This window comes from Mustela putorius, unplaced genomic scaffold, assembly GCF_011764305.1.
Source record: "Mustela putorius furo isolate JIRA1106 unplaced genomic scaffold, ASM1176430v1.1 tig00000450_pilon_pilon_pilon, whole genome shotgun sequence".
Classification (NCBI taxonomy): domain Eukaryota; kingdom Metazoa; phylum Chordata; class Mammalia; order Carnivora; family Mustelidae; genus Mustela; species Mustela putorius.
The window spans coordinates 20,672,784-20,816,962 of record NW_025421385.1 but is presented as its reverse complement, the minus strand read 5'-3'; the positions used below and the strand labels follow the sequence as shown (position 1 = coordinate 20,816,962).

The 144,179-nt window shown below is 43.2% G+C and overlaps 2 protein-coding genes, 2 long non-coding RNA genes and 1 pseudogene across 17 annotated transcripts in view; 2 read left to right on the top strand and 3 right to left on the bottom strand.

The window, feature by feature from the left end:
- The window catches only part of REV3L (REV3 like, DNA directed polymerase zeta catalytic subunit), a 216,175-nt gene extending 198,404 nt beyond the window's left edge, over positions 1–17,771 (bottom strand). For 2 of the 6 annotated variants that reach the window (XM_045080200.1, XM_045080201.1), the window contains exon 1: positions 16,825–17,767. In XM_045080200.1, the coding sequence (XP_044936135.1) occupies positions 16,825–16,963 (139 nt within the window). In that variant the 5' untranslated portion in view covers positions 16,964–17,767. Of the gene's footprint in view, positions 1–7,489; positions 7,618–16,824 lie in introns of those variants that run through there. The other 4 variants (XM_004753515.3, XM_004753516.3, XR_006606812.1 and 1 more) reach the window with 3 other exon arrangements.
- Positions 17,772–28,151: 10,380 nt separating this feature from the next.
- Positions 28,152–28,869, bottom strand: LOC123392132 (annotated as a pseudogene).
- A 30,813-nt stretch (positions 28,870–59,682) lies between these two features.
- LOC106005890 lies at positions 59,683–105,615 on the top strand. Of its 2 annotated transcripts, XR_001179597.2 has the most exons (5): positions 59,683–59,972; positions 63,049–63,132; positions 89,102–89,160; positions 103,059–103,237; positions 104,158–105,615. It is a non-coding gene; the product is annotated as an uncharacterized LOC106005890 (long non-coding RNA). The 2 variants fall into 2 exon arrangements; XR_001179598.2 differs by lacking the exon at positions 63,049–63,132 and having other exon boundaries at positions 59,690–59,972.
- TRAF3IP2 (TRAF3 interacting protein 2) lies at positions 90,160–138,084 on the bottom strand. Of its 8 annotated transcripts, none has more exons than XM_004753520.3 (10): positions 137,663–138,084; positions 136,942–137,069; positions 116,913–117,749; positions 106,669–106,837; positions 103,451–103,629; positions 101,121–101,209; positions 97,925–97,993; positions 96,692–96,808; positions 93,189–93,263; positions 90,160–90,734 (listed from the first exon to the last, which is right to left on the bottom strand). In XM_004753520.3, the coding sequence occupies exons 3-10, from the start codon at positions 117,739–117,741 to the stop codon at positions 90,588–90,590; spliced, it is 1,674 nt and encodes a 557-aa protein (XP_004753577.1). In that variant the 5' UTR covers positions 117,742–117,749; positions 136,942–137,069; positions 137,663–138,084; the 3' UTR covers positions 90,160–90,587. The 8 variants fall into 8 exon arrangements, with proteins under 8 accessions (XP_004753577.1, XP_012912164.1, XP_004753576.1 ...); XM_013056710.2 differs by lacking the exons at positions 136,942–137,069; positions 137,663–138,084 and adding exons at positions 125,903–125,972; positions 131,040–131,136; XM_004753519.3 differs by lacking the exons at positions 136,942–137,069; positions 137,663–138,084 and adding an exon at positions 131,040–131,172.
- LOC106005889 lies at positions 131,016–134,532 on the top strand. Its single transcript, XR_001179596.2, has 3 exons — positions 131,016–131,143; positions 132,760–132,935; positions 133,351–134,532. It is a non-coding gene; the product is annotated as an uncharacterized LOC106005889 (long non-coding RNA).
- Positions 138,085–144,179: the final 6,095 nt, after the last annotated feature.

Sequence of the window (144,179 nt, the reverse complement as noted above, 5' to 3'; positions counted from 1 at the left end):
TAAAATTTTAAATGCTTATAAAGAACAAGCAATAAATACAGATTCACTCAGCAAATATTAAAAACCAAAATAAAAAAATAATGAAATACAAATACATTAGGTCCAACTGGACATTGAGACTCACATGACTCAAAAAGATCACTTGGTTATACTTAATAAAATATAAAATATGAAACAACATTGGAGGAAGGCAATGTGAACTAGTTTCTCTTCATCAGGAGTCCTCACAGCAATTCAAGGAATATTCTTTGGTTCTCCCCATGTAGCAATAAAGCACCAGGGATGAAATCATGGGGATTGGTGCCATAACTACCCTAACTTAGGAATACCAAATAGCAACCACTATCTCCAGTCCCATAGACTAGCTTCAAAACAGACTTGCTCAAGAATTATCATATCCAGGGAATGAATGTTTCACACCTAAAAACATTAACTGATGGAGCACACCTCTCTCCATTTCTGGATGTTACATTAGCTTCCATCCCTGCTGAAATCACCAAAAGTCCTAAGGGCCTTTATAACTTGCAGAATTTCAAGTAATTAATGCTCTGGTTAAAAAAAAAAAAAGCGGGGGAGGAATATGTGGTTGGCTCAGTCAGTTAAATGTCTGACTCTTGATTTCAGCTCAGGTCACGATCTCAGGCTCATGAGATAGTCAGCCTGCTTAAGATTCTCTCTCTCCCTCTGCCCCTCCCCCTTGCCTGCATATGTACTTTCTAAAAACAAAAAACAACAAACAAAAATAAATGAAAAAAAAAAAAACACCTATTTCATGTTATCTAGGAGTAAATTCTCTTCCACATAACAGAGAGGATGTGCAGTGAGATGTGCAGGGAAAAACGAAACCTCAACCCAGTAGAGGCACATGGGATGAATGCTTTAATCTCAGTGGGTTGTGCACAATTATTAATTCTATGTATCTGGAAGAGCAATTGTATCAGTTAGAAGAAAACAAAGACAACTAAGTGGACTTTCCATACTCTGCCTCCTGGCAAACACCAGGAATGGATAAATAGCCTCTTGTTCATTTGATGGATAGCATGGGACCTATACAAATATTCAGCAGCATGGATAAAACATCCTTAAATTGTCAATGAAAAGAATCTGTAATAATTTATATTAGGAAACAGAAGAAATAAAGAAAGTATCTGCTGTGTGTCTCAGTAAAAGACAAGAAAATGAAGTTCTTGTAAAACATATTTTATAAGGAAAGATGATCAATTAAAAAGACCAGGAAGGACTAAAGACACAAGAGACATATGCAGAGTAAGATATAAACCTATGGAACTCTAACCAATAAGAAAAAAGAAAGGAATAAACAACAAAATTAAACTCCACACTGGAGATGAGAAATAATCAATATTGCAAAAAAACCTATCAGTAAAGTAGATGATGAAAATAAAAATGTTCACCAAGAATGTAAAAAAAACAAAGTTAAAAATAAGGAAAAAGACCAGTATAAAAAAGAAATATGAACCAGTCCACCAATAAGTTATTTAATTAAAAAAAACTTAAAAATGGAATGTAAGCAATATTCAAAGGTATAAAAGAAGAATTATTCCCAAAATGAAAAGCACCAGCACTTCTACATCAAAAGGTCTTTCTTGTCCCAGTCAAAAGTAAAAGAGACCAGAATAATGGCTAGAGAATTATAAAGGAAAAGTCTGGGACACATGAATACCACATTGAGTCGTGCTGTCATTAACACATTCATGCAACAAGAGCCATTTTCAGATATTCAAGGGTTCAGAAAAAGTAATCCACATGAATATCTCCTGAAAAATATTCCTAAAAACATATTTGTGGCAACCAAAAGAGGGAAATTAAAATTGGAACTCAAGCATGGGTATAAAAGGTATGGTGTAAACAGATTAGTGGTGGTACTCTATACCAAATTAGTATGTAGAGTCCAAATTATTCCGTTGAAATTTAATACAGAAGCTTAAAAGTTTTTGAAAGAGGAGATACACAGTTTATGCAACATTTATAGGTTAGTTTTAAAGATTAACTTGAGAAGCTGAGAGCGTAAAACAATAAAATAAGCTAAATTCCTTTTATTACATTAAAGAAAATATTTTTGAATTGTTCTTAAATTTTGTAATTACAACTACATTTCTATATATAAGCTTCTAAAATGATTTCTACACCTATTTTAAAAACACACAAAACAGTCTAATATTGCAAAGAGCAAAGGAAAGAACAAAATTATTAAAATATAAAATTACAGAAGAAAAAATCAATTATAACAAATTTTTATTGTTTAGAAGCCGATCAGAAAGATCCTCAGATGGGATTGAAAAAATGAAATGACATAAAAAAGATTAAAAATAATGACAGGCAATGACAGTATCATGGAAATAGGAGTAACAATTTTGATATGGGTCAAGAAATAGGATTCAAGAAGAAAGGAATTAAAGGGTCTCTTTAAATCGAAAAAAGGATGTTTACAGAACTACTCAAACATGGTCCATTAACTAGCTGTTATAGGTCTGGAACAAGACAAGTATAAAACTTGAAAGCAAGCATTTAGAAACTGTTACAGCAATCTGACAGCGGAACTGTATACCTGTTTAATATAAGAATAAAAAAAAGGGGGTGCCTGGGTGGCTCAGTGGGTTAAAGCCTCTGCCTTCGGCTCTGGTCATGATCCCAGGGTTCTGGGATCAGAGCTGGAGTTGGGTTCTCTGCTCAGCAGGGAGCCTGCTTCCCTTCCTCTCTCTCTGCCTGCTTCTCTGCCTACTTGTGATCTCTGTCTGTCAAATAAATAAATAAAAATCTTAAAAAAAAAAAAAAAGGAAGCTTGTTTTTGCTTCTTGGTTTTTCACTCTTTTTAATTTTTCTAACTCATTTTCAATGTATTTTAACGAAGTATCAGGAAAAAACTGCTTCTTTACTACAAGTATTCTGAAAAGCACTGCCACAAAAGATCTATTAGTTATGAAGTTTTAAGTGCCAAATAACAACATCAAAATATACAAAGTTAAAACCATTAAAGATGCAAGGCAAAAATGAAGAACAAAATGAAGTAGGAAGCAATTTCAATTCCATGACATATTACATAAAGAAATACATGTACAGAGGATGAAAACAAATTATGAAATGCTATTTTTTTTTTTTTAGGAACTCTTATCTAGAAGATATCCCATCAGTTTAATATCAACTTCTCAAAAGGGAAAACTAATATATTAAATGCACATATTGTAAGATGTATTACAACCTCAGAAATGTTAACATTTCTTTCAGTCAAGGAAATAGTATGTCCACACAATTTTGTATCAAATAAATGGAAAGCATTAATTAAAGTATAGCTGACATACGGTATTATACTAGTTTCAGGTATACAACAGTGATTGGACAATTATAAACATTATGAAATGCTCACTATAACTGAATTATAGTTACCACCCGGAAAACTTGTTAATTGTCAATGAAACATTTATAAAGATAACAATGATGTAACAGATCCTAAGGAACATTTCAACAACTCTGAAAAATTAAAATTTAAAGCATGGCAAAAACTGGTTTTCTACCATTGCCCACCATTGTCCACTATAAATCATGAAAGGATTCTTTTTTGTTTTTGAATGCTTCTGGGTAAAATTATTTGTGAAGGGTTTGCCAACTTTAAAAACTTTTGAAAACTACCTTAAATGACTCAAAACACACTCATCTCCAAAGCCTCATGATTTTCTAATCCCCTTTAATACAGAAGTCAAGGGTGAAAACTTTTAGTATTTCACAATGTCAGATGCTACAGATGAGGTCACAAATGCCTCTGCTACCCTCTTCTAGCTCCTTACTTATTAAAATGTAGGATATTGTTTGGATTGTGGGCAGGTTTACTGTCTTCTCAAAAAAGACCGGAGTCCATTGTCTTTCCTCTATTTGGCCCACTGGGTAAAGGCTAGTCTAATCTAGCCACCCTAATACAGCTATCTGACTGATTAGGTAAAGGCTGGCTGAATAGGTTATGAGTTAGAGCCCAGCTTGAACCACTACTACTATATATGTATGTGTTGTACACATTACAAGTGCACACGCATGTACACACATGGACAAGCTGAACAAGACTCAAAGCAACATTATTAACAAGTTATTCTAAGTAACACAGAATTTTTTCCACCTATACTACACAGTCTAATCATCTAAAAATAGCCCCAAAGCGGGTGGTCTCAGGATAGAACTAAACTGAGGGGAAAAAAGTGAATAAAAAACAGGATCCTTCTGAAACTGTTCATTTTAAGTTACGGCATTTTAAAGGTAAGTTCTCTAAATAAGAAGTGATAAAGTCAGGATCTTTTTCTTCTACTCCTGTGACTAATATTTAAAGGTAACTTCAACTAAATGTGATCTAAAGCCTCATTTAAGATATAAAAGTTCTTTATAAAATGAAAAAATTAAAATGTATTTACCCATGAATAAACAAACTGGGAAAAATACTTGAAAGTCAATTCAGAGACCAATTTTCCTATTATATGAAGAGCTCTTTGGAACCAATAAACAAAAGACCAAGACCCAAAAAAGAAAAGTGGACAGAAGATAAACATGTAGTACATTGAAAAGGAAATACAAATGGCTCTCAAGCATATGGAAAGATACTCAGTCTCACTTGTAATAAAAGAACTGCAAATTAAAACCACTGAGATCCATGTTTTTATCTATTAGATTCACAAAGATCAAAACACTTGAGAACATAAACTTGGTGAAGAGATGGAAAAAGTCTCATATTGCTGGTGGGAGTACAGATCAAAACAAAACAACCTCTGTGTTACACTTTTTCTTCTATTGAAGATATTCTTGTAAGGCATTTAAAAAATAGAGTATACAAGATATATTCTGTCTTGTGTGGGCTGTTGGTCATTTTCAGAAAACTTGAAATTGCCTGCTTTTATAGAATTCTGTTCATATAATAGAGCAGATAGGTAGGGAAGTTTAAGAAACTTGGATGATGAACACAGTGATCTTACTCCAGTGATCTTCTGCTCACCTAATACCTTACTGTGCACTTAGTGGGGGCTCAGTAGATATTTGTTGATTAAATGGGACCAGGAATGATGCTGAGCAATGATGAGAATGAAATATAACAAGAATGAGGAATTTATCTGAATTGCTGAATACATTTTTAAACACTATACTTTTTTAAGAGTAGACCACTGACACACTGACAAATGTTTCCTGAAAAATGAGTCAGACAGCAATAGTGGTATAGATTATTGCAATAATGGTCCCCTAATGAGTCACACACTCTTAGGAAACCCTTTTCACACTGCTCTGAGATTGACCATGTTTTGCTTTGGCCCATGGAACAAGATAAAATATATGGGGCTTGCCTTCACTTGCTGCTTCAGTAGAAGGTAGGTCTACTGGAGACCCTAGCTCCAGAAGGCTAAGACCCTAGCCATCAGTTCACACCAATATCCAGACATATGAAGGAAGCAATCCCAGACCAACCACCTTCTAGCTGACCTCTTAGCTGACTACGCCCCATAAGCAGCCCAGCCACTAGCAGGGGCAAAACTCCTTAACTGAGCCTATCCCAGAATCATGTTAACAAATAGCTTATTTTACACTACTATGTTTTGGGGAGGTTATGTAAAAACCAATACAAGTGGATAGGGAAATAGAATTGGTGGTGATTAAGGAAAATTTATGTTTCACTTGTTTGTTAAATTTCACAATGAGAATATATTCATACACTACTTGTTTAATCAAACTAAACTTATAAAGAAAGATATTTTGTATCAAACTGATATTAGAGTCAAGTCCCATTATCACCTTATAAGCACATATACATAAAACAAAACAATCTAGTCCAAATGGGAACATGAATTTGAGAGGACACTTAATATTGCTCAGGAAAAAAAAGGCTCAGTACAGAGTAGCAGGGTATATTATCATACACACAAAAAAAGTTAATAAGAATATATTCATGGTCACAGTCACGTCCCAATAATGATTATCAAATTCCAAAATCTCAGATTTTGCTTCTCTGCTTCTTTGGTTTAGGCTAATACACATTCCCTCATTTTAATCCTCACATGCTAAGAGGTAAATATATGCCGAATAATTTTAGGCAAAAGTAAATTAACCTCTCCAAGCCTCATTTCCTCAACTGTAAAATGGGGACAATACTACCCATTTTATAGAGTTGTTATAAAGATTAAAACACTCACTCTAGAAGTGGACACATAAGTACAGGGTCAATAAATGGCCTAAAATCTCTGTTAGTAAAATGACTCAAAAGTAATGTCTTGACTAACCTGGCTTCTATTTTAAAATCATTAAGCATCATCAACCAGTGATTTATCAAAATTAATTTGAAAATCTAATGACTTCATGAAAAAATTTAAAAAAACAATGTTATTAAAAAAAAAAAAAAGACCCCAAACCAAACCTGGGAAAACACATGATAGGGAAAATATGGTGAAGAAATCAAAACTCCAGGCAATAATGAATTCACTTGGTCCACATTCCACAATCCTAAATAGGTTTAAAAACCAAAGGCTTCGGTTTTTGTGTTTTGTGAATTCACAAATGGCAAAAACAAGGGAGCAATAAATCCAATTATCGAATTTGTGATCTGTGGCACACATACTTTCAATACTTTCTACAACATCTTTAATAAAAAAGACACTACTGAAGGCTTTGGAAAATAAGGCTCTTTCAGAAGAAATAAACTTAACCTAATCTGCAGCATTGGAAAATTATAGTTACTCCTTGAATCGATGGCTTAACATTGGCCTTTTTCAAGGCAAGATCAGGCCTGGACACTTTTCTTTCTCTAAATACATCAATAGTTAAAAAAGAAAAATCAGGCCTAATGGGTATTTATTAAAAAGTCAATTCTTTAAAAAGTATTTTAAAAGGTAATTACCTAGCCTGAAGACATAAGAGGTAGTGACCAACTACAAAAAGCTTTACACCACAATGTGCAGGTAATTTTAGTTTGCCCTAAATTAATAAATGCTACAAGAATTCCATTTTTCATTTCAATTCAAGAGTGCTTAGTATACATGAAATAATGTGGCAGATTCTGGGTTAGAAGAGTAAAGAAAGTAACACTTATATTGATATCATGCCACACATTTGCTTATTACTGTTTAATCACAATAATTCAACGAGGTGAAAATTATTAGAACTCATTTTACAGAGGAGGAAATTAGCTTGACCAAGGTCCCTCAACAGAAGCAGAAGGGCTGGGGGGGGGGTGTGGGCAGGGAGGCACACAAGGGTGCCATGTCACTATCCCTACAAACATATATAACACTACCTGTGTTAAGTCCTTTATCAGCAATGCAAAAGGGGGCTAAGACTATGGGAATCCAAAGAGATAACCTTTTGGGAATGGGCAAAGGAGTCACAAAAGGCTTTAAAGAGGTTAATATCTGAGTTGTTACTTTAAGGATGAGTAGGATTTTTCAACTTCAATGCCAAGGCTTACCCCCAACCCCCCTCATCCCCAATATATTAACCAAAATAAATTACTTACTTGAAATTGAGAAAAACAATTTTGAGAGAAATCTTCCTCAGATATATTATTCCATAGTTTTAAAACAAATAATATGATGACAGTTTAATTTTTAGGTTGCTTTTATGTGGCTTGTCTTGGTTTTTATTCTGAAATGAAATTTAGATTAGTCATTTTCTTGTTCTGAGAAACTAGGAGTATGCCAACATGTTTTAACTTCACATTTTTTCACATATCAACATGTATTCTTACTTACAAAACCTTTCATTTCACCATCTCAAACAAAAACTAATTTAATATATAAATTACTTTGAAGTGTAAATATATACGCAAAATAAGATATTTTTAAAATTATGGTTATACTTCCTTGGCAATTGTAATAAATGGAAGAAAAATAGAAAATTCTTGTTATATTGTTATTTATTACACAAGCACTTTTGAGGTAACACGCTTTCTTGTATTATTTGAATCGTTTATATAGTAAATGCTCTCTCAGCCCAAAGAAAATTAAATAACTCTCCAAGGAAATTGGCCTCAAATTCTTAGTTTTTCCCACAACAATTGTCTAAAAAGAAAAGAGAATTGGACCAAAAAAAAAAAAAAAAAAAACCCTAACATTTACAATGACAATTACTACCCTTTTTTCTCAGAATTTACTTTGCTAGGCATACATTCAATTTCTGCTGCAGAAAACAGTCCAGTTTGCCAATACTAATTAAGCAACAAAATATTTTTCACTGAAAAAAAAAAAAGAAATATTTAAAAAGCTAAAGAACTGGAAGAAACACAGAAGGTCATCTGAAAAACTTAAATGACAAAAAGAACAAGAACAAAAAACAACAAAAAAACCCACCAACACACCAAAAGGTTAACTAGACCGTTATTAAGAAGATTTTATTTTTACTTATAATTTTAGTCTCAAAAATGTATATACTTTATGTTTAAACAGTGGAATTGTTTTAATTGCCTAAAACACCTACTCCTGCCCTATCTATATCTTACCTGGAAACTGTAAGTTATACACATTTTACCCAAAGTTCACTGTACCTTAACTCCCACTCCTTCCTCTCTTATTTAGTATCACTGCGGTATTAAAATGGCAGCCAGGTGCCAAAGTAACATACAACATACCATATCCCATATCTCAGTAAGTTGCTGAGTATTTCTTTGAAATGTCTAGGGCTACTGATAACATCCTTTGAAATCTGTTTAACCCCGACCTCCTTAAACCTCATCATAAAACAAATCCCACTACAACCTATTCTACAGGAAGATTCTAAGCACTATTACACACAGTAGGCCCTTAAGGATTTCTAAACTGTGTACATGCAGGTCTTCTAACAATTCTTCCAAGGGTCAGTATATTCACCTTTCTATTACCAATGCCTTCTTCTAATTTTCCCTCATGTCTGGGGGGACAGTGTGAAGTAGTGAGAGTTAAGAGTCAAGATCATTAGTTTTCACCCCTACCCCACATAGTCAACTTATAGGACAATGGACCAATCCCTGAGCTCACCTATCTAGATTTCAGTTCTCTTTATATAAAATGAAAATGATTTGACCAGAATAGTGTTTCCCAACCTTTTTCACATTGTAAATAGTATTTGTTCAGCACAAGAAGGTCATTTGGAAGCATCAACATGGTGCTTGGTGAAAAGAATTCATCATATGTTCTTTATATAATTATAGAAGAAAATTAAAATTTAAATGAGGTTTGTAATAATATGAATGGATTTCAAAATCAACCTTTTTCACATCAGGAATAATATTTTTAAATAACAGTGATGTTTATTTTTGCAGGACATACATGCACTATTAGGTAGCCACCTTGCAGGAAGCTAAATAACACATCAGATGCATGTGACTAGGAGATCCAATACAGTAAATACAGAAATTCAGGCCTAGAGCTGGGCTCCCCAGGGCAACCAACATCCCTGCTACCCTGTGCTTTCATTGTCATTGGGCTACACCTTGCGCTGTGTAACATGCTCCTCAGGCACCCAGAATATAAATTCCAACGGTAGCTCCATGATCCCTTCTCCACAAGAGGTAGCTGCATACTCTGTGGCCAGCTGAAGTAGATTCCAAGTAATAAAGCACCTCCTTTAATGCACTAAAAATATCCAAAGCAGTAACTTCAGGTTACTGCTCATGACATTACTTGCTTAAAGGAACCCCACAGCCTTCCTTTAGACCCCACTCTGCGAGAGCCTCCCTCCAGTGAACCATGTATCACTACGAAACTCTGAATTAGAAGACCTCTAGCAAAATCTAAAATTAAACAGTATTGCAGTAATCATTTGATAACTGCTCACAACTATTACAGCCTTTGGTTTTTGCTCCTCTTTACCAATTCCTTCAAACACAACTTAAAAAACAAACACACACCACTAACTCTGAATAGGTATCACATGTACATGGTAAAAAAAAAAAAAAATCCAAAATAACAAAACATTATACTAAAAAAAAAAAAAAAAAAAAATTCAGTCTCTCACCTTTGTCCTCTAGGCCACCAGTTCCCTTCAATGGAGGCAACCACTGTTACCAAACTCTCACATATCCTTTGATATTTACATACATACACACATACATGTACATATATATTTTATATATATAACTTTTTAAACCACACAAATGGCAGCATACCATACATGGAGTCTTACATGTTGCTTTTTTTTCTCTTAATATATCTTAGGGCACCACTGTAGTACACATGTGTTGCTTCTTTACTTTAAGGGTTGCCTAGTATTCTATTGAATAGATATACCATTATCTACTTAACCACTTCCCTAACTGATTTATGTTTAGGTTGTTTCCAATTTTTTGCAATGACAAACAATGCTGCCACAAATATTCTTACATGTTCATTTAACACATATATAAAATATTTGAGGACAAAATCCTTGAATGAAATTGCTAGATCAAAATATATGTATATCTTTAATTTTGAAAATGATTTCCAAATTGCTTTCCATAGAAAATGGAACATTTTATATTCCCACCAGCAATATGAGAATGCCCATTTCCCCTTCCTCTCATTCTCTCCATTATACTATGTAATCAATTGTTCCTAATTTGATAGATGATAAACAGTATGTTGTAGCTTTAATTTACATGTCCTTTATAAATAAAATTACACACCTTTTCATATGAATTCTCTTCACTCATTTTGTCTACTAGATCATTTTCTAGGAGCTCTTTGTATATTAAGAGGACATTAGCCTTTGTGAAGAGTGTACAAGTAAGTTTTACTAGTCTGTTTCTTTTAACTTCGATTTTTTTCTCCATACAGAATTTATTTTTTATGTTGTAAAGATAACCAACCAGGTTCCAGTTCTGTTTTATACTTTGAAAAGTCTTTCCCATTCCTAGATTATATTAAAAATAATTATCTTATGTTGTTTTGTTTATACATTTAAATCTTCTGATTCAACTGGAAGTCAACTTTTATTTTCCAGTATTAAATAATTTTTTCCATACTAATAGGTAAGGGTAGCATCCATTTTCACAAAGTAAATTTTATTTATATTTAAGTTAATTTCTGGCCTCCACTCTGTTTCATTCTTGCTATATGCCAAAACGGAACTACTTTTCAAAACATTTTAAAATTAAAATCTGCTACATATGAATGGGTATAATAGTAATTTTTTAAAATGCCAGAAATGACTGGCTTGCTTTAATGTAAGAATCATTCTGCAGTTACTAAATTGAATTTACCTAATCAAGTTCAATGCTATCATCACCTAATCATGCATTTGGGCAGATACTTATTTTGGAGCCCAGTATGAACTTCAAGTCTCTTTTGTTGTATTTCTGAAATATACCTAGAAAGCCAGCTTTTCATTAATTTTGTACACAGTTTTCTCTCAAATTACCAAATCAATATATTCTCTCTGTAAGAAAATCTAAAAAATTAAAAACACACCTCTCAGAGATAACCAACCTTTACATATTTATGTACTTTTTCTGTATTTTAATAAATGACTATTGTGCAAACTCATTTTTTCACACAACATACTTAGCAGTCCTATATTATTTATTCTTCTAAAATGTTAATGACATAAATTCTACCACATGAATATGTCCAGTTTATGTAACCATTTCCCAACTGTTGAATATCTGAGGTTGTGCCCTGTTGATGACTATCATCTACTGATTAATTCTTGCAAAAATGCTTGATTTTCAAGCACTGTGGTTAAGTACTGACTGTATAATGGTGAGCAAAAATGAACACATTACCAGCATTTATGGAGGTTATTGGGAAAAACAGACATTAATCTCCAACATATATAAAATTACAATTACAGCAAGTGTTATGAAGGAGAGCTTATGGAGTTTTGAGAGTCTATGATAGGGAAGGCTTCCCTGAGGAAAGATAAATCAGAGTTTAGGTGAAGGAAAAAGAAAAACATTCTAGGCAGAGGGAACAGCAGGTATAAAGGCCTTATTGTGGAAGGGAGCATGGCAAGAACAGGGACTGAAATAAGGCCAATATGGCTGGAACACAAAGAGCAAGGCAAGAAGAACATGGCTCAAGCCATGACTAGATAGAAAGGTAGGGGCCAGACTATATGAAAGACCTTGTAAGACATGTAGACGCCACCACATAAGACATGTAGCTTTGTCCTTATCTAAATGCAATGGAAAGCTACTGAAGCATATCAAGTAGTAGGGTGATATAATCAGGTTTGCGTTTTGAAAAGATCCCTCTGATTACAGTGTAGAAAACAGATTAGAAGGGAATAGAGTGGATTGGGGTAGGCCAAGATTAGGAGGCTACTGTAAATGCATCCAAAAATGCTAGTAGTTTAGACTAGGGTGGTGATGGATAATGAAAAGAAGTAGATGGATTCAAAAGATAATCAGATTTGCCAAAAGATTTACACTCATAGATTAAAATCCCTAAAACTAGAATTATTGGGTCAAAAAACATTTCAAGGATTATGATATGTATTGCCAAGCTGCCCTGCCAAGAGCAGTTTTCTCTTTGTGAATTACCTTGTATCTGTTCCTCTATCAGAATTTTCAAATTCCTTAAAAATGACTTAATCCATACTTCCTTCATGAAGCCTTCCCTGACTCCCCTTTTTGCCTGCTAGTTGGTCACTGACATGTCCTCCTTGGAGTCCTTGCTTTTCTTACACACATTTCTGTCATACTCCAATCAAACTATGACTTACATTTTAGATGTCATCTCTCCTATATTGTGAGAGTCTAGAGAGTAAAAGTTGTTCATAACGACACCAAAAATAGTTCAATATACATAGTAGGTTCTCATTAAGTGTTCACTGAATGAACCCAATCACTATTACCAGATTCTACTGCGTCTAGATTTAAGAGGGTCCTGCGCTTCATCCTCTGATCCACTAATTGTGATTTTAAATCAAATATAATACAGAAAGCTAACAAAATATGCCACTCGGGGCTACAAATGCTTACTAAAAAAGTCATTAATTTTGTTTGTAGTAAATCACTAAATCTCAGTAGTGCTCCTGAAAAACCTTTCTAGTAATTACATAAATAAATATTATGTGATCCTAAAATATTTTAAATGACTTAACAAAAAAAAGACTATAAACAAATAAGACTTTTATTAGAGAAATCAGTTGAAATTAGATATAATTTGAATTGTTCGTAAATGCTATGGTTTTCAAAACTGTATTAGTCTCAAACTTAGTTAAAAATCCAATTTACCAAAAAGGTGATGTTATTAAGCAACTACATAAATTTATATAGCATTTCAAAATGATCAATTTCTCGTGTTGAAAAACTTGATTTCATGTTTAACTGTTAGCATCTAGAACAATCTACTAAAATTTTTACTACCTGAGGGAAGACTAGAGGGGGGAGTGGCAGAGTTCCTTACAGTAATCTTAAAGACAAGCAGCTCCCTCTATAGTCTGTTTGGCCTACTTTGTTTAATTACTTGCTGTGTGAACACTCTCACTCTTCTTCTATTTACTCCTACTCTGCATCTCAGCAGGAAAGCTTTTTGAAAGAATGATTGTTTAACCCGGTGCTGAGAAAACCGAGCGCTTTCTAAACTCAACATGAAGTGAGTTACATCAAGCAACTAAGCAAAAGTTGGGATGTGGAAACCTGACAGCCTCCCAGACCCACTGGAGTCAGGTCTTCACGAGGAAGCCTTAGGATTTTATTTGAAGTAAATTCCCAGAGCAGTCACACCTGTATTCAAATCTAAGTGAAAAACACGGCTTGCTTTAGTTATTTATAGCCTTGCTTCTTTCCATTAAAACAAGTTATGGAAACGTTGTTACATTGCTAATACATTGTTATATCAAAATAATGTTCAAGACATTTTTAAATGCCTGTAGAAAAGCAGAAGAGGTTTTTCTGTTTTTTGTTTTTTTTAATAATTCCATCACTCACATGAAGAAAATTTAAGTGATTCTCTCAGGAATCAATATCCTCAGTCAACAACAGATTAAATCAGTCAGGATTTACCATTCAAATTTGAATATGTCACTTTCTTAAAACCTTTTCAAATTTCACCAACTCAAGATATAAGAGCTTTTAAACCTAAGACAATTTACTTCTTAAATTATTCAGCATATGCCCTCAAAACACAGGACAATCAGAAGTCAACCGGACTGTTTTCTAAAGCAGAAAAATACTTTTTATGAATAGAAAAACTGAACTAGTAAAAACATAAGAAACCAATCAGTTCAGAATTTATAATACAAATATGAAATGCCCTCTTTATTTGGGAGATAGTTTTTTCTGCTATTTTTCAGGACTCAATAATTTTTTCTGCTATTTTTCAGGACTCATTTACAAAACAAACTCAGTTTAAAAACAGCTTTTCTCCAAATCAAGAATTGAGGACTTCTAAAATCAACTTATAATATGAAAGGCTTACATTTATGGTACTTTATGTAACATAGTTTTATCATGTTATTATTTTTCATTAATTTGCTTTACTAATTAGTAAATATATAAACATAGTTTGTACTTCCAAACAATAGAACTGTCTTCATTAAAAATTCTATCATTCAGATTTTTACCAAGTCAGATTGACCTTTTAATTATTTTCAAGTTTTATTTTAATGGGTGAAGTGGACTTGTCTTTGGGGAGAGAATCCAGGAGCAAATAATTGTACAGTTTTTGTTTACATTTAATTAATACTAAATTTACTGGGAGTTTCTAACACATTAAAAATGCTGGCTTGACTGCTGAATGCTCTAAGCTCTAAATGTATGCCAGTGACTTTAAATTTTTTCACATGAAGAAACAGGAAATTTTTATGTGTGACACTGAGAACTATACTTACAGTAAACTCAATCTGATACTTAACAATCTTAAGTTTCAGTTTCTTTGTATCAAGCTTCGATCCTTCAATGTATGTACAAAAAAAGTCATCCATATTCATTTACATTCTACATTTCAAAATATACTTTTTGAAGTTTTTTTTAAAGGAGGGGGCTTGTAATCTAATGTAAGAGAAGGGAAAAAATGAATATTTATCAGAGAGTCCGTGTCTGTTTTTTTTATATTGAAAAACACAAAAGTCCCTCATCATCTTTATCATTTAAAAAATATTTTCTCACTTTATAGAATTACTGCTAGTTCACAGTGAAATTCACCTATTCCACAAACAAAACTTTTCTATAACACAGCCTGAAAATCATCCAGGGACACAAACTCAGTGACTTGGCGGGGGAGGGGGTACTATGTGTTAGAGAAGTAATCCAAACCATGCAAACTTTAATACCTAGAAATGCCACAGAATATCCTATTAGCATGTCCCTTTAGAATTCGGAAATCTGTCTCAACAGAGCTATATCAACGTCACTCTTATTCTTCCTCTGTACTTAAAGTGAGAACAAACTGTATATTACACTGAAATTCCAATTAGAAACAAAAGACAGCACCAATATATTTAAAAGGGCAGAAAATCTATCCTTCAGAACTTTATTGCCTCTATTTTCCAGCCTCTAAAGTTTCAGGTGTTATACTTTCATAAAATTAACAGCACTCAAATTTCCCATTTCACCAGGTCCCTGCCATCAAAACCGTTCTCATTATTTTAAAAAGGAATACTGTATCAAATCTCACTAACAACACAGAAATTTTTAACAAAGGGAATTTACATTAAAAAGATAACTGCCTGAAAATGAGTGCTTGTGTCTGAAAAGGGGTTATTATCTTGGTAGTGCACAGAAACAGTAGTCCTAAGATGAATAGTGATTAGGGCAAGGAGCATCAAGTGGGAAATGGCTATCTAAAATCCCATAGGGCAACACACAACTAGAGGTAAGAGCATCCCCTTCTACGAGGCAGCTCCATAATTTCACGTAGGCAGTTCAAGACATGTAGAAAACCACAATTCAAAACCTTGTAAATTTGGCCACTGCCTATTCATATAATCACAAATCCCCAGGAACTTTTGAGAAGGTAGCTTCTGTCACTGCTGTCTCCCCACCCCACTCGTTCATCAATAACAGTTTTTATTTTAAAGATACGTGAGTGTAAAATGCAGTACCACAACTCAGCATAGGGGCATTTCTAAATGTTTGCGTTGCTGAGTTTAGCCGCGCCTCTTAAGAAATTCACGCTATTGAGTGAGAGGTTTTACGTGGGCAACAAACGCACATTTCCTACTTCCATGGATCCACGTTCTCCTCACAGCCAGTGCACCGGAGGATGCTGCCCCGTGCCCCGACACTGAGGCTCAGACTCCAAGGAGTCACGACCTGCACTCACAGCGGAACCACATGGTCACTTCAATGAGAAAGCTTATTTGGCCCTAAGGCGCCACTCTTCAGCCCCGCGGCATCTCCGGAAGGGGCAGAGGAGAGCGCTGGCGCGAGGAGGAGAGACTGAACACAGAGAGCTGACACTTACTCCTTCCTCTTAAAGCCATTTCCAGAAAGGACATTTGGGAGACGCGGAGGGGGTGGGGGTAGGGGGGTGGAGAGGGGGGTGTCCGCAGTCCCACCAGCGACAGAGCTCAGAGCGGGGCTCTGTGAACCGGTGCACGGAGGACATGGCGCGCGGCCACCTGGCCCATCGTCCTGGGTCAGAGCGCGGTTCGCGGGCGCTCGCTTCCCCCCCGGCCCGAGACGGGGAGTCCCGACCCGGCTCCCGACCGCCGCACGCGCTGTAAACACTCGGCGCCCGCCGCCTCCCTGTCCGGGGAGGAGGGGGCGCAACGCTCGCGCGGACCCACATTTTTGCGCCTCTTGTCACGCACCCGGGAAAAGGCGACGAGGGCGGAGGGGAGGAAAGAGGCGGCAGCGATACACCGAAGGCCGGCGGCGTGCGCGCGTGTGCGCGGCCGGGAGGGCAGCCCGGGCGCCCCGCCGGCTCCCGCCCGCGCCCCGCGCCCGCTTACCTGCCGGGGTCGCTCCGAAGACTCGCACCACGGGCACCTTCTTGACAGGGGCCTGGGTGAGGGGGGATTGGCAGATATCCAGCCCCTGCAGCGGGCTGGCCATGTAGTAGTCGGCAGTCACTATCCTCACTGAAAACATGTTCGCCGCCGCCGCCACCGCCTCCTCTTCACGAGCGATCTGGCAGCAGCAGCAGCAGCAGCGGCGGCGGCGGCGGCTTCTTCCGCAGCGACGGCCCCACAGCAGCGGCGGCGGCGGCGCCCCCTCCCTGCTTCGGCTCGGCCCCCTCCCCTCGCACACACGGAAACCGTGAGCGGCGGCGGCGGGCGGGGCGGCGTGGGCACTGCTGCCGCCGCCTCCTCAGGAGCACCCGGCGAGGGGCAACAGGAGAGAAGCCCTGGCGCTTTCGTCGGTGCTGGTGCTGCCGCCACTGCCGCCGCCGCCGGGAATCACACGGGCTCCTCCGTCCCAGGCTGCAGCTCTTGTTGCCATGATGATGATGTCACGGACGCAACCACTGGGGGAGGGGAGAAGGGGGTTGTGTGTGTGGCGGAGGGCGGCGAGTAGTTGGGGGAGGGGACGCGGCGGGAAAGGGAGGGAGCGGGGCGGGCACCCGAGCGGGACACCCGGGTGGGGGCCGAGAAGGTGTTTTCTCCCCCTCCCCCAGGCTCGCAGCGAGGGAGGAGGCTGGTGGAAAGCGGGGTCCGCGCCTGGCGCGGAGAATCGATGACTCGGCCGGTGGGCACGGCCACCTGGGTGGGGGCAGTGGGGCGAGGGGGGGGCGGCGGAGCGCCGATGTCATGGATGGGCTCCCAGCGGCTTGGGGGAGTGGGGCCGCCAGTGTTCGGGGCCGTTTTGGCGGCTAGGCCGGATTGGCCGGAGCTGCGGTGCTCGCGCTCGCCTAGCCGACCGCCATTTCACATCGTGCGGAGGAGGCGGGGGCAGTCGCGGAGACGGCTTTTTACAAGGTAAGAAAACCCGCCCGCGGGGGGAGGGAGGCGAGGCGCAGATCTCGTGCCGCCGCGGCCTCGCGGGAGGGCGGGCGGGCGGCGGAACGGGCGGGGCGGGGCGCGGACGCTGCCGGCCCTTCTCAGGTATCGCCGCGGCTCCGCGCGTGGCCCGGGGGCGGTGCGAGGGGCGGGGGCGCGCGAGCGCGGGCTCCGGCCTATAAAAGGGCGGCCCGGGCGCTCCCTCCCGTTCGTGAGGCTCGAGCCGCCGAGCCCCTCCCACTACGCGGTGCTGCAGTGTCTGCGCTTGGCCACCAAAAGGGATTTATTCGCGCTGGGCTCTGCTTAGCGTTGCTAGGGCTTGGCGGATCCGTGCTCAGGGATTTCCCAGCACGATGTTTTTCTCCCGCCCTAAGAGATCCTTCCTTGGTTTCCTCTTTGGCTCTGCAGGCTGCGTCCCGAGCGCGCGCGTGTACATGTTAGGACTTGTCCGCCCTGGGTGACCTCCCTCCCCTTCTCCCTCCCCCGGCAGAATCCGGGATTAAGAGCCTTTCAGAGAAATGTTCCGCCAAAAAAAAAAAAAAAAAAAAAAGAGGTCCGTGAAAGTCACCGCGTTAGATGTGGATACCAGTGTTATTCATTAACTGTTTTTTGAGGTTTAACCCAAAGGCATAAAAGCAAAAGGAGGGGGGGAAAGACTGTTAAAAAAAAAACTTTATCCAAAAAGTGGGGAGGGTAGATAGGAGTGCAGTTGTGAAATGGGGGGGGGGGGCTGGTATTAACAGAGCCCCTGGCTTGGCCATCGTATTGGAACCAAGGCGGTTTTTTGTCTGACTTGGGTCACTAATATAGGGTGTGACCTTGGCCAAATAATTTGGTTTCTTCGGACCTCTGTTTCCTCCTCGTGGAACGAGAGTTTCACTTAACAAAACCAGGGTTTCTTCCCAACAAAAAGATTTTAAGCAGTAGGAAGCAGAAACCATGGTTTCCAGTTCGAAATATGACACTGAATAAAGAACTTTTGACGGTAATTTCCAACCTACCCTAATAGAGATCATTCACACTTATTTATGATACAGGTGTATTTTAATGTTTGGTAGGTTGCCATGTATTTTAAGTGGTGTGAGAGATCGTCATTTGGAACCATTGTGGTTCTTCAAATAGGAAAATCAAAAGGCTCAAAGGGACAGATCGCTGGTAAGAAGCTGTCTATAAATTCCATAACATATAATGCTAATAAGAATTTATGCTCCAAGGGATTTGAGGCTGATTACCACAGTAAATTAGCCTGCAGTTTTCAACCTCAGAGCGTGCTTCTAATAAACATAGGTAGCGAGATTTGTAATACACAGGAAATTACATAATATTTTTAAGAGGCGAATCTTTTAAATTGATTTACGTTTTAGAGGGCTATGGAAGTGATTTTAAAATAGCATTACTGTGCTAAAGTGCATTTTCTCGTAAAATTTTTTGTACACGCTGAATATCAGATGCATGACACCAGTGATTCTTATAATATTGTATGGCACTGGAGTTTTGAATTTTAATATTTTGGCTCTTAGTCACATTTTTAGGGATGAGGCCTGGAAATCTGTATTAGCAACCTCATCCACCGTTCATGACTCTAAAGTAATATAAAATTGAGTGTCCCTGTACTATATTATAATCCAAATACATCCATAATATTTAAATTACACTATTCCTAACTAGAAAAAGATAAAACCATCAAATTTCACGGATTAGCTATTTCTAGAACAGGGTTTCCTTCCCCCTACCTCTTGAATCAACATCATTGACAAAGAAAAGACAATTGCAACCACAATTCAAATCTTTCCAAAACGCCAAGGAAAGAATGTTCACTCTTGAAGAAAAACATTTGCAGCATAAAATTAGGATATTTTGTCCACTGCATGTAATTGAGTTTAAGCTGATGCTCGAATTGGAAATCTGACAATACTTCCCTAATTAATCACTATCAAATGTATAAGTAAGAAAGAGTTCTGTAATTTTGAGTCAGGAAATGAAGATTTTAAACCATCATTTACTAGCTAAATGAATTTGGAAAGATCACTTTACTTTTTGGAGTTTGTTTCCTCATCTATGAAATGGATAGTAATTTCTGTTTTAACTTCTCAGAATGGTACAGGATCAAATGAGATAACATATGTAAATGTATCATCATAAACTGTTGACATCCAAAGGTTTAGCCCCTCTAAAAGGAGTCAATAAAATCATTTGCGGATTTCTTATCTACACAGAATAATAGAAATGCCAAAATTGAACTCTCTATATCCTTAGGTGTTTGTTGTTGTTACCATTGAATGGCTTCTTTTTCCTGGTTGATTTGAGATATAGTGAGACAAAACAGACGTGGTCCCTACTCTTACAGAGTATATAGTCTAGCATCATAAAAATGTATTTTAGTTATCTCAATTGACATTTTATCTCTTTAAGTCTAGTGACCTATACTCATCATGTCATGGTTTTAGTAAAAACCTCTCCAAACTTCTGTACTACTGTACTACTGTTGAATGTCTATTAGTATTTGCCAATTAGCAATTTAAAATTTATAAATGTTTATATATAAACTTATATATATAGCTATATATAAATTTTATATATATAAATTGCCTATAGCAATTTATAATCTAGAACAGAAGGCAATAGCTGCCATAATCAAGTTATAGGATGGCTTACCCAAAACTCATCCAGTCCCCTTCTAGCTTGCTTTCCTGCACTTTAGAAGCTAGAAAATTAAAACTACAATTTCTAGACTCCCTTGCAGCTGGAGTGCTGCTTGCAGCTCAATGACGGTGTGCTGGTCAATGTTTACTAATGGCTGGGGGAGGGAAAAACTGATTCATAGCATTGGCCAATCTTCATGGCACGACTACTCCCAAGCTACCAAAATGACTTCACCGAATGTGGAATTAGTTGGAAAAGATGCTAACAATCAACAGCCGGCTTCAGCATATCAGTACCTTTGACCTAATTTCCAATATCAGATGCACCCATTCAAGTCTTAGGTGAAGGTGAGCAACGTGATGCCTCAACTACACTCAGGGAGGTGGGATTTTCTGACTAACACCATGGTGGCCATATTTGGTTCTTCTGAGTAGCTGGGGGAAGAGTTCTCACATCCATTTTTAGACTGATAGGTGCTGACTGGCTGGCGGTGTTGGGATGAGTTTCCGTAGAATAACCCTGTGTTATGGGATGAGTGTTCTTCCTGGTTTGGTTTGGTTTTTCCTGGATGTTGTTTCTAGCTAAGTATTATCCAAGCCTGCTTCTGTCAAGAGAACTGTAAGCTAAACACTGTCCTTTAATCCGTTTCTGCTTAAACTAGCTCAGTCACGGCCAGGTACGTAATTTGCTCAGCCCAGAGTAAAAGGAAAAATGTAGAGTCCCTTGTTCAAAAAGCAAGAAAAAAGTGCCATTGTACTTACTAAGATATAAAGCTTTTTCTTTCTTCTGTCATCTCTCCCTTGACTTGTAATGATTTTTTTATTTGCTTTTTAATGTCATTCTAAGTAAAGAAAAATTAGAATTTTAAATTATTAGAATGAATTTTACCATTCATCTTTATTTTGTGTAATGCCATTTATAAATGAAAATATAAAAGCATTTAACTCATACATAGAATCACCAAAATTACACAATTCATATTTCCTAGTTTATACATGCTTATTGCATTCTGTACTTATCAGAACAGTGTAAATGCTGCACAGAACCAACTCAACTGTTTTTATTTCCCTTCTTGATATGCACACATTCTACCTACCAATTTGAGTATGGAAGGGCCAAAAGGAAAGAGGACCATGGATTACCTTACCTTCCTCCTTCCTTCTCTGTCATCATTTTCAGTATAAATGGTAATATGGGTAAGTAACACACACTAGTAAGAAAGGTATGATGGGGTTCTTCTGTCAGTTGTATTTTTTAGGATGCCATTGCCTTCTTTTCACATCTGAAGCAAGCTCTGGTTCGAATGGAGAGCCTAACATTTAGGAACTGTCCACTAATTCAGCCATAGATGTAATATCCTTGCCTTGTCATCATTGTGACTCCCTGAGTTCCTATACCTCATAGGTCCATCAAATCCTGTGTTTATGACACACCATGAAGACTATAGGCAAACAGGGGCCAAGAAAGAATGTATGATCTGCTTGAATGTGTGATCCACTGTACCCTGGACTTCATTTATAAAACAGATGTTCAGACATAAATGTATGAAGATTTTCAAAATGGTGACTGCAGAACTCTAAACCAAGCGCTGTACCCTGTAGAACTGCACAGTTTGCATGCCCCTGGTGTTGACCTTGAGCTCAGTGTTTCTCAAGGGGCTTCTCCTGATATGTTAGATGAAACAATTCTACATTGTACTGCATATTTAACATCCCTGGCCCCTGGGCACTCCATGCTAGTCTTGACAAAAATGCCCCCCAAGAGGAGTTACTACTCTCCTGAATTCCTGGAGTGCACTCCACTGTCTGCGGCTGGGAACCGTGGTCATTACAGATCCAAGAAAGGTCATGTGCAGTTTTTGCTAGTGATTCTCAAGCAGGGAAAAAATACAGAATTGAGTTTAAAAGATTTCAGAAGTCTCATACCTGAGACAACAGAATTACAGTGACCTTTTCCCCCTTGTCAGGAAAATAATACTATCTGCACTGGTGATGAAACAAATATTTGGGATGAAAGTTTAAAAGTGATCAGTGGGTTTTATGTGTCACATGGATATAAATAGCAGCTGACTCCAGATAGATGGCAATTTCTGGTAGTTAAGAGAAAGAGGAGAGAACTACAGAAAAGTAAAGAGAACTGTCCCACTGTCATTATCTTCATCAATTGGCTGAAGGGAGAAAAATTTAAAAAGCTCTCAAGAAAAATTAAGGAAGTTGCCATAAAAAGCTGTGGTACTCGAATAGATTTTGAAGACAAACCATAAGAGACTCTTAATATCACAAATAAACTGAGGATTGCCAGGGGGAGGGGAGTAAGGAGAGGGTGGTGGGGTTATGGACATTGGGGAAGGTATGTGCTATGAGGTGGTAAACCTGGCAATTCACAGACCTGTACCCCTGGGGCTAATAATTATATGTTAATAATATATGTTAATAATAGATTTTGAACTTAGTTTCATTGTGTCTCTAATTTTTTTTTTTTTTAAGTTTTGGTTCTTGATTTAAGTATATTAACATCATAACAAATTAGAGCTGAAACAAGATATTCTAAATCATTTGTTTTCTTTATCCCTATACTATTATTAGCTGTGTACAGAAGAAAAGCTCTGGCTCTATAGACCTGGCCTTGCCTTTGCTAATGCTGAACCTGTTTTCTCCACAACAAAATGAGGACAGTTGTGCATTACCTTAGGCTGTAAGTCATTTTTCCAAAGCCAATTCACTAAAGAAGTAATTTTACCAAAGAATGTGTTTGTTAAATAAAATTAAAGTGGATTTTCTGTAAAACAAGTATTTGGTAAATTTAACTGCCTGATTCTTTGGCAAATTAATTTTTAGCATATTGTACTGTTTTCCGTCACTATTAGGCTTATTATAGGGATCAAATGAACTATTGCACATACAAAAAGTGCTCTGTCTTATTCTAGAATCCCTCCAACATTCTGACTTCAAGACTTGGGAAGTCTTGAATATTCAGTATTCTCTGAATATTCCCCACTCCTGCGCACATAATTGACCTTCTGTAGGCTTTCACTACCTATAGGTGGACTATAGCAGTAGTCACTTGATTGGCTCAAAAGTAGTCACTCTTGGCTCATTCCCCTCTAAACGTACTACACTAAAGCAAGGGTGGCCTATCACATATTTTAAATTTTAAATTGTCAGCTACATTATAAGAGTCATTTCACCTTTTTCGTATATCCTTTAGCACCACTGGAGTACTTATAGTTCCTTAAATATACATTTTTTAAAGCATCATATTTCTCTGCTTTTGCCTTTCTAACTGGAATATCTTCCCTCTTCTTGTCTCGTACCAAAATTTTTATTCATCTTCCAAGTTTTAGTAAGGTCTCCCTGATTTCCCCAAACAAATTTAGGTGTTCTTTCTAGGCTTCCACTTTTTTTGGTTCATGCTTCTGTTAGATTATTGTACTTGTTTATTAGTCTGCCATTATACTGGAATATAATCTCCTTGAAAGAAAGGACCCCGTCTTTCTATACTAGCCCCATGTATAGTGGCTAGACTAGATCTTTAGCATATATTGAATTTAAAAATTAGATCTATTTACAACTCTCTCTACTGCTTTCCTGCTACACTTCCATTTTATAGATCAGGAAACCGAGGCCCAAAGAAATGAAGATATTTAGCGAGAACCCAAGCCTTCTAACTCCAGATCTATTACTTTTACTCCTTTACTGTTGAGAATCTTCTGAGTAGGGTCATATGCTAGTCATTTCTGTTGTTGGAAATGGACTGTCTAGTCAGTGTCTTTCCATTCATTACTAATCTAGAGAATATCCCATGAGTCAGGAGGGCATAGTGATCTGGTATAATTTGTATTTTCTTATTCAATCATTTGTTTGTTTTTGTTTGTTTTCTATTAAGTTCAGTGAAAGTCAAGGTAAATTATTTGTTCCTTCCACCCCCCGGGGGACATTTGGTAAAATGTCTGAGACATTTTTGGTTATCACATTTGAAGGACCGCTACCTGTATCAAGTAGGTAAGAGACCAAGGATGCGGCTACATATCTTACAATGCATAGGACAGCCCCATAATGGAGAGAATTATCTGACCCAAAATGTCAATAGTGCCAAGCTGAAAAGCCCTGATCTAGTCCAAAGGAAATTTTTACTCAGCCCTTTATGTACTGCATTGCCTCTGTGAAACCATGATGGAAAAGAAACTCAACCCCCCCACCACCAACAACCACCACCCCAAGGGATTTGGAAGCCCTGAATGGCAAACTCTGGAGGCAATTGCTATCAACTACAGACTCTCCAAAGGCTTCATGCAGGTTTCCCCCAATGGATTCATAGCGCCTGCCTGGGTGTAAGATAAACACACAAATGTGTGTTGCCTAAATGGTTAATAAAGTATATTTTAACCAAAATAGTGGGGCTTTACATAACTGACTCTTAATCTCACAAAAAAAAAAACTGAGGGTTGCTGAGGGGCGGGGGGTTGAGAGAAGGGGGGTGGGGTTATGGACATTGGGGAGGGTATGTGCTTTGGTGAGTGCTGTGAAGTGTGTAAACCTGACGATTCACAGACCTGTACCCCTGGGGATAAAAATATATGTTTATAAAAAATAAAAATTAAAAAAAAATAGTGGGGTTTTATTTCTTTTTTAAAAACTAAAGGGAAGTCAAATTAATCATTGTGGGGAGAATTTCTGTTCTTATCTTCTTATTGCAGTTACAGGAAGAAGCAAAACTTTTTAAAAAACTCTCAATTCACCCACTTCCATAAATTAGCAGTAATAGTTTTAAGAGAGAGACCAATAGACCTATAAATTAAAGATGATGTTTGAGGAACAAAAAATAAAAGCAGCTTTCAAAATAGAGTAATATTAGAGCTCATGCATGAGGTCTCCAAGACCCTCATTTAAATGACATTCCCAGAATTGAAACCAGAGCATTTCTGATGGATTATGGCTAGCCAGGAAGAGACCAGATGCACGTGGAGTAAGGTTAGATTAAGTTCTCTATTTAAATAAGGTACAGAGTCCCGGAAGCAAGATGTCTGTATAGAGCAGCATATCAGGTAGTTTTCTGTGGCTCCAATGTCCCCACTGCCCTTTTATAACTACAGGTTAAATCACATTCTAGGAAAACTTCCACTGATAATCTTTGTTATCGAGAGTGAACTCTCCTGGGTTTTGATCCTCATTTTATATCCTCATTCCAGAGTTGAGGAAAGACTACCCTCAAAGGTTGTAGATAGAGAACTTACATTTATTTCCTCAATAAAATGTATTTTTCCAACCTTAAAGGTTTTAAATGCAAAGCATAGGAAATACAGAAAACCATAAAGAAAATATAGGATACTCAATCCCACCCAGAGGCAGTTATAATTAACATTTTAGTCCATTTTTCTTCTAGAACATTTTTCTGTGAATATATTTCTTAGTGGAAACAATGTCCGACTTTTTTTACTTTACATTATAGGGAAGCATTTTCCATACAAATTAAAATTCTTCATATCCATTAATTTAATGGATGCAGAATATACTGTGCTATGGGCATAACGACAGTTTACCACTTTCCCACAGTAGGCCAACAACAGAGTGTTTCAAATTTTACAGTATTATAAGTATCCCACTGAGCATTTGCTCCATTTTGGATCCTACCCTTAACTTTTCAAGGAACTTACTTTATACTTTATTATTGGACAAGAACATCAATTCCTGTGACATGTCATGTTCCTTATCTCCACCTCTTTTTACCCAGTTAGTTCGCTCTAGATTTCAGGTCTAAAGTCACTTCCTCCAGGAAGTCTTCCCAAACTTTATATGTGGTTATGGTTTTCCGTTATATATTCTAATTGCACAGTGTTCCTTTTCTCCATATCACTTAACTCTGGTTGTAATAATCTATTCATTTGTTAATTATTTGGTTAATTTCTGTTTCCCCCCCTTGGACTAGAACAGTACAATCATTGTCTGGATAAGCAGTGATTATAATGTTATCAACACAGGCCAATTAATGTGATCTCTTTTGTATCCCTCACAAGATAGGTTAAAGCTCGAGACTGAAATACAGTTAGTCCAGAAATACTTATGTGTCTGGCATTACTCTAGGTGCTGGGAATATAGAAATGAGAACAACAGGCATGATTTCAGTTTTCATTGTGCTTATAGTCTAATGCAGCATTTGGCAAACTATGGGGAAGATGATAAATATTTGCGGTTTTCACACTATATGGCCTCTCACAACTACTCAACTTTGCCATTGAAATGCGAAAGCAGTCATCAATAATCATAAATAAGAGAGTGTGTTTAGATTCCGATAGGAGATGCAGCGGGGCTAGGTTTGACCCATGGGCTATTGTTTACCCCTGGTCTGTTGGACAAGACAGCTGCTGAACAGATCATGAGATGATGACTACTTTTCTTTTTCAAAAGAAAGGACAGGGTGCAATGAAGTCACGTGGCAGAGCTGTCTAACCTAGTTTAGGGAAAAGAACAAAAACTTCTTAAGGAATAGAACTTTAAGGAAGAAGAGGAGTTATCTAAAGTTAGAGTGACAGACTCCATGAACACCTAAAGTATAGAAGGAGCAAGAATAGAAAGAAATTCAACTTAAGCTTGAGACTGATAGAGGGAGCTGAAATTTTAAGAATATAGAGTAAAAAGACAAATTCAGGAAAGACAAATTTTCAAAACCTAATACTCCCTAGAGGAAGAGGTGCCAGCAGGAAAGAGTGAGAAGGGATGATCAATGAGGCATAGCAGTGACAGAAGTTTAAGACCTTACAGACCCTCTAACCCCCTCTTCCATCTCTATGTGTAGGATATACTGGTTGGGAGATATTAGCCTAAAGGCTACATGAACCTTGTAAACTGATACACTTTTTTGAAGAATAAGATTTTATATATATATATATATATATATATATATATATATATATATATATATATCCTGTGTGTATGTGTGTGTGTGTGTGTGTGTGTGTGTGTGTCTATAGAGAGAGAGAGAAGAGTAGTGCTGGGTCTGAGTAAGGGTGCCTGGGAGTGATAGGGCAGAGAATGAAGAGTAGTAAAGAAATAAGAAGTAAAAGAGAGAGGAACAGATTGTTGGTATCTAGTAGATGCCCAGTAATTTTTTGATAAATGAATGAAAGGATAATAATATAAGATCAAATAATCCAAGAGGGAAAGTGTTTCAATAACAGGTTAGTTGCATACTTAAAAGAACTATTGCTCAAGGCTAGTTACCTTGGCCATCTGGGAAAAGATACAGGTAAGGGGTTGGCCACTCCTGATGCCCCAGCGCAGGATAAGCCTGTCCTTCCAGTCTTTACCTGTAGGAAAGGCTGACCTGGTTTTTTTTTTTTTTTTGCTTCCTAAAGATTTCAATATGTAGGAATAGGGACCTTCCTGTGTCAGTACCTGCTCAAAACAGAATAGGAACAAGATTTTTTTCATTGATTACAATGACAGTAGCTCAACTGTTATCTCTTCTCTCAGTCACCTATGTTAAATGTGTGTTTTATTACTTTAACATTTTGTATTGTTTTAATTTGTTATTAACTTCTCATTGATATCTATAAAGTCCTATGTTAGATGCTGTGAGTTATTTTTTTTTAAGTGTAAGACATGGCTCTGGGGTGAAGTATTATGTAATTGACCAATAAATTGTAAGCTTCTTGACATTAGGAATCAGATTTGACATTTCCTTTTCTTCCTTGCACAGTATCAGACATATGGTTGGTACTGTAGAATTAATTTTCCCTTGCCCTCTATGTTGCACCATTTGGTGACCAAATGGTGTCTATCTAGCTACTTCTGTATGACTTGTACAAAACATGCTGCTTTCCGTGGCAATGATATTCTGAAGGCATCAGTAACAGTAATTTCAGCTTGTTGAAGGTGGAGGTTCTTTGTGTAAAGGTCAGCCTGTCAGTAAATAGCATGCCACCCTGTACTTTCAAGATTATAAGAAACCTTTGTATGTGTATTTTTTTACACTTAAAAAAAAAAAAGTAGTGGGAAGCTGTACCCAGGGTCTCACCAGATGCTTTCATATCAGAACTGGGGCAACTGAGTTGTAATTTATTTTTTAAACATTTATTTTTACTAACTTATGAGAGTGGGAAGCTGAGATTTTTCTTGTCTGAATTAGCAATAATTTCATTCTCTATTCAACTTCAGGAAAATACTAACCTAGCCCTAAGTTGAAAAGGTGACACACAGATTCTTACCAAGTCAAAAAAGTGGAAAAGAAAATTAGTCGTAAGAATGAAGGGAAAAGTTACTCATTTTTCTTAAGCTGCTGCTTGCTTCTGCCTTAGTATGAACTATTTTAGACTGAAAACTCATAGATAATGGTGGGTAGCATCTTTCTAGAATACCCAGTCCCCTATACTAAGCATATCCAAAGTCTTTTAAGACTTAAATTATTAAAGACTGACATGTGGCTTACAGTCTTCCTGTGTTCCTTAACTGAGTGAATCCATCACCAAAGTAGACAGAATACCATCCTCAAAGTTCATTGACATCTCATCTCCAGTTATCTTCAGGGGATCAGTTCTGTTGCCGCACACTGGATCTTGTCATAGACCTGATCTGTTTCACCTCTAACTGCAGACTTCACAGTCTCTGGCCATGACGTGCATCACAGCTCTGTCCCTCACTTCCTCCCAGTACATCGTTCTCAGGTCCCTGATGTCTCCAGGGCTCTTCTCTCTCCACGTCAGTCTGTCGTCCACGTGGGACCTCCAATCCAGACTTCTCTTTTTTCTCCCTCTCAACCTTCTTCTGCCTTCATTTCCTCTCTGATCTTTTGCTGCATTCTATTTTAAATTACTTTACCACTCAACTTTGCCCTGCTTGCCCTGCTGTCACTAACCTAGCAAAACACTAGCTCCAGCTGGGTGCCTGCACCCAGATTGCTGAGTGCACCCAGTTAGAAAAAAAATAGCACTCCTGTGTAGGTTGGCATTTCACATTGTACATTCAGAACCACAGAGCAGTAAGGTCACTCTGTCTGTGCTGTTGAGAAGGGAAGGTTATCCTTATAATGCACTAGACTCTACTCCATATGCCAAGGTAACTTGTTATAAATTCTCCTTTGTATATGCCAAATTAGTAATAGACTGAATTATTTCAAATGTCGTTACCCTCTCTCTGAGTCTCAAACATAGCTTTTGTGCTTATTTCCTGTTATAACTTTATAGTTTGGGGGCTAGTTCACCCAATAAGGTAAATTTCTAATTTTTAAAAAATTAATATTTGACCAGTCAAAAAAAACCTGTCTCAAACATTATGGAATGAAGTGAGAACTGAAAGCAAATTACTCATAGGGATGATTATCTTTTCAGCAAGGCTTTTGTGAGTCTAAGTAGTCTCTAGTTGTTGCAACTCAGGGTCTGGGGACTTGGGCTTAGCTCCCTTGAGTCATTTCATTCTTGCTTTTCCCAGATTCCCCCTTCCATCATTTCAGATTCCACTATTTTTTCTAAAAACAAACCCTTCTGGGGTACCTGGGTGGCTCAGTGGTTAAGCCTCTGCCTTCGGCTCAGGTCAAGATCTCAGGGTCCTGGGATGGAGTCCCGCACTGGGCTTTCTGCTCAGTGGGGAGCCTGCTTTCCCCTCTCTCTCTGCCTGCCTCTCTGCCTACTTGTGATCTCTCTCTCTCTCTGTCAAATAAATAAATAAAATCTTTAAAAAAATAAAAAATAAATAAAAACAGACCCTTCTTTTTTCCTAAGTAACAGAGAAAGCAGTGCTACTGGGGAGGGGAGCACTGCGGGTGCTGTTGGTAGGTGTAGTTCCCCTATGGTGGATGGCAGTAGCATACTGGTGAAGAGTCGAGGCTCTACGCCCAGTTTCCCTACTTATCTGCTCTGTAGCTTAGGGAAAGTTACTCGCTATGCCTCTGTTTCCCCGCTCTGTGTTATATAGATGACAATATTAGTATCTACCTCACTATTGTTGTGAAGATGGAACTTCATATATTAAATGAGTTAATACCTTGGAACTGGTGAGCACTCAGTAACTGTAAGCTATTATTCATAATTTAGAGGCAGCTTCCCTATTTCCTAAAACACATTTATTCATTAGAAGAGACTTTTCATCATTACAATGATGAAAGCTAGGAGCTGTTAAAATTCCATTGATTGGGTATAAAAATTAGACTTTTAGAATTGCAAAAGGCTCAAGAAATGATTTAGGCCATTGGTTTTTAACCAGAACTATGCATCAGAATCACTTACGAAGTGTTGTAAAGCTGCAGTTACCCAGGCCTCCCTTCTCACATCTACCAAGTCAAAATGAAATGTCCACAGGCAATCCCGATGCAGTCTTCCTTACAAGAACCACTGAAATAATTCAAGTCTTCATATTTGATGATAAGGATAGTAAAACTTAGAAAGAATGAATGACTTGAGTAAGACCCCATAGAATAGGTAGGATCAACGTCACCTAGCTCCTTGATAAGTGATCTTCCTATTCTGTGTTGCTGCCAAGTATATTAAGTTTCCAAGGAACTAATATGGGAATTCATCCTCCTTTCAGTAACATCAGCAAGAATAACATAGGCCTAAAAAGTGTACTTTATTCATCACATAATTCAAAATAGCAAAATTTATTGTACAATTCATGCAAAGGACTACTGCACATTTACAATAGGATTTAAAGTGAATTTTGCTGTGCTTTTCATGTGGACATTAGTCTTTGCCACAATGCTGCTAATTAATACAAGAAAACACTGTGTGTGGCAGAGAGCTGCTCAACCCAACCTCACAGACGGAAAGCAAACAAATGCTTTATAAGGAAGAGTAGCTGTAGGAATTAAGCTTTGTAGAGCTCTCAATAATAAAATATGCATTTCATATAAATAGGATTTTTTTTGTTTTACATCTTAAGTTTTTTACTTTTTAAAAAGATTTTATTTATTCATTTGAGAAGAATGAGTGGGTGAGCATGCGTATAATGCGCACATATGCAAGCGAGGGGAGGAGCAGAGGAAGAGGTACAAGCAGACTGTGCACTCTCGAGTGGGAAGCCCATAGTGGGATCTGACATGGGTCAATCTCACGAGCCTGAGATCATGATCTGAGTTGAAATCAAGAGTTGGATGCTTAACCACCTAAGCCACCCAGGTGCCCTGTTTTAAGTTAAAAAAAAAAAAAAAAAAGCAAATAAACAAACAAAACCTTTGTAAAATATTCTTAGAATTTTCCAGTCTATAAATGGTTAATGTAGGAAAAAAAATCAGTGGTTATTAGGTACAGTTTTCTTATTGTAGCTTTGTTGATTGGTAGTTTGAAAGTCTAAAAAATAGAGAAAAATCAAATTCTGAGTTTTTGTGTTTGGGGTTGAATGCTATGATATTATCTCTCTTAAAATATATTTTTCTTTATCCATAATATGGAGGAATCAAAAAAATGCATTAAAACCTGGATGTGAACTTCTGCAAACGTGTGAAACAAATTAAGATGGCAGAGCAGGGGCACCTGGGTGGCTCAGTGGGTTAAGGCCTCTGCTTTCGGCTCAGGTCATGATCTCAGGGTCCTGGGATCGAGCCCCACATGGGGCTCTCTGCTCAGCAGGGAGCCTGCTTCCCCCTCTCTCTCTGCCTACTTGTGATCTCTCTCTGTCAAAAAAAAAGAAATAAAAATCTTAAAAAAAAGATGGCAGAGCAGAAGAAAATGGAGCTGAAATGAAATCTACCTCTCAAAGCAATCCTGTTTATATTTCACTGTATTTGCTATTATAAATTTATTTCCATCTATTTCTTTGCTAGAAATGATAAATGGCTGTCCACCAACTTCTGACTCTTAGGCAACTCTGTTTTACTAATAAACTGTTTGTTTTGATCCTGTAAATGCTATGCACAAGCCCCTAAAACAAGTGAACCATTCCAGATCCCCATCAACCTATTATTAAGCTACTGTTTCTTCTACTGTGTCTTCGCCTGATTCCAAACCCTTTCTTCTACACTTTATCTCAGGTTTGGCCTTTGGATCTTTTTATTTGATGCTTATTTTTGGCCTCCTGGCACTGGCCTCTGTGCTCAATCTGATCATCTTTGGTTTAAACTCACCTTGTACTTCCAAGCTACCAAGATTTATACCCTTTGATTCTAGCAGTTGGAATTCCTAGCACACCCACTGGCTGCTGCCTCAAGGAGACCAGTCCCAAATACTAGCCTCATATTATAAGCATCCATTTATTCATCTGTTTAACAGATTTCATTCATCAGTACTATGTGTAAGCCACCAGAGTAGTTTCTGGAGGAATACAGAAGATTACTAAGTGATAGAAGGCTCTTAAAATCTGTTAGGACAAATAAACAAGTATATAGTGATAATTTAAGATAGTATGTGTTCAACTTTTACTAAGTATTATTAAATTCAAGACATCAATTAGCAAAAACTTCAAATAGATTTCTTTTCTTCTTTCAGTAGTCTTCGTGCCCAGCATGGAACCCAATGAAGGCTTGAACTCACAACCCTGAGCTCAAGACTGAGCTGAGATCAAGAGTCAGACCCTTAACTGACTGAGCGAATCCGACACTCAAAAGCTTCAAATAGATTTCTAACCAGGGAGTTAGGGATATAGGGTTCAAGGGAACATTACAAAAAGAACTTGAGGTGGTGGGTCATGGACTTAAAAAGACTGAGAATACTGGCAGGTTAAGTTAACAGACTTGAAGGTAGAGTAGGATAAACACCATGGGAGAAAGGCATTCCAAAAAGTAGAACCAAAGCAATAGGAACAGAAAAGGTAAGTTATGTTTTAAAAAGTCTTATCTAGATTGGTTGACGGTATAAGTAGAAATGGAAGAAAGCCTAAAGAACCTGGTTGGAACCAGAGTATGGAAGGCTTTGAGTATGGAGAATTTAGAATTGGCAAACATATACTGAGGAGTCAGAAGGTTTTTAGCAGGAAATGATAACTAGCTTGATTTAACAGTGGTATGTGGGAAGTGGTTGGTAGTGAAGTTTTTTTTTTGTTTTGCATCGAGTTTTTTTTGTTTTGTTTTGTTTTGTTTTTTAAAGGCAGGCAAAGACTGCAGACCAGGAAATCAATTAGGAGACTATAACAGTAATCTAAAGTAGGGAGGGCCTAGAGATGAAGAGTTTATTAATTTCATTAAGCTCCTTCAGCACCCGGGTGGCTCAGTGGGTTAAGCCTCCACCTTCGGCTCAGGTCAAGATCTCAGGATCCTGGGATTGAGCCCTGCATCAGGCTATCCGCTCAGCGGGGAGTCTGCTCCCCGCCCTCCCCCCACCACTGCTCTGCCTACTTGTGATCTATGTCAAATAAATAAATAAAATCTAAAAAAAAAAAAAAATTCATTAAGTTCCTGCTATGACGGAGCTGCTGGTGATGCAGTGAGGGCTAGGTCCTTGTCAGGTGGGGCTTTTCAATCTAGTGAGACATTGATCTCTTAAAGGCTCCTAGAGGGGTCTCTATTTTGCAACCACTTCGGACCTTTGCCTGGTTACTAAGCAATAGGTTCTCATTTAGCAATGAGATGTATTTCCTACCTTCTAAAACTACTTTACATTTTATGAGTCTGTTAAGGAAAAAGTATCCCATCCACTTGCACGTGAAGAAAAGCAATTTATTACTTAAAACAAGATAAGACAGGAACACTACCAGACAATGCAAAGAAGAAAATGACATGTGTTTTAAAGAGATAACTGAAGACGATGTGGAGAATGAATTGGAGGTTAGATTAGGGGCAAGAAAACCCAAGAGGTTGTTGTAGTAATCCACCCACTTGATTGTGAGGGCCTAAACAAAGACAGAATGAAAGAAGAGCAATTAGTGGTGGTTACTTCCACCATAATCCTTTCCATCCCTGCCCTGGTTCAACTAAAGGATGGGTAGGGGACTCTCATTTGCAATTAATTTTTTTTTTTTTTTTTTTTTTTTTGGTTGGGGAGAGAGAGGGGAGGGACAGAAGGAGAAGGCAAGAGAGTCCTCAAGCAGACTCCTTGCTGAGTGTGGAGCTAGATACCCGGCTTTATGCCAGGACCACGAAATCGTGACCCCAGCCAAAATCAAGAGTGGGACGTTCAACCGACAGAGCCACCCAGATGTCCTTGGAATTGAATCTTGAACAGAGGGACTCAAGAACACAAGAAACACTGTTTACTTTTTCAGATATAGAGGTAATGCTCCTATTGTCAAGTAGTCTGTTTTCTGGTTTCCTTATTTGGAGCATGGATCACACCAGTCTTCACACTGAATCTGTGAGCCCCCTAATAAATTCTTTATTTTGCTTTAGCTAGCCCAAATTGGTTCCTAAGGGCTTACAGTTAAAAACAAAATAAACAAACAAACAACAACAACAAAACCCACCCTAACTGATACTATGCAATGTTTGAATCACATGTACAATGTTTGATAACCAGTGGAGACCATTAGGTAGTAGGAAATATGAAACTACAATAGTGGTTCTCAAAGTTACACATCAGCATCACCTGAGAACTTGTTAATAATGTAAATTCTCTGGCTTCACTCCAGACTTACTGAATCTGAAACTCAAACAGTGGGACCCTAACAATCTGAACATTCGTATGCCCTCTGGGTGATTCTAATGCACAGGGTAGTTTGAGAACCAACTCAACTAGAGCTCAGAAGGGAGATTTGGGGTGGAGATAAAGATGTGTGAATCAAATATATGATAATTGCTATTGGGGGAATGAATAAACTCCCAAGAGTGGAAGAGAGAAGATGAGCGCCTGAAATAGATGAAACAATCAAATAAATTGAGACCAGTGCAGTATAATCGGGGAGGGGGAAATTTAACAGCTATTAGGTGATCTATAGAATCAAGTGCTATGCAGAGGCCAGGGTTGGTAAGGACAGAGTTACAGCTGTAGGAGTGCCCATTAGGGCCCATTTTTGGCATCAGTTAAGAGAAGTGATACAGATAACAAGAACAAGTAAGAGAACACAGGCAAAAAATAAAGGATATTTTTCACAGCAGTTCGGGGGTACAAGAAAGTAAGGATAATAAAGTCGAAAGTTTTTTCAAGGTAGGTATTTCAGTTAGCTGTTGCTGCATAACAAACATTTGAAAACTCAGTGGCTCAAGACTGCAGTAATTGTCGAGGCGCCTGGGTGGCTCAGTTGGTTAAACATCTGCCTGGGGCTCAGGTCACTATCCTGGGCTCCTGAGATCAAGCCCCACATCGGGCTCCCTGCTCAGCTGGGAGTCTGCTTCTCCCTCTCCCTCTGCTGCTCCCCCCGCTTGTGCTCTCTCTCTTTCTCTCAAATAAAATGTCTAAAAAAAAAAAAAAAAGACTGCACTTATTATTTCAGTTCATGCCTGAGGGTTGGCTGATGTCAGTGGAGACTGCTTGTGCATCTCCAAGCCTACCGGGGAGCTTCACTCCATGCTGGACTCTACTCCACATGTCATCTTCCTCCTGTCTGGCTTACCTCGGCACACCCTTCTCATGGAGATGGGAGAATTTTAAGAGAACAGGCAGAAACATACAAGGCCCCATGCATCCTTGACTCCAAACTGACACACTGACATTCTGCTTCATTGGGGTGACCAGATCAAGTTATGTGGCTAAGTTCAGAAACAAGGGGTGGGGAAATAGAATTTACCTTTGTAGAGAAATCACACAGTGACATGGCAAAGGGCATGGGTGGGCTCATGGAGGGGTATAGAACTGGGATCATTCATACTGTAGGAGGGATAACCTGAGCATGCTTGAAAGTAGAGAGGAAGGAATATATAGAATGAAGAAGAAAGTGAACCAAGGAGAAAGGCCAGTACCATAGCTCAGAGAGTTAACCTTTGAAAAAAGGAAGGATGCTTCTGGCAATGGAAAGTAAGGGAATTTGATTGGATTAGATTTAGCAAATTCAAATGCAAGATGCCCAGTAAAATTTGAACTTCAGGTAAACAATGAATACATTTTTAGTATTAAGTATGGTCTAAACAATATTTGTTAGGATCTCAGTACATAGTTTGCTGGGGTTTTTTATTATTTTAAATGGCATTTAGATATTTCTTTAATGCAGTATTTGGGACATACTTTTTTGGGAGGGACGTACTTATACTAAAATATGATCCTTTGTTTATTTGAAATTCAAATTTAACCAGGTACCCTGTATTTTGTCTGGCAGCCCTACTTTGGATGAATTTCAAGTAAATCCATAATAAAATAATCTACAGAGGGATAGGTGGGTAAGCTTGGGGATTTAATCCTGGAAGAAGTTGGAAACTGCTGCTATGGATGCTTCGAAGTGTCAAAGAAAGGATTACTGTGCAGCAGTGAAGGCCACTTAGCAACAGGAAACTTGACTTTTTCTTGGATTAAATCAGCTGTGAGTTTCCCTGCCCGGAAGCAATAACAGAGATTGCTGGTGCAGGGGACCACCTCTTCAAGAGGAGAGGTCAGGGCAGGAGTCTGGGGTCTAATTGAAATCCCTGGGGGTCCAAGTTGTATAGGGAGGCAGGTGAATCCAGAAGGTGAATTGGGAGGCAGAAGGTAAACAGTGCGTCAGAGTGCTGTGAAGAGGTAGAAGTTCACAACGAAATGGAATCTGCAATCTCAGAAGAGTTGTGTGTGACGATGGGGTTTACAATCCAATTTCACATTACAACTCTGGAGCTAAATTAAAAGCAAGAGCTCTGCACACTAGGTGCCTGGTTCTGTGTGCTATTTGTGTGACCTTTAACCTCCCTATGCCTCAGCTCTTTGTTAAGTAGGAATAATAATAGTTCTTACCTGATAGGACTATTGGCGGGATTAGGTGAAAGAAACAACATGATGTACTTAGAACAGTATGTCTGATACACAGTAAACCCTCAAATTTTAGCTCTGTTTTATTATTTTAAATGCCACTTACATGCATCTCTAATCAATAAATGGGATTGCTCTGGAGAGCACTATCTTAAAGACAAATGACAAGCACACATACGTGTTTTCCATCGCAGCCAACAAATGCTATGTTTGGTAAATACATGTACGATCAGCTACCTGTTGAAGTTCAAGCCCACAAAACCTTTACCATGTGAGGTTGTTTTCTTTATTATTACTACCAGAAAATAATTACCATGCTCAAGTCGTATCTGTCTCCTCATTTCCCCATAGGTGACCATGCTTTGGGATTTTCATAGTTTGAGTTAATTCCTCTGGGCTCCGCCACCCAACGAGTTAAACAGGACAAGATTCCTCCCAGAGGATTGTGGTTCTGGGAATGTGAGCAGCTTGTTTTCAGGAGATCTGCACCCTGACCTGGCCTACTGTTAGGAGCTGTCGTGTTGTTCTTAGTTGTTTGTTTTTTTTTTTTTTTTGCCTTACATAGTTATTTGTATATAAACATTTTTGCAAAGTAAATGTTTTACGGGGATGTTTTGCTTATACAAAGAAAAATTAAAACTATCTTGAAGCAATTACATGTGTCCTATTTTTCTCTTTGAAAATAAATGAAAGTATTAATTCATAGTTTCTGGAAAGAAAACAAAAGCCCAGGAAATGGCCATGCTCTTAATGTTTGAAAATAAGGTAATATTATTCTGTGTTCAAATGGAGCCTTCTAAGGAATTACTAGAGTCTCATACACAATCGACTTAAATGCATTCTTTATCTTTAAAAGGAAGCAGAATAGAATCATTGAGTAAGTCACATGTGTTCACGGCCTTGTCTGGTGTAATCATATCCTACACAAACACATTATTCTCTAGTCAGAAGGGTAAGGGGACATTTGAAACACGACCTGCCCTTGCAGAGACCTTTTTTTGTTTAAAGAATAGTGCAGTGAGAGACCACACAGTAGAAGATAACAGAAAATATCTTCCGTGCCTTCCTCAACCTGTCTCCTCTCTCATTCTCTTTTGTTCTCTAAGGACATCTGTTGTAATGATTATTCTGTAAAACTCACAGGTATATAGCAGAAGGCATATCATATTTCATTTATTATTTTGTCTACTATAATTATTGCTCTTTTATACCACACCATTGTAGGTCTTTAAAATATTTTGTTTATAAAAGATATGTAAGGATATTAACAGAAAATTTATTAGTTGACTATGGATATCTAAAGAGTGAATGTTTTAACTCTGAATTTAATACAATTATATCTTAGGAAGTCTAATAGATTTGTATTAAGCTACATTTTCAAGAGAAGTGTGGTTTTAAAAGATGCTGAAGATCTTTTTTATATTAATCTCAATGGATTTTTAAAAATACCCTATGTAAGCATTTAAAAGATATTCCTAATTTTTAAACAACAGTGATGTGAAAATTTGGAGGCTATAAAATAGGTCCATTATTTGAAATGTTTCCAACATTTTGATAGCTGGTTTGCTGTCTATATAATGGTTGCAATTATAAATTGAACTCTTTTAAAAAAATAAAAAAATTTTTTTAAATTCAAGTTTTCACTTCTTATTAGGGATTTTTATATTGCTTCCCAGTTTTCCCATAGGTTAATCCTTTGGGAATTTTGGAAATTTACATCTGAAGGGGTTTTTTAAAAAATCTTTCTTATTATAAAAAATTTTGAACATATGCAAAAATAGAACAAATAGTATGATGAGCCCCCAAGTTATGTTTGAGCTTTAAGTGATATATTAGTATAGGTGCTGCACTTATTAATACAACAGATGTTCAGGAACTCCGGGAATGGTTGTGGCTTAATGCACACTTGGAAGAATTTGTATAAATCAAATTTTTTAAAATATCCAACCATTTCCCAACCTATGACAGATTGTATTTCAAATGTTTGTTGATGGTTAGCCAATTTGTGGACCTACAAATATGATTCTCATAGAAATAATCTTAAAATGGCTATTTGCTTTTTAGGCCAAATCTCAGAAATTTATCTAATTCACATTAAGGGAAACCCGTGCATCTCTTTTAACATCATTTCAATGAGGAAATGCTTCCTTTGCAATTGGAATACTCTGGAACTGCCACCCATCTTGCCTTCCACTAAGTATGGAGGGTAGGAAAATGGGGAGTCAAGCTCCTGTGATCAAGATTTATTTCCATGATGGGTTTTTGATTGTCTCAACAAAACCAGTGGGAACTCTGAGAAGAGAGTAGGAGGGTGTGGGGAGGGGCATGCACACTGTACACACCATTCTGAAACTATTTACCTTTTCTTTGGCTAGTGGAGTTTGTTTTTGTAGGTTTTTTTTTAAGGCCTATTTAAAAAAAAAAAAAAAGAAAAAAGAGGTGTGCCTGGGTGGGTGGCTGAGTTGGTTAATGTCCAACTCTTGATTTTAGCTTGGGTCATGATCTCAGGGTTGTGAAGACCAAGCCCCGTATTAGGCTCTGCCCTCAGTGGGGAGTTTGCCTGGGATTCTCTCTCTCCCTCTGCCTTTCCCCCACCACCCCAGCATATATGCTCTAAAAAATACATAAATAAATAATCTTGCTTAAAAAAAAAGAAAAAGAAACTTCCTTTATAACAAATACTCTGTGTCATGTCTAACGCTTACATTTTACAGACTTTTAAAAGTAGGCTTCTGCCTCTGCCTTCGGCTCAGGTCATGACCCCAGGGTCCTCAGATTGAGCCCCGCATAGGGCTCTCTGCTCAGCAGGGAGCCTGCTTCCTCCCCACCCCCCTCTGCTCTGCCTACTTGTGATCTGTCTGTCAAATAAATAAATAAATAAATAAAGTAGGCTTCTGGCTTGCTTCTTTAAGTTTCTGACATAGGGGGAAATGATTTTCACTGCTGAGATATGCCTGAGACAACAAGAAAACATTCCTGACTACTAAAACAGAAAATTAGAATATAAACATAAGTATTAAGTGGCCAATAAGCTAAAATTAGACATTGCAGTAATGTTTATAGTGAGCCTATAAGTAGTATTAAGCTCTAAGAGTATCTGGGAATGTCAAAGCAGAAAGATGGGTTCTGATAACCTATACTCACACTGTTCCAAATTGACCTTAAATTCTTATTCTCCTAAAACCCTTCTCTAACGAAGAATTAGAGCCACAGAACTGTGCTCATCAACTTCTCCTTTTCATCTTGTATGCAATCTGAAATAAAAAGGAAACTAGGGCAAGTGCTTTATGGGTAGAGCAACAGGGTCAAGGTCCAGAAAGCATGAAATAGCTGATAACAAGGCCAGCTCAGACTTAGGAACTCCAAACAATTATAATGCTCTTTGAGCCTGAGGTAGTCACTTAACCTCCCAAGGTAGTAAAATGAATGATTGAAATGAATCAGTCCTATTTCTTCTAGGTCTAAAAGTCCCATCTGTTAATAGTCACCCTAGATCCTAGGAAGTCTTTCAATGCTAGTGCGGCATGATGGTTACCCTGTCAGCTAAGTTAGTTCCGTGGGTATGCTCGCGAATGCTTAACGGCAGGTCCCCAAAGCGAGCTAACCTCATTTTCCAGAGGGAGTCATGCCAAGACTCCAAAGTACAAAAAGAACTGGGCATGCTTTGTGATGAGTCCACCAAAGGTCCCCCGGTGGCATATACCATAGTTTCACTCCTGACCCCTGCTCCCGTCAGGTAAAGAGGGGCCGCCCGTGTGTTAAGTACTGTAGTAATGAGGTGCTTTACATGTTACTGTATTAATCCCCACAGTAACCCCAAGAATGGGGTTATTGTCCTCATTTTACAGATGAGGAAATTTCCTAAGAACCTTACTGATGGAGCTAGTGAACGGTGAAACCACCTTCAACCCTGCTAGGAGGAGAATGAACTGCAGATTCCTTATTTAAACCTGCCCACTAAACTAGCTAAGGAGAGAAAACCAAGAAGACTTCTCTGCACTTAGCCTTACACTCACCAGGACCTCTAAGAACTCTGGCTCCTCTGCCTATGGGACCTGGACCCTTGCAACTCTCAGAGTTAGAGTTAGTGCATTTTCCCTAGATCCACTACCTGTGCCCCCCCCACCCCCATATACACATACAAGTCCAGAGTAAGCCTGTCCCCTCCCCGCCCTTCGGAAGTCTCAGGAGAAAGGCCTGCAGCTTTCCCAAGGCTCCTGCAGTTAGAAACCCAGTCCTCTCTAACACAGATGAGGAAATTCTGGGCTTGATATTAAGACACTGTTCCAGAAGAACTCTTCAAGTGTGAAGCCCCTCCCTGTCTACCGGTGGTGCAGGGTGCCAGAGGCCAAATTCCCATGTACACAAGTGCAACTCAGGGAAGAGCCTGCATGAAGGTAGTAGCTCAAGAGGACTGGAAATAAACCGCAAGGAATAGGAGTTGTCTGGCGATCCCACCATGCAGCCTCGAGGCGCAAGGAAGTAGAGGCGCAAGGAAGTTTCTTCAGCTTAAATAACTTCTCCAGTAACTTCGAGGATGGCTACTTCTAGAGCCCTGAGTTCCTAACTGCTGATGAAGGAAAGTCCAAATTTAAGATATCAGAGTCAGAAACTCCCCAAAAATAACAGACGGCTGTTCTCAAGGTATGTTCCGCTGGCCAGCAGGGTTAGCCTCACCTGGGAACTTGTTAAAGATGCAAATCATTGAGCCGCATCCCAGACTTACTGAATCAGAAGTGGGATCCAGGACTCTGTTTTCACAAACTGTCTATGTGATCCTGATGTACACCAGAGTTTGAAAACCACTGGCCTAGGAAAATGAAGGGTAACCCCAGGTGCTCTACATTAACCTGCAACACCCGCCTGGGGCTAGAGGCTCCCCTCCCCTCCCCCACGCCCACTTTAACCAGTGCTAGAGTTAGGTGACTCTCCTGACCAAGACTACTGCCTAGTTGCTCATTATTTTCCTTGAAAGCGCCTAGGAAAATTTTGGGCAAATAGCAGATGATCTATAATGACTGAACTGAAATTTTAAAACATATTGTTTATGATAGGAAGGTCGGAAATAACTTCAATGTCTATTAGTAGGGATTAGAATAAAAAAAAAGTCTATGAAGATTGGGTCCAACTACTACCTTCACTGATTCTTATTGCCTAATACAATATAAATATTTAATATTTGTCAATTGAGTGAATACATACCTCTTCATATATATTCAAGTCCTGAATACAAGGCAGCATTTAAAAAAAAAAAAAAAAAGATGTTTTCTAATAGCATTCCCACTCCTGTGTGCTTACCCAAAAACCTGGAAGTCAATGTTTAGAGCAACTCTATTCATAATTGCCTAAAGTTGGAAATAACCCAAATGTTCTTCACCTGATGAGTGGATCAGGCAGGAACTGCATTTCCATTATTTTATATGTTACTGTATGATTTTTAAAAAGAATTTATTTATGTATTATGTTTATGTTATTAAAAAATAGGCAACATTTTAGATGCTGGAAAGCTGAACACCCAAAAGTTAATAGTAGTTATCTCCAATTGATGGGATGATGAGTATTTTCTGTTTTCTTTGTTCTTATTTCTAGCTTCTAATTTTTCAGTATAAACAAGTTGTGCTTTTACACCTAGAAAAAAATAACTAACTTTTTTAAAATGGGGAGACCTGAAAGCATATAGACATTTAGACTTATAAAAAAAATGTACACAAAGTAGAAATGTGTTAAGCTGTAAGAATATTCAAAACTAGGTTTCACTGAAGAGAAGAATTTGGATACACCCTCCAGAATAGTCCTTCTTAAAGTCCATACAAATCCTCTGCCGTGCTCGTTGAGATGCAGATTCTCATTCCAAGAATCTGTATTTCTAACAAGCTCCCACATGATCCCAGAGCTCCTGGTCCACAGAGGACTTTGAGTATCAGGGCTCTAAAACTACTCGATGTCAAGAAAGCATCCACTAATTAGCCACATGCAGCCCTTAAGTATTTGAAATGTGGCCAGTCAGAATTGAGATGTACCAATGTAAAGTACCCACTGGTTTTGAAGACTTAACACACACACACACGAAGAATGTAAAACATCTTAACAATTATTTTGTATTAAGTATATGTTGAAATTATTTTTTGGGCATATGGTGTTAAATAAACTATATCATTAAAATCAATTTCATGTGTTTCTTTTTACCATCTTAATGTGGCTACTAGAATATTTTATATCACATTTATGGTTTGCATTTTTGGCTTGTATTATATTTTTATTGGATAGCACTGATCTAGAAAAATCTATTAATAGGATTTTTCTTCACACTAGGTCTTAAATCACCAACGTAATGTAGGGAAAGGATTAACACCCCATTAATGACCAAACTGGCAACTTTTGTATATTCACATAAACATTCATAGGAGTTCCGAAAATCTATAGGTAAAGGTTGAGACAAATAAAAATCACAAAATTTTAGACCAGGTAGGAAACTTTGAGGCCATCAAGTGGAAACCCCTTGTCTTACGGAATTATTTATCAATCTGACAAAGATGGATTCGATACTTCGTATTTATAAATGCTGAATAGGTACTTACACGATAGGTTAGTGACTGCCATGGAGAGCATCCCCTGAAGAAGCTAAGAATGATAGCCATGGTCTCTCAGGGGACCCCAGGAGAAGTTGGCAGAGGCCAACACAGACTCCATCTTCCTGAGGAAGAATCAGATGAGCTCCACACTTGAGGGCTTATTAGGCCGGCTTTCTGTTTCCCCAGGTTTTATAGCTTGCATTTGGTATTAATGGCGCACATAAGGCTTTAGGGTTAGCTGTCACTTAAATAATCAATGCAAGGCATGCTGTCCCTTCTCCTCTTTCACACAAAGACACTATTATCAGAAACCCAAGACGTTCAGTGCTCGCTTCGGCAACGCACGTACTAAAATTGGACAGAAAGCCAAGACGTTTGGGCCTGAGAAACTCTTGAAACTTAGAACATGGTAGGTAGCAGCAGAATGAAATTTGGAGTGTGGCAGCACCACCATCAATTACGTGTGCAAATGAGGGGCAAGAAGTGCTGAGGCGATTCAAAGCGATGAATAAAACAAAAAGCTCATGTTAGTGGTTATTTTTTAAACTTATTTATCAATCATATCTTACACCAGAGACATTGTGACTGGAATTTGTTCTTATTGGAGTTACATTTCCTTTCTGTGAGGGAATGAAAAGACAAATTTAGGATAAATAATATAGTTTTGCAGTGAATTGTGAAAATTCTTGTTACTTCCAGAGGAAGTAACGGCTGAAAATATAAATAACCCTTTACAGTTTTTTTTCTTAGTTAAAATCTGGGCCTCCCTCCTGCCCTCCTGCCATAATGTTTCAACCATGTATAATATAGTATTAAAAGAATCCAGGTTGCTTTGGTATGCATTCTTAACCTGTGCCTCGTTACATGCAGAGGCCAGTGGCCCATGTGATCACCGGTTGGATCTAATCTGAACATTTGTATTATTCATTTTCAACCAGTATTTTTTAAATTGCCCATCTGGAAAAAGTCAAACCTACCTGAGAATGGCCGGACAGGCCTTGCCCAAGAGTGAAAAACTGCCTAAAGCCATTCAAAACTAAAACTTGAGCTAAGCAGAATAAATAGTTCTGCGTAAGAATTATAACTGCTTTCCTCTGTCTTTAAGAGTAATTGGAGCAGCAGTTCTAGGACCTTAAGTGTTTGCTAGCAAGCAGTGAGTTTGTTTCATTGATTTTGCTTCATCCATACCAAAAAGTAAAGTATATTGACTCTTCAGTTGGCTTTGAATATTCTTAATGATTTTTCTAAAAGATTTATTTATTTACTTAAGGGGGGTGTGTGGGGAGGGGCGGAGGGAGAGCAACTCAAACAGACTCCCTGCTGAGCATGGGGCTCATTGTGGGCCCCACACAGACTCACCATGGGGCAGAACTGGGGACTCAGTCTTATGATCCTGAGATCCTGACCTGCGCTGAAACCAGGAGTCAGGGACTTAACTGACTGAACCACCCAGGTGCCCCTATTCCCAGTGATTATTTAAACATTTCATTCCCCAACATGAGCAGTACTTATTTATAGGAAGTGGCCTAATTTTTTAAAATAATAACCTGCCATCCCGTCCACACACAAAAGGAAAACTCATTATTTCGCTGTTAAAAATATGTCTGTTATAAAGATACGTGTCCTTTGGGTCCCCATGTTGTGGTAAACTTCCAAGATCTGTCTTGGAAGATCCCCTAATGGAGGGATTGGGGTGAGGAGACAGTTACAAAAGGTTTAGATTCTGGAAAAATATGTGCATGTTAGTGTCATCCAATAATGTAATTTAAGTAGGATTTCCCCCCCTTCAAATGCAGAGTTTTAGGAAAATAAGATGTTTTAGGAGAATCAACACACTGCTCATGTCTCATAAAACACCAAGATTGCTTTTCTCTTTCCCTGAGTTGCATCGATAGAAAAAATGCAAAATGATAATTAGTCTTCTTGTCACTTCATCCTAGGTTTTCTAGATTTATAATTTTGATGTTTAGCATATTTATGATACAACTTACACCCTTATTTATTTGAGATGAATTATTAGATGCTATTTGCAGGCTGTGAAAAAATGGCCACTCATTTCTTTCTAAGCTTTCGACATCCAAGCCCAATATCGTAATTAGAGAGTTTCATGGCCTTTTCATGAAAAAATTTCTAATCATCCAACCCTTTAAACAAGCCTTTCCCCCTCTATGACATTAATTTCTCCTTAAAGGGTTTACTTCAGTTGCAATTTTAGGGGAAATGGGAAAGATAATGATCAGTGCATTTACGTTCATAATGTGCTGATTCTTTTTTGAAAGGAGTCTTGTAATAAGGAATTCAAACAAACACAATCTAGTTTCTGCAGAAGTACAAGAAGGCTACAAATCAGCCAGCATTCCGATCACACTGAGCTCTGCATTTCTGCGGCACATCCCCTCTGACTAGAGGGCAGAACTTTCCCTCTCTCTCCAGAGAGCAGGCATAATAAAGATGGATAGCCATTGATAATTACTTGGCTTCAAAATGATGCTTTCTTCATGTCCATAGAGTTAGGAGCAAGATGTTTAGAGAACTGTTTCAAATGTCTGTTGGGTTGAAAAGAGCAACAACGGCAAGTCTTAAACTTCATGTTCTTTCCTCTCCTAATCCACTGTTTTATACCTTTTCCTTATCAAGCCACCGATACCTCCTGCCCCACCATCCTGATCAGCCCTTGCTTCCTCCTTCCCTGCGAAATAGGAGTAACCGGAAAAGAACTTCCATGGACCCCACAGTCGCCTCCCGGCATCCGAGGCCATATTACCACCTGCCTTCCATCCTCCCCACCCCCCACCCCCAACGCCCGCCAGTGACAGTGAATCAACCACTGTCTCCTCTCCCCCTTGTCATCATTCCCACCCTCTCTACTAGATCATTCCCTTTTGTCTAAACCACTACCACCTTGGCGGAAACAGTCATCCGCTCTCCTGGATTCCTGTCGGAGCCTCCTAACTGGCCACCTTCTTTCAGCCTCTGCTCCGGTTCCGACTGTACTCATTTCAACAGCCAGCATGCTTCTGCGGAAATCCAAGGAGATCGTGTCACTCCCTTGCTCCAAACCCTCCCTCCGGAGGCATCACATCTCATTGAGCTGGAGTCCCTGCAAAGGTGTGTAAGGCCCATTTTGGTCCTCCCCGCCCTCCTCCTCCCTTTGTCAGTTGCACTCCCCCTGCTCCTTCCCTTAGGCTCTTCCTGCTCCAGCCACACTGATGCTACCACCTGCACCAGATGCTCACATAGATTGTTCTCTTCCTTTCTTTTGATCTTTCCTCCAACATCACCTTCTTAATAAGGTCTTTCCTGCCCACTCTTGAAAGTGGTAACTCTCCTGCCTCCCCTGCTCTCTTCTTCGCTTCTCTTCATGTGGTGAGATACTATGTTTTCATTTAATTGTTGTGTATAGTCTGTTTGCTCCTAATTCCCTAGCTAAGGAAGATCCCCGAGTGGATCCACGAGTGGTGGGATTTTCTCCCCCTTTTTCCCTCCTTCCCATGTTACGGGTATATTCCCTGCACATAGTAAATGCTCAATAAATATCTGTCAGAAGAATCAATCTGGCTATATGAAAGTATAACTGGAAAATAATGTGGGTGTAATGTAAGCCCTGACCATTGTTTTTGGGGGGTTTTTTGGTTGTTGTTTTTTATCATGCAAATGCCTGATTTAAAATTTGATGGCATCCACTTCAAAGAGGCGACCACTTCAAAGATGGCTATTCCAACACACATTGCCAGCCACTAGCTACAGAGCCAGGCCAACTCCCCCCATTGAGCTTCCCTTGCTTTAGAGATCTTGATTGGATCTTGATAACTGATCATTTGGGCCACTTGTTGGTTGTTGTTGTTGTTTTCCCTCTTCCCAGGCTTTAAATTCCATCTCTTACATCTTAAACTTACCAATAAAGCATGAGTTGAAATCTTAGACTCCCACCTTCACTCCCAATAAAAGCAGAACCCCAGGTCCTCTCATGCACTGTGCTCGCTTTCTCTTTCTACCCATGACCTTGCTGTGTGGCTCCCAGGCTGCTGTGTAGTTTGTCCTCTAAGTAATAAACCATTATTTATTTATTTGTTTTCCAAGTTTCCTGATAATTACTGCTGAAGGGCATCTCGTGATGATCGGAACCACAGGTACCACTCCAGCCACAACACTAGTTGTTGACGGGCTAAGACCGACACACTGGCGTGGTTGGTAAGATTGCATGATTGCCCTCGCAATCAACCCAGGGAAACGCCTTTACCTTGCTTACCAACCGCCACACTCACGGGGGTAACACCATCTGAGAAAGAAGCACACTAACCGGGGGGTCTGTTGTGCTGCTTGATGCTTTCAACATCAACCACAGTATCCAATGCAAAAGGTCAGGCCTGCTGCAATCATCTCACCCTCTCCCCAGAGCAGTGCGATGAAGGCCGTATGGTCTAACAAGATGACAAGACCACTAGTTACAAAGACTTTAATTGACTATTAACATGCAAAAGGGTCCTCCATGCTAAGGAGAGTTGAGGAGGTTGGATGAGATCGCAAGGCTATTGTCACCGCCCAAGGAGGGCTCTAGGCTAAAGGCACAGGAAAAGATTCCCATAAGTGAGCATGGGAGACATCTGCCTGTCACCACTGAGTTGGTGGCTTGTGCCCAGACTACATGTCCTAACCCAGAAAAGTGAAATAGCCTTGCAACTGGAAGCCAGCGTCAAAGCAAGAGGGAAAATACAACAGGGGCCTACAATCTCTGTGTCACCACTTCATTCATACTGCTGCTCTTTGTCCTCTGACCCAATGAGATATTGAGGGCTCAACTGCTTGGTGTGGTGTTGTTAAAAAATTAATGAACAAATATAAATGTCCTAAACATCTGGGGCCAGCACCTCCAAAGAACCTTGAGGAGGCACACCAGCTCCTTGATAAATGCACGGCCTCATGGGTGCTTCCTGGCTATTATTCAATGTCAGGCACCAACGTGCCAAGACTCTGGTTCATGCTCCAGAGGCCTACAGGCTTGTCCTGACCACCCTGCGCATATCACACTCTTAAAGGCAGACTCCAATCCTGGAGAGGTCTCTTGGGATACCCTGGAAAAGAAAGCAGCCACCTATAAAGAGGGCTGACAGTAACGTCATCCCAAATTTTCTGGCAACAGCCCATAAGATTAAGGTAACAGGAGAAAAACAAGTAGAAACTGAGATTTAAAAAAAAAAACAACAACAAAACTTAATGAGATTCAAATCTTTCTTAAAGATTTTATACAGTAGGAAGGAGAGAAAAGAGCTAATTGGCTATTTTGGGTTTTCTTGTTTTTTTTTTTGGAACGGGCTCTAAATTCCTCACAGTGGCCAAAATTCATTAACTGGGGCCAGTATCGAAAGACCCTAAAATCCATAACTTTCTCAGAGATCCATCTGGGCTGCATGCTCTTTCCTTCTGAGATACCACAGATTCTGAGCCCCTTTGGCTTTCTGCCAAATGGCTTTCCAATACCAACATGCCTCTCAAGGTGTCCCTGCCACCATGTGATGAACTGATGGGGTTATCGAGGCCTCTCCTGAGGAGGAAGAGGGAAGTGGGAAGACAAAGGCCCCTACGGCCACTGATACTCCTACCCGAGCCCTCCCTCTCCTCACCTAGATATATGCTGCCTGGCGCTGTACCCATCTTTCCATCAGTGATCACTAAGGCTCCTGGAGGAAGCTGATCTCCTGCTTCACAAAATTATCATGGTCCAGTGGGTTCATCATTTCCATGACCCTAGTGACCCAAATGACCCCTTCTTCATTTCTAACCTGAAGAGGCTCCACTTGACCCTGAGAATTGTTTTTACAAGGCACCCCCATAATTACAGGGTGGTGCTATTACATTTAGTGGGGAGGGCTGAAGCCATCCAAAAGGCACTGGAACTCCTAGGAGAAAACTTACATTCTTTCTCTGTTCATTGAAGATGTAAATCTTATCAAGTCTTTGTAATGTCAACACCCCTGGAGGTAACTAAAACTGTGCCTGAGACCAAAGGAAAAAAGGGGGACAGATGTAAGAGGCTTTTTTTTTTTTTTAAATTTACTTGACAGACAGAGATCACAGGTAGGCAGAGAGGCAGAGAGAGGAGGAAGCAGGCTCCTTGCCGAGCAGAGAGCCAGGATTCGGGCTCAATCCCAGGACCCTGAGATCAGGACCTGAGCTGAAGGCAGAGGCTTTAACCCACTGAGCCACCCAGGTGCCCCTGTAAGAGGCCTTTTAAAACAGAAATTACTATCCAAACTCTAGTTCACAGCCTCCCGAAGACTGTCAAGGATAAAATACAAATCTTAAAGGTCTTCTCCACAAATAGTAAAAAACTTTAGCCATGGAGCAGGTAACCTTAACTTGTTCCTCTGTTAGAAGCAGTTTGGATTCAACTGTTATTTGTAAACTAGTGAATTTTTTATTGTACTTGACCCATTGCTAAAATTTTGAAATGGAAACTGACAGGTCTCTGTCTGTATCAGCATGTTTACAAATGTCTGCGGATATAAGTTATGCATGTGATATTCTTTTGCCTTCTAACTCTGGATGGAATTGCCAAAATTAGTAGAAGAACCCTATTGAATTGGCTTAAAAATAAGCACTTGCGAATTACTTCTAAAGCTCAGAAATATGGAAACTAACCCAAATATTTTTCAAATTCATGCTATCTAGCATAATCTTGGGTAAATAAAAACTGCTTTCAGTTTGCTTTAATTGAAGTAGGTATGTCTTCAGGGTTGTCAGCATTAAATGTGCAGATAACAGCTTTTATCCTACCTGGGTTTACTAGTCAAATAACTTCATGTTATCTCTATTACAACATTTGTCAGCAAGAAAAGTAGCTTGGTGTGATGACTGACTTTGTCTAGAGTCTAATGAAGTTTTCAGGGGCAGTCTAAACCTAATTATTGGGAGCAAATAACTTCGATAGATATAAGTAGGATAAGTGAGCTTTGCAGCAATCATTATGTTACGTCTCCTTAAAAATTGTCTGTCCCTCCCAACCCCCCACCAAAAATAGTTTCCCAGACCTTTGGTCACTTCCATCCTTAGAATTTTGCTAAGTTAAATTAAATGATGGGAATTCATTGAATGTCTTCATCATTTCCAAATAAAATAAAAATACTGAAACATTAATTGCTAAACAAATCTAAGTTTACCTACGTTTGACCTCTTATTGCAGAGGAAATATAGATATTTGGGCCTCTTACTAAACATGTGTTGTGCCATATTAAAAAAAATACTATGAGGAAATGTAGGTTTCTACAAATCAGGAAATGTATTCATAAAATTGCCAATCTAAAGAATGATGGTGTAACAGTTCACAATTTCTACCTCTTAGCTTTCACTAGAAATTAAGTTTCCTAAAGGTTAAGAATTCTAATATATGGGGTGCCTGGGTGACTCAGGAGCCTACTTCCCCCTCTCTCTGCCTGCCTCTCTGCCTGTTTGTGATCTCTGTCTGTCAAATATATAAATAAAATCTTTAAAATAAAATAAAGCTGGTTATTTCAGATTGGGAAAGAAGAAAATGAAAGACAAACTATAGACCTAGAAGGTTAGAGGGAGGTGTTGGGGAAGGAGAGAGAGAGAGGAGTCTAGTGTAGTCAAGCTGGCTAAAAATTGAATTCCTATTATGAGGATTTTTAAAATTAAGCTTTAATACCAATAATGTTCTCATGTAAACCTAATTTTTATTTCATCTGCCAAAAAGACAGATTTTAGGTTATTAGTCTGCTCTTAACAAAAAATCTGAACAAAGGCTTTTCTTTACCTTTTAAGTCATCAGCTTGGAAAGCAAAGATTTTGTGTCCTACCCACTGTGCTTCAGTCTGTCTTCCTCAGGTCTGATGATGCAAACGAAATCTTCTCTGTTAAAAGAGCTAAGTTTTGCCCAGTCCGATGTAACCTTCTATATTTGTTTTTGAAATCTTTTTTGTCTCTTGAAATGGATAATAAGTATTGTATCCAAGCTTTTTTGATATTTTGACAAACCTTATAAAATTCAAATTCTAAATGAAATAATTTTTTTAAATTGCTTTAAAAAAGATTTTATTTATTTGACAGAGAGAGATCACAAGTAAACAGAGAGGCAGGCAGGGAGAGAGAGAGGGAAGCAGGCTCCCTGCTGAGCAGAGAGCCCGATGTGGGACTTGATCCCAGGATCCTGAGATCATGACCTGAGCTGAAGGCAGCTGCTTAACCCACTGAGCCACCCAGGTGCCCTAGAAGGGTTACTTCCTAGTAGGTGCAGGAACCTCAAGATACTTGGGGGGGGGGCATCAAAAAGAGAGGAATTCACCCAAATCAATAGGCATTGTAGCAAAAATGTGATAATGAATCTTTGGTTTGGCTTCCTACCCTTGAGAGACTTTTGAAAGTTCAATTTGAGATTCCTTATAAAAAGTTCCAGCAAAGCAGACTTAGGACCTGATTGGTCAATCACTGTTTTTGTCGCATTTATGTAAATAATCAGGCCAAGTTTGTTGAAACCAGACTTAATTTGCAAACAAATTGGCCTTACTATGATTTTCTTTGATAGAAATGAAGGTGGTTATAGAGAGAAAAATCATGTTTCAGTGGAAAAATACATATTCGTGAATATTAGGTTCTATTCTAGTTCTGTTCATTGTGTTTGAGGTTTTGTTCTCTATTGGATCCTGAATTCTCCTCATTTCCTCCAATACTTGGCTACCCCTCTTCAAAGTTACATTTTCATTTTTTACCCCCACCCTTCTGGCTTGGAATCATTGCGAACTAAAACTGCCCTTTCCCCCAAAGCCATGCGAATTAAAGTGGGACAAATTTATAAACATAAGAGAAATCACAACAGCTGATGTATGTACCATCTTTGTGCTTATTGCTGTGTGGGCCACTCAGACAGATCACCTGCAAAGCAAACTGTAAACAGGACCGTCTATCAGGTCACCACTGTTGGCCCTCGCTCCATTGGAAGATGCTTCAAGCCTGACATCTTGGAATCTCAACCCGCTACCCTCAGAACTCAGAAACTGGGATTACCACCTGTTCCAATCATTAACCTTTCTTTTTCTCGCATTTCCAGAGAAATGAAATTTCTCGGATCTAGGAGATTAAAGTTCTCACCTCATTTTGGAACATTTCAACCTTTATTTCCTCGGATATTTTTTTTCTGCCATATACTCTTTTTCTCTTCTTCCGAATCGTACTCCTTGGTATTGTTCCTCACTGAGACTCTGACTCCTCTGTGCTTCAGGTTGTAAAATTCCCATTTTTCAGGTTCACTGACCTTCTGTAGTGTATCATCTGCTCCTGTTTTTTTTTTTTTTTTCATCTGCTCCTGTTAAGCCCATCTGATGAAATTTAAAATTTTGATTTTAGATGCTGAATTTTCAGCTCTAGAATCTATATATAGTACTTTTTTAAAAAATTCTTTTGCTGTCTCTATTGAGATACCTTATTTGTCTCTAAATTATTTCATGCTTTCCATTACATCCTTAACCATATTTATAAGAACTGTTTTAAAGCCCTTTTCTATTAATTCTACCATCTCTGTCAACTCTGAGTCTGTTTCTATTGACTGATTTTATCCTGGTTATGAGTTACATTTCCTTGCTTCTTTGCCTGTCTAATAATTTTTTTATTGGTGCTGGACACCGTGTTTACCATGCTATTGAATTTCTAGATTTTTTGGTCTTCTTTTCCAAAGTATGTTGTTTCAGCAGGCAGTAAATCTACTTGCACATCAGCTTGATCCTTTCAAGTCATGTTTTAAAGTTTTGTTAAGATGGTTCTAAAGTAGAAGTGGATGACTTTTCTCTTTAAAGGGCCAAATAGTAGGTATTTTAGGCTCTACAGGCTATTTACAGTCTCTTGCAAATTCTTGGGGTTTTTTGTTTTTGTTTTCATTTTTGTTTTTAATGTATCTTTAAAAATGTAAAACAGGGGCGCCTGGGTGGCTCAGTGGGTTAAGCCGCTGCCTTCGGCTTGGGTCATGATCTCAGGGTCCTGGGAGCCTGCTTCCTTCCCTTCCTCTCTTTCTGCCTGCCTCTCTGCCTACTTGTGATCTCTCGCTGTCAAATAAATAAATAAAATCTTTAAAAAAAAATGTAAAACAAACACACACACACACACACACACACACAAAAGAAGAAGAAGAAGAAGAAGAAGAAGAAGAAGAAGAAGAAGAAGAAGAAGAAGAAGAAAGAAGAAAAACAACCCAAAATAAAAAAACCCTATTCTTTGCTCAAAAGCTACACAGAACCAGGCTATGGGTTGGATTTAGCTTGTGGGCTGGATGACCTTTCTGACGTCTCTATTAAACGCCTGCTGTCAGGTCAGTGGCTACTCGGTGTCTGAGACATTTCCCTACTTTGCAAGCCTGTAATGGTTGCCTACATGCTAACAGAAGACACAGGATTCCAAGGTCAGAGGACAAAGTACTTGATGACTTACAGCAGGTAGCATGAACTCCATGTTCTCATGGGTTTCTCTTGTCCCCCAGACCTCATGGAGGCAAACGCAGAGTGGATCCAAGTAGGTGTTACACGCAGTGAGTCTGAATCATAGCTGAGAAATCTTTTTAGATTTCTCATTTTATAATGAGGTAAGATAGCTGCTACCAAATCCGCCCCCAACTTTGCCCCAGAAGGAGGCATTTTTAATTATCCTGGTCAGGAAACAAATTTGCCCTTTCTCCTGGAAAGCAACACTGTACATACCTTCTAAAGGCTATTGACTATACAAACATCCTTGGAAAGATAGTCAAAAAGGACAAAAGGACAAAAAGGACAAAAGTTGTCACAAGACATGGAGACACGTCCTAGAAGATTGTCTCCTTAGCATCCCCCATGTTTAAGAGGACTCCTCCCTGGTTAGAGCTCAAAGCTTCCATTTGTGAAAGTCTTGTCTACGTCTCAGATCCCCAGTAATTCATTCCCTGAGAGTGGTTCTTCTCCCAGTAGTTGTTTTGCCTCCCTTATGCTTATGCATCTTAATATTCAAACAAACACTCAAGATGACCCTTCTACAGATTTCTGAACTCTGTCTCTGCACATGTTCTCCCTCTCGGATACCCTGTTACTCAAATTGTGGTTACCTTCCTGAGTTCCACTCACTTTTTTTTTTTTTTTAAAGATTTGTTTTATTTTATTATTTATTTATTTTTTAAGATTTGTTTTTTTAAAGATTTTTCTCGCAAGAGAGTGAGAGAGAGCACACCCATGCAGGGGAGAGGAGGGGAGAGGGAGATAGAGAGAATCTCATGCAGACTCCCAGCAGGGCAGGGAGACTGAGGCAGGGCCCTACCCCGTGACTCCCATTTCATGACCCAAGCCATTTGCTCTTAAACACAGCAAAACCATTGTGCTGTGCTTGAGTTTTGCCTCTCTCTGTGTCAATCCACAGAGAGCCTCCGGGCAGAAAACTGGGGCATTGGGCGATCTCGTTTGTTTTGTTTCTCCCAGGAATCACAGCCTCTTAGTGCTTGTTGCTCAATTTCTGCAAATGGTGGTTTTATATATTTTATCTATTTTTATAATTTTTTTTATAGCAGGAACATTGGTCCCGTGCCACTTACTCCCTCATTGCCCAACTGTCTTTTTTAGCATGAACCATACATGTTTTGGAATTTTGATTTGCACAATCACTTTGAGTAGGGGCTATTTCTGTCATCCTTCCCTATCCCATCTCCAGCTGGATGAGTATTTCCACCTGTCCTTATCCCCTTGGCACACCGCAGTCTAGAACAAGATCGTGAAATGACTTTCCAGGCCATTAATGTTCCTGATCCATGTTAGGAATATGGCTAATCTAGTATGTAAACCAGCTGGTATCTCAGTTCATTTGCTGTAGTGTTGTTTGTCTTTTGAGCTTTGCTTTCCTGTTCCTGGGTCCACTGCTTCCCATAAATCCACAGGTCTGGGCAGTGTATTGGCACTAGTTTTATTCCACTTCTTTCATGGGGCTAGGGAAAGTCGGGTGACCAGTCACCACCGTGTGCCCAGAACCAAGGGATTTCCTGGGATTTGGGATGTTCTGGGCTAGAACAGGGAGAGTCCTGGGAAAACCAGGATGGTTGGTCTGCTCCAGATCCTCCCAGCTTTCAGTAACATTGCTGGGTTTTGTCTCCATTTTGAATGGAGCATTTTAGCCCCAGTATTAAACCAGAGCTGAATTTCCATTTGCCACCAGCTGCTTTAACACTCAGAGCCTGATAGGCTGCAGCATTCGCCCAACTCAGTGCTTTGCATTTCTGGTCCACAAAGATGTTTATCTTGGGTTTTTTTTTTTTTTTTTTTGAGCCCAGCAATGACCTTTTGGTTTTTCTCTTTTTCTATTGCCTCCATCATTATTGTGCATTAGAGCATACAGGATGAATCGAAGCACGAATTTACTGTGCCACCTTGACTGGAAATCCTGCTGATTTTCTTTTTTAATTTGTTATTGTCCTAGTTTACGAAATCCTAGTTTACGAAATGTAATTTAACAGCCTGCTTTATCTAGAAGCCCTCGCAGCACTTTCAGTCTTTTTGAGGAATCCCGAGTCACAGAAATTCAAGTGAAATGCAGTCATTGTCCATATAGTGGTTCTATTCTTTTCTTGAGGGATCGTGACTCAGCGTTTGAGTTCAAATAGAACAAAAAAGGAATCGTGTTCCAGCTGCTCCGTCGCACATCTCCTGCTTGATAAAAGTGCTATCAGGCAGTGCTTTGCCATGATCTTTACCACCACATCTAGCTACTCTCTTTTTTTGTTGTTGCTCCATTCCTGAAGAGGCAGAGGAAGAAATCAAAGGGAGGCTAGGGCAATGGTTGCCAACCTCTTTGAAAATGAAGGGTCTTTTTCACCCCTAATAAGTTTTTTTTTTCTTTAATTTGAAGTATAGGGTGCCTGGGTGGCTCAGTCATTAAGCATCTGCCTTCGACTCAGGTCATGATCCCAGGGTGCTGGGATCAAGCCCCACCTCAGGCTCTCTGCTCTGCGGGAAGCCTGCTTCTCCCTCTCCCACTCCCCCTGCTTATGTTCCCTCACTTGCTGTCACTCTCTCTGTCAAATAAATGAATAAATTCTTAAAAAAAAAAAAAAAAAGAGTCTCCTGTTCTTCCTCCTGGATTGCATGGTATCACCTTCTTTAAGAACCAGTCTATTTTTTTAACAAAAGCAAAGTAAATATGTGCTCACATATAACTAAATCAGTGAACACCTGCTCACATGATGGAATGAAACATTTTCTGGGAGGTAATTTAGTAAAAACTAAATGATTCATGAAATTACTACCTTATTGTTTTATTGGTTTATTTTTTTGTTAAAGAAACTAGTTAGAAAAACACCTTGTTGGGGCATTTAAAAATGTCTCCATAGGTAGCTGGTGTGTGATTCCTGACTGGCAGTATGGACAAGTTACAAAACGAAATGAAGAGCTATCATTTAGCGACTAAGAACACACTTTGCTTATTTAACTAGGACTAAGTACTGCTGGAGCAAGTTCAGTGCTAAAAGTAGACATTGGGGTTGATCCAATAGCAGCACAAGTTATAATCCTTTAGAAATCATAGTCTGTTGGTTCAAATCAGGACACTGCAACGTGAGAATATAATAATTTATTCCATGTTCTTGTGAGGCCATTATACCCCGGCAGTCTCCATTACAGCAGAGTTACCAAAGCTAGAATTACTTCTACCTGGAGGTTGGGTTTTATTTATTTTTTTATTTTTTGTTTTTCTTTTATATATGAGAAGATCCTTTGAGAATGATATTTAATTTCTTATTGCTCTGGCCTCATGACCGCTCACAAATAAATATATATGTATATATTTACAATTTTAACTATATATATTATATATAATAATATTATAATTATAATAGAAATATATATATATATATAAATATAAATACTGGGAAGCATGTATTAGGTGAGTACTGTGGACAGCATACTAGAACCTAAAGGCTGTAGAAAATTAATGGGAAAGATAATTGATAGAGTGGGGAGGGAATGGGTCTTAGAGTCAGATATACCTTCCTATGAATCCCGTCTCCACCACACTCTTTATAACCTTGGAGAAATCACTAATTTCTAAGGGCCTCTCAGCTTTCTTATCCAGATTTAAACACACACACACACACACACACACACACACACCCCTCCACCCAAAACAGAAAATGCCGGATCCTGAGAAAATATCTCCCCTGTTCTGCTACCCCCACTATTGAGAGAATTTAAGATTTTATTTATTTGACAGACAAAAATCACAAGTAGGCAGAGAGGTAGGCAGAGAGAGAGGAGGAAGCAGGCTCCCGCTGACAGAGAGCCCGATGTGGGGCTCAATCCCAAGACCCTGGGATCATGACCTGAAGTGAAGGCAGAGGCTTTAACCCACCAAGCCACCCAGGCGCCCCTATTAAGAGAATTTAAATAGATAGATAGAATTTTATTAGCTTAGCATTTCATATGTGTCAGGCATTGTGCTACATGTTCTCTCGTTTACTCTTATGTACCCATGAAGTCGTGGAGCTCACGTAGTCCTTACATATGTCTCTAGGTTGCTAGTCTACAGGTACGTGGCCAGAAAGTGGCAGAACCAGGACTAGACATATCCTACCAATTTCAATTGTAATAACAGATCATTAGTTTCTTACCATATTTAATTTTTTAAAATACATTTACTTTTGATGCATGTATTACTTTGTTAGGTCTACCATAACAAATTACCACAGCCTGAGTGGCTTCAACAACAGAAGATTATTTTCTCACAGTTCTGGAGACTGGAAGTCCAAAACCAAGAGTGTCAGCTGGTTGGGTTTCTCCTGAGGCCTCTCTCCTTGGCTTGCAGATGGCTCCCTTCTTTCTGTGTCCTCATCTGGTCATCCCTCTCTCTCTGTTGTATGTGTCCTAATCTCCACTTCTTGTGAGGACTCTAGTCATTTTGGATTAATGACCCCATTTTAACTTTTTAACTTTAAAGGTCCTATCTCCAGATACAGTCACATTTTGAGATCCTGAGGTATTGGGTTTTAACACATGAATTTGAGGAGACACAACTCAGCCCATTTGTATTTGTAGCATAAGCCATGTGATACCAAATAAAAAAGAAAATAACTCCTACATAGTGTTTACTATGTGTCCAACACTGTGTTAAAACACTGCACACGTTCTTTTAATCCATAGGAGCAAGGTACTATTCCTATCCCTATTTGTTGCTGAGAGGTTAAGTAGCTGGTCCCAAGTCACATGGGTAGTAAGTGGGAGGACAGGATTTGAGTCCACACGGTCTGATGCCAGAGTCTGTGCTCCTCCACTGTATTCTACTGCCCCTCTCACAAGAAGCATCCCATTTGGAACAAAGAAACAGAAAACACAGTACTATCTATCTGAGGTAAAGTTACAATTAACTTTAAAAGTCAGTATATGTTTAATTAGCAATTACTGGTCTGCCATATGTGAAAAATAATGAAGCAGTTTTCATTTATTCTTTTGTTATGGCACGAGTAATAAATCAGAGTCACTTAGAAAATGACAAAGAAAATTCTTTCTAGCATTCTACCTATGTAATGAAGAATTAGTTAATACAAAGTATTTTTCTTCTAACTCGTCAAAGGCGAATAGTATGTACAATGAAGTATCAATATTTGAAGACCTGAACACACTTCTCGTTTTTCTCCTAACGGAGTATCGGAGTATCGTTCCTGCTTTAGTCCATTTTACTGAAGCAATAAAAGGAGCTGAGTTCCATAGCTGGAGATGTTGGGTTCAGAGAGAGCAAAACACTCGTCCGAGCCACTGAACTAAGTCCACAAAAGGCAAGAACTTGGAGCCAGAGGTGACTAGGAAAAGAAATCATAAACTACCCCTACCCGCTTCCAGAATCCCCAGCAGGAAGGAATGTAGGGCTCCCACCACACAAAGGAACAGGATTTGAGCCAATTTCGTTGAGTCTCAAAGGACAGCATTCCTCAGCTCACATCTGGTTTAAACCCAAAGTAAGAAAAAGAATAGATTTAAGGTTAGGAAACGCTGCTATGGCGCTTCTTTGCCAGTCATTTGAGTATGTCAACAGATGCTTACAGTTTGGCAACTGGCAGGATTTCCAAAGATGAGTTCATGAACGTTTACAAAGTCCTTACGGTCACATGCTAAGCTGGGCATAATCGAATGACAACATAAATAGTGGAGATACAGTGATGACTCTTCAGGACTGGAGAGGCCACTGCTGACTGAAGTGACCTCAGTTTTCCCAGTGGAGAAAAGGTGGGTTTGATACCGGTCTTGAGAGATGGGCGGGGCGTAGTGAAAGCATTTCCGCCTGAGGATTCCACAGCAACTGGGGCATGAAGGCAGGAATGAGGGAAGCATGTGGGAACAATGAAGAGACATCCTCTCTGGAACAGACAGACCTGGGGTGGGCGTGGGGGGGGGGGTGGGGGTAACAGGACAGGCCCGAGGATCAGACAGGGGATCAGATTATGACCATGGCTTCATGCTGGAGGTCAGCACGATTATTCTGTTAGCTGAGCTGCTCGTCGAAGTTACCTCATTTCTCGAAACGTGTTTATAGGAACACATCTCAACAGAACCAAGTTCTTTGTGTTTAGTAGCATGTTTGTTTTCTTTGAGGCTGCTCAGACCACAGCAATAGACTCGGAGGGCCGGAGTCATGCCAGGCCTCCCTGAGCTGGGAAATCAGGCAGCTGTTGGCCCTCGGCCTCCATAGACTCAGGCCTGGCAGGAGACCCTGGAGTAAACTTTCGTAGTTCGAAGTGTCTGACTGGGGTTGGGAGAGAGCACCCTGCCTGCGAAGGCAGATAGCCTGAGAAACGTCTTAGCCTTTTGGAGTCAGTGACATACTCATTCTGTCTGTAGGTCATAAACCCTACAAGGGAAGAGCTCTATAGAATTTCGAGAGGCCCCGTCCCCCACCCCCCACCCCGGCTATCCCTCAGGCCGTCTTACAGAAGTAGAAAGACATTTTGGTGTTCACAGACCTTTATTTGACTTCTGACCCTCCTGTGTGACTTGAATTACTAAACTTTATGGGAGTTTTATTTTTTAATCTGTAAAACAGCCCAGCAGCTAAGCGGTTATTATTAACTCTCTTCCTCCTCTTTTGTGATTTCTCTCTGTCCCTGACATTTATGAGGAATATCTTTTTCTGATTATAAGCGCTCTCTGCTATCAAGAATGTGAAACCCCGTTGTTTAGGAGGCTGGTGGGTCCTGAAGAAAGCCCGGGGATGGGTGGAGTTGGCCCGCCCCTGACCTCTCTGTCCCCAACCGTGTGTTTATTTCCTGAGGATAGGATTTCAAGTCAGCCACAGCCAGTCCTTCCGATAGTCCGAATAGTCCAGAGTTCTTGGAAATCATCTCAGAGTAGGGGGATCAACTACCCTCCTTTGAATTTAAAACAAGAAATAATGGCTTAAAGCCATTATGTGCCCTACAGCATATAAAAATGAAGGTTACATACAACAAAGCATTTTATGAGTTCAGTAACAGGTGGGCATGGCCATAAACTATCCTATTACTAAATTGCTACCATTTCTAATGTTCAAGGCTCCAACTACAAGTTTGTCTTTAGAAACTGCAGCATAAATTGGGTATTCCCAATTGTACTTGCAGCTAAGAAGCACATAGAGTTTGCTGGTTAGTATTTTGCCTATATTTGAATCCTAAAAATAACCACCTCCTGAGAACAGAGTGTGCTTTGTGAAGCATATACTCCAGTTGGTTAGAAATGGAAGGTACATTTTTCCTCTCCCCTCTTGCCTTTCATTTCTAAACACATTTGCCTCTATTCTGAAGCAGAGGAGACTCTTAGAGCAGCTGCGGCAAGCAGCTGTAGAATCTTCTGTGTCATCTGCTCGCCGGCTTTGCAGACTGTTCCATCCTCGGCTCCCAGTTGTCCTTTCCCGCCTTCCAAAATGGGTCACCGCCCTCTTCTGCCCGCTGCAACACCCGAGTTCCGGCTCTCCCCCTACGCTGATGTCAGGAGATCTGGCCTGGTGTCCCCTTGCTTTTATCACTCTTGATGATCAAAGAAATCATTCATCAAAATGTTTTTGTCGGGGCACCTGGGTGGCTCAGTGGGTTAAAGCCTTCGGCTCAGGTCATGATCCCAGGATCCTGGGATCGAGCCCCAAATTGGGCTCTCTGTTCAGCAGGGAGCCTGCTTCCCTTCCTCTCTCTCTGCCTACCTGTGATCTGTCAAATAAATAAATAAAATCTTAAAAAAAAAAAAGTTTTTGTCATATGAGGAACCACCGGAAGGAAAAAACAAAACAAAACAAAGTCTATGGGCTGCTCGCTGTTGCCCTTGCAAGTTTTGCGAGTCGTTTCCGTGGAGCTCTCTCCAGCGCGCTACCGCTACCGTATCTGCGTACTGTCCAGCTGTGCTTTTACATTTGCGTGCAGGGGCGGGATGCTGATGACTGTTTGAGGGGAGGCCCTCCGCAGGATTACCTTGAGAAAGATGATTTGTTCATCCCATGCCTAGTAAACAACTCTACCAGAGGCCGGTCCCTGTAACTTTGCACGGAGCGCTGCCGGTGTCGCTCTCAGTGCATAATAAACTGCTCTAATCAGCGGCCGCTGAACTTCTGTTTTTTCAGTGTAGCGCTGAGCCGAAGCTTCTCTCTAAGGTAGACTATGGGAGCTAGTGCAGGAAAAATTCCTTTGCATAATACGTTAAAGCCATTTCTGTTCCCTGGCTTATAGGGAAGAGCCGTCTCATTTCGGCTGGTACCTTTAATGTTGGATTTTGAACACTTAGAAAATGGGCTTGCCTTCCTTTTTCTCTTTTTGAAAAAAACTATTATGTTGTTTTAAAACATACATGTTTTAGACCTTGGGTAATATATGATCCAAATACTAATTTATTTATTTATTTATTTAAAGATTGTATTTATTTATTTGACAGGCAGAGATCACAAGTAGGCAGAGAGGCAGGCAGAGAGAGAGGAGGAAGCAGTCTCCCTGCTGAGCAGAGAGCCCGATGCGGGTCTCCATTCCAGGACCCTGGGATCATGACCTGAGCCACCTAGGCGCCCCTCCAAATACTAATTTAAAACAAAATATTTTTAATATAGTTGATTTATAACACATTACATGCACCAAGCATAGAAAGCAGGTAATAACAAATTATATGGTTTTTTACTTTACTGTGTTAGCAACAGAGCAGTCTGCCTTGCAAAACAGTATAAATCATCTTTTACCACTGCTCTCTGAAAGTAATTCAGGGTTAACAAAATCTAAATTGCACCTGTCAGAACTACCAGTTATATCTTCAATTTTCACTGACTATACTCTCCCTTCTCTGTCCATACCTTTAGACTAATGGGAGCAGCGGCACAGTTTTCACAAAGAAAAACAAAGGTGGAAGAAAGGAAAGGAAGAGTCTATAAAGTTTCCTTTGGGTAGGTAAGGGGGTAGACCCCAGCATATAAGGACACCGGCAAAGTGAACCTGAAATAAGGCAGTACCCATGCACCAGGCTGGATAGAGGTCAGTGTGGTTTGTGCCCAAATAGGCCAAACCTCCCCTTTTCTCACATAAATAGAACAGTTTCACTACTTAGCAATAAATATATTACTGCTTTATGAGGGGAAAAAAACCCCAGCTAAATTGCCTTCTTAAACATCACACCACATAGTAAGTTTTTCTTTGCATAGAAATGTAAAAAGAATGTGCCTGCAAATGTTAATTAACTAGAACTGAGAGTAAATACTTTGTGAAGAATAGATAAGAAACTAGAACAATTAGACCTCAGTTGGCGAGGCCCAACTGAAAAAATACAGAAACTCTGAGCTGGAAGGATTTGATTCGACCTCTATAAATCAAATCTTATATCCCCTTTGTGGCATCCCAGCGAAGTGGTTCTTCCGCCCTTGTTTTAAATACTGTAGGTGTAGGGATAGCCATTACTGATGAACACCTCCAACCTCAAGTTCGTCTTACTTTGGGAAATATACTTATCTGTACCTACACATTCATCTGAATCCGATTCTTCCACTTCACCCCACACAGCATAGATTGAATCCCTCCTACAACTTTTCAAATATCTGAAGATGGTCATTATGACTTAAGACTGTTCTGTAACCGAGCCATTGCTAACTTAAGACTTGTCTCCTAAGCCAGTCACAGCAGGAGCTGTATGCACCCACACTACTCAGCAGTTGAAAGTCTCCTCCCTAGAGTAGGTTGGTGGTGGTGATTCTCAGTTGATGCGTCTCTGATGTGGTTGTGTTGATGAGTTACTGCTGAAGACCCTGGAGCCAGACAGGGGAGGTCCTAAGGCTAGAGAGTCCAGGAAGAGCCCTGAATCTTAATTAAGTTAGTGGCAGCCAAAGCAGGCACTGTAATATTTCACCTTTGCCAAAAAACCAAACACAAAGTCTATTAATTCCTGTCATTGACATTCAACCAAGCCTATAATTTGGGGGTTAGGGCCTTGAGCTCCAGTTCTGCCACTGGCCAGTTGCATGCCCTTGGGTAATCCTCCCCACCATTTCAGAGTTCCCTCTGTGATATTTAAAGGCCTCTGCTGTTTTTCTGCCTAGAAAGGTGGCCCCTTCTCCTGGCCTTAGCTCAGATGCATTTCTCCAGGAACCCTGGCCTGACTCCCACTCCTTCCCCACCCTGAGACTAAGCCTTTGTCTGCCTTTGTGCCCTCTGCTCACTTCTATTGTAGCACTTTCTTCATTGTGTGTTAATAACCTGCTTACTCGCATGGAAGGTACTAGAAATTCTTTTAGACTAAGGATTCAGTCTTGGTTTCTAGCTCTTGGTTCAGTGCCTGATACACAGCAGAACTCAGAAAATATTTCTTGCATTTTAAAAAGAAGAAAAGAAAGAGAAGACAAAAGAAGAAGATAAAAGAAGCAAGTTAGAGTACATTGTCTAAATAACCTCATACAGTTAAAAAATCTACAATTTCTGGCTCTTGAGTTCCATCCTTAATGTCAAGCTCAGGTTTTTAGAAATTCAGATTTTCTCTAGTAAGGAGATGTATCAAATGGTTATACCAAATTAGAAAAACTATAAATATGTATTCATCCACATAATTCAATTTTAGGACTGATACTTAGTATTCATTTAAAAATAAAACCTTATTTTATTAGATGAGGAAACCGAAGCACAATGAAATTAAGTTCTCTGCCTAAACCCACCTGGTTAGTGGGAAGACCAGATTTCAAATCCTGAGTTCTCTTGCTCCTGAACCAGGATAGCTGGTCCCTCATCTTCTCCTTTTTTTGAAAAAGCTGCTACAAACTCGGCTACAAATGGAAGTGACAGACGTTTTCCCTTTTATGTGACGGTTACATCAATCTACAACTTTCTGGGTATAAATTAAACTTTGAGAAACACCCTTCCCTGCTCCTATACAAACTGCTGAAAATGAGTCCTCTTTTCTTCCAGAAATGTCAGAGAGTGCTGTGCTGCAATGCTATGCGAAATGACTCCTGTAGGTTGTTTGCTAAACAGAGTTGCGGTCATGTGAATTGCTTTCAGCCGGGTTGGGTATCGAGGCTCAATGTTCTGGTGTTAAGCCATAGGGCAGAGCTGCCATGAGACCAGCTTCTTGGCATAGAGCCCCGAGGTGCAGCTGTAAGGTGACCCAGGGCAGGCCTGAGGCCAGGGCCCAGTGCTCAGTGCCAGAAACCTGAGCCAAACACGGGAACTAATTCCCAGGGCCCTGAATTGGTCTCAATTAAAATTTTAGATGAAAAGATTTTTTGTTTATCCCAAAGAACCACTTCAGTTTATAAACTCATAGGCAAGCTGGGTGTTTTGCCATTATGCTTGGAATACTTTCTAGAAGCCAAACCTTTAAAAGCCGATGAAAAAGTTGATGATGACAACTTTAGATGATTTAAGAAGTCATAAAAATATTCTTTGAAAGCAGCATCTTTTATTAGATATGCTGACTGGAGAAATTTTGTTGTTCCATGTCTTTGAATATGCCATGTAAGTCGTCTATCTTCAGTGTAAAGTGGCGTTAGAGTGGAAATGGTAGACGTTGTGGTTAAGGTGATGGTGGTGATTGAAACAAGCTCTGGGCCCACACAGATTTGAATTCAGAACCCAGCTCCACTACTTACGAGCAGCTGATCTAGGGTAGGTGTGCTATTGTGTAAGCATGGAGATATAGAGATGGTGTTGTATATTGAGGTTTTCAACCTGCCTATGGTGGAATCACCTAGATGCTTATAAAAGGTATCCCTGACTGGGCCCCCACCCAGACGGATTAAATTAGGCTCTCTGGTGGGTCCCAGCATGAATATTTTTGGAATGCTCCCCAGTGAGAATAGTGACCCAAACTTTGGTTTTGGAGTCAGCTTGCTTGCCATCACCCTACCTGTATACCACATCATGATATTTGACCTTAGACAATATACTTAACCTGTCAGAGCCTCAGTGTTCTCGAATGTATAATGTATTAGTAAGATTTTAATGCAGGGACGCCTAGCTAGCTCAGTCGGAAGAACATGTGACTCAGTGAGTTCGAGCCCCACATTGGGTGTAGAGATTACTAAAAAAAAAAAATTAATTTTAAAAAAGAGTTTAATGTTGAGTGGTTAGAGGATTAAGTTAAGAAGTCATGTAAAATATAGCACTGTGTCTATGATGTAGTGAATGTTTGATTATAGCTGCTATTTTATTTTTTATTTTTATTATCCATGATTACTTTAATTCGCCTTGGGTTTGAGGCCCAATTTTGTCCTGTTCACAGTCTTACAGAGAAGACAAAAAAAAAAAATCAGAAGTACCTTATTAATGAACATGAAAACAAGTGGAAAATTCTACAAGGATAAATATGGGTTATGTAACCTTCCTGTCAGATCTTGAGTGACGGGATAAAGTTCAGGGTCTTCACTGACTCGAGCCCCAATGGGACCTACTATTTATCATTTCTCCACCTCACAGAGTCTTGTATAGGGAAAAAAAAGAAAGAAAGAAAGAAAGAAAAGAAACCCTGGAAATACGGAAACAGAGGCATTCAAGGGAAATACGTTTTGGAAGGTGAGCAATGGAGGCTGGAGACGGGCAGCTGGGAAGAGAGCTGAGAGCTCAACAGCGTGTCTCAGTAGCTGTCCAACTTGAGTATCAGAGAATCATCTGGATGCTTGTGAAAATGAAGATTGCTGGGCTGCACCCTCCCAGAGATTCTGGGAGTACGTCTGGAATGGAACCCAAGACTCTGCATTTCTACCAAGTTCCCCGGTGACAGTGATGCCACTGGTCTGGGGACCACACTCTGAGCACCCCTGTTGGTTAGACGTGTAGCTCTTGGTAATCTGGGTGTTCTTAAACCCTGATGGTTGTTTAGGATCCTTTCCCATCTGCGCCCATGGAAGTTGGTGGACACCCGCAGGTCTCTCTCTCCTGATAACCCACATGCTGCCATCAAACAGTGTTGGTTTTCTGTTCATGAGTCTTTTTTCAGTCTGGAGTTTTGAACTGCACTTTCCTCTGTCCCCTTGGAGATTGTTTGTCGCGTAGTCTTAAACTCTGACAGTAGAGTTCCATGAATGGTTGGTTGGGTGTTCATCATTGCCCCGTGACCAGCCACACACCACCTCATTCCCAGTTCCCCCAGGGCTCTTGCATATCAAGACAGAGCCCAGACCCGGAAGCACAGAGTGAGTGTCCTTCCAATAGAGGTCTCTTCCTCCTACCTAGCAAGAGGCCAAACTCAGAATCTGGGATTTTGGGGGTACAACATCAACTTCTTTTATTTAAAGGACATCAGGACATATAGGCAAATTTAAATTTGGTACACATACAGATTGAACTCTGTCGCCATCCTGGGTCACACCTGTTACCAGAAACTTGGGATGGTAAAGGACTGTATGTAACTTGATAGGCTAATCCCGAAGCTGGCTTCTGAACCATCTTGGGCTTCCAATTTCACAATTTCTTTACTAGCACTTTTATCATAGTTATCCAGACTCAAAACTCGGGCATGATGATCTCTAATGTCAGTTGAGTACTTCATCCTCGCAACAACCGCATGAATGGGTACTACCTTCTTTACGTCTGAGGAAACGAAAGTTTAGCAAGGTTAAGTCGTGACTAGAATATGAGCTCCAGGATCTTTGTCGGTTTTATTCTCTGATATAGCCCAAGTGCCTAGAATAATGCCTGGCTCATGCTGGTGTTCGTATTTATTGAATGAACAGAGGGTCATATATATAAGCACATAGGATCTGGGATTCGAAACCAGATCTTGCTTAACCACTATTCCAGACTTGCTCTGGCTTCAACTTTGACTTTCCTTCTGTCACCCCATGAACTTATCCCCCAAATCAGTTATAAGTCCTAGCGAGTCTTTATCATTGTGTTTCTTGCATTTGCCTCCCTTTTTCCATTTCTGCGGCCACCAACTTAGTTAAATGATCGCTATTTAGTTCATGAGCTATTCTGTGCCCACTGCCGTCTTTGCAGGACCCTGAGCTGCCTACACAGCTTTTACCAACCAGATAGCTTTTTTCCTTCTTTTTTGAGAGAGCGAGCAGGGGGTAGGAGGGGCAGAAGAAGAGAGACAATCTTAAGTGGGCTCCAGCGTGGAGCCCAACATGGGGCTTGATCTTACGACCCTGAGATCATGACCTGAGCTGAAATCAAGAGTCAGACGTTTAATGGACTGAGCTACCCAGGTGCCTTGATAGCTTTTTTCTTAAAGCACGTTCCATTCACATCGTACTTCTGCTTATAGACAAGGGAGATAGTGTGGTATAATGAAAAACTAAGGAACTAAGGAAACCAGGGCTCTGGTCTCAGCTCTGTGACTTCGACCAAGTTACGGATCCATGCTAGGCTTCACTCTCACCATTAGTAGCATTAGGAAGTTAGACTGGGTGGGATCTTCCTGCGCTAACATTGTCTGGTGGGGGGACACAAAGACTACGACACCCAGCCAGTGGAATCCCACCTGGCATCAGGTAGGAGGGGCAGTTGTGCCCACCAGGGATTTAGAACAAGAGAAATACATACTTTAAAAAAAAAAAATATTTATTTATTTATTTGACAGACAGAGATCACAAGTAGGCAGAGAGGCAGGCAGAGAGAGAGAGGGAAGCAGGCTCCCCGATAAAAAAAAAAAAAAGATTATTTATTTATTTATTTGACAGACAGAGATCACAAGTAGGCAGAGAGGCAGGCAGAGAGAGAGAGGGAAGCAGGCTCCCCGATAAAAAAAAAAAAAGATTATTTATTTATTTATTTGACAGACAGAGATCACAAGTAGGCAGAGAGGCAGGCAGAGAGAGAGAGGGAAGCAGGCTCCCCGATGAGCAGAGATCCCGGTGTGGGACTCGATCCCAGGACCCTGGGATTATGACCCAAGCCGAAGGCAGAGGCTTTAACTCACTGAGCCACCCAGGTGCCCCATGAATACATACATTTTTATCAAACAAAGCAGAGCAGTGTAAGTGCCATACGGGGTAAAGTGAGGAGAGAGGGAGAGATCACATCTGGTTACTAATGGGGAGCACGGACGGGCATAGAGGCCGCTCTTCCTCTGACGTCAGCCTGTCCCTGGTGTGCAGGTCCTCACCACTCTGACGAGAGGAGAAGCTGCTGAGATCCCAGTAACTTTAAGGGGCTGCGGAAATCCATCATGAACACTAACTCTGTAATTCCAAAATTGTTGGCTCAAGACACACCCGTTGATCTAATGCTTAGGAAACTGCTTACAGGGACAAAGAGAGAAAGAAAGTGGTTGTCATGTTTCTGATAAATGCTCCGTGTCTTCCTCCGCCACTTATTAGTCTGGTGCCCTTGAGCTGGTCCCCTAGCCCCTCCGAGCCTTGATCGCACCTCTGTTCCTCATCTAAAGGTTGGGGGTAATAGTACGGCCGTTGCAGGATGGCTGAGGGAATAAATTAGATGTCATATGTTAGGTCCCTAGTATAATGTCTGGAGCACAGGAAATCTTACATTCCGCTTTACTGCCTGACCCACTAAGCAGGTCAGTATTTGACAACACCTTTAAAAAAACCCCTTGTGGGGAGGGACGCCTGGGTGGCGCAGTAGGTTGAGGATCTACCTTGGGCTCAGGTCATGATCCCAGGACCCTGGGATGGAGCCCCGCATTGGGCTCCTCGCTCAGTGGGGAGTCTGCTTCTCCCTCTGCCTATCACTCCCTGGCTTGTGTGTGCGTGTGTGCACACTTTCTCTCTCTCTGACAAATAAATAAATGAGATCTTTACAAAAATTAAAAAAAAATCTTGTGGGGAGAGAGAGAGCTCAGAGTATTATATATGCTTTGCCCTTGCATACACTCAGATTTTAGAGATTATTTGCCATATTTACTCAGGAAGCATCGTCACCTCGCGGCTAGAAGGACGAGGTAGAAAGGGCGTATGGGAAGCCGTCCCTGGTTTATCTGTGGATAAAGGACTAGGAAATAGGGAGCCCCAGCAAGCAGCAGTATTGCCTCCTGCAGGTGAACTGGTAGAGACTTAGAAAAAGAACTGTGCCCTGGCCTGGATGGCTACGCTTGAACCTCTCCCTTTCCTTCTGTAGTTATCAGGCCTTTAAGGAGTGGTGGTCGCTGTATCGAGGGTTGACAGTCATCATAACAACCAAGAAAAACTCCTGTGGCAGAAAAATGACGCTCCACTAAACTTGGAAGGAGGAAATATATGTGCAGGTAGAATTATTATTTTTTTTAAGTTATTTATTTATTTTTTAGTAATCTCTGCCCCCAACGTGGGGCTCGAACTCATGACCCTGAGATCAAGGGGTGCACCCCCTGCCCACTGAGCCAGCCAGGTGTTCCGAGAACTGTCCTCTTTTGGAAATTAAGGAACACCATCATTCAGCCTTCGCATTATTTATTGATGGCTACTGTGGTGACAAGCGCAGTTCTAGGCGCTGGGGATACAGCAGTGACTAAAACAAAAATCCCTGCATCCCTGGAGTTCAGGTTCTGGTGGGAGATGTAGAAAACAAATACTATGAATTAGTTACTGGTATTATTAGGAAGGAGTTAGTGCTAACGGGAAGAACAAGGCAGGAAAGGGGACCCTAGACTATCAATGGAGACGAGCTGTTGAAATGTTCAGGTGGTAGTTCAAGGACAGACTCATGCAAGGTATTTTGAAGTAAAGACGGGATGGCAGTGACAGGTCACCCATGAGGATGTCCAAGGGACAACTTTCAAGGCAGGGGAGGAGTAACTGCAGAGGTCTTGAGATGGGAGGGCGCCTCGCGTGTCTGCGTCTCAGGGACAGGCAGGAGGCCAGCGGGTGAGCTGAGAGGGGGAGCAGCTGGAGATGAGGTCATGGAGAAAACAGGCTGGTTGTGTTGGGACTCACAGGACACGGGAAGGATTTTGGCTTCCAGTCAGAGTAAGAAAAGAAGCCACCCAGGAGTATGGGCGGAGGGATGATCAAGTATTTTATAAACCATATTGACTGAGTGCTTCCTCTGTCAGAGTCTACTTTAAATGCCTTATTTGTGATCTTTACAATAACCTGTGAGGTCAGACCCGCCAACTTCCCCATTTTACAGTTGAGGAAACAGAGGCCTAAAGAAGGTGAGTACCTTGCCTGAGGTCACACAAGCTAGTAGGGACTTGGCCCAAATTTAGACCCATGTCACTTTTTCTTTTTTTTAAAGATTTTATTTATTTATTTGAAAGACAGAGATCACAAGTAGGCAGAGAGACAGGCAGAGGGAGAGGAAGGGAAGCAGGCTCCCTGCTGAGCAGAGAGCCTGATGCGGGACTCGATCCCAGGACCCTGGGATCATGACCTGAGCCGAAGGCAGCGGCTTAACCCACTGAGCCACCCAGGCGCCCCGACCCATGTCACTCTTAACCACCTCATTGTCCTGCCACCACAAGTGTCTAAGAGACTGAGACCCCGTTCCTTTTTTTCTTCCTTGGTATCTGTATTTCCAGAGCACACTCCCAACAAAATTATTTCATACTCATTCATAAATACAGAACTTCTTCAGTTAAACTGATAAATATTCCCAGTATTCTGCCTTGTGATTACAAGTTTTCTTAAAAAAGCCTTCAGATTAGCATATTAACAAGCATGTTGACATGTTGCTCTTTAATTATGCAGACAGCGATTTCTTTTTTGCTCCTAATATAGAGGTTGATTGGGAAAATTTTATTTTCTTGCTTACAGCCTTACCCTAGTGCTGCCTAAATCACTACTATATGATTTGGTATCTATAATTTATCATGTCCCCCTGCTATTAGATGAAATGCCCTTTAAAGCATTCCACAGCAAGGTGAACACAAGTCAAGCTTGCAGAGTTTGAGAGAAAAGAATTCAAAGAGTCATTAAAGAATAATGAAAGTTGATTTATATAGCATACAATATCAGATCAGGGCTGCCCAGCTTCACAAATATAATGATTCCGAGTCATTTTCGGAAGGCATCTCAATTTCAGCACCGCGTTTTCATCATCTTTGAAGGAATAACAACACAAACACCCTATTTTTATAAAAACTCCCAAAGCCAAATCTTTAATTTATCCTCTTGATTTCACTAAAGTGAAGGCTGAAACAATAGACGATTTTAAATATAGGAAACCCAGATTCCTTTTACCGCTGTGTGGCTTTAACATTCTACTGCTGTAGCCAAGAGTCCTTGGCTTCTGGGGCCAACTGCCTTCTGCATGCTGATTTTCCAGAGTCTCTTTGGAGTTATTACTTTTGAGTACCATCTACCGTGACTTCAGTTCCTACAGGCAGCGGGGGTAGCGGAGTTTGGGAATGAAAACGGGGGAAAATTTCTCCCAGTAGAATCATCAACTCAATCTCATTTTGCATTGCAGCCGGACGGCTTAGCTGTCTTCCCAGCTGCTTGCAAACATGTCTGCCTCTCAGATGGCCAGCGTTGAAGGACTACAACCCGGACCTTAGACACAAGAATAAAGTTTTCTATCATGGTATTTTTCAGTGAAATAGGTGATGTGTGAGGAGGTGTGTGTGTGCGGGCACACAAGTATACCAACCATGAGCAAGTGCACACACACTCAATTTTCGTGTTATTCACAATAAGGGAGATGGTCCCAAAGAGTTTCTTTCTAGCCTTCATAATCTCTCTCTCTATATATATATATTTTTAAGATAGAACGAGAGCGAGAGAGAGAGCACAATCAGGGGAAGCAGCAGGCAGAGGGAGAAGCAGACTCCCTTCCAAGCAGGGAGCCCGACGTGATGCTCGATCCCAGGACTCTGGGATCATGACCTGAGCCGAAGACAGACGCTTAACTGACTGAGCCACCCAGGTGCGCCTTCATAAACTCTATTTAACTTTTCCTCCCAACCCCTCAGACCCAAAAGGACTAAAAAGTCCTGGCCTCAAGACCTCAGAAACCCTATTACTGAGTTGTGTGAAACGGAAATCTGGGACATTTTTGGTACTGATTTTTCCATGGAAGCTATTTTGATACAGAAACAACGAAATCAAACCTAATAAAGGTCTTTTGAGAAGAAATGGTTAAAAGGGCGTGCTTTGTGGCCAGGAAAACCACAGCAAAGTATTCCAATTAGGAATAAATTAAAGAGTGCTCTACTTTTCTGGAAGGGTCAGGAAGTCAAATTCTTGGCCTTGAGCTGCCTCTCACCCCCACCCTCGCCGACCCTGCGAATAAGTCACTCCCATCTCTTTGTGAACGCACCAGTTGCTGCCAAGCCTTGCCAGTTCTCTGAGGAAAAGAGCCAGGGATTTTCACCCCAGGCTGCCAGCCAGCATCAAAGTCAGCAGGAGGGAGCCGAGGTGCCCAGGGCGGGGGGTGCGTCCGGTGGTGCCCCAACGCCAGCTTTCTGTCTACAGAGGAAAACTCACTCAAGTCGTGAAAGCCAAATCTGACATATTTAAAGGTCTCCCAAAGAAGTTTCGTAGGCTGTTTTTCTGCTGGAAGGTCTCATTTCCCGGATTATGTTTTCTATTTTCCTTAAATTCAGCAGTGCTTTTTTTTTTTTTTTTTAATTTTATTTAGTGACTTGACAGAAAGAGAGAGCACAAGCTGGCGGAGTAGCAGGCAAAGGGAGAGGGAGAAGCAGGCTCCCTGCTGAGTAAGGAGCCCGACATGGGGTTCACTCCCAGGACCCTGGAATCATGACCTGAGTCGAAGGCAGTCACAACCCACTGAGCCACCCAGGCGCCCCCAGCAGCGCTTTTAATCCGTGACTCCCATTGGTATATAAAACGACTCTGCTGTCTTTGTAATCAATCTAAAGCTTACAGCAGTGACATCTTGGTACTTTCTGTTGTGATGAATTGCCTCATGCTAACACCTGATGACCATTTGTTGCTAACATTCCTGAGATAACCTGCGCAGCTGACGTGAGCGGTTAGTTGGGGGAACCGAGGCCATGAGGGGAGGCGCCCCAGACAGCTGAATTCGATCAACAAGTCTTGCCTTCTTAATCAGAGAGGATTTTGCTCTTCGGATGGCAGCTACCACCTACCTGCACTTCAAGTTCTAGTTCAGTTCCTGCCTCCCGCCCAAATCCTTGCCTGACAACTTAAGACCTCATGGAGATCTTCCTCGGGGACCACCCGAAGAAGCCCCATGATGTGTGTCGCTGCTATAGCATTTGGCTATGTCCCCATACACCCCCAATGATTCACTGACTTTTTCCAAGGACCACACGCTCTCTTCAGCTCCCTGCATGGTGCCTAGCATGTTGGTGAACACAAGTGAACACTTTGTGGTAGAAGCGAGTTGAACTGACACAGCCTTTTTCATCATTCTTCTCTTATCCTGTTGGAAGCTGGAGTTTTAGTTCCCCATTCGCTACAGGTCCCTCAGTGACTCAGAAGCTCCCAGAATGCAAGTCGGATCACTCCTGGAAAAGGCTCATCACTTGTGTTTTTTGGCTTAGACATCACCTTTTTCTATCGACCATGGAAAATGGGAGACCACGTCCATCCCCCGTGATTGCCGTCATTGGGGAATTATCAATGAGGGTAAAGAGGAATAAAATAAGTAATGGGACAGAGAAAGAAAATAAATGCAGAAAAGGATGAGAGGAAAAGATATGGGGGAAGAGCAAACCAACCAACCCCAGCCCCCAATCCCGCTCTCTGCCGGAAACATTTCCCGTTTTAATGACACGGCATAGAGTCCTTGCCTGTGCGTTTAATAGACGATGACTTGCGCATCTTAATAATGTCAGCTTTTTAGGGAATCGTATGCGGAAAGAAGTGCCTTTCCTGCGCGAACTAGGAATAAGCTGGAGAGGCAGTGACTTTGGGGGAAAGTAAAAGCAACAGCCTAGCAACACTGGCGCATTGTGTGCGAGGGTAAGAAATGACAGTTCAGAACGAGGCAGGCTTCGCTCTCATGTGATCAGCTCGTTCTGCCCTCAATGAGGCCATGAGATTTCGTGTTTTATAGGTTGAGCTTCCCACTGGCAGCAGCTGAAGCCGTTCATTATGCACACGGGTCACGTGATCCACTTCATCAACCAAATGGAACTGGGAGAATAAGTCACCCTAACAAGATCCTTCAGTGCGCTCTTAAAAACTACTTACAGATGTACTCTTCCTCTGAAGGGATACAATGAGTTTCCTTGTACGGTGCCACATGATACAGGAAATGCATTATCCCCATCCAGATTCAGGCAGACCAGGAGGAAGCACGTGAAAAGAAAGCAGCTCACAAAAGCACACACAGCTTTTGCAAAAGTCCTGAGAGGGGCTCATACACCAATTTATGATAACGGCGGATGAAATCCCAGTCCTCTGAAGCTCGGTTCATTACCAATGCTAATGTCCACACAGGGAAAGCAAACCGCATCAGTATTCAGCATCGACACAAACACTGCTAATGCTTTTTATTTATGGTTGTCACCGAGTCCCCTCAGCAGTAGGCCAGATCTCCATTTGTGTTGTAACTTCAGCTACTTTATGGGCTTTTGTGACTAGCTGTGTTATGCACCCGAAGGCGATGTGTGCCTTCAGACAGTGGCTGGTGAGAGATAAGCAGCCACACTTTGGGTTGAATCAGGGCGATTTTGTTCATGGGTAGAGCAGGTAGGATGAATGTTTTTGTAGGTGAGTCCAGGATTAGAGTCACCTGTCATTGTCACATCTTCCGATTTCAGTTGGTGTGATCAGCTTAGCATTCACTCAGATGACAAATACCCATTGAATACCTACCATGTGCCAGGCACAGTTCCAGGTACTAGAACAGTGAACAGACTGTCCTACAGTCATTAAAAAAGTACATTCTAGAGGGGGTGCGGGGGAGGGAGTAAACTAATAAATATGTAGTATGTCAGAGAGTGTGGAATAAACAACCCATCGCAGTGACTTAAAAAGACAAAGCTTCTTTCTCATTTACACTGCGTGTTCATTGCATGACAGCTGGGGGCTCTGTGCACCTTTGCTCCGGAACCCGGGCTGCCCGGAGAGCCGTCACCTGGAGTATGGCTAGTCCCCACGGGCGAGGGAGAAGACAGAGTGGTGGATTGCACGCTGGATCTTTAAGCTTATGCCTGAAATTGACACATGGCCCTTCTACTTACGTGTCACTGGACAAAGCAAATCACGTGGTGGCATCCAATGTCAAAAGGTTAGGGAGTGCAGTCATACCATGAGTTTAGGAAAATCAGACACACTTTGCAGGCAGAACTGCTCCAGATGATGCTATGAAGACAAAAATACAAGGTAGAGGAGATGGTCTACGGGTAGGTGGTTTCTGCTTGATGTGGAGGGTCAGGAAAGGTCTGTCTGATAAGGAGATTTGAGGAGAGATCCTGAGAGAGGGAGGGCCATTTGGTTGGGGGTGGAGACTACTTCCTGCAGAGGATACAGCAAAGTGTGCCTGGCATGTGTGAGGTTTGCAGATTGAGGTGTCTAATGTGGAGTGAGCAAGGGGAAAGCTGTAGGAAATTAGCTCAGAGAGGTCAGAGAGTCGTAGGACTCTAGGTTGCACCTTATGGCATGGGTGATGGTCATTGCAATTTTTTGTGTAAAGACTGAGCTAGGTTTTAAAAAGGGTCCTTGTGGCTGCTGTGTGGGCCAAGCAGGCAGCAGTTAAGAGGCTTTTTCAATAATCCAAGTGCAGTAACGGGTAGATGGGTCATGGTCAGGTTCTGGGTATAGTCTGAAGGTAGAGCCAACAGAATTTGCCAGTGTGTGGCTCAAAAGAGAGAGAGAAGATTCCAGGCTAACTTCAAAGTTTTGTTTCTTCTAGTAATCCCTGGATATACATGAGCATTACCTGGTGTGGTTTTTTAGAATCTTCACATTTGGCAATATCACTGTAGTGTATAACCTCCTCCGTAAATGAGTTGAGAGTTGGACAGCCGAGTGGAGATCTGGATGCTGGGCAGTCGGCTTGAGCTAGGCGCCGCCTCAGGGACTTATCTCCCCACATTGGCCTGATATGTGCTGTCCCTTAAGGTTCACGATCCAAGTTCATGTATAAAACCAGAGAAATGAACTTCATAATTATAAGCAAAAAAAGAAGCTTATGACTGAGTCATCCCCACCTTATCCCACACTTCCTTCTCTCATCCTCTGCAAACCTTAGATAGCACCATACCAAGAAACCCACCTGTTACAACACAAGGTCTATCCTCAGTGGACACTAGTATAATGATCTATCACCTCCAATCCTCCGAGAAATTGTTTGAATAGAAATCTTAATAAAAGAACATTGTGATCTTCTTCTGAATAGCGTGTCCCCTCTTTCTACTCATGCTGTCTTCTTGTAACATGGTTCTCCACATTACTACCACCCAGTAAATGGCATGAGAACTCCCTGCCACACCTGGGCCTTCTCATAGATCTTCTCCAGTGGAAGAGAGCATGGGTTGAATGCAAAGTTTGCAAACTACCATAAGGGAGTGAATGACTACAGGTCAATGCTATTTTTGAAAACTACATCTTTGGTATAAATGTTCAAAAACATTTATTCTTTCAACCAATCTTCTTGATTGGTTCTAAGGTTCTAGGCACTGAAGACACCACCATGAATAGAATATATAAGGAATTCTTTTTTTTTTAAATTTTAAAAGATTTTTATTTATTTATCTGACAGAGAGAGAGAGAGAGAGAGAGACAGTGAGAGAGGAAACACAAGCAGGGGGAGTGGGAGAGGGAGAAGCAGGCTTCCTGCTGAGCAGGGAGCCCAGTGAGGGGCTTGATCCAAGGACCCTGGAATCATGTCAAGCCAAAGCCAGATGCTTAATGACTGAGCCATCCAGGCACCTCATAAGGAATTCTTATTGTTGAAAACCGGGAAAGCATAGAAAAGTATTTTTATTTTTTTAAATTATTTATTTACTTTTTAAAAAAAGATTTTATTTATTTATTTGACAGACAGAGATCACAAGTAGGCAGAGAGGCAGGCAGAGAGAGAGAGAGAGCAGGCTCCTTGCTGAGCAGAGAGTCCGATGCGGGGCTCGATCCCAGGGCCCTGAGATCATGACCTGAGCCGAAGGCAGAGGCTTAACCCACTGAGCCTGGTGCCCCTAGAAAGGTATTTTTAAAAGATCGAATTTGCACGAAAACATAACTGCTGTGAATATCCTGGGGCCGTCTTTTTCTCAGCACACCTATCCTTCCTATCCTTTTCTTTTCTGAATGAAATTTATAACTTTGGACTTCTATAATACATTAAACATTTTTTTCTTATAAAAATAAATCATAGCAGATTACAGTATTTGTTGAATGGATTGTTTATGGAAACAACAAATTGCACAGAAGCAAAAAATTAAAAATGAAAGTCACAGATAATACCACTACTAAAAGACAGTATCACCATTAATAGTTTGGGTTATTCAATAGGGTTTAGAATAATCAGCACATTTTTACAAATTGCTCCGAGACAAATGATTTAGTTTTTAAATGAAAACTTTCTCTCTCTTTTTTTTTTTTTTGTAATTACAAAAGCAACATGTCATTGTAGATATTTTGGAAAATACTGAAAATGACAAAAGGAAAAACTAAAAGTCATTCAAAGTCCCACGACCCAGTGGCAGTTCTGTTTTGAACATTTTCCAAAGGTCAGGAAGCAAGAATTCCTCTTGCCTTCCATGGTCCTTATAGCTGGACTAAGAATCAAATTGACATAAGGCAGATTAACAAGAGGAAATCGAATTTAATAGCATACATACAGGGAATCCACACAGACATGGAAATTCCAAAGACAGGCAAAATGAGGTCTGTATTTCATTCTGGGCTAAGAAGGGGAAGGGCCTGGGACTTCAGAGGAAGAGAATGTGCTTCACAAGGTGATAAGAAGAGCGGATGATGGGTAATTAGATATTTGCCCTGCCATACAGATGGGTCACCCAGATAAAATTGATCTCTGCTAATAACCCTTACTTATTAGGACCCTCAGTTTCAATTCTTCTATGTAGTTAAGGAAGGGACAGAGATTTCTCTTGAGCCTGTAGAGTCTTGACTGCCTTCAGCTCAGAACAATCCTCATGCCAAAGTGGCTCGTCTTGGGTTGGCATGACCTTAGTCCCTACACAATCTTTTCGGAAGCTTTTCCCAGTCTTTTCTCTGAGCAGTATAGTACAATAGGTTAGTTAAGAACCTGAGGAGGTTACTCAACCTCTCCAAGCCTCAGATTCCTCATCTATAAAACAAAACTAGTAACACCCACTTCGAAAGATTGGTGTGAAATTTAAATGAGATAAAACATTTAAACTACTTCGCCCGTATCTGATACATAATAATGCTCAATATGAGAACTCTTATTATTTTGCAAGATATGTCTGTATGGCTGGTCATCCTTCGTATGTACGCTTTTATCATTTTTTAAAACTTAACTACATATCATTAAATTTTAAATCTTGAGACAATTTCGAATTTTCGGAAAAGTTGTGAGTAAGATACAAAGACCTTTTTCCTCCAAACCATTTGAAAGGATGTTGCCAATCCGATTCCCCCAACACCCCCGAATATCACAGTGCACATTTCCTCAAAGAGAAACCTTCCCTTCTAGAGCTCCAGTTCCCAACAGCAACGCTGGGAAACTAACATTGACACATTGAGGTGTAATGTTCAGACACTAGTCAAGTTTCTCCATGGCCTGATAATGTGATAATGTACTTTATAGCAAAAAGATTCAAGTTCAGAACCACATGATGCAATGATTTCTCCTATCTCCTTAGTCTCCTTCAGTCTAGAATATTTCCTCTTTCTTTCCTTGACTTCCATATCCTTGACAGTTTTTAAAGAATAGAAACCAGTTGTTTTGTAGAATGTCCCTCCATTTGTGTTTGATGTTTTCTCGTAATTAAGTTCTATGTCTCTGTCAAGAACACCACAGAAGTGATGCTATGTTCTTCCTGTTGGATGCTAGGAGCTAGCACACCTGCTCTGGCTGTAACAACCCATGCTGGACCACCTTCCCACACAGATACCCCGCTCATCTCTCCTGGGCTCTGAAATCCTCTACCGAGTTCCCTCTCTGCAGGGACGCCCTCTTCACCCTGCCTGGACTCGGACACCCCACACACGGGTTTATCGCTTTGTAAGAACAATCCCCTGCCCCCATGTGGGCTCTGAAGGCCCAGGTGGGCTGCCTCCCCGACCCATGCCCAATCCTCAACCCACCTGGGTTCCAGCAACCTGCCCTGAGCCATCCACTCAGCCTGCTTTTTTGGTTCTGACACTGAGCCAAGCCAACCCTCTTCACCAACACCCAGCACCCTGCACCAGGCCTTCCTCTCATGCAGATGCCCCCCTTACCCCAATTTTCTGGTGTTCTAATTCTTCAAAGATTTGGATTATCTCTCTCTATATCGGTTTTTCCTCAAACTATAGAAGTCTCTGTATATATTATTGATGGTCCATCAAATACTGTTTTCATTTCAGCCATAGTCTAAAAGCATGTATACAATAAAATATAAGCTTATTTGGTTCAACTGGGATGTTTGTTTTATAGCCACCCTCTTGTTGGTGGTGCTTTGTGTTTAAAATTGGGTGGGTACCACGTGACTGTTAATATGGCAATATTCAACTTTTAATGTGTTCGTAATCTTTAGATTGGCCTTCTGGGCATCAAAATAACAAAAACTATCTTGCTTTCTATTTGATGGAAATCAAAGTGAATTATCTTATCAATTAAAAAGCTAAAGTTGCTCTTTTTCAGCAATAAGATGCAATTACATTTAGTGTCTAAAGGTATTTAATAAATTGGTTTTGATTTTCCATCATAAAAATAGCCAGGCTACTTTAATTGTCACAGGCTAATGAGAAAAGATGACTTAACACACAGATAACGTGTTCATGCAAAGTGAAGGCCAAAGGAATTGTGGCACCAGCATAAATGAAGTTTTACAGTAGTTCAAAGAGAGAAAAATGGAGAGAAAATTGAGTCATTACATGTCTCATGGTAGCATAGGCTAAATTCAAAAGAAGCTAGGCAAAGCAGTCACTTAATTCAGATTATAAGCAGATGTGTTGGTTTGATTCTATGTTTGTTTGACATACCAGCTTGCAAATATTCTCCATGAAGAGTTTTTTGTTAGGAGCGTTTCAAAAAAATATGATTTATCAATATTATATTTTGAAGTGAACCATTTTTTAAATCAGTTGGACCAATTAAAATAATCAACTGATAGTTTCAAATGAGTAACCTGATGGGAGGCAAAATTATAATGATAATGATTGTGAGTCAACGACTGTCGTTACTTTCACCATCAAACATTTAAGTCAACAATTGAAAGATAAAATGCAAAAAAAATCTTCATTTGCTTTTGTAATGACACGGATAAATTAAACCCAACACTGGCTATTTAGTCTCAGCAAAATGTTACCACTTTTACACTAAAATATTGTTTTTTATTTGAATTTATCTGTTGATGTCATTTTTATTTAATTTTTAAGTTTGATTTGTTCTTATAGTTTATTTTTAAAGATTTTATTTTTTGACAGAGAGCATTGCATATGAGAGATGGAGACACACACACACACAGAACACAAGCAGGGGGAACAACAGAGAGAGAGGGAGAAGCTGACTCCCTACTGAGCAGGGAGCCTGATGTGGGGCTCAATCCCAGGACCCCAAGATCATGACCTGAGCTGAAGGCAGATGCTTAGCTGACAGAGTCACCCAGTCACCCCTTATAGTTTTTTTAAATTGCAAAACCACATGCCATAAAATTCACCATCTTAACCAATTTTAAGTGTACAGTTTGTAATGTTGAGTATACTCACACTATTGTGTAGTGGGTCTCTAGAACTTTTTCATTTTGTGTTTGTATAGCTTTTAGCAAGCTAAGAGTATACGTTATGAGCATTTATACCTTATCATACAATGGTACATATATAAGGAATGATATAATGAGAATGACTTAAGCCAAAATGGGGGAAATTTCAAGAGAACTTTTTCCGTTGGTGGGGGGGAAGTCTGAGAAACACTAATCAGTATGGCAACTGTCTTTCAATTGAAATGTCTGCTTAACCAACCCTCCCCCCTTTTCCTTCGTGGCTAAAGAGCTTGGAGTGAGCTGTTTTGGAGGTGACAGTGATACCTTGTTTCTTGAAAAAGCAGAGCCGGGGAGAGCATAGCAGTGTTCCCAACGTGAATTCAAAATTTCCTTTTTAATAACAGGTATAATATGAACACAATACTGCCTTTCAAATTACTTTTCAAAATAGTTTCAAATCCATTATCCTATTTTTGAGGCCCCATTGTGAATCTCTAAAGTTAGTTTCCTTTAATGTCAAACATCATTGCCAAGTTTGATATGTTACACCTTTAATCATCTAGCCCGTGCTGCTGAAACTCTTGCTCCTTCGCGACCCGACCATGGGAAGAAGGCTGTGTCCAGGGGCTGTGATTGTTCTGTGAGTCGACTGTGGTCCAGGCCTTAGTGAGAAAACAAACGAATGCTGATGATCTCCTCTGGAAAACTAGATGGAGGTGTTTTTTAGCTTAAAAGCCTATGTGTTAACTCTCCTGAGGCTTCATTTTTAAAATGAAAGATTTTTTTGTTGTTGTTAGGATTTGCTATTTTACTTCTCCCAAATAAGAAAATATTCAAAGTCCCCACAAATAATCACTGGTTAAGAGGGAGAAAGCAAGAAGGAAAGGGCAAGAGAGGAACATTTGCTGAGAACTGACTACCTGCCGGGCACTATTCTGGAAGATTCATGTCGTCCGTCTTACCTTATGCTGACAGTCTTCCTGGGAGTCGGTTCTGTCGTCTTCATTTTAGAGCTGAAACTCTAAGAGAAAGTAACTTGCCTAAGGTCACGCAACTTGTAAGTAAGTGAACTGGGACCCACACTCAGGTTTGTCCGATTACAAAGCTGCTCCATCTGCGCAAACGAGAAACTTGTTAAGACGCTTGTTAAACTTGTCCAGACAGACTCAGCGTGGTCAGTGCTCTCTGCCACATACTTTGCTTGGGGAGATTGGACAATGCCAACAGTCATTCATGGAGAGAGTTCCCTTGCCCCTTCTGGCAAATTATCATTTTCTGCTTCCCCACTTAGTTATTTGTAAATAACATTTGCCAAACGGCTGACAGGTTCAACTTCCAGCATTCTCCACTCCCTACTTAGCAGAGTCGAGAAACCCATCTGCTCTCTCCCAGTGGATCCCAGCACCGGCCAGGGCTCTGCCTTCCCAGATCACTGGAGGGTACACTGCGAAAAGCACATCCTTCCCTGCCCTTTCACTGCAGTGTGGTCTGGCCCTTCTTGTGGGATGGACGTAGGCTGCCTTCAGAGAGAGCTGATGTATACCTTGCAGACTGCATTGGCCTTTATTGGTTTATTTCTTATTTTTTAAAAGATTTTATTTATTTGAGAGTGAGAGAGAGCACAAATGGGGGGAGGGGTCGGGAGAGGGAGAAGCAGGCTCATCTCTGAGTAGGGAGCCCAACACGGGGCTCCGTCCCAGGACGCTGGGATCATGACCTGAGCCAAAGGCAGATGCTTAACCTCAGCCCCCCAGATGCCCTCATTTATTACTTTAATACATATACTCTGCAGTGCTTTTCCATACTTTCCCGTTTCTTACATTGTGTCTCCTAATCTTGGATCTCACCCACATGGTGGCTTATAGGGATGTTGAATATTATAATCAAAAGGGAGTGTGCGGGGAGGAGGAATGAACAAGACTTCTGTTTGTTAGGAAAATGTCCAGTCTGCTTGTTGGAGACACCTGGAAGCGGCGTAGATGTGAGTTGAGTGCTGGGTCGTAGCGAGGGTCAGGGGAAAGGGAACAGTGGCTCCATCGCTCAGCATTTACCACGTACTGCCTTGACTTGGTCTTCTCACGTGTCATGTCCCATCCTAGATTTTAAATAATTTTATCTATGTCCTAGACTTATTTGTTTATTTATTCATTTTGGAGAATGAGCGAGCAGGGAGAGGTGCTGAGCGCGGAGCCTGATGCAGGCTTCAGCCCCACCACCTAAGAGTCAGATGCTCAACTGAGCCACCCAGGTACCCCACCACCACGTCTTAGATTTTAAATAATTTGAAGGCAAGAGTCATGTATCACCTTTGTGCCAAACATAGGACCTTGTACATAGTAGGCATTTAATAACTAATTGTCGATTGGTTGCTGATCTCTAGCTACTGCTTAGCTCCCACTAGGTGACCCTTCTGGAATTAGTTTTGAATTCCCATCTCACTGGAAATGGTAGCATGATGGAACCCAAACCTTCATGGTTACCTTGGGACTTCTGCTTCCAAGTGCCTTTTTGACGAAGAAGTGTATGCTGGTATCCAAAGACCTTAGTTTAGAATCTGGAATTTTAAAAATCTGGATGTAGGAAGGTCCTGTCCACCCAGTGTGGAACCTCCCCTTCAGTCACCTGCCAGCCTGGTTGAGTGCCTGAACTTGGTGATACTCTTTTGCCTGGGAGGGTTAGTGCATGAGACTCTTTCCAGTGTGGACAACAGAGTTTAAGTCATTTCTTCAGACATCCATTTTTTATTTATTAAGGTTAAAGGTAGGATGACGAGTGAAGGGGCCTCCAGGGCACTGCCCAGGGGGCTGGGGGTTGACAGTGGAGCAGGAGCACTCGTGCTGGGCATCCTGGAGGAGGAATGCAGGGGTGTAGACAGGAGCAGGGAGGGAGGTTGGTGCTGCTGAATAGCAAGCACCACTGGACAGTTGCTCAGGGAGGCAACTGCACAAGTTGTCCCCAGTGCAGCTCTTTTGCCCCAACCTGGTTTAGAATTGTCCTGTGTCCTTGGAGTTTATTGTGAATGAGCATCCTATTTTGAAAATCAATTTGAAGCTAGAATGGGAGACGTTTTCTTTTAGCCACAAAGTGAGAACAATGAAAATAGGACTATCCTAGTTGATCATTACTTTCAATGTTGTAACCACAAAAATGGGAAACTTCTCTTTCTAGCTTGGGAGGATTTTATAAAGTCTCCACATTTTGTGCACATTTTGAATGTGAGACGTCCCCACCACAGAACCCATCTGAGAGGGATTTAAAGCTCAGGCATGTGGCTGCTCTCTGTAAGTTTCTGAGTAACTGAACTTTGCAGATAACAACAGATTGGAAGATAGAATCAGTTAATCCCTGAACTCGGGGAACCCTTGGCCCGAATCCCAGATAACACAGGATGCTGAAAATCAGTCGGTTCCTGGCCTCACCTACACTTCTTTCTCCTCTCCTTGGAAGAATGCCGCTTTTGACCCCCCGCCAGCCTGAGAGCGCGGCCTCCCCGCCCCACCTCGATGCGTGCAGGGACAAGCGGCCTTCTGTGCAGGGCGTCGCCCGCAAGGTGCCAAAGGCCAGGCAGGTACGCGCCGCCCAGCTGCTGCTGAGCGACGAGGCCGGCCGCCGAGCCCCACGCCAGCTTGTTCTAAAGCAGCCCTTTTGATAACAGCGATTACATTTCCCTCACTGGAGCCTTGGGCTGATTGAGCCCCAGCCAACTTCTCCCGGTAACAAAGAGGAGGGGAAAGTAATCCAAACACAGGTTTTATTATAAAAACCAGGGAGGGAGAGAAGCATGTTTATTCTGTAAGATAGCACACCTGCTTGGGGCCCGGGAGGCTCGGTTCCATCAGTTGCCATGGTAAACTCGTTATACTTCAAGGCCATGTGGCTTTGTTTCCTTTTGAGGTCTGGTCCTTGTCCTACCTTTCCTAACCACTCCAACACAATGACATGCAAGCCTGCGACAGCATAATTGATTTCTCCTTGCCTCTATCCACGGTTTACATTTGCGCCGCGCAGGACTGAGGCTCCCTTCTCCTTTGAACTCGCAGCTCGCCACGCAGGCCTGCCTCCGAGAGAGCCATCCTCATTAACATTCCAGGTCCCCCCGTCCCCGCCAGCCGGAAACGAGCCCCGCATCAGTGGCTTCCTTCCTTCCAGTTTTACCAACGAGGGGCTCGGTTCCATGTTTTGCTGCTGATCCAGGTGCCTGGGCGCTCCGTGCGGGGCGAAGCAGCACGCGGGAGAGGCTAAAAATAGAACAGCAGTTTGGACGCATACCAGAGCAGCGACTCCATTTCAACTTGCTTTGCACACTAAGCCTAATGGGATCCATCAGGCACGAGTTCTCTCTTTCGTCCTCCGCCCCCCGCCCCCCTCTCTCCCCAGCTGCCGCCTACCATCAGCGCCTTCCTGGTGCACTGAGCACAGGGAGGTCAGGCAAGGGACAAGAAGTGTGTGTCCTCGTGGTTTCAGTTGTAAGTGCTGGGAGATCTGGGGGCTGCGGTTACTTATTCCTCCCATGTGAGTGTTTCCAGAAAAGAGCAGGCAGGCCCGGCACATGGTCACCTTGACCCAGGCGCACTTCGGGCCAAGAGCCTCTCCTCGTTTTAGCGGAGGCTCTAGTCTCACTTCCTAAACACCCCCCGGAGTATGACCTGGACCCACGCTCACATGCTCCTTGAGAGAGATTACAAATAGGCAGAGAGGCAGACAGAGGGGAAGGGTGGTGGTGGGGGGGGGAAGCAGGCCCCCCACTGAGCGGAGAGCCCGTGGTGGGGCTCGATCCCAGGACTCTGGGATCAGGACCAGAGCTGAAGGCAGAGGCTTAACCCACTGAGCCACCCAGGTGCCCCCTGGGATTCTATCTGAAAGCTTTTCCCAATAGAAAATGGAACAGATCAGTATGGAGTTAGGAACATGCACAAGGCCTCCCCAGATGCCAGCTCTGTTGACTGGGCTCGGCTCTTGGGTGGTGTCCCTGTGCCTCCTGATAAAAGGGACCTTTCCTGCAGCCGCCCTCACCCTGACTCAAAGGAGAGTGATCAGGACCCATACCTTTCTCGTTTCTTCAACTGAAAGGTAATGCGGGTTTTCCAAACAGCGACGCCTTATTCCAACAAGTTGCTGCTCTTGTCGAATGAGAAGTGTGGCGGGGAAAGAGGACTGTTAGAGGATTTCGAAGTAAAAGCATTTTTCATTGTCCTCGCTGCGGAGTTTGGCCAGATAAAACTCAACCAAAATTGATCTAATGGCAGATTTTATCTGTAAGCTTCGGGAAGGTGCCAAGATCTTTTAAATTGTGCTTCGGTTTTATATAATACTAGTGTGAAATAAATAAATATGCCAAAACGACTTCACGAGAAGTCACACTCCAGCTAATCACAGCAGTAATTAATTCCCCAAAGAGTCTCCCCCAGAACAAGTTGCAACACGATCGTTTAATCCTACAGCCACCAGAGGACAGAGGGACGACTTCCCTCAGGCCTCCTGCGTTCAGGAGGCTCAGTTTACCTCCGGGAGATACTGGGTCATTTGTGGAACAAATCTACCCTCAAAAGCCAGAAAGCTTTCTAGGTTTGACAGAAAAATGTCAGCAGACTAGACACCAGGCTATCTGGGATCTAGTCCTAGGGTGAACTTAAACTGTGGTTTCGGTGGGTCCCATGATTACTATGCCGAAAACTACACTGCAGAGGTGTGTGATTTCTAGGGTTCTTTTCAGATTGAAAATTCCAGATGGTTCCAGAAGAAAGTGATTCAAGAATTAAATTTATTTCAGTGCTTGCTTTCTTCCTTTCTCGTTCTTCTTTTTGTTTATTTGGTTGGTGGGCTCATACAGAGCTATTTATCGTGAAAAGGAGCTCATAATTCTTCGGCAGGAGAGGCATTTCTTCTTTGTGGTATTTTCCCACAGTCTAACCTTCCTTCTCTTTTCACTCACCACGAGGAGGTGGGGCTCACTGATTCTTCTTGGTTCATTAGGAAGAAACAGAAAGATCCTGTGTTTTGAGAAACTCTTTCTGGATCATTTCCCAATGATCACAGGACTTTGCAGTCCCTTTGGCAAAGGTGACAGTGACAATGGGGTGTTTGGCAAAGTGGTGGAGGTGGTTAATGAAGTGGCTGAGGTGAAGAAAAACGCTCTTGGCAAAACATCATGAGACAAGGTCTGGAATGCTCAGAGCGGAGGGCTTCCCTCCCTTGCTGAGAAGACAGAGGAAAAACTCAATCTTTAAATAGGTGATTTATTTAAGAGGAAAAAAGAAGAGTATCTACAAGCATCATTTTTCTGAGCACTGAACTGAGACCTAGCTAGTCTAATAGTTAGACTGTAACCATACACCGAGATGCCGCCGGATGATAGAGGTTAAGTTGAATTAATGAGGCATATGTACATTTGGTCCCTGGAATTAAAAATTACGTTTCAAATTCTAAGTTCGTCACTAAACATTGGATAAGAGTCTCACCTTGCATTCGGCATACCTCTCCCCTAAAGTCAGTTTCTAAAGCCTTGTGGCCAAGAGGTTATTTTTTTACTGAGTCAGCCTTACCCCACATCCTCCCCCGAAATATCCGCAGATGAATACACAAGGACAGGGATAATGTCTAAATAAACCAAGTGTTAATCTTCGGGTCGGTGTTCTAAAATAGTTGTTAAATTCCTTTGATGTCCGTGGTCATCAGATTGCATAGAAACTTCAAGGGTCAAGCTTTCATCACCTGGCCAGGTGTTTTGTGTGTGTGTGTGTGTGTACTTTTGTTTTGTCTTTTTGCTACCACTGTTACCAGCTGTAACACTTTAATGACTATTTGTGGGAACACCAGGGACCTTCCCTCGTCATTCACCTGGGGCAGGAACAGTGGCTGAGAGCTCAGGACAGGTCTCTGAAGGGAGGAAGGGTCACAGCCTCACATTATTAAACCCTTGCAAACTGGAACGATTTCAGAGAAATAATTGCTGACGTCATTTTACTTATAATCGTTAGAATCCTTAATGATGGTGTCCCCTCAAACAAGAGAGTCCCACCAGGTCTCAGACGCTACAGCAGTCAGGATGCTGGTGACCTTCTCACTTCAGGTAATGATGACCTCAGGCAAACTAGTGGTTTCCCTTTTCCTGTTTTTATAAACATTCACTTTACCGCCCAGTACACATCAAGGTACCATACATGAACCCATGTTCTTTGCAATTCATTGGCAAACCTTCTTTAGCATCGATATTTGTCTTTTCCCTGCAGTGACAAACGAGAGCTGAACGGACAGCATGATGGTCTTGTTTCCGAGACGACAGAGACAGGTAACAGGAAACAGTAGCTCTCTCCCCCCAGCCCCACCTTAAAATCTTCGTATTTCTGGGGTGCCTGATGTGGCTCAGTGGGTTAAAGCCTCCGCCTTTGGCTTGGGTCATCATCCCAGGGTCCTGGGATCAAGCCCCACATCGGGCTCTCTGCTCAGCTGGGGGCCTGCTTCCTCCTCCCCCTCTGCCTGCTTCTTTGCCTACTCGTGATCTCTGTCTGTCAAATAAATAGATAAGATCTAAAAAACCAAAAAACTTCGTATTTCTATTTAGGGCATAACTAATGTCGCCCCACCACTATCACCCCACCTGGCTCTACAGCTTATGTACATTATATATATGATGTATTTATTATATAGTTATGTTTGTGTTTTCTTGAGATCAGATGACCAAGATATATAATGCTTCTAAAATTACAAATGTGAAGGTGTTGCTGAAGAAAATTTTAAAAAGAAAACGTAGTTTTGTCCTCTGGGCGATATAATTATGAAAACTCAGTCATTCCTCAATTGGGTATTTAGAACTTGGGTCCTGGACCCAAACCACTTAGGGCCCAGAAGATACTTTCATCCACGTCGTCATTTTAGAAGCGAGTCCTCGGGGTTTCAGGCAAGTGACAGGACCTGCTCAAGGTCACACAGCAAGTTAGTGGGGGGAGCGAGACAAGAGCCCCAACCACCGGTCCAGCCTGCCTTCTGCCGCCGCTGCCTCCCGTTCCTGGATATTCTTCCGTGGATAGCCAGGCCCTATTTAGAATATATTTATAACCACGGCTGTGTGTTGTATGGAATGGTTTTGCCAAAAAGTTCTACTGCAAAAATAAAGCTTTGAAGATTACATTAAAAAGAGATTGTTTAACTGTCTGGCTCCAATCCTCTCCTATAGAGCAGTCGGATACATTTATCTAATAGGACATCCGAGCAGCTTTCGCGAAGCAATTGCCCGCGTCACTAGGAATTAACACACATCCATTTCCTTTGAGATAAGTAAAACACCATCTTACAAAAGAGTAAACATTTTATTATTTGTACACGAACCAGGCTGATCGGAGGACCCACGAGCATCTGGCTAACTCATAAAAGTAGCTTTAAGCGAGCGGAGGGTGTTTGGGGTCGTGGACGGCAGCGTCATTTATATGATCTACGGGCTAAGCGGGGAGAGGCCCAGGACGGACGCATCAGGCTGTTAGGAGCAGCGTGGTGGGGGGTGGGGGTGGGGGGCACGTCAGAAGTAGGGACTACAGAGCAGCCACTGCCTCTTTCTGAAAGGCAGGGTCTGAGGAGGTCTCCATGGGAAGAGGGGTCTGCAGGACAGGTCTTCTGGGGTGGGGAGGGGTCCTCCGAGAGGGACCCCGAGGGGACGTGTTGTCCGAACAGGTCCCCCCCCCCCAACCCCGGCACAACCCCAGGGCTCTGGGCACGGAGGGGTCACAGGGGCACCACCTGAAGCGTGGGCAGGGGCCCCCGGGGCGGGGCTATGTACTCCTCTTCCCTGAGCAGCCGCAGCAGGATGTTCTTCTTATTCTTGGGCCAGCTGTACACGTGAGTGTTCTGAAGCCAGGTGGGCACGTGCTCCTAGGGGAGAGACAGCAGCACAGGGGTGAAGGCCTTTAGAGAGAAACCCGGATTCCAGATCCCAGGCCCAGTTCCCAAACCTCCCCGGCTTCCCTGCAGGGGCGTGCCCTCCGGCAGTCTCCGGGGAGTCGTGCTGTTTGGCTTTTTGGAAGGGGTTAGCATGTGAGACGCGCCTGGCTTCGGCGTAAGCTGTAGACCTCATTATGGAAACCACATGTGCGCGGCGTTTGCTGTCAGCCTCCCGGGCTACCTGCCCTTTGCATTTCAACGTGCTTTTCACCACCCTCACATGAAAGGGGTAGGACAGAGGTCACGCAGAGTGATGCGAATTCCTTTGTGGCTTCAGGAGAAGTATGCCAAGGCTACGGGCTTGATGTGATTCATTATCCTTTCCTTCCAGCCACACAGATCTGGCCTGCAGTAGAAGGAGCCCACCAGACCTGGGATCAGGCCAAAAGCAGAAACTATAAGCCTGGGATCGTGAGGGTGCCGGCCCAGACTGCCCTCGCGGAGTGACATTCTGTGGGGGAGGCAGACGATGAATACGGAAAATACATAGTCGGTTTGACGGTGCTACATATTGTGGGGAAAAATATGGCGGAGAAAGGGGAGAGGGGGTCCTGGGCAGGGCGGAAAGGCTTGCGGCTTTAAGTACAGTGTTTAGGAAAGGTTTCACTGAGAAAATGAGCAAAGACCTAAAAGAGCGGAAGGGGCCAGCTTTGTGGATGTCTGGGTCCGGACAGTGCAAAGGTGCTGCGGTGGGGGCGTGCCTGGCCTGTTCAAGGAGAAACGGGCCAGTGTGGCCAGAGAAAAGTCAATGAGTGAGACAGAGGGGGAGGAGAGGTCTGGAAGCAGAGGGACCTGAGTCAGGGCCTTCTAGGTTTTTCTCTGAGTGGATGGGATCCCTTCGGTGGTTGCAGAATAAGCTTAGAAGCAGCAGCTGCGACAGGTCGGGCCCCGTGCTGGTGCGGAGGACACCCAAATGAAAAAGACGCAGCTCCTGCCCTGAGGAGTTCACGGCCCAATGATGGAATGTAAATGAAGTGAAGAAACTATTTTCTAGGCAGTGGTGTACCAAAGGGGCAGGAGGTGGGAGCACTCTACCTCGAGCACAGGCAACCGGGGGGTTGTCTGAAGAAGTTTCATAAGCATTAATAAAACCAACTCAGAGTCGGTCTCCTTTTCCACCACTGTGCTCCCGCCAGCCCTTCCACCCCTAGCCGCGAGCCCCTGGCTCAAGGCACTCTAGCTCAGAGAGCTCAAAAGAGGAACAAGTTAGTATATTGGCAAGGAAGATGAGAGGTCAGCGGAATCTAGGGATTGGGTGATAGAAGGCTAAGCGAGAGTTGCCTACACAGAAAAGTCAGGGAAGGGCATGGCCAGCAGAGGGAACAGACAGTGCGAAGGCACAGAAACAGAAAGAACAGGGCAGGTGTGAGGGCATGCTGGGATAGTCCAGTATGACCAGAGCATAGAGTCCCTGTGCAGATGGCGGGGAGAGAAGACTGAGCAAGTGGGCACAGCCCTCTTCTAAGGGGCCTCATCTGTCATGCTGAGAAAAGTGGACACGATCCCGGCGTCCGTCGGAATCCACGGCACAGTTTCTAAGCTGGAGTGAGACAGATCAAATCTGTATTTTGGATGTTCCTCTTTCATGGCAGGAGAGAGGGTGGCTAGTACAGGGCCAGAGTAGGCAGGGAGACCAGCAAGGAGATCCCGCAGTGGGAACAATGGGAGCCTGCGTGGGGGATGGAAATGCACGCTGTCGCCCAGGGTGTGAGCTCTGTACTGAAGTCTCAGGGCGCCTCTGCCTCCTGCCCCAGGAAGTCTCTGCGGTCCTGACCTTCAGGGATCCTCCTAGGTACAGCTGGGCCTGAGCTCAGGGTGCTGTGGTCTGAGTCTCGAAACAGTCATGACACCTCTGCCTGCCCCTTGCCAAGCCTGGAACATGGCTTCAGATGGTTTTTGTCCCCATGCCCCAAACTGCTAGAATGTTCTTTCGGTGTAAAAACGCTCATATAAACCACAGCAAAGTTCACTTTGGTAACACTGTAGATTTAATTCCTGCCATCTACAGATTTGAGAGCTGAACTCTGTGCACCAAAATACCTCTGTGGACAGTCAGCAAAAACTGCCCATATCTTGACTTTTACTTATGAGAGATAAGAAGTATCAGATGAACCATCTTTTTTTCTCTCCAGAGTTAAAACACAAACTACTTCTTTGTGTGTAATGGCTGTTTGAACAATTAGGACAGCGATGGCCCAGCAGATAACACCTTAAAACCTTCCTGATTCATGCCGCTGAGCTGAGTGCTACAACTTGTGGATCTTTCTGTAACACTGTTATCTCTAAGAACTGATACAGAGTTCTGAAGCTTTTCCACTGAGAAGCCCAGATAACAAGCACACCAAAGCTTGAATTGGAAGGTTTTTGGCTTATTTCTTTGTTTACCTTCTTAGCATTCGGGAAGAGCACGGGGATGAATCTGAAATTCATGCTTCCTTGTTTGATGAATTCGATCTGCATCTGGAACAGAAAGAATTTGAAGGGGTTTGAGTTCAGGAATGAAGGAGAGTTAATGGCACCCAGGACCCTGCAAACCCCCATAGCATTTTTATTCTGACTTCCCTGAGTGCCACACACTGAGACTTTTAAGGTCTCCCCATTACGCATGCATGCTACTCACTCTTCCAAGAATCATTTATTGAAGGCCTATTAAAAGTCACACTCTGTGCTAGACTTCAGGTTTCAAGGATTAGGATACCTTGTAGGGTGTGCCGAGCTGGCTTGTATGGGCTCAGGAAAGCCAGTCGTACGTATCCCTTCCTAATTCTGTGTTTGATGACTTCACACTGGTAGCTTGAAATTGACCATAAGGAGAGTATTTACACCATGGAAATGGGGAAATACTACAAATCAGGATTTCTTTCTTTTTTGGGTGGGGGGGTGGTGGTGGAGACTAGTTAATCAGAGCACTGCTGCTAGGATTCCTATCCTCCCAAAGCCAGCAGATTGGTGAGCAGGAAGAAGGATACACTGCCAACCACAATGCAGTGTGAAAAGTAGAAATAAATTGCTGTGGAAACCCAAAATGGGGGCCATCCATTTCTGCATCGGTGATCTGAAGGACAGTTAGGAGGGATAGATCACTTAGATATCGAAAGACAAGAATTTGGTCCAGGAGAGGAAGCAGGGGTGAGGGGAAGGGCATCCTCAGTAGAGGAAACAGCATGAGCAAATGTCTGGAGGTTGTGGAAGAACGTCGGTGGGGTCGAGACCAGCGAGCACCGCGTTGTGGCTGGGGCACAGGATGGGCTAGGGAGGGAGTGGGAGATGAGCCTGGGGGTCCGCTGTGAGGAGCTCTGCCAGCCACACTGGAGGTCCCCCACACAGTTCCAGTTTGCGCTGACACTGTCGTGGCCCCCAAAGGCTTAGCTGCCAGGAACTCTTTATCAAACCCAGAATTTTCAAGCTGAGGGGAGCTAGCGTCTTCCCAATGCTGTGACCAGCACAAAGCTCTCAGTCATCTGATGACGAGGAGATGAGGAATTATGTGTCCCCAAGTATTTCATCTTCCAATTGATTTTTATCACCGAGAAGTCTTCATTGTACAGGGGAATAAAAACAGGACAGAGAAGAAAGTGACGGTGGTGACAGCTGGTTATTGAAGTCACCATAGAAACCCCCTCACAAACACACACACACACACACACACACACTCACGCACGCACACACACACGAATGCACCAGTTTTTTTTTTTCCCTCTCAGAACCACTGTCTTTTACAATTGAGAGGACCAAAACATGTTTAAAACAATCTGTGTCCTGTGTGACGTGAACACGCCAATCACCAGGACAAAAACATGTGGAAAGGAAGGGCCCAGGGTTGACAAGTTACAAGGGAAGAACTGGATTTAGTCTCAGACTTCCATCCAGTTCCCAGAATCCGTAAAGTTTTGTTCGTCCACTAGGCCGCACCGGATGCTGATTTTCTCTCCTATTTCCAGACACTGGCTTTTTGTGGAGTTGTTGGCCCTATGATGCAGTTACTCGTGGCTACCTCTTCATTCCCTCCGTCCTAGAGGCTTCTGCTGCCTGGAGGGCACCTGGAGGTCTACTTATCTGGCCTCTTGAGCCCCTCTGGTGATAAGGAAGAGCCCAAGACACTGTTGTCCCCAGAAAACTGAGTTGGGAGACAATCTGGTTACTGGCCGGGCACCGTCAGACAAGCTCCGGGGGTAGCTGTTTCACTGCCTGGCACTGCCGCACACCAGCACAGCGTGACAGGTTTCCTCAGGAACCGGCAGGGACCTGGAGCCCTTCCCACACACCAGCTGTCAGCTCCCAGGACTGGCAGGTTCCTAGAGATGCAGACAGGACATCCAGTGCTGTGGGCCACGCAGACATGCAGCAGGCAGCCAAGGGACGGCGGCCGCCACAGCCAGCCGTGACCGTGGGCCGGGCCCGTCCGTGGACCATCAGACTGGGAGAAGATGGAATGGGAGGATGCTTAGCCCCTGGCTCCTTGGCCTTACTCTCTGGCTTCACCGCTCGCCTTGGCCTTTACTTTGGGTTGGTTCTAACCTCAGATAAGTGGTCGGTACTTGCTAGAAGAGGAGACAGATGGGGAAGCCCCATCCACCCACCTGCTCTGCCTTTTTCCTGGGCTCCTGATCCACAGGGCAGACTCAGACTTAGGTCAGGCTCCCCTGAGGTCTGCTGCTGGTCCCCTGTGTCCTGCCTTGTGCCGCTTACTTATTCTATCCGGGCCACTTCAGCGTCCTGCCCCATATTCCCATCTTAGACTATGATCCTTTCTGTCCATTCCAGGCACTTGTGGAATGTTCCAGTTGGAATGGAGCTTACAAGTTCTAGTCCAGCGGCTGTCAAGCCTTTTTAAAAAAAAATTTTTTTTTTAAAGATTTTATTCATTCATTTGACAGACAGAGATCACAAGTAGGCAGAGAGGCAGGCAGAGAGAGAGGCTGAGCAGAGAGCCCGATGTGGGGCTTTATCCCAGAGCCGCCCTGACCCCCAGCACCTATGGCTACCCAGTAGGGACTCCACGGAACATTTTGAAAGTCACAAGCCTAGTCCAGCATCCTAGTCAAGCAGAACTGTCTCCACAGCACCTCTGTCATCTTGGAAAGCAGGGAGATCACTAGCTCACAAAACAGCCAATTCCAAAGCTGGGTGATATTTTCCATCAGAATGTTCTATCTATCAGATGCCAAGCAAGCCTAACTTCCTACAGATTTCTCCCACTGGCTTTAGTTGGGCCAGGCCCCATGGTTCGGGTGTGGCAGCAGACTGTTGCTCATCCATCATGAGCTCAGAACAATCCCTTCCCTTGACCTGAGCGTGGACATGTCCCATACACATCACAGACATGACCCCATCACATCTTCACAACCACCCTGTGACCCACTGCATGATTAGGGACATGGAGGCACAGAGAGGTTTAGGCAGTTGGCTCAGGGTCCCACAACTATACAGGAAGAAGCGAAATCTGAACCAAGTCCCTCTGACACAGCACCGTGTGTCCATTCTACTTCGCTACTCTGCGTCTCTGATGTACCAGGGGACAGAACAGGACAGATGCAGGAGCCCCCCCTCTCCTCACAGCCCTGGCCCAGGCCCCTCTTGGGACCACCCAGCTGTTGGTGAACAACCAAGCCAGCAGAGCCCTGCTTCCAGGGTCATCTAACCGGAAGTGAGGGATCACCGATGACTGTCCCCTTGCAACAGACAGGAACGGAGTCCCAGGGATGTGGCCGCTGGCCCACAGTCCCGAAGGCAGCCGGAGCCAGAGGCAACATCCCCTGTCCTGCCCGGGGTTCCTCACCCCATCACCTCGCCACCTTCTGTTGGTCCCCAGCGGAGGACAGGCCTTCCCAGAAGAGCGCACCCCTCTCTGGGGGGTGGCGGGGTGCGGCGCTCCCCTCGCCACTCACCATGCGATGAATGTACTTAGTGTGTAAGCCGTGCTCGTCCTCGTCCAGCTGCGACTCGGCACCTTCCACATCCTGTTTGTATTTGGGGCTGATTGCTACAATTATCATCACTGTCTTCTGTTAATGAGAGAGAAAGCGTGTTTATGGAAGTGTCAAGGGTGGTCCGCTCGCCGAAGGGAGGTTCGGGGAAGGCAGGCTGGCAAGCGGCCAGCAGGGCCCCAAGCCTCCCCACAGGCCCCCCGCACCCCGAGGGCCTGCATCGCTGGTCCGCTGCGGAGAGCGCAAGGCGGCGGCCCCCACTCGGCCGGGCTCCTGGGTCCCCACCTCCCTGCCGCCTCCCTCCCGGCCCCCTTCAAACTGGGGCGCGCTCCCAAAGGGAGGCGGCTTGGCCCACCATTTCGCACAGGGGCCGCCGCTAAACAGACCGGAGCCTGGCCCAGCCCCGGCCGAGGAGAAGCCCCCCCCCTCCGGCGGCGGCAGGGAAGCTGCGGGTCCGCACTCCCGAGCGCCCTGCCCGCGGCGAGCGCGGCTCAGCGCAGCCGGCAGGAGCGGCCCCTTCCGCACAGAGCCCACGGCCGGCTGCAGACAAAAGGAAAAGCCGCAGGACCCCAGCCTGCTGCGACTCTGTCCCCCACCGCTCCCTCCAAAGGAAGCGGCTGCTTCAGCCGACACGGACACGCTGGCGGCGATCAATTTCTATCTTGTTAGAGCACAAAGTGTCCCAGTGGTCAGTATAGATTCTGTCAGTGGAAAACAAATCACAGGGCTGCGAGTGGGCGCCTGGGTGGGGGGCTGCGCGGCAGGGGGCCTCCTCCCCACCTCCTCCCCCTCCCGTGGAAGCTCTGGAGCGCCATCAGGCAGAACACTTGGGGTGGCCTCGGATTCAATTGAATTCTGTTGCTCCCTCCCTACTCCCTGCCTTCATTTCCGCTTTTCCTATTCTGGTGTAAAAAAAAAAAAAAAAAAAAAGCCAAAAAAACAAAAAACCTGCTCTGATTGTTATCAACCACCTGTGTCTGGTTTGACCGTTATTTCCTGCCTGTGCATGTCCACGAGGGTGACCCCATCCTTCCTTTCCAGGTCTCTACAGGGCTGCCAACAAGCGAGGCTTTGTTGGGGGCTCTCGCAGCTCTGGACTTGGTAGGTTTGCCAGGGCTTCTTTCATAAAATAACTCCACAGGCGAATTGTCTTTTTTGCCAGAAAACGAGCTCAGAATTTGGGACTGTACTTACATCTCGAAGGTAGCGTTCCATCCACTTAATGATATCAATGCCTCGGATTCTATCCTCAAATATGTCAATCTACGAGAAAAAGATGTGGGAAGTGGTTCTTAATGAGAAGCTTTCTGTAGATGTGGAGGGAGAGAAAACACAAGAGACTGTATGCATTTAAGACTGGAAAAATTACGATTGCTTTTTGCAGGGAGGAACATATAAGTCTAAAACAAAATACAATTTCCTTAAAGTGTTCCCTATTTCAACATGAGTAGGCATTCAAGTATTAATATCCATAATTAGGATATAGTGGTACACATCAAAATCTATCTTTGGCTATACAATAATTATGTTTTAAAAATCTGAGAGACATAGTAGACCAAGTTGGATATAAGCCAGCAACATAGAGATTATATATATGTAATTTGAAAGGCTAACATGATATCATCCTGGAACATTTTAATGAATGTGTGGTGTACAAGTACTGAGATACAATTCTGGTGCTTTTGTTGCATTAGCCAGGTCATTATTATGGTATTATATCCAGTTTCGATCTATGCGTTTAAAAAGGATTGGATGAAACTTGGCGCAAATCCAAGGAACAGTCATAAAAACAATTCCTGAGATGGTGGGAAAAGGTTTATGATGAAAGTCAAGAAGCAGATCTCTTGGGCCTTGAAAAGACTGATATTAAATATCAAGTCTTCGAAGGAATATTTGAAGGGGAAAAAAAACCAGTTATTTTCTATTTTTCAGAAGACTAAATAAGGCAGCCTTTCTGGTGCTCTGGCCTATCCGGTAGCCAGAAAGTAACATATGTGTGTACAAGGTGCTCCTGCTTATAAGACGGATTATACACTAGAATGGGTGACTCAGGGATAGTGTCCTCGAGGAGGGGTTATTTGATTGAGCCACAGTGCTCTCAGATCAGTTGTCCTAAATGTCACTCCTCCATTTAAAACGTATCAAGTCCTAGCCATTTAGCAAGCTCTCCAGGCCATCTGTGACCCAGCCTTACCTCTTTCCCTCACGTGCACTGTTTACTGCCCACACCCTGAAAGCATAACAGACCTCCGTGCTCTCCTCTCCCACATGCTGACTTCCTCGTCTTTGCCTCACCTGCTTCTGCCCCATTGTGACCAGTGGTACTGGACAGTAAACACATTATTATAACATCTTTTCATTGTGGGACGAAAAAGTGCCTCGAGTATACCAAACTGTCAGACACAAGTTCAGAATATGCATCTTTATTGATGAACACTCAAAATGGAATGGCTTTCTTTTTGGGCTGGATGATTCCTGCTTTAAAATGTCAGATGGCCAATGACCACATGAGGTGATCTTGAGAAAGCCTGTGTGGCTTTCGGTGACTGGACTGGTAACCCACTTCTAACATATGAGACAGAAGCAATACAATGTCGGGGCTGAGAAGAAACAAGACAGCTGGGATCTACTCTTGGTTCTACTCTTGGCTTCTGTGCTTCCTACTCGTATAATTTTAAAAACATCACTGAAACTCTCTAAGTCTTATTATCTTTATTTGTAGTATGTGGTTAATAAGCCTACTTCCCAGGATGGTTGTAAGGCCTGAAACAGTTGGACATGGAAAAGGTATATCATAATGCCAGGCTTGAAGTAGGTACTCAATAAATGGTTACTTTAATTGTTACCCCAGGACCTAAATTATTCCTTGCTACTGAGGTGGGTTTTCTGGGAGGCACAATGTGCTGGACTGTTTCTCCAGATCTCCGCCAAAGCGCACAGCTTCTGTCAGGCCAACTTCTCCACACAGCTACTGTTATAGGCCAAATTGTGTCTCTTCCCCCCAAATTCATTATTTGAAGTCTTAACCCCCCACTGCCTCAACCTGACTGTATTTGGTGATACACTTAGGGGCTCTTGATGTATCAATACAGTAACTTAGCTGTCCAGGGTGGGACTCTGTGATTCTACTAGAAGGCTTCCTGGTGATCAGAATCAAGGACAGACTTAAATTCTAAGTGGCCTCTGATTGGTAAGGTCCTAAAAACCTGTCCTCTTTTCCAAGGGCAATCAGTATGCTTACTTGGAAACATCCAAGAGTAAGATCTTTTCTGAGATGTTGGCCTTATGACCTGTAATTTGATTTTATGTCCTGGTTTCCACAGTGCTTTCTTATTCCAGAAATGAGAAATTGAAATGTTGGTTCCTATACAGTCACTAAGTCGGAATGTACAAATTGTATGCATCTTAAACTTGCGGACACTTCCATTAAAAAAAAAATTACAGAATAAAGAAAAAATGCAGTAAAAACTGTTAAAAATAATGCTAAGCAATCATTAAAATGGACGTTTAGTTACTAAGTAGTTCCTTTTTATCCTTCAACATTGCTATTCATAGATATTTTCCTTGATTTTTCACTACTCTCTTGAATTCACTGTCACTAAATACCCCACGGGGGCCTCTGGGAAGGAAAAGACGTGATCTCAGTGTTTGAGGAAAGCCAGCCCTTTGAGTGGCCTCCTGTGGTATTTTATTTATCCTATAGAAGAATGTACATGACGTGAAGCTGTGCTGTTGGAAGGTGCTGCAGGGAAACTTGGGGAGCGTGCACTTTCTGAGATTCCTTGGGCCAAGATCACAGTGCCCGGCAGGGCTGGGTCGTCTGCCTCCCCTAGAACTGACTAGACCAGCTGAGAACCTGGCCGTGGATTCCTCGCCCAGGAGCATGACAGCCGCGTCAGGGTGTGGAAGGCAGCTGGGCACAGCGGGCCTCGTGCTTCAGGCCTCACAGCCCACTGCCCAGCACTAGGACCTGGTGCAACAAGCAGGTGGCCAGGGGGAAGCCCGCAGCCCCCTGCACCACAGGAATCCCAGCCGAAGCAGGCATGCTTGGTGGAAAAGGGCCAAGTCCAAAGTGTGGTAGGCTCTGGCGTTTCCTTCAGGCCAGGGGCCAAGCTGCATTTGTGGTTAGCATGAACGCTCGCCATCCTGGCTGTTCCGAGGTACTCGGGGTTGCTCAGAAAGCATGCAAGAAGGAAGTGCCAGAGTCTCTGGATAGCTGAAAATCTAGAAAACAATTACCTACGTCCATAAGCATTCAGTTCACAATCCCGTACCTCAAATAATACAGTTTAAAACCTCAACAGTTATACGTATGGCTTTTCTCCCTTTGTTTTTCTTCCCACTGTACTCACTTTAGCTGTTCAGCCTTCTCTGGGGATGAGATACTTACTGCAGTTTGGAAGCCATTTACCAGGAGGAAGTTCACGAATTTCACCACCTCCATGGCTGTGTCCATAGAATAGGTGATAAAGACTTTCCCTACGAGAGATTTTTCACATTTATTAGAAACTGGTCAGATTATTCTATCCTGAGCGCTTGTAAATTGTGTGCAAGGTCTTTCTGTCTTTCTCAAATAATGAAGTGAAACTCTGGGATGGGGGTGGCCTGAGGGCTCATGCCTGCAGCTGTGTGAATTGCTGTCCTCAGGAGAGGCTGAGAGGCAGGGGGTCTGAATAAGGGGGTGCAGACTGCCCCCTGCGCGGGGAAAGAGGAACGCCGGCAGCCTCGCACAAACCAAGGAGGCTGCTGGAAAACCACGTGATGCATTAATACAATCCATCAGCCAGAACCCACAGGTCCTTGAGATGAGGCCACCTCCCGGTTTCTTAGAGACACTTGGCACTGTGCCTAAGGAATACTCTCACAGCAGGCCACGAAGCCGAACCTTGCTAAGGGGCCACCCAGCAGTGTCCTCTTTTGATCTCACGATGCTCTCTGCTTGTTTGACAAGAGCAATTAGGGGAGAAGGAGGAAGTGGTTCCTTATGCCCTCCTGCCCCTTATGGGAGGGAGAAAGGCCACTGGTGGGAGAAAGGCCAGGCTGATGGGGTACACGAAAGCAGAAATGTTAGTAGGACTTTCAGTGGCTTGAAGGACTGAGATGCCACCTCAGGATACCCAGCGTCACTGACCCCCTTCCTCCTCCCTAGATCAGCCTGAAGCCACAGAGGGCCCTGTGCCCACGAGCCTGACCCAGTCAGGATGCAAACCACTGTTTTCTCGCACTAAAATCTTGTGGGAAATTATCTAACTAGCACGGTGATGGGAGAGATGAATAATCTCGGAGTGTTGGCTTTTAGTCTGCAATGGACAGGCTCGATCTCAGAAAGTCCCTGGGGCAGAGCATGGAGAAGAAAGGAAGGCTAGAGAGAAAATGTAAATGTGTATGTATTCATCTGTGCTTGGGCTCTGGTGCTTTGGAATGGATCTCTCAAACAGAAGTGTGGACGGCGGTTACATTGACTCATTTAAGCAGTCCTGTTGATAGCACTCAACCTATCCTTAACACCCAATATTCAACCAACTCCTACATAAGAATTTTAGGACTCCTTTACAGACTAGAGTAAGATAAATAATGATCTACAGACTGACATCAGGGTGCTGACCGATGCAGAATTCATTCTCCAGAAATACTCAGAATTAAAATGTGTGAGATCTTGGGATGCCTGGATGGCCCAGTGGGTTAAAGCCTCTGCCTTCGGCTTGGGTCATGGTCTCAGGGTCCTGGGATTGAGCCCCACATCGGGAGCAGAGAGCCTGCTTCCCTCTCTCTCTCTGCCTGCCTCTCTGCCTACTTGTGATCTCTGTCAGATAAATAAATATTTTTAAAAAATAAAATAAAATATAATAAAATGTGTGAGATCTTTAAGAAGATTAAATACATTTTTTGAATGATAAACAATAGTGGATCCTTGCCACAGAAATCTTTAGGAGTCCTAAATGACTAGAGCACAGATTCCCCAGATGGGAGTTATCAAATGCAAAAGGCTTGATTTCCAGGTTTGTTTCAAAGAGGCACCCAGATTTGCAAAGGGCTTCTCAGAATTACCTGAGCTTCTCTAGCAAGCACAACAGAATATAACAATTTCACAAGTAGTGGCTGTTTTCCTAAGATTCCTGGAACTTACTGTCTTGACTGACCTTAATATGAGAACATTTTGGTGATAGTTCAACATTTCTGGTTCTGGCTGCAAAATATGGAAAAAGAATCATCACCTGACACTTAGTCGAATGTTTCTTTAAATAAAAGGCTTAGTTTGCATTTGGTTGTAAAGCAGTATGGAGAATGTGAGACCGCTTTTTCCAAACAAGATTGCTCATTCCTACAGGAAATGACCTCGTTCTTGATGGCTGCTGCTAATTTATGGCGAAACACTAGGTCCCCGGCCAATACCACATGGACATCCAATCAATTTACCCAGGGGCAAGTCCACTCAAGGGCATCATTTAGAAGAGAGAAGCGTTTGGGTTACTTGTCTTTGGAGTATATGTTTAAGAAAGTCTCACGGTAAGCATTTTGTGAGTATTGCTGGTGGTCTCAGGGTCACTAAAAACATTGCTACAAAATGCGGGTTACTCTTTTTAGCCAAGAGTAAAGAAGTAAAATTTATTTCACTGTGTATATGAGAAATACCCAAGATTATGGGTGAAAAATCCTCAAGTATTCTCAAAGTATAAGACCTGGCAAAAAGAAGAAAAAACAACACTGCAAACAACTTACGTAACTCTTCTGGCAAATTGCTTGTTTTCAGAGTTCCTCTGGCTGGAGGGTTACTAAGGGGTCTAGGGACAGCAGCTGGGGACGGAGCCTGGGGACCCAGTGGTCTCAGTTCTGCAGGACACTCCAAGGACTCCTCAGGAACTCCAGCTCGATGAGGTGGCTGGTTATATAGTTGGTCCCTGGAAAAGAACACGTTTATAGTAAAATTTTCGTTTTACAATGGCCAATCCAGAGGGACAGAAAGTCTTTGAGAAGCCAGTGAGCTAGCTCTTCCCCTCTGCCTCCGTTTCTTTCCTAAGCGAGGGTTGCTTCATTGAATTTGAGTCAATAAGTGATTGGCGGGCAGCCGAGTGGAAGGACCCGTGTGAGGGTTCAAAAGAGGGAACTTAATTCGATTTCTCCATTTAAAGACTGTCTAATTGGGAAGATAAGTGGTATGTACAAGGCAGACATGGTCACCAGTAAAAGAAAGTAGTATAATGGGTGATAGACAAGGTTGGTGTTATAGGCATTCAGATAAAAAGACAGGACTTTTAACTCATGATAGGTAACATTTAATTGTGTATCAGAAGGTAGGAAAGGCCTTGTAAGCTTCAAGTTTTTATGTTGTTGCTAATATATAGATGAGAAATCTGATTTTGAAGACCCCTTAGAGAAGTTTCTACCACATCATTATATGGCGTCTTTATTATTTTTTTGGTTGACAGGTACACTTGTGGGAGATTTGGAAAGCCGAAGGATTCTGTGCAAAGTGCTGCTGTGAGGTGCCGAGCTCGTCAAGAGGCATCCCCGTGTCCTATTACCAGCCTCCCTTGTCAAGTTAAGGGCGTAGGCAGCCATTTTGGGTCAGTACAGATCTAGCAGGAACAGAATGGATCTAGTCGTTGCAGTGGCTGTGGCTTCCTGATTCTGGATTGTACTATGACAGCGTGGCCTCCAATGGAGAGTTCTCTGGTGACTTTCTCATCTTCTGCCTCTCTCCCTGAGACAGAGAAAGCAGCTTCTTTGGCGTCCTATTCTGTGGTGCTACTTGGGATCTTTCTTGGAATGCTGGCCTAAAACTTGCTCCTCCAATGGCCAAATCCCTTCTGCTACAAATAACTAGAGTTGTTTCTGGGTTCCTGACAGGGGGACTAAAACTGTGTCTGTAACGTTTTATTTCCTTGAAAAAACAAAACAAAACAAAAAACCAAAAAAACTCTGAAGGATGTGTGGCTCTTTGTTAACATTAAAAAAAAAAAATCTAGGGAGTGGGAACGTGGATGTTTGTTATTTGTTGTAGGTTTGAGATGGTTTTCTATTCTAAATTTTAAAAACTGCTTTGATTTCAAAATTGTTGTGTATCTGCCCAGTTTTTATAGATTATTGCATACACTTACATTTTTACCCAAAAGAGTAATAAAAATTTTTGAAAGTCTTATGCAACGGGACTTAAAATAAAATTACACAGAATCTCAAGTGTACTATATTTCTGAAGTGTGAATGTTTGAGGAAATTATTTTTATTTTAGATTTTTACTAATACATAGAAAAAAAATCCTTATAATATAAAATATGCCCTCATCTAATGGGGACCCAGGTCCACATCTTTTTTGCATTAAATTCCTTTATACTGAAAGTTACTTGGTTGTAATAGAAGCAATTGCTCATTAGATTAAAAAAAATGTTAAAGCTTTGGTAATGTTAAGAAACCTCCCTGGAAAAACAATATCATGGATATTAATGACAGAGTAAAGTTTCTATGTCAAGGTTTACTTTCAAATTTATCACTGAGGACTAGTTTCTTTATCCAAACTTATTTTTCATTATCCTAAAATGATAAAATAAATCCAAGGAGACCACAGCAGGCTTAAATGGATGTTACAAAAGCAATTCCTCTGTACTAACTTCTCAATTCTTCTGTAAATCTAAAAATATTTTGAAATAAATGTTTATTTAAAAACTTACTATTGCCTCCCCTATCCAATGCCAGTGGACATGTTTCATAAGGATGCTTAAGTTGTGTTTGTTTTCTTGGACTTGTGGATATTTCTTATGCAAGAGTACTTTTCTGGTTGTAAAATCACATTGTCTTGATTTCGTTATTTAAACTCTGTGCCATTTTTTTAAAAGTTTATTTATATTTCAGTAAACTCTACACCCAACTTGGGGCTTGAAGTCACAACCCTAAAATCAAGAGTCACATGATTCTCCGATGGAACCAGCCAGGTACCCCAAATTCTGCATAATTTTATTCTTAAAAAATAAGAGCTCTGTCAAGAAAGAAAATCTGAGAATGTTTGGGCTTTTTAGGAGAGGGGAAAGCAGGCATGTGCCTTATCTGCCATTGTAAATAGAATGGGCTTTTCTTCTTTTAATAAACTTTCTGAGCTAATTACCCACTTCCGCATTTCTGAAAAATCTGCTTTAAAAGGATCTTTGTATCTCTCTTTGTATCTCATTCTAGTCTCAAAACAGAATATAATTTTACTTTGAGTGGTATATAAAAATTCTGCTTGAGCAGGAACAAACCTTTCATCTACTCTTCAATTTTTTTCTTAAGTTAATAAGTTCCATTTCTAGGAGTTCTTCCTCTGTATTTTAGATCCGTAAATTAAGAGAAGAGGAAAATGTGAAGAAAAGTCAAAGGAGAACAATGAGGGGGAGACATGACTGAAGGTTAGACAGCTGGTCTGGTCAAGCAAAACCAGAAATGGTTTTCTGAAAGAAGTATCGGAAAGACCTAATAATGGCGCTCCGTATGTGTGGGTGCTTGTATTACAAAAGAAAACAACGGGCTTTTTAAAACTGCTACTGAGAGTTAACGGAATTTAAAATTTCAAAGTAAGACATGGATTTAAACAGGCGTGGAAACTAGGGATATAAGCAAGAATTTCCTAATGGCGGAAGTCAGTCCCAGTAAAAATAAAAATCTATTTCTGAGCTAAAAGACCAGGTGACTTGAGAGTAAAAGGAGGGGGGAGTGTCACTTGGCATCTTAAGGGCCTTTCCTTCAAGAGAATTTTGACAAGTCACCAGTGGCTTGAATGTGTCTGGTGGAGAGATTCCTGACCACCAGCCGCCATTTCCTCCTGACTCAAAGAGTCCGTTCTTCTGTGGGCCTCTGTCACTAGCCTGGGTGGCACAACAACAGAGAGTTTTGATACATCTTGGTCCCATTGGTATCGTTCTAAATCATCACTAAAAAATGTCTGAAAGTTGGCCCTGTCATAGTGATACCTTGGGAGCCCCAGGGAGGAGTGGTCTCTTTGTGCGGGCCTCTGGTCTTGGTCCCAGGGGCTGGGGTAATTCAGGACGACCTTCTGCACAGGCCGTGGGCCCCTCACACTGGCTCCAGGGATGGGCTGGACCACTTGGTGGTAGGCTGCTTGGGGGTGGTCGTGGCCACCTGTAGGGGAAGACAGCAAAGTGAACAGGGCAGAATGACTCGAGCACCTTTGTAGGAAAGCAGAAGCTCAGGGCCATTTTTTTTCTCCATATCGTGGGTTCCAGATATCAGTTACCACCTCCGTAATGCTTGCCATATTTCTGTACTGTTATTTACTTGATTGTTTTCATGAAATTTAGTCATTTTTTTTCCCCTAAATAAAAACATCTGTGAAATCACGAGTTCGGTGTTCTAATTGGAAAGCGCAAAGCTCCACACAGGCCTCTATTTTAATAAGATACTTAGGATAATCCAACCACGAGAAACTCTCACACCAGCATTCCGACCATAATTTTCCAAGTTTCTAGAACCCAAGGCTAGGAGAAATTATCTCCATGATAGATACAGAATTGATACTCTCTTTTTTCCTTTCCCCAAGGGGACACCACACACACACACACACACACACACACACACGCTCTCGCACACATATACCATTCCCTTAGGAAGAAGTAAATGAATGAGGAAAACTTGGCTCGTACCTCTGGGAAGCAGATAACCGGTTGGCAACATCTCCCAACTTTCTCGGTTTTTGTTCTTGTTAAAGCCTACATGCACTAGGGGCCGCAGCACTTAGGAAAGGGCCAGCCCGAGAGCAGAGCGAGGATGGGTGGCGACTTGTGTACATGTGTAATCTAAGAGAAAGTGGGTCCCAGCCAGGCCAGGAAGCAGAAGGGTCCCCAGGGAAGAGCGGCAGCCTGCCTGAGCAGGTGGAAGATAAGAATTGAAGGGCAGAGGAGGGAGGTGGGAAACCAGGCAGGTTGAGAGAGGAAGCCCCCCAGGGACCTGCCCAGGCCCCAAGGGGCTAGAGAAGGACATCTAAGCAGTGAGTGTGGGGATGCGCCTTAGGGATGGGTCTAGCCTATGGAGGGGTTGGAGAGAACCAAGTGGATAACCGTGCAGCACAGACCACGAGTACCTCCTTGTGATCCACGCACCACCGCCTCTGCCCAAGAAGGATAATCCAGGAGGCAGAGCTGGTCACAAGAAGAAGGAACCTTGTTTTTCAAAACACTGATTGGCCTTTATTCTTTGTCTGATGATAATAATAATGCTGTTTGCTTGCTGTGAAGGTAGGATACATGCAGGAAGGTAAAGCGAAATAAAACTAGCAAGTAAGCAAGCGAGCCACAGACAAGGTGGGTCAGAACCAGAACGCAGGGCGGTGGGGGGCTGGTGAGAATGTGGCTGGGAATTCTGTTCTTGGTTTGGCAGTCAGCAGCCATGGACATTTTCAAGGGAATGTTCAGGGGAACGATAGCCTCAAGTATAGACAGAAAACAAATAATGTGCATGTTCACTGTCTCCAGGTCTCCACTGTCTGACTCAGGCAACTTGGCTGGGTGACCCTGAAATGTGGCCAAGCCAGTCTCTCAAGCATGGTCAGGTTCCCTGGGTTCAATCTATTGTCTGCTTTGACACAGGACACCAGCCAGGTCCTTCCTGTCCCCTCTCCAACACAGGCTGTCTCCTGGCCCAGCCCCTGATGCCTTCCTGAAATTGCTTAGGGCTGGTTTTGATGTTGTGTGTGTGTGGGGGGGGTGCTTAAGGAAGGGGAGGCAGGATGGAGAGATGTTTCTGGATCTATCTTGGCTCCCTGACTAATAAAGGAGACCAGGACTTGGAGAGCATGCCTACGAGTGGGGACACGGGACTGCATAAGATATACCCCAAAGACTTGGCTCTTACAGCCATTCTGGGGCAGGTCAAACATATTCCAAGGAGTCCGATGGCCAGGTGGAAATTCAGGGCAACAAAGCAGTTGCCACTGCTGTTCTTTTTCCCTAGAAAGGGGGAGAAGTGTCACGGCCCTTAGGTCCCCAGGCAGGGGCCAGCCCTGCTTTCAGATGAGTCTTGTGTGAGTGGACCATTTATAAAACCAGCTACAGCTACACCCCTCCGGAGCCCTCCCCTTGCACTTAAAATCCTCCCTGCATGACTGCATCCCTGCCCTTGACCTTAGCCCCTCATATGCTCTCCCAAGCTCACCAAGCCCCAGCTACCCTGGTCATCTTTCTTCTTGAACACCCCAAGCTTGTCTCTACCTCCAGGACCATGAGATGGCCATCCTCTCTGCCTAGTGTGCTCTCACACTCACACAGACCAGCTTCTTGTTGTTCCGGGCTTATCATGTGTTTGAGTAAGCATGACTCTTACTTGTCAACTTTTCGTCTGCCTTCCCTACCGGCATCTAATGTCTGTGAAAGCAGGGACTGCATCCCTTGGTTGCCATGTTGCACACAGGGATGCTTAGTTAACACGCGAACGAATGGAGATTGCATGCTTTCAAAGCCAACCTCCTGCGCACAGAGAAAGGGAAGCCACGAGACTGGCCACTTAGCTGCAGCCCACTTGAGTCTTGTCTCCCTCCACAAGTAGGAAGGAGAAAGACGAGGTAAAAGAGAGGAAACTTTGCTGGAGGCCTTGAAAGTTGTTCATGTTTGCAGCCATTTTTGCTTCCCTGATCCATTATTAAGTGGCTAATAAGGTTTTACTTGCTTTAAAAGGGCTACCAGGCTCTAATGATAGGGTTTGTTTCTTTTCCAGAGAGCGGATGTTAGTGCTCTTAATCAAAAGCCTTTGAGTCGAGGTCATATGATTTCTAACAGATTATTTCCCCGCACAACATGTTTTTGTCTCATAGCAACAAATCGTGTCATTAAAATCACTAAGGCATGTGGGCTAAGGTTTGATTAGCTGTAACTTTCATTTCTGAAACGGTCACCTGCGGTAAAAACTTACAGTGGTTTACGTGAACAGATGAAAAGGATCCACCTTCCCAATTTTTAAAAAATTGACAATGGAGTCCTCAGTGCCATGCTTTCATTGGCTAAAACAAAAAGATATCGAACTCCAGAGGATCAATCAAAAATAAGCTTTCCCTTTTGTGAGTGAAATTTGGTTGTGTGGAAAACTGGCTCAGTAAGAACGTTTATCAGGTAAAGGAGTATCTTTTCATTGCTCACGTTTTAATCATTCTGTTCCACGATGTTGACCGAACTTTTTTCCTTTAGTTGGGCTCCTCGATAGAGAATCGTGGCTAACATTTATTCAACCCTCGCCCCATGCCAGATACTGTACTAAGTTCCTTATTTGGGGTTAGAGAGGTCAATTTTCTGTTTTCCTAAAGAAGTTCAACTTACGATAAAATCCAGTTCCCGACCCTGCTGCTTGCATCTTCACCTTGTGGCGTAGCTCACCTCGCTCCAGCCCTGCTGGCTCGCTTTGGGTGCCTTTGGTGCCTTCCCTATACCAAGCTCCTTGCTTCCTTCTCCTTCAGATTTCAGCTCAAATGTGTCCTCTTAAGGAGGTCTCCTCTTACCATCCTACTAATGTCCGACACCCAGTTTCTTCCTGTAGGGCCCTTAGAACTTGTATGTTTCGTTTGCTGATTTCTCCTCCTAGCTGGCTGCTTAGGAGCCGGCGAACTCCATGAAGACAAGACCACGTGTGTTTTATAGCTGTACACCTGGTGCCTAGCACAGGACTGGGGAAACATTTGTTGAATAAATTGATTAATGAATGGACAAGTTCTGTTGCCAGGTCCCTTCAAGCTCCCTCCTTTCCTCTCCTGCCGTCTTGCACAAGACCATTCAAGATGGCCTTTCCAAGGCTTGCTGTCACAAAGGCCGTACTCACGATTAGGGATAACTGCTTTCCCCAGGAGGCAGGGAACAGAAAGAACTTCTTTTTATTCATTCAACAAGTATCTGTTGAACCTCTATTGCTAGCCATAGCCACGCAGTGAACACAGATAAATAGGATATAGTTTCTCTGAGTGGCTCAAAATAGAGAAAAATCTGTTTTGTCTGTGGGTGTCTGTTTTGAAACAGAAACCCACACTCGTTAGTATGTGAGAAGGGGAGGCGTGGAAGTCAGCAGCCACCTACTTAGTAGACTTAAGAATTACTGCCCAAAAGTATCTCCCTTACTGACGTGTCCTCGGTGCCTAAAATTCCATCAAGATAATTTATTCGGCAGAGGTTGGAGGACAGAAGGCAGTGGATGGTGGTTCAGGCGAGTGATTTGTAAGCACTGGAACTCCTCAATTCTGAGGCAGGGTTAATCACAGAACAAAGATACAAATCTTGCACACTCGTAAATGGGTGCCCAGAACTGTGTGTTATTTATCAACCTTAGGATCCTCTTGGCCTGGGTATAGACGGTCTTCATGTTACTGGCCTTTTACCACTTGGAATCTGTAAACCAAATCCTAAACGAGGTTTTCCACTTATCAGTCAAAACATTCAACATTTTTCTTCCTTATTAAGCATGGTATTACAAGAGTACGAGACAGAAAATAAAATCTGATTTTCAAGTTGTCAAAAAGCATGATGATGTAACGCAATCAGCTTGGCCAGGAAACAAAATGGCCAACATAAACTGTTACCGGAACAGCCGTAAGCAGCTGGGGTTCCTGAAAGGCAGCTCCTTCCTTTATCATTTTTTCCATCTGGGTTATTTTTTTCCCCCGACTTTTAACTGTGCAGGCACTCCAGCATACAAATGATCACTTTCTTTTCGGGTTCCTTCGAGCAACAGTAGGCATATGCCCACAAGTGTATGTTATTCAGTCTTCTTGGTAGAGAAAGCAAACATTTTGATAGTAAAACAAAGGCTCTTTAGATTTCATTATATTCTTTTTTTTTTTTCCCCAAGTGATTTGCATCATGGGTTTTATTTGATTGCACAGCCAACTACAACCAGCCGTTCTGGTGACCTTCAGTGGAAGGATCTTGGGACAGTACGGGGCCAGCTTCTCTGGGGGACTGGTCGGGGGTAGGGGAGAAAACACCGGCTTATTCAACTTCTACTTACTCTCTACTCATTTTCGCTAGCTTTGAATTTTTTTTTTTTTCTAACATAGAAGGGGTGACCAGTAACTATTTCTCCTTTAACTTACAAAGATGAAGGTATGCCATTTGCATGGCGATCATTATTTATTTATATTTTCATTAACAGATGAGGAAGTAACGCTCTCGGAAAGCCAAGGAGAACCACGTAGCCATGGTTTCCAAGCATCCCTTAGGTGAACAGCTCTTTTGAAGTGGTTTTGTTGGCAATTAAGTGCAGTTATAGTCCTGACAGGAAACTAAGCATTCGTACACCTGCTCTGAATGCTTAAAATCTGTGCCAGCCGGAGGGAGGGAGGGGCGCGCTACAGGATCCATGTAAGGAATAACAATAATAACTAAGAACTGCTTGTTGGGGAGGGCTTCCATTCCCAGCGCCCTCCGTATATTATCTCATTTAATCTTCAGGGTGACCTTCCTGGGAGCCGTTGGAGCCAGAGGCCTCATCAAGCTTCCCAGCTTGAAACCCTTCAGCCCTGGGCTTCCCGGACAAAGCCAGCCCAACCCTGACACAACCAGTGATGGATGCTTTTGGGAGCCAGGGCCAGGGTAAAGAGAGGCACGGGGAATGAGGCTGCCCTATGCTCTCATTCCCCCATGTTCTTTTCTCTTCGACATTTACTTATTTTTAAATATAAAAATAATACCTGTTTGCTGTAAAAAAATTAAGTATATAAAGGTAAAAGGAAAAGTCTCTCTGTCTCTCCTGAATTCCCTGCCCCCACCACCCCCAATGCCTCGATCGGCAACAGTTAAAGCAATCCTTCCAGACTTTTCAACGTATGGTTTTTAAACACATTTAGCTTTTTAAAACACATATGGAATTAGCAACGCACCTTGCTTATCCACCTAATTTTTTTTTTAAAGATTTTATTTATTTATTTGACAGACAGATCATAGGTAGGCAGAGAGGCAGGCAGAGAGAGAGATGGGGAAGCAGGCTCCCCGCTAAGCAGAGAGCCCGATGCAGGGCTCAATCCCAGGACCCTGAGATCATGACCTGAGCTGAATGAAGGCAGCGGCTTAACCCACTGAGCCACCCAGGCGCCCCCCACCTAATCTTTTTTATGTCAAAATGTATATTTTATTCTGTGTAACAGTGAGCTAGCAGGGCGCCTGGGTGGCTCAGTGGGTTAAGCCGCTGCCTTCGGCTCGGGTCATGATCTCAGGGTCCTGGGATCGAGTCCCGCGTCGGGCTCTCTGCTCAGCAGGGAGCCTGCTTCCTCCTCTCTCTCTCTCTGCCTGCCTCTCTGCCTACTTGTGATCTCTCTCTGTCAAATAAATAAATAAAATCTTTAAAAAAAAAAAAAAACAGTGAGCTAGCAGTCCACTGTATAAATAAACCACAATTTAGTTATCTGTCCCCTTATGAGTAGCATCTGAGTTGCTTTCCTGCTTACTTTACTGTAATGATGGTTTACTAAACATCCTTGTTCACATGTTTTTATAGGCTTGTTTAGTGCTTCTATGGGATTGATCCTACAAGTACGCCTGATGGGCCAAGGAAGCACATTTAAAATTTTGATAAATAGTGAGATGCCTTCCAGAAGGTTGTAGGTTGTACCAATTGCCACTTCTGCCAAGAGCAGGTGGGAGTGTTCATTTCCCCATAACCCCATAATCCCACAACAATGCATGTGAGCTGAGGGTTTTTCTTTCCGCACACCTAAATAGGAAAAGGGCAGCTTAAAAAATTTTGCATATATGCATTTTTCTTAAATTTAGTAACACGAAGCTTGATTTCAAATGCTTATTGTTTGTGTTTCTTCTGTGAATTATCCCCTTCTCCTGCCCAAATTCTCTCCTCTGCCTTTCCAGACCTCTCCTCCTTCCCAGGACCCACAGCGGCCTTCTCCCCCCTGCTGCAGTGGAAGGAGATAGTGGAGGGAGGGAGGGCAAGACAGCTGAGGAGAGAATTTCATCAGCAGGTATTAGAGACTAAGAGTCCCCGGTCCAGGGTGTTTGCATTTTAAAAGAGTCTGCCCAGAGGGGGCATTTTGCTCTTGCTTCCGAGACTGGACTGCTTGTGGTGTCATTTCAGGCTTCAACACAAAAAAAATACTTGCAAGTGGGAAGATCTTTCTGGAATCCTCAAATCATACCGAGTTAATGCTTTCTTTGTCTATCACAATGAGGCTTTCTCCTGATACCAATAAAGGCAAACTGCCTGGGACTTAGGATCACAAAGCCCTTACAAAGTATTCACACTTCTACACATTAATCTAAGGAATTCATCAGAAATGCAGATTAAAAAAATTTAAGAAAAAAAATGCAGATAAAAACTTATATACATGATGTTTATCCTCCAATTTCTTTTTGGATCAGAAACTGGAAACTCTTTACATTGTCCAATAACAGAGAAGAACTTAAAAATGATTGGGTAGATCCATCTGAGAAAACACCATGTAGCATTTTTAAATGATTCTGAAGAAGTGCACTGAATGTCACTGGGAATTGTTTTAATTTTACATTAAATATATATGCTATAGATAGTCATATTTCATAAGTCAAAACCCTCAAAAGGAATGATATTTAGGAGATAGAAACATGAATAGGACTTTTAGGCATATTTCAATTTTGTGAGCAAACTTATATTGCTGTTATGATCAGAAAATTTATCTTTCAGTGCAGAGAGTAGAACATTAAAAAAGTAGTTGATGGGGGCTCCTGGGTGGCTCAGTGGGTTAAAGCCCCTGCCTTCGGTTCAGGTCATGATCTTAGGGACCTGGGATAGAGCCCTGTGGAGGGCTCTCTGCTCAGCAGGGAGCCTGCTTCCCTGTTCTCTCTGCCTGCCTCTCTGCCTACTTGTGATCTCTCTCTCTGTCAAATAAATAAACAAAATCTTAAAAAAAAAAAAAAAGTAGTTGATGGTTTTAACCTCACAGAATTATTCCCTTTTAACCTGGAGATCATGGAGAAATAAATGCAACCCCAACACTGGCAAGGTTCAATCCTCAGTGAATCAGACTTACGGAACTCTGCCGCCCGCCACACCCATCCTATGACCGGGCACTTAGAGCCGGCAGTGGTGTCCACAAGCCCAGCCAGCGACTTCCCAGCCTCCAAAACTCAAGGTCCCAGTTTTGGGCCTCAGAGGCTCTTTCTCCCCGAGCCCTGCTGCTTCCACAACTCCTGGCCTCACTCTTAGCCTCACAATCGTTCCTACCTTTTGCTTCCCAACATCTTCTAAGTTCCTCTATGGCTTAGCTTGAAGGTCCTTCTGGAAACTGGCCCAGATCAATGCCTCCTTTAGGCTCTGCTCCCTTGTGCTCTGTCAGAACACCTCATGTCAGCATGGCATCTGCTCACGGACTCCTCATGTCTACTTCTCCCTCCAAAATACAAGTTTTTGTACAGCGGGACAAAAATTTCTCTCCCTCCTTTTTTTTTTTTTTTTTTTTTAAATTAGGAATTACTCCGTTGCTCCATTCACTTTAGGCAGCTTTATAGGAGGTGTACATGTACAAACACAAAAAATTGAGATCACTTACAACATTTTTGGTTATTTTTAGAATTTATTTTAAAGCTAGGCATCAGGGGCGCCTGGGTGGCTCAGTCATTAAGCATCTGCCTTCAGCTCAGGTCATGATCCCAGGGTCCTGGGATCAAGCCCCGCATCAGGCTCCCTGATCTGTAGGAGGCCTGCTTCTCCCTCTTCTGCACCCCGGCTTGTGTTCCCTCTCTCGCTGTGTCTCTGTCAAATAAATAAAAATCTAAAAATGAAATAAGATAAAATAAAATAAAGCTAGGAATCAGGCCTTTGGTCAGACTCTTTGGTTTGACCATTTGAACTACTTCGTGTACAGCATTTATTTGCTAAGAAAAATATCAGATCTCACAGCCTTGTTATTTCCCAGTGGCCTCGGCGGAGACTTAACATCAAGAATTGTAATGGACCTTTTGTCTCAATCTAAGACTTTATCACTTTCAGAAATGCTTACTGCACTGATACACATTGTTCACCTGGCCACTCATTTGGAAATAATTTACTGAGAGCCTAGGATACACTGGTCACTGTGCTAAATTCTGGAGAATTATGGGTTAAAAATAGAACTTTCCTGGGGTACCTGGGTGGCTCAGTCAGTTAAGCGCCAGACTCTAGACTTTGGCTCAGGTCATGATCTCAGAGTCATGAGATCGAGCCCTGCATTGGACTCCACACTGGGTGAGGATCCCGCTTAAGATTCTCTCTCCCCCTCTCCCTCTGCACCACCCCAACTTTGTGCACATGTGCAGGTACACATGCACTGTCTAAAAAAATAAAAAAATAAAAATATTATACCTTCGCCGATGTGCTGGAGGGAGAGGAAGACAAGTTCGTGGGTAGATGTCGTACTGACTTTAGGCAGTTCCCACCGGCAGAGCACAAGGAAACTGAGAGCCCGAAGGCAGGATTGATCTAGGAGCTTTCCAGAATGACCCCTGAGCTAAGTCTTACGAGGTATATATGGTGATGGTTGTATAAGTCTGCAAACACTACGATTCATTGACTTGCACACCTAAATGCATAAAAGGCAAACTTTACGGTACGTAAATCAGATCACAATAAAGCTGCTAAGAAAGGAGGTATAGAGTGGGTTAAACATGCAAGGAGGGGGAAGAACATCCCGGAGACAGAAGAGAAGGGCAGGCACTTGCCAGCGAGAAGCAGTTAGCCCAGTTCTGGGGACTGCGGTCCTTAGAGGTGGCTTAAATCCCCAAAGGGGTTTAAGTAACAGTGTCCCAGGAGCAACTCCATCTTCAGGTCATGGCCTGAATCCAGAGTTTGAAGAGCATTCTGGGATTTTTGACTGAAGGCCTCCTTTCTTTGCCAAATCTAAGACAGGGAGGACCATGCAGAGAAGGCAAAGCCCAGGTACCCCAAAATTAAGTCAACAAAAATCTACTCTAGAAGTCACTTGGGTCATCTCCCTGACTGTAGGCAGGTTTCAGTTAAACTAACTGAGACAAAGGAATCTGTTGTCTCCTTCAAGTTTTATAGAGAAGTAGGTTTCAAGTGGGATAGGCTTTGAGCTAAGACGCAGCCTTTTTCTTGAGCTCCTGGCAAGTCCAACCACCCACGGAGAGTCCCTCCCTGCACTCTGACCAGTCTGTGCTGGTCTCAGACGCAAGGCCCTGATGCCAGGCCCTTGCTTGCTTAGTTACCCAGCCCAGAAGGTCCAGAGGAGGTGAGGTTCACTTACATGGCACCTGGTGATAGGGACCTCCAGGACAGTGGTAATGACAGTTCCACGGAGTGTGTGGGGGAAGGATGGGAGGCAGCCTCTGTGCACACGCTGGGATCCTCTGAGGTTCAAACTGAGGGAACTCTCTGGAGCTGAGTGGTCTGGGGAGGTCCTGGGGGTAACACACGGAGGTGAGGGGCAGGGGCCTTTCCAGCTGCCTGAGGCCCAGGACATCCAGGGGCTGGGAATCATACCCCGTGTCTATCGTAGGCAGATCTGGAGCTGCCCGGTTCCTGTGGGGCCGGGGCTGCTGCACCATCTCCTGGCTCCGGCTGGGGGAGTCTGCTGAGGCATTAGGTAAACTTTGGTCTGATTTGTCTGAGTCATGGCCAGTGTCAGGAGAAGCTGCTGAAAGCTGAGATCCTAGCCCTTGATTCCGTTTTTCCATAAATGAAAACTGATGCTCCAGAGGGAGGCCTCCAACCACAGACTCCGGCTCCTGCTCGCTGGCTGCGGGGGAGCCCGAGGGAAAATCTTTGCCCGGGTCTGGGTGTCTCCTCCAGAAGCTGTCTTCGCTCTCCTCCAAGATTTTCGCACGCAGGCAGGTGACCTGCTGCGACACAGGCCGTAGGTGATTGGAAAGTTTCAAGGGTGGCTGAGCCTGAGAAACTTCTTCTGAGGAACTTTGAGGGGTTTGGGGCACAGACAAGCTGTTGGGCGCCATGTTCGTCAGATTTGGAGCAGGTGGTTCTGATTCCTCTTCCAGGGAATAGTCTGGGATTGGTTTCAGTAACTGACTTGGGTATGGTTCTGATTCATCAACCTCCACAGGAATGCTTCGGTTCATTCTAGTTTCTGGAACAAGAGAAAACATGCCACAGCCTTAGAAGACAGATCATTTCTTGGAGTCCCTGCTTTATGACCTTAAGGGACCTCGTTCAAGATGTGGTTTCAATTAACAGCAGTGTGACACCAATGTGCTTCAAAACTCCAGTCGCATGAAGCTGTTCTCTTATTCTCCAGCAAAACCTCTAATCCTTACTAAGATATTTTTATATGGAAGGCGATTCAAAGGATGTGACTGGACAGTCATGTGGTGGACGGCACCACAGGCGGGGCGGGGGGGAGGTGAAAATCGTCAGCAAGTACTGAGGAAGGAGACATGATCACGTGGGCTGCTTCGTGTGTGCGTGCAGATCTGTCCGACACGTGTGCAGGATAGACACACAAGACTTTGGTGTGTTAGTTGCCTTTGAGGATGGTGTTAAGTAGGGGAGAGTTTTCACCTTTTAAACTTTAAAAACTTTGCTGTGTGGCCATTGCCTAATCAAACACACACACTCACACACACGCACACACACAGAAAGAAGAAGGCATGAGTTTTTAAAAAGCACTAGAAAAAGGTCATAGTGACATTTTCCACTTAACAGCTATAGATTGTTTGCAGGACTTAATTCCCTTTGGCCCTATGCCTGCAGTTAAGGTAGGCCTGGCCATCTGGCTTGTGATGTACGAGCCGAACGAGTAAGGCTGCCTGAACTCGCCTTTCGCCCACGGTCCTGGTAATATTGGTTATACCGATAACAACAGAACTCTTAGTCAACATGACAAAATGAGAGAGGAAATTAGCCTCCCCTTATCACGAGTTTGGTTGAGATGATGCCCCAGGATACCCAGACTCCAGGGGAAGACAGGGGATAGGGAAAAAGAGCACAGGAGTGACCGCAGGCCTGTAGAAGGCTCCAGAGCAGGTGGAGGGGGAGGGAGACCGTGAAGAAAACATCCCAGAGGTTTGTTCTATGCAGGCCTTGCACACAATGTACTTCACATATCATTACCGGGTGGTAATGCTGGTGGGGGCCTATTAAATGCATGTTCTGGGTCCATTTAGAATTTCAACCACAAACCTTTCCTGAGGGCTTGCTGGGCCTAAAATCATGATGTATGTCAATTACTGCCCTAAGACAAGTTTTGAAAAACATGAACTCGCCTTCTCTTGAGCCCTGTACCCAATTCAATGGCAACCAGACAGCAAGATGCTCCCCTCTGAGCAGAGGGGGGACCAGCAATTTCCTCCCAAATTTATCTTCATTGCCTATAGGCAGACCCCCCCAACTGTCCCTTCCCCCTCTCTGCCAAGTGAACACTAACCCGTCTCTTCCCCTTGCTTGGTGACAAACTTACCCATCTGCCACAAAAAACCTTTGTACTGTTCTTTGGCACAAAAGAAAACTCTAATTTTCTAATTAATCTTCTAAGTTTCTAATTCCTGGCTGGCCCTCCCTCCCTGCCTCGGGCTCCCCCTTCTCTTGCCTGGCTCCTTTCTAAGCAGCTGTCTAGGTGGTGGGTGCCACTTGCCCCCTGGACTCTGCAAAAAAAAGAGACCTCATCAGCTACATTGATTAGACCTTGTAAAAATCAACAGGAACCTACTGCAAACACAAATATTTCAGCAAATAGCTGCAATACCAAATAATTACTTTTGAAGGCTTACCACTGTTTTCCTCTCTTTCCTACAATTTGTCTATAGCTATGACATTGGATAGGCCATACAACATGCTCTTCAGCGGGTCAGGAAACAAAAGCATTTTCTGAGGGGCTGGCGGAGGGCTGTGTCCCGTCTCGTGAGCATCTGTGGGCCCACAGCTGGATGGGAGGGCAAAGAGATGCACCAAGGGAGTCAACCGGCAAAAAGCAACCTGCGGACTGCTTCTTGCTGAGATTCACTTTCATTGCCCACACTTCAGAGGCCACTGTTGACATTTTCCCTGGGTTTTTATTGTTATTTTTTTAATTTTTTTATTTTTTTAAAAGATTTTATTTATTTATTTGACAGAGAGAGATCACAAGTAGGCAGAGAGGCAGGCAGAGAGAGAGAGGAGGAAGCAGGCTCCCTGCTGAGCAGAGAGCCCGATGCGGGACTCGATCCAAGGACCCTGAGATCATGACCTGAGCCAAAAGCAGCGGCTTAACCCACTGAGCCACCCAGGCATCCCTTCCCTGGGTTTTTAAATACAAGTATTCCCCTAAAAAGTTGCAAATTCTCTTCCAGCCGAGGAGCCTTTCAGGGGCTTGGTGGAAGCTCATGAGAAAGTGGACAAGTGGGGTCATCCCACATAACCAAAATTTTAAGGTCTCTCTTGCAGCGGGGATTCTACAGTTAAACTGGACTGAAAAGGAACAAATGGCCGCTCGGATAACAGTGCGGATGCCGTGGTGAGGAACAGCCTCGAAGGAAAGCTATGGGGTTGGTACTCCGTAGAAGACAGAACAGACCCAGATGTTTATACGTGTGACTCTCAAGTATGCAAGCAGAAAATCACTACTGAACCCGACTATTGTCCAACTCTGTGTTGTATATCCTCCTTCTGAGGCATGAGCTGAAGTATACATTTTTTAATAATAAGTGATACCTACAAGTGATATAAAATTCAAGTGTATAAAAGGGTATACAGGGAATAGTAATCAAAAGTATTTCTAAGGACTTAAAAGCATTATTCCTACCTTCATGTTGCTTGTGATCCAGATCAAGAGACAAAACTAATGTAGGAAATCAAAGGCGTGGGGCACCTGGGTGACTTAGTGAGTTACGCCTCTGCCTTCAGCTCAGGTCATAGTCTCAGGGTCCTGAGATTGAGCCCCACATAGGGCTCTCTGCTCAGCAGGGAGCCTGCTTCCCCCTCCCCATTTACCTGCCTCTCTGCCTACTTGTGAATTCTCTCTCTGTCAAATAAATAAATAAAATCTTTTAAAAAAATAAATAAATAAAAGAAGTCAAAGGCCCTACCTCAGGGCCTTTGCACTTGCTGTTCCTTATTTTCTGAACACTCTTCCCCCACATATCTGCATGGTTTGCTTCCTTTCTTCTTCAGACCTTTTTACTCAGCTGCACTTTCTCAGTGAGGTGCCCTGGTCACCCTCTCTAAAATGGTTACATACCCTTCTCACTCCCTGTCTCTCTTCCCTGCTTCACCATCCTCTCCAGCAATTAGCACCACCTTACATTCTATAAAATGTATATTATAAATACAAATATCTAATACATTCCTTATTTGTTTATTATTTCTCTCCTCCCCCAGAATTTAAACTTCACGAGGGTGCGATTTTTGACTATTGGTCTCATGGTTCTATTCTCACCACCTAGAGCTGTACCTGGCACACATAAATATTTGTTGAATGAAAAAATGAGCAATTCCTGTTCTGGAGAGGGTACAGATCTGTGTAGCTGGAAGGATCACTGACAGTGAGAAGTCAGGCTCCATGCTGGGTAGCAAGGAGTATTTGTGGGCCAAGTACTCAGAGTTCTTAAAATTATATCACATGTAGGGGCGCCTGGGTGGCTCGGTCAGTTAAATGTCTGCCTTCAGTTCAGGTCACGACCCCAGAGTCTTGGGATGGAACCTCATGTTATTGGGATCCCTGCTCAGTGGGGAGTCTGCTTCTCCCTCTCCCTCTGCCCCTCCCCCTGCTGGTGTTCTCTCTCTCGCAAAGAAAGAAATAAAATCTTAAGAAAAATTATACCACATGGGGACCTTTCCCCCCTTCCTTCCTTGCTTCTTCTCAAATATTTATTAAATGCTCACTGACTGTCAGGCCCCCAAGGTGAGTCTGGACCATGTCTCAGAGGTCCCATCCATGGGCAGAGTAGACCATGGCCCTTGCTTGCAGAATAAAGGTGATTCTACTACCCAGTGTCGTAAGAACATTCTGCTATTCTGTTCCAGACAGGGGGCTGGTCTGTTCATGCATCCTGAGGGCTTCACCCAAAACGGTAGAGAGTGGGCACGCCTATAGCTCCCACGTGGGCCCCTCCCAGCCCTAGACCCCTACCAGAACTGGCAGAACCAACCCTGCCATCCTCCCCACCGCCAAAGCGTCACAGAGAACAACTATGCACGAATGGCACATCAGAAGGCCATGGGCAGATGAGTGGGTTGTTGGAAATGGCGCTTTTATTTTTGGTCTTTAATGCCAATATTGTAAAAATACTATGCGTTTTAAAAAATCAGTCAATATCTCACCACTCCTAATATTTCCTTTTCCCGTTTCCCTGCAAGGCTTCTCCACATGACGCCCACATGGTTATAAAGCTGGCATGGCCTGTGCTCTAGTCCCTAACCAGGAGTGGTACCTGGAGGTAAGTGGAAAAACCCTGTTTCCTACCGTTGCCCTAGTGGAGAAGGCTCTGGCTCCACAGGGGACCAGAAGGGCTGCCAGCGAGGACCCTGTGAGCCCCAGTGCTGGCAGTGTCCTGGCCAGTCTGTGGCTCCCCAGCATCCGGCCCAGCTCAGGAAGCCTGGAGCAAGCTGAAGCCTGTCAGGCCTGGAGGGCGATGGCCCTGTCCACCTCACCTCGGGCCAAATTCCTGGGGGAAGTGAGAGGCTGGAGGCTGAGGGAACTCAACTCAATAGAGTCTCTTCCTCAGAATCTCTTTTGGGGCTCACGATACAGGTGCTCAGGCCCCCCACCTAGAGATTCTGAGGGGAGGTCGGGGCTCCTGTGTAATTTTTGTGTAAGTGCCATAGGTAAACAGGTTATCTCATTCTTTACCAAGGGAATGTAATCTGTGCGATTTGGCAAGAACTGTCAGAATTGCTACAGCTCATGCCCTTGGACCTTCATTTCACTTCTAAGAATCTCCTCTACAGGGATATGTGCACCCTGTGTGACCTGAAGAGGCTCTGAAGACGGGCCAGGCAGCCTTGTTTGTAAGGGCAAAGGCTAGAAATAACCCGCATGTCCAGAAAGGTTCTGATTTTTTAAAAAACTGTAGTCCAGCCAACAATGACTTATCTGTGTCTTTTAAAAAAAGACTGAGGAGGGGCGCCTGGGTGGCTCAGTGGGTTAAAGCCTCTGCCTTCGGCCCAGGTTGCGTCCTGGGATGGAGCCCCGCATTGGGCTCTCTGTTCGGTGGGGAGCCTCCTTCCCTCTCTCTCTCTCTCTGCCTACTTGCCCTGCCTCTCTGCCTACTTGTGATCTCTCTGTCAAATAAATAAATAAAATCTTAAAAAAAAGGACTAAGGAAGTGCTGCATGAACTGAGGAGAACTGTCTCCAAGATTTATCTGTGAAGGGAGGAAAAGTAACAAGCAGACAGCATGTGGAGTATGTGGCTCTTTGTAGAACCTAAGATTGGGTATGCCATCTTGTCAGAAATTCCCAAATTCTGGAAAGGGAACCGGATGGCTGAGAGAACAGGGGCAGGAGGGAGACTTTATTTCTGGAGCATTTTATTCCTTCTATATCTACCTAAAGGCTTAAAAAAAAAAAAAAAAAAAAAAAAAAGGTAGAGGAAAAGGAAAAGGAATAGCTCCAGAACGCTTCTGATGGTCACGAAGATTAAGAACCAGTGTGAAGGAGGGAGGCGTTCCGGAAACCACTCCAGGGAAAGAACATGTCCCTTACAATACAAAAGAGCATTCAGCAGAGGGTGAGAACATTTGCCTGGGGTGGGAATGGGTTGGCACAAGCCCGGAACAGAGGACGGAACAGACAACTAGTCTGCAGCTCACACGACCTAGGCGGAACCAGTTGTACGTGCTTGGAAGTCTGGTTCTTACTCACTTGAGTTGACCCAAGAGACGCTAACTTTCCTTCTCTTCAATCTCATCGCCCTTTGGACCGTGAGCTGTGGTTCTAGCTCTTGGATTCTGACCACACCTTGCCTCAAATCTGTCAGTGTTTCTCTGTCCAAGTCCCTCATTTTGGGCTGCCTCGCCGTCTCCTCCAGCCTGAAACCTTTCTCTGAGCATGTCCACTCTACCTCGAGGAGCCTGATTTTGTAGCTCAGATCTTATTCAGGTGTCAGCAGTGCTGGTGTCCTCTATGACAGCACTCCCTGGTGTCCCAGTCACAGAATCCCCCAGCCCCTCCCCATCCCTCCCTGCGCACAGCTCTCAGTCAACTCCCTAGAGCGGCCTCCAGCTCTGCTCCTATCTGTTCCCCGCAACCTTCTTGTCCTCCAGCACATCCTGCCTTGAATTCTTTGTTTCTTGAAACAAAGCCTATGGAGACTTCACAACACTATTTTTCTGATCTCACATTTCCTCAGAAAGCTGCTTTTCCTTCCATCAGCCCCACCTCCCTTTGTGCGTGTCTATTACACCCGACCCCAGCCTGTGTGGCAGACAGGTCTCTGTCCGAGCACACATGAAGGGATCCAACGTCCAACACACAGTTAACTGCAGATTCTGCTTTCCAGATGGACTTACCCTGAATCAACACACAATTCTAGAAAGTAGATAAATACGCAGTATTAAACAGCACAGGCTCTAGATTCAAACTCCCCGTGTTTTAATTCTTTCTCTGCCAGCTGCATGATGAGATGCGTGACCTTGAAAAAACGACTTTACTTCTCTGGGCCTCATTTTTCTGGGATGTAAAATGGGGGAAATAACATTTGCTTTACAGGTATATTGTGGGGATGAGAGAAGATATAAGTAAAATGCTGACTCCAGGGGCTGTGAAAGGCTGAACTGGGTAGCTCAGTCAGTTAAGCATCCAACCTTGGTTTCGGCTCCAGTCATGATCTCAGGGCCATGAAACTGGGCCCTGCAAAGGGCTCTGCTCAGAGGGGAGTCTACTTGAGATTGTTTTCTGCCCCTTCCCCCACTCATACTTGCTCTCTTTCAAATAAATAAATAAATAAATAAATAACTCTTTAAAAAAAATGCTGACTATAGGGCCTGTCCCATAACAAGCTTTCAAAAAACAAAACCCATCTTGTTATTTTTTTTTAAAGATTTTTTTTTTTAATTTGACAGAGAGAGAAAGCCCCCATAGGCAGAGAGGCAGGCAGAGAGAGAAGGGGAAGCAGGCTCCCTGCTGAGCAGAGAGCCACTGACTGACTTGGGGATTGATCCAGGACCCTGAGACCATGACTTGAGCTGAAAGCAGAGGCTTAACCCACTGAGCCATGCAGGCACCCCTGTTATTATTTTTTTAAAGATCTTATTTACTTACTTGAGACAGAGAGCGCATGAGTGGAGGGAAGGGACAGAGGGAATGGGAGAAGCAGACTCCCAGCCAAGCAAGGAGCCCAACTTGGGGTTCTATCCCAGGTCGGAGATCATGCCCTGAGCTGAAGGAAGACAGACACTTAACTGACAGCCACCCAGGTGCCCCATCATACTATTTTTACAAGCGACCTCGTTTTAGAACTTTCTTCTACACTATATTTACTGGTTTTATACCTCAATGTTAATGCTATTATATGAGCCTAATGGAGACTGTATCTTTTTAGCCAATGTGTGTTTCTGGCACATTCAGTACACATTGTCTCTTGTCTTAAAACAAGCTGGGCCACAGAATAAGTACGTGCTAACACTTGCATTCCTGTTTCGAGGCTTAGCTACATTAAGTAGCTTTCCCAAAGTTACAGCCAAATCTAACCTACAGATCTCCTAGCTCTTTCCATTAAACCACATAGATCAGAGGCTTGGCAAACTTTTTCTGTAAAGGTGCAGATAGTAAATAGTTCATGCTTTATGGACCACATATGGTCTCTGTCTCCTACTCTACTTTTTAAAATGTTTTTAAACAGCACTTTAAAAATATAAAAACCAGGGGTGCCTGGGTGGCTCAGTGGGTTGAGCCTCTGCCTTTGGCTCAGGTCATGATCTCAGGGTCCTGAGATTAATCCCTGCATTGGGCTCTCTGCTTGATGGGGAGCCTGCTTCCACCACCCGCAACCCCCCCACCTGCCTCTCTGACTACTTGTGATCTCTCTGTGTCAAATAAATAGAAAAATCTTAAAATAAATAAATAAATAAATAAAAATAAAAATATAAAAACCATTCTTAGCAACACACTGTACTAAAAACAGACCATGGGCCACATTTGGCCCAAGGGTTATAGTTTACCAACCTTTGATACAGACGATACTGACAAATCAAAATGTAAAGAAACCTTCCCCTTAGGGTGCCTGGGTGGCTCAGTTGGGTAAGTGTCCAACTCTTGGCTCAGGTCATGATCTTAGGGTCATGAGGTTGAGCCCCGCATAGGACTCACACTGGGCATGGAATCTTCTGAAGATGCTCTTCCTCTGTTCCTCCACCACCTATTTGCATGTTCTCTATCTCTAAAAGAAAAAAAAAGGGAAGAAAGAAAGAAAGAAAAAAAATCTTCCCCTTTATGAGTAGTAATTGTTAGTGTTCATCGTACATTTACTACATGTCAAATACTGCTCCAAGTGCTTTACATATTTTAACTGATTTCATCCTCACAGCTACTCTATTTGGTAAGTACTATTGTCAATCTCATTTAACAGGTGGGGCATCTGAGGCACAGGGAAGATAAGTAACTTTCCCAAGATCACATGATCAGTAAGCAGCACAGACCGGACTCAGATCCAAGCAGTTCAGCCCCAGAACCCACGCACTCAATACTTTGTTGGTTGGGAGCCCTGACTTGTATAGCTATTTGAACGGAGGAGGGAGGAAGGGGCCTGAAGGAGCTGAGTAAACCCTGGAAGCTTCTAGAATGAGTATGTTTTGTAACCATTCACCTTGAAGCTGAAGAGGCGTGGATACAGGCCACCTGTGTTTTATAAAGGTTTACCAGGCGGGAAACCTGTGGTGGCTTTCCTTCATGCCATTACAATAGAGGACACGGATGAGACTGCACAGGCATCTTGATTTGAGAAAAGCACTTGATTGGATCTCATTAAATTTTAATCATAAACTGAATTCAAAATAAATTGAAAACTGGTTGACAGAGCACAAACAAAGGGTGATGATAAATGGTGATGCATCTAGAGAGGGGATATCTTCCAGGGGACGCCTCTGAGGCAAGGACAGATAGGATTTAATGAAGGTGTTATGTCCCTGGAAGAAGACAAATAGCAGAGCACGAAACAGAGGAAGGGCAGAAGTGAGCAGCCTGAGTAATTAATAAACCACATTACCAGCTCCTAAGTAATCAAGGCTTGTTCTTTACCTACTGCTTGGATTTTTTTTTTTTTAAAGAATTCTTTGGGTCAACAATGGGGCTGAAGAGTCCTAGAGACACACAACATGAATATTTCAGGTGGACAGAATAAATAAACATATAAATTTACAGCTAGAAAGATCCTCAGATCCAATATGGATCAGATACTTTCAATTACAGAGTCTCAAGGTCTTACTTCATTCCTCAGGGAGGAATTTTTTTTTTTTTTTAATGAGTTAAAAGTCTAAAAGTCACGTATTAAAAAAAAAAATCTTTAAACTCATTAATGTTCTTTGTTTATTGCCCAAGTGCATGCAAACTTTCACAATGTCGGTTTGCTCAGTGGAAGCTGGTTTTGAGTGAACTGTTTGGCTCCCGTTCAAATTCCAGCGAATAAATACTTCCAAGTTTACTTGCAGAATTTCCCAGACAGAGAAGTTCTTCCATTTGGTTTGCCAGAGGATTGGAAGCAGTAGTGAGCCCAGGAGACAAGGGAGCATTTACTGGCCCTTTTTCCTCCCCTGCACAGTACGACTCACATAGGGCTTAAGGCAGCACAGCATGACTTGACCTGATTTTGAAGTTTGCCTTGGAGTTCCTCTGAGCTCCTAAGCAAGGAGACCACGGACTAATGGGAACGGATGGATTCTGCTCTCTAGTTAGCTGGGGATAAATATTTGGAGAACAGCCTCAAAAAAAGCCCAGGTTTTTTGTTCGTTTTGTTTGAGATAAGGTTTCTCTAAGCACAGATCTGTGATTCTTAATTTCAGTCCAAGCCCCAGAGAGAAGGAGAAGGGGCAGAAAGGAAAAATCAGGAGAGAAAGAAGAGGGGATATTAAGCAAAAATGGAATGGAAGAGGAGAGAGACAACAAGGAAAGTGGGGAAAACTTGAAGGGCATTTTTAAAAATGTGCCCTTTACTGGTGTAGGAGAGAGATTTATTTAAATTGGGATTTTTATGTATTACTGGGTATGAGAAGGGGTAGCTGGAAGGGAAGGGAAGGGAAAGAATGAAAGGCAAGAGTGTCATAGGTCAGCTAATGAACCAGGAAGAGCCTAGGCGGACAGCTCGGAGGAGGAGCACAGATTAGAAACGGGAGGGAGCCTCAGTGACCCTGGGAGCGGATGAAAGAAAAACACTGGAACCCCCCAGAGCGGGAAATCAATGAGGCAGAAAAGAGCCAAGTTTCCCTCATCACTGAGGGACCTGCCAAGACCCCAGCCAGCCTCGGTCTTCAGGGTGGAAGGAAGTGGGACACACGGGCTGGGGGAGGCCCCGGCAGTTCCATCACCCCGCAAATGGCTCCACTTTAGGGGCCTCATCAGGGACCCAAGCCTAACTGGCACAGCTCTATGGGGTCACCCGGCAGACGAAAGGTGCCCCACCACCTCAGCCCATTTACAACTCACAGTACCACCCCGTGCCTGCTGGTGTCTATACATGCGTGTACGCACGCGCCCCCCGCACGCACGCGCCCCCCCCGCACGCACGCGCCCCCCCCCCCGCACGCACGCGCCCCTCGCACGCACGCGCAGAAAGACCCTTGCTGCAGGTATTGGAGCACATGTGGGCTGGCAAAGGCCTGCCGGTGACAGGACACGAAGAATGTGTGTGTGTTGGGGGGGGGGGGGTAGTAGGGACAGCTGGGGTTTCACGAACTAAAAATATCTTGGTGACAACGGCACTGAGAAGAAACCGGAGAGGCCCAGGGGGAGAGCTTCTTGATTCCAGTCCTCCGATGCTTTCTCACGGAAGGACAGCAGGATTGTTTTGATAAGGAAATCTGATTAAACATTAGGGGTCATTTCACTGGATCTGAAAGGAATTTAAAGTTTAACGTGCCTCGACTGTGCTTCTTCCCTTCCCCTCCCCCTCCAAACAGTTGCCTGCAATTCTTACATGTTTTTATGGGCTTATCTAAAATCGCCTGCCGTAGAAAAATGGTGGAATTCAGGGTATTTCTGAGCTTTCAATTCTGTGTTGTGTAAAACAGATTTCATTTAGACAAATTACCCACATAATCTGCCTTTCTGAATGCTTGTCAAAGTATGCCTCTCCTCCTATTTTCAGAGCATTTGAAAGTCACTAACTCTTTAATCCTGGGAGAAGCAGACTTAAACATTTTCTGTCTTTGCACCCTGCAGAAGTGGGAATGTCCCAGTTAGGAATCTTCTCCCAGACATGTTGGTTCATTGCCCTGACTTCACTGCTAGTCAGCCCACCCCACACAGCGCACAGAGCCGTCACCGCACCATGTCATGACCTTCATCATGAAATGACTTGGAGCCACAACACCAGATTAAGAATGACTGTGGGTGGTCTTTCCGGGTAAAAGTTACGTTGGCAGCCGGGACCAGTGAGCCTCATTTCAGATAACGGTGCTTCATTATTTGAAAATTTAATGGGTAACTCATCACAGTTGAAACACTGTGACATTTCTGTCCTCTCATCCCGGGGTTAGGGGAGAAAGCCATCTAAGAACATGACAAGGACTATACCTCAGCCTTTCCACAGAAAGAGTCTGGCAATACTTAAAGCCCTGAGTTGGCCCATCTCAGTCAGCCAGGGCCTGCTGGAGCTGCACTGACAAAAAATAACTGCCCAAAAGAAATAATAATAACAACGACAACAACAACAACAACAATAATAAAGTAGCGGTTTGGAAAAGGTTAAAGATTCTGTGTCTGCCAATCACAGTCATCACCCTTACATGGTATCGGGATGTGCCCCACGCTTCCTTTCACCTCAGGTTAAAGCCCCCCCACCCCCACCCCGCCTCACCGCACAGTGATTGGTCTAGCCCAGCAGTGGTTTTCAGCTCCAGCTGAGTTGGTAACACAGCCTCCTGGAGCCAGGCTGGTCTGGCCTGCCTTGACTCTGTGGGCAAGTTCACAGGACAGTTCTTCCTGGAGAACCCAAATGGGACATGAACTAATTCAAGAAACCCCCTGTTTTATGTAGCAAGAGCTGATAAAAACGCCTAAATTCCGGGCAGCCCTCACACAGAACCACGTGGCCTCACAGCCACCCCCAGTGTCTGGCCCTGAAAGCTGCTTTTACCTTGTGCGTGGAGAGCAGGTGATGAAACAGAAATCAAAGCAGCTTATATGGAAAGAGCTTGAGCACCTATAAAGCGTTTGATACCCATACAGGGTGCTAGAGGGTAGAAAAGGATTAAGAAACAAAACCCCCTTCCTCAAGGAACTAACCATCTAGTAGCAGGAGGTAAAATTAATTTATTTGAATAGTCAGCAAACAAAACAAATCGTCCAAGACCACCCAGTATGGCTACCCCTGTGGGACTCCCATTATTTTGTTAGAAGGGAATTTAGACAAAATCATGTTAGTTCATCCCCCACACACATTTTATTGATGAAGAAATCCAGGCCTAGGGAAACCAAAGTGAATTGCCTAAGTCACAGAGCCAGCAAGGAGTGGAGTAAGGACTTGAAACCAAGTCTCCTGTCCTCTTTTTTATTAATTTGGCCTCCCCACCCCACCCCACCCCGCCACCCCGCCATCCATTAAAAAAAAAAATCCCCTATTCTAAGAGCTCATCTTGAACTTGAAAGTCACATGAAGCTTGATTAGATGCTGAGATCAAGTAATAGCATTTCTCCCCCTGTTCTCAGTGCCAGTAAATGTCCCCGCAGCTTGGGAGGGGGGAGGGTAAGAGGAGCTGTAGGGGGAGCTGGCACAGAGCAGAGCTGAACTTCCTGGCCCAAGAATGTGGGGTTGATCTATTCCCTGCACAAGACAAGGATCAAGAAAACTGGGAGTTTTCCTTCCATCTTTGCCACTGACGTGTCCTGGGGCTGGAAGCCAATTACTTAATTTTTGCCGTCCCCAGCTCCCTCCTTGGAGAAGTGGGGCTGGATCCTTAACCGAAACTTGTGGGGACACTAAGTACTCAAACAAATGGTTCCCAAGCAGCTCCGAAGAAAAACACACCCGTGTGCGCACTGTCCTGTTGCTCAAAGAGTTAATCTCACTCAGCTCGCCCGTTTGAAATATTAAACCACCAGCACTTTCTCTTCGCCAGAAACTACAGTGTCATTTTCTCAGCCCAAGTCAGTACGAGAACAAGTTCAAGGTGGGGAGGGGAGGGTGGGGGGAAAGGAAGGCAGAACGTTTCAGTAAAGAAGAAAACAGTGTTTGGGAAAATGGGTCAGCAGCTAAAAAGTAAGGCCAGGCAGGCGACCGCTCTCCACAACTTACCTTAGCACCACAAAGACAGACCAGCGGGCAGGGTGGTCGGGCTCTCTGCTTCTCACACTCCACCTTGGCTGGCTCCCGCCTCCCTCCTCCCTCTCCAGGCCCAGGTAAGTAGTAGAACAGGCTCTGAAGCAGGAAGTGGAAGTTGTATGCAAATTTCTAGAGTCTAGGAAGCCTCGGCTGAAAAATCTCCCTGTGGGCAGTGAATCAACAGCCGAGAAGTCACTTTATTTCTTAAAACAGAAACCTCCTTCACTCCCTAGAAAAGGCCACTGACTGACCAATTAGGGTGCATTTTTGCTTCCACCACCCAGCTAAGTAACTGTGGAGGAATGTCCACACTGACCCGGATCTTGGATCTCCGTGCTCCCCGCAGTGCCCTAGCCTTAGCCGGAGAGGGTGCCTGGGGGTGAGGGGGATTGGGCTTGGGTGTTAAGATTGGTTATTCATTAGCAGCTCCAAAGGAGGAGACTGGGGGCAGATAGCTGGGTGGAGTATGAGGCAAGAGCTTCTTAACTATCTGCAGCTGCTTAAAATATCAGCATTTGCTGCCCTTCACCACTGAGGGAGCACTCCCTGCCCACCCCAGTGAGCCTGCACACCCTGCCCATCAACAGGCACGAAAAAGTGACTCCTTTTAAGAAAACACACACATGCACACACCCTGCCCATCAACACGCACGAAAAAGTGAGTCCTTTCAACACACACACCCACACCCCCACACACACAGGCATGTGCCCAGGCGTGCGTGTGCACGCTTGCACACATGCAACATACACACTGTCCTCCTTTGGCTGCATTTTTCATGACTTCAAGTTTATTTCTTCTCCTTCCTTCTCCTTATTTAATCAGTAGCCTACAGAAATCATGGTCAAAGTAGACGCTGGACACAGGATGCCAGGGATAGCAGAATGTGATGGGAGCTGTGGCCGCTAGAGCTCTGGAATCAGAGGGATGTGGGTGTGAAGTCAGTGAGGGCACTGGCCGGCAGGTACCACAGCGAGGTGCCTGGGTGGGCACGTTGTGCCGCAGGTGCTGGCCCTGCCTACTCACTGAAGAGGCCCAAGGCTCAGCCCGCACATCTAGCCATCTCTGCACCCTTGTGCGGGGGACAGACCCTGCAGCATCCCCACCCAGAATGCCACGTTCTGCTCCAGTAGGTTCCATGAAGTGGGTTCCTCTGCATTCTGCAGGCAGAGGATAAACGGCTTGTTTTTAAAATAAAATATACATGTTGTAGATGTTTGGCTATAGCCTTAAAACAGAATACTATGCAGCTGTGAAAAATCATAAATATGTATGTATGTATTTCTACATTCTAACAGGGAGAAGTGGCTCTGGGATATTATTTATTGAGACACATGATCTCATTTTTGCCACTATATATGCCAGATAAACACATGGACATACATATATAGATTTATGTTTTTTCACTTCTCCTTGGCGTCTGACATACTGACAATCATTCCATGTCTGTCAGAGGAAGAAATTATAAATGTCTGGGAAAATGCATACGCAGACTGTGAAGTGGTTGTCACCTCCAGGGGATGAGATTGAGGGGAACGAGTGAGAATGAAGGACTTTTATGCTATTTACACATAAGGGCTGTTTGAGTCTTTTTTTTTCCAGAAGCATATTATTTAAAAAGTAGTATTTATTACGGTGGCCTTGAACTTTCTGCCTCAAAATTATAAAAATTATTATTATTTTTATTTTGCTTAGGGAAAAATAGTATTCTCTGTGCGGCAGCTCGGCCCAGGATACTTGGAGAACAGAGACGAAAAGAATGTCAAGGGGAGGAAACAAGGAGAGCCGAGAAAAGGGGCTGTGAAAACCGTCTTCATTTTTCTTCCATCCCTTCAATGGCCTGGGAAAAGCCTGGAAGATGCTTCTGTCAGGTACTACCTTTGGAATACAACCCACCAGGAAGAACAGGGAGAATTTTCTTTTCCATTTCTCTTCCCAGCTCTTTCCCCAGATGGGAGGCCTGAGGGCTGTGTAGGAAGATAACCAGGTGCTGAAGTGCTGCTTTTAATTGCTGTGAGCTGGGCCTTCCTCCTGTCTCTGTTTATTTATCCTGAACAGAAGGGCAGGCACCTGGAGGAATAGGTTCATAGTTCCTACCTGGGGCCTTTGCTGGGGCCCCTGCTGAAAAGCAGCCTGAGGACGGAAACTGTTTAGAACAGTGGAGAGTCCTGTCTGAATGTGCTGTAGGCAGCTGCAGGGAAAGCGTGAGGGAGTCTGGGAAATGAGCACATCTGTCCCCCAGGGGTCTCCACTGGTGTTTTCAGACTAATGCATATACCCTTTCAGCTGCCATCACAGGAGAGGGACGCGTCACCAGGAACCCCCCCTATGCTACAGGTCAGCACATTTAACCCTCCAGCAGTCCCGAGAAAGCCAATGACTGTCATTCCCACTTGGTCTTCGGGGACTCCAAGGCTCAGAGACATCGAGTAACTTCTCCAGATTTACACAGCTAGTCCGTGGAAAAGGATTCCAGAACTGTCTCCCCTCTGGGGGAACGTTACTTCTTGTCCCTTCTTGTTGTATTGTGTTCTGTCCTTCCTGCATGCTTGGGTGCACGCAGGTATTGTGCTTCCTTTGCACAACTCTTGACAGCACTCAAGAAGAAGAAGAAGATGTAGACACTAAAAAAGTGGCACGGAGACTGTCGGTCATATGGTGCCGTGTGTATACGGGCCTGGCGGCTGCAGAAACAATAACTAGAGTAGCCAAGATGTGGGTCATTCCTCTCCCTAGGAGGGGACGGTTTGTGTTTGCCAGCTTCAAGAAGCCCACCAGCTTCTTGCAAAAGACATCATTAGATGAAAGTCAGCTCTTCCCACCTCCGTAAACCAAACCAAATAAAGCCATTTGGACTTGATGTTCAGAAACTCTCCACTCTACAGTATTAATTCATGAAAAGAAAAGAAAAAGGGAAAGACCCATTCCTTGGACAAGATGTGAGTTTCCATTTTTAAATGGTATGATTTCAAATGCTAAAAGGGCAGAGTGAAACTAGGGCACACCAGAAGGAATTTCCCCAAGTATGGCCCTTGTTCAGTGGGTCCACTGTGCTCACACACTGTGGGCTTACGCTCTGTGGCATGGTTGAAGGGACAATGGCAGGACGAGAAGAAATACCCAGGCTCCCAGCACTGTTCTTCTGGGTATTCCAGTCACCAAACCTTTAGTGAGTGCTTGCCTTTCTCCAGACCTACACTAGGTGCTAGGCATGCAAAGTGAGATTCTCAACATATTCTTGTGTGTCTTTCAGAAACTGTAAAAACGGTGTAAGGTATTTAATAATTAGGTTGGTTACAAAAAGGAGAAAGGTGAGGAGGAGAAGAAAGAGGAGAAGAGAAATCAAGTGTTGGCGAGGATGTGGGGCAAAGGGAACACTTGTATCCTGTTGGTGGGAATGTTAAGTGGTGTGGCCCCTGTGGGGAAACAATATGGCGGTTCTTCAAAAAAATAAATAAATAAAGGCCATATGATCTAGCAATTCCATTTCTGGGTATACCCCAAAGAATTTTATTTTAATACCCAAAAGAATTAAAAACAGGGTCTCAAAGAGATATTTGTACCTCCATGTTCATAACAGCATTATTCACAATGCCCCAAAGGTGGAAACAACACAACAGTCCGTCTTTGGATGAGTGGATAAGCAAAGTGGGATCTATCCGTACAACGGAATACTATTTAGCCTTAAAAACGAAGGAAATTCTGACACATGCTACAGCACAGCTGTACCTGGAAGACATCATGGTAAGTGACATAAGCCAGTCAGAAAAGAACAAATACTACATAATCCCACTTGTACAAGGAACCTAGAATAGTCAGATCCACAGGGACGGAAATTGGAACGGTGGTGGCTAGGAGCTGAGCAGAAGGAGGCAAGAAGAGTCATTGTTTCATGCATACAGACTTCTGGCTTTGCAAGGGGAAAGGGTTCTGGAGAGGGATGGTGGAGATGGTTGCACTGAAGTCAATGTACTAAGTGCCACGGAATCGTACACTTAAAAATGGCCAAGATGGTAAATGTTATGTGCATGTCACCACAGTAAAATAGAAAATAAAATAGAAATCCCCAAAGCAGTCCTGCACAATCGGTTTCATTCACCTCATTTTCCAAGCGAGGAAAGCAAGGTGCAGAGAAGTGAAGTAGCTTGCAAGGGCCACACAGCAGAGTGGACTCTCGAGAAAGGCTGCCCTGCCCACCCCTCCACCGAGCTGCCTGGTACCCGCTGGGGGGCCAAGGATGCCACACATATACATGCCGAAGCCGCACGGCTTCATCTCCTCTCTGTGCCCTTTTCTTTCTCTAGACCACCATCCTTCTAACGCTGCCTTTCCCAGTGTCCTTATTCTTTCTGCTGCCTTCCCCTCATCAAAAGGTGCTCTCAGGAAAAAAAAAAAAAAAACAAAACAAAAAACCGAGCACTCGTTTATACCTAAGTTACATGGTGTGAATTTAAATCAGTATGCCACCTCTCCAAGGGGTGCTTGCATTTTAAGCCTCATCACCCTGTATGAGATGAAAGCCTTTGTTCCATATTAAAGGAATTTCAGGCATCAGGGAGAGGGCGGGAAGGATCTGGAAGGGTGGTGGTGGCAGGCAGGGCAGAACGCAGAGAAACGCAGTAAACGGGGGAACCTGAGTCACGCGGTTAAGAAGGGAGATCTAGCCTCTGCCTTCGGCTCGGGTCATGGTCCCAGGGTCCTGGGATCGAGCCCCGCATGAGGCTCTCCGCTCCGCGGGGGGCCTGCTTCCTCCTCTCTCTCTGCCTTTCAGGGCTCAACCACCTTGTGGGGTGTGGATACAAGGCAGGTAGGTGGACCTTCATGTTAAACCCTCCCCTTCAAGCAGGCTCGGTCGTCTGAGCTCTGGACCGCACGCAGTCCTGCTTGGCCTCAGAACTTGCATGCTCTCAAGAGAATTGATTTGCTCGGGGCTTCCTTTGCCTGACAGTTCTCAATGCCTCTGCTCTTCTTGTTATATCATGAAATTCTAGTCTCAAGCCACCGGGTGCCGTAGTCAGAGATCTCTGTGCAGAGAACCTGAGCTTTCACGCCTTTAGTACAAGAGGTCACTTCATATACACATTAACCCAGTAAGTTGTGTAGACTCAAAGGCCAACCACTGGGATGTGAAAGCCTGTCTTCTGGGCGCTCACAACCAAGACTGGGAATTCCCAGGGAGTGGAACAGACATACCAATAGCATCCAGGTCAAGAGCCTGAGCTCTGAGTCAGGTGTCTGGTCTGTGTCCCTATTCCTCCGCCTGCCAGCTGTGTGACCTTTGGGAAGTTGCGTTGCTTCTTTGTGTCCCTTAGTTTCTTAATCTCTGCAATGGGAATAGTAAGACATCTCTCTCACAGGGGAGCAAGGCTCCAAATGTAGCAGTTCTGGCTGCTGTCTTTGTGTGAAGAACAATTTTTGCTCCCCCGAGATGAAGCCTCTTCCTCAGCACAGCCCTTGGTGGGCGAGGGCAAGGGTAGACTTTAGTCCCACTTGCCTCCTCAGCCAGACAACAGATGACACAACTAATGACACCACTATACTGTGCAGGCCCGCGGGAGGAGTATGAAGAGATTAAATGATCTGTGGGCTGTGTCTGGCATTGTGCTCAGTAAACACGAGCTGCTATTATAGTAAAACATAGGAACTCTCAAACAAAGGCATAAATCAATCAGAATCAATGATCAGTCAATACTGGAAGGGCAAAAACAAAAACAAAACAGAAGATACTACAAATATTCCTACGTGGCACTAAGATGTACTTTCCTGCTACCAGCTGACTAAGGGAGTGTTATATGTCAGAGAATTTACTACAGATCAGAGCATCCGACCACAGGTGAGGACCCAGCTGAGAAAAAAACCAAAGGCCGAAGCACATACCTGGTGAGAGCTTTTGCCTGCCCTGATCCGCACTCTGGTCTGGGGACAGACGGGCTACATCATCCAGGCCCTCCGAAAGCAGAATTGTCTTCTCTCTCTCTAAGCTTCTGCCTTGGTATCCCACCTTCCTGGCAGAGAAAAAAATACGGATTCTTCTCATGCGAGCTTTGCCTACTTGGCAGAATGCATATAGAAGTAAGAGTAAACAGAAGTAGTGATGATAATCTGTAAAAAAGATGTTCTTAGAATTGCATCTTAAAAGCAATAAGGTCAGGAAATTTTACTCGTGTGAAAGTTCCAAGTTGGAGACAGACAAGCAAAGGGGGTCCTGCTGCTGGCTGGCACCGAAGCTGACCAGGGAGCCGGAGCCACAAGACCCTGACAACCCATGAGACATCCTCTCTCTCTCTCTCTCTCTCTCTCTCTCTCTGTCTTGCTCTCTCTCTGTGTCACACATGCACACACACACGGTAGAGATGATGGCAGCATTCTGGGGAGCTCATAGGCCCTTTGAGGAAGCTTAATTTCTAGGCACTGGTGCAGCTCAAGCCCTCACACTTTGAATCTTTTAAAAGAAGTCTTACCAAGGCACCTGGCTGGCTCAGTCAGTAGAGCACATGACTTGATTTCGGGGTTGTAAGTTCGAGCCCCACCTTGGGTGTAGCAATTACTTAAAAATAAAATCTTTAAAAATAAATATATAAAAGAAAAGAAGGATTACCTGGCATTTAGGTGAGAGACTGAAGCCTGGAGCTAATAACAGCTGGGAAGGAGGTGATGCTTGTCTTCAGCCTTTTTTTCATTAATCAATTCCCTTCATTGGTTCCACGTGTCCTTCTTTTCGAGCATCATCTTCCCAAGAAACTCCTTCCACAGAGGGCCCATTCTATGCCACCTCCTCCAGCCTTCTAGTGTTATTGCCACAAGGCCTTTTGCTCTCCTTAACCCTTTCCTGCCACAGATCTGGCCAGTCCCCTGCCTTCCAGTGCACCCCAGGTTCATGAGGAAGATATGGAGTAGGAAGTGGAAGGAAGCTTAGGCCACTTGCCCAAGGCCACAAGGCTCGTGAGTGATGGGGCTGCGATTTGAATTCATGCAGTCTAACTCCAGGCTCTGAGCTCTCTGCCATAAGTCCTCCAAACTTTCGAGATCATCTTTCCTTTAACAAACAAACACTGTGACGTAAATCTGTCTCCCACATCCTGTGGGAAGTCCAGCGCCTCCCCACCATTTCCAAGGCTTCCTGGGCAGTCAGAGTTGAGTTACATTCTCCTGCTCATTCCCACTTAAATTCCCGATTCCTTCAAGCCCTTGCCAGCATCTGCTGGCCTCTCTCCCTGTCTCTCTCCCTCTTTCCCCGAAACACACCTGAGCCCCAGACTGGCAAGTTAAACCTGCTCTTAAGGACGGGGGGAAAGTTTGGTCATAACAGAGGGTTGCTATACCACAGCAGAGCTCCGCAAAGAGCCGCAAATTCAAAATGGGGCGTGACCGTCCGCAGGCTCATTCCTGCACTTACAGGGAGGAGGTGGGAGCCCTTGCTCTCAACCCCCTCCCATGCTCTTCCTAAAGCCGGCTCCTCCGAGGGGCCCCGGTTTAAACTCTGTACCACCCCCTTGGAGAAAAGGCCTGCACGGGATCAAAGAATTCTACGGTCCCTCGAGGAGGGCAGAGGCTCCCTGTGGACACATCCCATTGGCCCCAAGCCTGGGTGCCGGCTGGTGCAGGAGCCTGAGAGCTGAGTCATCTCTCCCCACCTCTGTCCTCCTGCTCCCACCCTTGAAGCCCAAATTCAGCTGCGGTCGAGTAGGCATAGATACTCAAGGAGACATGGCAAACTTTCAACTTTCAAAAATCACAGGTCATTTGTTTTTGTTTTCATTTTTTTCCTGGGAAGCCTGTTCATCAGCACACCACTGGCCTTTGGACCCATCACCCGAGCACAGGGGCGCAGCTGGAAGAGGCCAGAGCAGAACTCTCTAGAGCGGTGGTTCTCAGATTCCACTACAGATTGGAATCACCTGAGGGCTCTGACAGGGTCTGTCAAAACCTGAAGTTTCCCAGGTGATTCCAAGGTACCGCCAAGGTTGTGGAGCAGGACGCCAAAAATGTCTTCTCAAAATGTGGTGCACAGGTACCTTGCCTGGGCGTGGTTTTTTTTTTTTTTTTAAAGATTTTATTTATTTATTTGACAGACAGAGATCACAAGTAGGCAGAGAGGCAGGCAGAGAGAGAAGGGAAGCAGGCTCCCCGCTGAGCAGAGAGCCCGATGCGGGGCTCGATCCCAGGAGATCATGACCCGAGCCGAAGGCAGAGGCTCAACCCACTGAGCCACCCAGGTGCCCCGCCCGGGGGTGTTTTAAGGGACAGATTCTGGTTGAGTAGGTCTGGGGTGAGGCCTGGGGTTCGGATTTCTAATGAGCTCTCGGGTGCTACCGTCGCTGCTACTCTGTGGGTCACATTCGGAACAGCAAGGGTCTCAAACACGGGGCCCGAGGACTACGGTTCCGAGGACCCTTTGCTCTGCCTGCCATGGAGAATTTCTCACTAGAGTTACGTTTCTCTGTAAGCCGTGACCATAGCCATTTTGGGGAGCCTATTCTGACCCCTCTCAACATATTCTGGGTCATGGGGCCACGGTCTCCCTTGCTGCCTGGGGAAAAATCCCCAAATTCCTGCCATTTCATTATGTGGGTCCAAGCGCTGATACCCATGGTGGCCGTATTGAGGCTGATGGTACTTGACAAGGTCCTGTTACGGTGTAGGGTAGGTTCTGTCTGAGCAAGTTCACTTTTCGGGGCCGGTGCCCAGAACGACTTGTCTGGGGCTGTTCCTCATAGAGAAGGGAAGTGAGATCTTATCTAAGCTGCCCCAGTGTCTCCACAAAGTTCTGTTTAACAGGCTGTGCCTTTTGACATAAGTTACCACAGAGAGGGTGAGTCTGTGTCCTGCCCGGATGGAACATTCACTGAGCAGGACTTGCTTGCCCTCATCTGACACTGGGGCTTTACATAGGGTGACTCTGGTTTTCCTGCTCAGAGGCACAGTATTCTCAGGATACCCTGGAAAGCCCCAAGTCTTCCATTGTCTGCAACTGCTTTCTTCTTCAATATCTACTCCAAGTGATACTGAATCCCTACCTCGTCTCCTGCAGGGTTTCTGACGTGCCTCACGGCTACCTGGCCCTCCGATTTTCTGCTGGCACTGAATAGGGGTACAGTCCAACCTCCCGCACAGTGAGAGAGCCTTACCCCCCCTTCCCTGTCCCTCTCATGCTCCTGATCTGCTCACAAGGCCACGATCACAATTTCATGAAACAGAAAAGGTTTTAGCTGAAGGTTTAGGGAAGACCGAGGGGAATGATTGCCCAGGGCCGACCAAGTCAGCAATCTACAATGGACTGTGAGGCCTTCTAGCTTCATTGGCCATCTTTCACCTAAGGATCCGTGACCTCGATGTGGCTCCCTCTCTCCAGAGGCCTCTTCTCTCCCTCCTTCCAGGGCCCCCATCTCAGCACCACCCAGGGAGGACAACAGTTTCGCATCCTTTTCAAAGCTGTACCTTCTACTTCTTCTTCTTGGTGGTGACCTTCTCCTTCGGGACCATTGCAAAGCATCTCTCTTTATATACCCAAACATGTCCCATCAGGGTCATTCCATAAACAGCCATCTCCCACTGAGATCAATACTGAATGCCAAAAGCAACCATTATTGTATCTTTTTGTAATGATTTTTTTTCTTTCTGTTATATCAGAATTCTAGGAATATTAGAAACAAATTGGGAAATAGTTTGGTGATTCCTCAAAGAAACAAACCCAAAAGAATCAAAAGTAGGGACTTGAACAGGTATCGCAAATGTTCATAGCAGCACTATTCATAGTAATCAAAGAGTGGAAATAACTCAAATGTCCATCAACAGATGAATGGATAGAGGCATGTGGGGGGCTCAGTTGGTTAAGTGTCTGACTCTTCATCTCAACTCAGATCTTGATCTCAAGGTTATGAGTTCAAGCCCCAAGTTCAGCTCCATGCTGGGCATGCGTCCTACTTAAATAAAAAACCCTGAAACCAAAGAGATGAATGGATAAACGAAATGTGGTATATCCATAAAATGGAATTTTATTCAGCCCTAAACATAATGAAGTACTGATACATGTTACAACATGGCTGAACCTTGAAAATGTTATGCTAAGTGAAACAAGGCAGATGTACGAGAATGAATATTATTAGATTTCACTTTTATGAGATACCCAAAGTAGTCATGTTCATAGAGACAGAATATAGAAGAAAGCTTACTGGAAAAGGGGACAATAAGAAGCTGTTGTTTAATGCGTGCAGAGTTTCTATTTGGGATGATGAAAAATTCTAGAAATTGGGAGTGGTGATGGTTGCAGAACACTGTGAATGTACTCAGGGCTGCTGACGTGACTGCTTGGAAATGGTTAAAATGGTAAATTTGGGAGCGCCTGGGTGGCTCAGATGGTTAAGTGTCTGCCGTCAGCTCAGACCATGATCTCCAAGACCTGGGACCGAGCCCCCCGTCAGGCTCCCAGCTCCTTACGGAGTCTGCTTCTTCCTCTCCCTCTGCCTCTCTCCCTGCTTGTGCTCTCTCTCTTTCAAATGAATAAATAAAACCTTAAGAAAAATAAAAATAAAATGGTAAAATTTTTAATGTACATTTTACCACAATAATCAGGAAAAGCCAAATTAGGAAATTAGGAGTCCCAGCTCCTTCATCTTCCATTTTTCCACACCCTCAGGCAAGACTCTTCTGCATTCCGTCCCCGGAGAGCCGGTGGACAGGTGCGGACTGAGGGCAGGCTGAGCTGGCTCCCACGGTGCAGTTGTGCCCGAAGAGCGGGAGGGGCTGTTTGTCAGATTCTGCTTCTCAATGGGACTCAGCATCAACGCTTGGCTCACAGGTAAGCCTTGCCTCTAAAGATCCCAAATGTTTTGCTGTTTTCAGTTTTCACCTGTCTTTTGATTGGGTTGAAGCCAGCTCCCTCCCTGGGATTAATATTCACAACAAGCAGCGAGCGATTAATTTAACCAGTTGAAATTTATTGTGCACTCGCCTTAACTCAAAGCCAGCTTCTGCTGGGTGTTTATTTTTCACCGTTGATGCATGGCACATGACAGCCCCTAAGCATCTGGATTTAAAGCACACCATTGTACCGAGTTCCTGCCGCGCCCCCCCCTTCTTCCCCGATCCCCTGAAATCTACAGAGCTCTGATTTCCGCACCACGTCTCTGAGAAGGTAATTCTCCTCACTGGCCTAGGGGAACAGTTGGGAGCCTTGAAGCAGTTTAAGATTCGGATTTCATGCCTGGTGCTTCGAGCTGGTGACTGTTTCATTTCAGGGGACTTCAGTCAATAAATCCTGACTCGAACTTACAAGCACATTTCCCCGCCCCCAACCAGCCATCACAGAAACAACTAGACTCTGAGCTTGTCTCTTAGAGCATGAAACCCTCTCTGCTGGGTCCATCCTCACTCAGGGCTGCTCACGTGCCATCGGGCATCACGCAGCTCATCCAGCCCCAAACCCCTCTCCTCCTGCCTCCCCTGCTTCGCCTTAGCCCTCCCTGCAAAGTGACTGTCTGGAGAGGACTCGAACTGCGGGTGCCTAACAAGGCAGAACAAAGGCCCGCGTGCTCACAGAGTTCCATTTGGAGTGCACGACAATTTCAGAGCACAAATGGAAAAAGAAAAAAAGAAGGTTTGAAATCTATAGCTGGCTTTTATCAAACCAGAACTTGTAGCTCTCGGCTGACAATCAGCCAGCAGCTAAAACCCACGAGGGATGGTTCTTTCTCGCGGCTTCTGGCTGGCTATTAGCTACCAGCAGCCTTCTGACCCTTTTTTCCAGGGAAGTAACAGCTGGCAGCTGACAAAGGCGCTGGCAGAGCGGGCAACTTTTGCTTCTCTGGAAGGGAATGTAAGATTGGCAGGAAACAAGGCATTTAAAAAATGACGATTAGAGGCGTTTTCACTTGCTTTTCTTTACGAAGCTTTTGGGTTCTGGCTCTGATTGCTAAAATGTATTATGTGCTAAGGAGCTTTGATGGCTTTTTTTTTTCCCGAAGTAGGTATCTTCTCTTTTTTTCCCTGTTCACGAGTACTAACCCAGATAAAGGTGCATTCTGTGAGCGTTGTCTACTTAACCCTCTGCAAAGCAGGAATTAATAAACAAAGATGACAGACCAATGGCCATGAGATAGTAGGAGCTCAGTGTGGTGTTGCTGCCTAATGGAAACGTGCTTTTTGGTTTAGCTGGTCCTTTCCGGCAGGGCCCTCTGCGGTATGTAGCAGTTGGGGAGAAGTGAAATTGGGATGAAGTAAAGTACAGGTGGGTTAACTGGCAGTGTCGGAGGATAGAATTTAGTCTAATTTTTCTATGCTCCGCCCGGCTTTCCATTTAGCTGTCGGGAAGGGCAGAAATGACAGGGATAGCAGGGGGAGCCAGCCGAGGAGGGAGCCATGGGGTGGGTAATCATCCCTGGGAGAGTGGAAGGCCATGGTGTGGGGAATCCCACACTTCGGCCACTTTGGTTCTAGCTGCTTTGCCCCTCACTGTGTCTCCCCTCCTAGAGCACAGCACTTTGGGACTGTAGCTAATACATTATTTGTGGCCTTGCTGTTTTTATCCTGATAATCATTTTACAATCTGCTATTGTGACAGGTGACCTATACCAAAAGTTTTTTTTTTTTTTTAAAGATTTTATTTATTTATTTGACACAGAGAGATGACAAGCAGGTGGAGAGGGAGGCAGAGAGAGAGGAAGAAGCAGGCTCCCCGCTGAGCAGAGAGCCAGACGTGGGGCTCGATCCCAGGACCCTGAGATCATGACCCGAGCCGAAGGCAGCGACCTAACCCACTGAGTCACCCAGGTGCCCCCGAAAGTTTTAATTAAAATGTAGATGTTTAAGGTAATGTTTGTCCAGAGAGCACCAAATGGATGAGGGCAAAAAGCCTGAATCCTGAACCCATGAGGGCGACAGGATAGAGAAATATCTAGAAGGTCAAAAGGACTAGATTAGATCGAAGAAGTGTGTTTCTAACACAGGCTTAAATGACACACACATTTGTATGCATTTTGACTCTATAAGCAGAGGATTTTCAAGACAATGGATTCTGCCTTTTATATTCTTGCCTAAGGAAAAAAAAAAATTAGTCCGTGATGAGAGGAAGGCTTGTTTTTCAAGATGGGCACATGGGTTTCTATATGCTGCCTTCC

What these genes read in the sequence shown, in the direction of transcription:
- TRAF3IP2 (XM_004753520.3), bottom strand. Translation starts at nt 117,741, where the DNA reads ATGAACCGAAGCATTCCTGTGGAGGTTGATGAATCAGAACCATACCCA. An exon ending in TCCCTATCACCAGGTGCCAT is followed by an intron (nt 106,838 to 116,912) that starts GTAAGTGAACCT and finishes CTTCCCCTACAG; the next exon opens with GTGGCCACGACCACCCCCAA. An exon ending in CAATTTGCCAGAAGAGTTAC is followed by an intron (nt 101,210 to 103,450) that starts GTAAGTTGTTTG and finishes AATCTCTCGTAG; the next exon opens with GGAAAGTCTTTATCACCTAT.